Genomic DNA, 144179 nt, shown 5'->3' on the forward strand with positions numbered 1-144179 from the left:
AAAAAATGGAAATGACTATAAACAATTGCAAAAAAAAAAAAAAAAAGATTATAAAATAATTTGAATTGACGAATAAATTGGCACAAATAAAACGCATCAAAAATGATGATTCAAAAATCAAAAGTCATTTTGATTCCGGATAAAAAATATCAAGATTTTCGAAACCCAGTGGAAAAGCGGGGCAATAAATGTTGAAAGAACAATAACAAAAAAGCCTCTTATATTTGCTATGAAGCTATGCTATTTACTTTTTTTGACGAATTAAAAATATTGAAATTAAGGAAATTCGAAGCAATATCTACCGAAAAGCTACATTGATTTAGTTTTATCGCGTCAAAAACTTAAATGCGTAAAGCAAAAATTTCCGGTATGTTTTAATTTAAAAAAAAAAATTCATAATAGTTTTTTTCTGACTATGTTCAGGTGCTGCTGTGGGCAGCATATTAAAAGCTGGAGGGTCGCAAATTGTGCCGCCCTATCATTGTGTATTATTTCTGGATAGTCACCCACCCCTCCACAAGGGTTGAGGGGGTGTTATTTATGCCACTGATCCAATGACCATGAGTCATCCGTGAATCACATATTGCTCAATTTAGAGATAGATCTGAAACGGAAATAAATTTTCTCCAGATCCTTTCACCCATTATTCGGTTCAGTGACCTATCACAGGACTTTCGATTCACAAATTTTACGAGTACGTATATAAATGCGTACTCGTCAATATATACGTATACCTGGACCGAATGTATACCTGACTGAAATATAATGGACCGAATACCTGCAGTATACTGCAGGTATTCGGTCCATTTTAGTGGTTTTGAGGATAAAACCCCGACCCCCTATAAAGTGTTAAAACAAAAAGTGTTGGAGCTAAGAGAGAGATTTTAGAGGAATTTTTCTGTCTTAAATTGTAACAAGAAAAAAAGCATCATTGTTCCTTTCAGACTTTTTTTTGTTGAAATTTTTTATCCAATCTTCATAAATTCCAGTGTGAAACACGTTTTACTCTCCCCCCCCCCAAAGCACCCTCCAATGACAAAAATATTTTACCATAATTTTTGCTGAAGATGGATAGGGGGTGGGGAAGACGGGGTACAGTGAATTTTCCAAACTTTCTCGCGAAGGATTTGGGATCTTTGTGTGGGAGATCTCTTGGGTTTTACAGGAATTTTAATTTATTAAATAGTAGCAATGATTAGAAATGTGTCATGAAAAGCAAAATTTTTCTAATCGTTTAATTAATTTTATGAATTTGAAAGATACGGAAAACTTGAAATTCTAAAGAGTAAAAAACTTGATGAACAATTGTAAACTGTAAAGGGCTATTCTCACTAGATGCAATTTCTTGCATGTAAATAAGAACCTGATTGGAGAATTATTGTAACCATCCGATAACTCACCAATCAAGATCTCATTCACAAGTTTTGCACATGAAAATATTGTATCCAGTGAGAATGGTTTGAAGGCATCAGTCCTCAACGGGCTGTCTTGCCAACTATGATGACGATGGTTATTTTGATTTTTTATGTGAGATACATGAAGGTGCGTCTAATGGAGCATTCTAGCAGTAGGGGAATCGCTCATGTGATCGCGTCAGATAGCCGTCCGTCCCACACGTAGTTTCTAAACTTTCTTTCGCTGGCTCAGAGTAATTGCATGCAGTGTGAATGTTCTTTATGGGTTCATTTTCAGTGCATATGATTCAAATGCAAGTGTTTGTCTGCTCTTGCATTCATTACATTCATGTACGTAGGTAGGAACTTTATTTGCGTGTCACTAGACCTGCACAATGGGCTATTGGTGACAATGTGGAAAGCATCCTTGAGGATGATCTAAAGACATGCCATCACCATTTTAATCCTTTGCAGAGGGGATGACTTCTCTGTTTAGGTAGCCCAATGACTTGTTCAAAACCGAGTTTCAAAACTGTGAATTCACACGCACAAATCGAGATCTCACAATTTACAAATCAAAATCACAGTCGGGAATTAGAGGCAGTGCAAATGCTGCCTAAGTGCACATGTGCTGAATTTCAATGTTAGAACTTAAGTAAATAACCTATATCTTTTCAATTCTCGATGTTAGTGCTCATATAAATGATTAGTTCTTATTTAATAGTTATTTAAAATATTTGGCATATTTATATTTTTAATTTATACTGTTAATCATTGCAATTTAACTGCATTTGTATTTCTCAAAAATAATTTACCTCTCAACAGTCTGGCAACGATTGCCTTTGCCACAAAAACTAGCAGGGGCTATAAATGAATAATTTTCGAGAATTGAAATGAGTTTAAATAATAAAAACAATCAAAAGTATTCTGCATTTCCGAACAGCCAAAATCGTGGTAAGCTTAATTGGCTTCATTTATAAGTTATAATTCATAAAATCTTTTGTGTTAATATTATTCGGGAGTGATAGAGCATTCAATAGCAGATCAGGAATCTGCTGCATGTCCCCATTACGCTCTATCTGAAGTATATTTTATTTGATTGATAAAATTTAGAACTTATTTTTGATTTAGTTATACACACGATGTTTGTTGATTATGATTCAATCTTAAAATGTGATTTATTTGATCATCATCGATAATGGTAAGGTATTAATTTATGAGCTTTGGGAAAGATTGCATTTCCCTCAAGACTTATCTTTACATGCGTACCAGAATTAATTCATATCTTTTAATTCATTTATTTTTCGAAATGTTTTTTAATTATAGATTATCTTTCCTATGCTTCTCAATAATTGGCTTTTTATAAGAATCAACACGTGTTATTATATTGCTTTTTACCTCCGTTTTTTTTCCTTGCTGCTTCTGAGCGCTAGCAATAGATTTTTGAAAATTTATTTTGAAATAAAATTTTATGCAAAACAATTGTTTTAGTTCAAATAATGTACCGTTTAATTTTATTTTAAGTATTTAATTTATGTATAAGGAAATAATAATGAACTTAGTTAATTTTAATGTTACAAAAATTCTAAATTTTTTGCTAAGTGCTGAGTGTAAAATTAAATTCAGGTTATCAGTTAATTCTTATTATACATTATTTTAAATTTTTTATTTTAACGTTTTAAGAGTTAGGATGTTTAATCAGCCTTGGATTCCGAGATTAAATGTTATTGTTAAATTATTAGTGAATCAGTTATTGCTTTTATTTTGTAATTTAACTTTTAAATTATGCTTCACTATCTGAGTAAGGAAATTGAAATAGGTAAATTTATTCTATCTAATAGACATTATATATTATAGGACCTTACCTGCGGATGTTTATGTATTCATACCTGTTTGCATTCACCTAAGTACCAAAAGAATTTTAGACTTTCATAAATGACTTTGTAAAGCATGTAGAGGTTTGCTTGCATGGGGATGACTACGAGTTTTAACCTTCAAGTTGCCCCCTTTTACCGGTGTTTTTTTCTTAGTTCTTAGGACTGCTAGGAAAAATCCGAATCTTTGCATTTATTTTGGCCTCGGTACTGATAAGGAATTCTTCCACCACCTGTTACGCATACTTTTACTTTCACCTTTATTATAGACCACTTTTTAAAATCTCTGGCGGTCTGATGAATTAATCATATTTTTTTCGTATGAACTACTTTTTTTTATGCAAGTGGAAAAATCTGCAGTTTAAACCAGTTTGAACATTCCGAACAAATGTAATTTTTGATTGCAAAAAGGTTTTTTGATCAAAAAATTGTCATTAATCTTTTTAAATAAGAATTAACATAATTTCTGATTTAATAAACTATAAAGAGTAAATTTATAAGTTTAACAATTTAAAATATTTATTTAAAATTTATTTGTTACATGTATTAAAAACTATTGATATATTCAATGAACGGAATCCTTATATATTTATTTAAATTTTAGAATGGACAAATGAACAAGTAGAAAATGGTAGTACTACTGCGTCATTTTATTATTGCATACATCTTAACAATTAGTTTAAATATTTTAAATCTATTTTTCATAGTTAGATGATATATTAAATTTATATTCTATCCGTGTATATGGGCTATGTCTTATAAATAGTCACTCTTTGAGAGGTGGAAATGCAATTAAGTTTTATTCCTAGTTTATGTTTGTAAGTTAAGCTCTGCAAAAATTACCTTTTTCAGTGTTTTTTTTTTAACAAATTTCTCAATTTAAATATATTTTAAATGCTTTTTATTAACTTTTCTTCTTTCTATTGGTTTTGTTGCTTAAATTTTCCTATTAATATTATAAAAGTGTTTATTTTATGGATGTCAGCACTGAAATATAATTAACTTCATATTTTTATCAAATATATTTTTTATCAATTATTTTATTTGATTATTTTATTATCAAACTCATTTTCAATTGCATTTTTATTTTTTTTGAGATATTGAAACATAATAAAGAATAATTTTTATCTTAGGGTAATTATTCTTTATTTCGAAAAATCACTACATAAAGAAATGTATTCTGAAAAGAATGTTAACCTTTTCTATTAAATTATTTTTATACACTGTAAAAGAAAAATGTATATTTGATACCTGATCCTTGTATACTTGATCGTCAAAATTACTTCAAAATATATTTTTCTAAGCAAATCGGTATTTTTTTTATTAGATTACAGTCATTTTCGGTAGATGCGCCCAGGGTTGGGTTTTTGACGTCAAAAAGTGGTTTTTGACATGACAAGGGTATAAAATTGTCAAAAATGTCAAAAACTGAGGTTTGCCAAGAAAATATATAAACTTCAAAACTACCAACAGTTGCTATGCATTATATTGAAATTTAATTATACTATAGGTAATCAGCAGGTTTCAAAATATTTTTTAATTAAAATTAAGGTAAAATAACAGATTTAAAATCTCAGAAATTTATATTCAAATGCATGTGCAGAAAAATTTTGCACAAAATTTTTTTAAATATTTATATTTTTAGTGTGAATTAGCGTGAATATTTGCATTTTCCCAACATGATTATATCAAATCATACTATTTGAAGTAAAATATTGGGATACTAAACAAAATTTCAAACATTTCCAAGCATCATTTTGTTTGGCATATTACATTACTGAAAAGTGTCAAGTCATTCCTGACTTAGAGTTTGTTAGTAGTTACAAGTTTTGAAAGTTTTGTTTAGCTTATTTCTAATAATTAAGAAATGCCAAATTTTAAATTCTTCTTTTTAGTTCCTGAATTTATTAATAGTTCCAAGTTTTTTTATTTGTTTGTTTATTTCTAACAATTAAGAAGTGCAAAATTTCGAATCCTTTGCAAATCAAGCTACTATAATGATAAAAGTTAAGTATCACTATTTTCGATAAGTATGTTACAATATTTCTGTATGAATGTATATCCTTCTATAAGAATACTTGTATATAGTTGCAAAATCAATAGCAATCATTTACAACATTCATTTATAAAGGCAATTAAGTGAAAATAATATATTGTCCGCTATATGCCATAAATTAAAGAAAACAGTAGGTTTTTGACGGTTTTTACCGGTAAAAACACGGTTTTTACCACTGTCATGTCAAAAACCAGTTTTTGACGGCAAAAACCCAACCCTGATATATATATATATATATATAAAAAGAGGTAGATCTTTTTTAGAAATATTAATTTAAGTAGGAATTATCTTTTATATAAAATAATAGAAGGGCATTAATTAAAAGGAGATATATATTTTCTTTTTTAATGTCTTATTTCATTGATAACAAAGATTTCATTCTAAGAGAAGATGATAGGTATATGCATATTATTACATGAATGAAATAAAAAAAAAAGACTGGAAGTTTATAAGAATGGGATGAAACTTTGTTACTTAAATGTTTGTAAACTAATTTGCTAGTAAAAAAATATTTCAATTGTACCCATTTAATTTATAACACTTAAATGCGTTGCTTTCGTTATTAAATATGTAGTTTGTGCAGATCAAGACTTGTTTTACCCGGAGTAACTTATTATTTTTTTTGATCTTAACTAATCTACTCTTCATTAGCACTTCATACACATTGCAAATAATCTCCCTATCTTTAACATTCATTAGCAAGGTGAGCCTGAAAAACATAGCTATGATTTTTATCTATTCAATGATTAGTTATTCATAATATCTTTAAACATTTTAGTAAGAAATTTTAACTATAATATTGTTTTTAAAGTATATCAAGTATTATTAATATCAAATATCTCACAATGATATATTATCAATATATAATTATCAGATGTTTTAGTTGGTGAACTTAAAAAAAAATCTAATTTTAAATTAAATCTGAATTTTTTAAAATTTTGTTTAAAAAATTTCGTGGCATTGCCTGATTGGGGATATTTCTGTATTGTGATCTGTCATGCCAACTGGAAACTTAAAAACTTTTTTCTATAATTTAAACTGAAAGTTATGAAAAAATGAATATTTAAAGGTACATTCTTTAAAAAAAGGTATTTATTTAAAAATACTTTTGAAATTTAAAAATACTTAATAAAATTATTAATATGCATACCCCTTACCTTGAAAAAAAAGAGAAACTTATAAAAATTTATCCAGTTGAGAATAATCCCTACAAAGAAATTATTTGTAATAGTACTCAGAATTAAACCTATAAGCACAGATATTTTTACCTGTGTGCAATTATTATTTAAACAGTTATTTATTTTTAAAGGGCATATGAATAAAAAGTTAGTGTTTGTAAGGGATGGCTGCTTATTTTTACAAAAAGATCAAAGAGGGTGCATTTTTAGGGATCAAAGGGCAGGCTGCCCTTCTAAAATTGCATAGGAAGAACACTGTCAGTTTATCTCAGTTTTCTGTAGATGAAAATTACTCAGATAAGTAAGAAAAAAAATTATGAGCGAAGAAAAAAATTTAAAAAGAGAAGATTTTTTTAAAGCAGGTGTAATTGTGATAAGTATTTGAATCAGGGTTGGGTTTTTGACGTCAAAAAGTGGTTTTTGACATGACAAGGGTATAATACTGGTTTAAACCGTCAAAAATGTCAAAAACTGAAGTTTGCCAAGAAAATATATAAACTTCAAAACTACCAACAGTTGCCATGCATTATATTAAAATTTAATTATACTATAGGTAATCAGCAGGTTTTAAAATATTTTTTAATTAAAATTAAGGTAAAATAACAGATTTAAAATCTCAGAAATTTATATTCAAATGCATGTGCAGAAAAATTTTGCACAAAAATTGTTTAAATATTTATATTTAAAAATTTTTTTTTCTTTTCGATACTTAATAAAATTAAAATTATTTACTATGCATTTTTGACATATAAAGAACATATAACTAATATTTATAAGGAACTTACAAGTTATGTTGTATAAATACAAACTTGATACAAGAGTATAAAATTTTTTTTTTAATGTTATACCGAGTATCTTTATTATCCAATATGTTAATTTGAATTTAAAAGTAGTTATATTTATGAATAATGATAAATATAATTCATATTTTTTTATTATATTTATTTATAATTATTACACTTATCATTTTAAAACAATTTTTATCTCTAAATTTTTTTTTCTCCACTTGTATTAAGAATACAAATAATGCATATCTTGAAAGCAAGAAGTAATTATTCAACAGCTGAATATTTAGATATTCAACAAAACTATATCGTATTCAGCAAAATGAAATTCACAAGTATTTGGATAAACTAAATTTTCAGCATAGTAAATGAATAGGCTGAATATACTGTAAATCGACACTAACTACTCTGTGTATTTAACAGTATTATTCATTAAAAATGTCTAATTTTTAGTATAATCTATACTATACACTAAATTTGGTTAAAAATAAATTTCTTAATAATATCACTGCAGATTTTCAATAACACATGAAAATGAATACATAATATTACAAAATATGTGAGTTTTCAAAAGTACAAGATTTTGGTTACTATTCAAAATATAAGTGTTTCTTCAAAATTTCAAATTTATTTTTTCTAGAACATATTTAGAAACACTATCCTTTAAAAAATATATAAATTTTATGTATTAATTAAATTTCACATATGAATATAGGTTTTTGACATTTTCGACATTTTTGACAGTGAGGTTTTTGACGTGACGGTTTAAACCATGGTTTAAACTGTCAAAAAACTGTCACATGTCAAAAACCTGCCAACCCTGATTTGAATTATTATCTAAATATTATATAAGTATTTGAATTATTCAGAATTATTTAGCTTCAAATCCTTAGTTTCCCAAATTGTGGCTTTTGTTGCCAAATGTTTGACCCATAAATAACAGAGACCTAGTAAAAATCTAAGGCTTTTAATCTTAATAAAGGCTTTAAATCTAAATCTTAATGCTATGAAAGGAATTTAAGGCAAAAGTATCAAAGTACTGTGCAAAAATTTCGTCCATAGTAGAGAATTAGATAACCATTACTTTCATACAAACAAGATGACAGGATAAATTGTTTCTGAAGTATCGATAAAATAGGCGTTACAAATGTATTTCTATGGAAAATAAAGTCAGATAAATGTGATGCAATCTTAAGCCATTTAAAAAAAAACTCTAACCCGTTTCTTTAAGGTTTAGTTTTAATACTGAAAATTTGCAAGCATATTTCTAGTTCAATCATCTAGATATAAGCGGCTCCCAATATTTTTCGGCTATGGAACCTAAATGATCGACCTTTTGGTAGAATTCTGTCTTATAAGTAAGGTTCATTAACAATTATGAACCTATTAACCTAAGAAGGACCACTAATTATTTTGAAATTATTTAATTGGGGGGATTTGATTTTTTTCTTCTAATTATCTTAATGCAGTTGAATGAACAAGCAGCAGCTAGTTTCAGTTCTGAAGTTGTTTCTGGTGTATGAATGAACTCAAAATTTATAAAATAAGCTGATTCATTGAAATTAAACAAAACAAAAAAATCTGTTAAAAACATTAAAAATGATTTTCAGAGAAATTTTTATTTTTGAGTTGGGATAATTTATTAAAAATTCGATGGGAAATGTTAATTCAAAATTTATAAATGCAAATAAATTCTTCATAATATTTATAAATCCTTTTTTTTTTTTTTCGTAATTTCTTCAATGTACTGTTGTTCATTATTTTTTTAAAATTTTGCTTTTTTTCAATGGCATGTAATTTAAACAAATTCATAAAAGTAGCAAAAATAAATTTCAAAAGAAGGCCGTATCTTATAAATACATTTCTAATTCTTCAAGTTAATGTAGAAGTTAGCAAAAATTTTCAATATGGCATTAAAAAGCTGTCTCCTTTAGGACAAAATTTTTTTTGGTGTTTTTTTTTCCTTCTTCTTGCTATATCAGTAAATTTAGTTATTTCGTTTTAAAAATATTTTTCCATTGCTCTCAAAGTCTTCTTAAAAATGCAGTTTTTAAGTTATTTTGTAATTTCAAAATTTATAATGAATTAAAAGTGAAAAATTAATTTCAATTAAACTAGCTTGTTTTCCAGCAGTTAATAGTGAAGCATTCCCCCCCCTTTTCATAAAATGTGAATCAAGCATTGTAATATTGTAAAATAACTTTTTATGAGTGCAATTTTTAATACAGTTATTATAATTGATTTTTAATTATATTTACAAAATTTAACTAATTATAAACAAATGTTCAAAGCATCTCAACATATTTTAATTTTTAAAGAAATTTTATTTTAAAAGAATCTGAGAAATTATATACATAAAAAGAAACGCATATCTTGATTAGAATTTGTATTAGTACTTCATTTTTCTACTATATGGTAAAATTCCTCTTAAATTTTCATGAATAAAATGAAATATAGCGGAAGACATTGAAACTTAACGAATCTAATTACTTTATTGATTAGTTATGTTTTCATTTTAATCCTCAACAGAATGTCTAAAGAATAGCGAAACCATCGAGAGTTGCGGATGCACAGTTTACTGAGATGGAAGGGATTTGAAATCATTTAAAATCCAACTTTATTTTTTAAAAATTCCCTCTCCTTTAACTGGAACAGTACATGCTTGGGGAATTTTTTAAAAGATCGCAGCTGATGAGGGAGGTGGGTGAGTGGAGGGCATCCGTCAAATCACGTGATTTTTAGATGATCCGCAAATAGAAATCACTTTTATCGATTCTGCATACGGTTTTTAACTGAATTAAATATCTGCTCGCAAATATTAAGTAGTTTTTTTTTATGAATTTTTTTATATATGCAGTTTAAATCAAGGTCGAGTAATCCTCTACATGAATTTTTAAAATTTATACTTAATATTTCCGATTTATATTTTTTTTTAACACTTTCTCAATATACAATTCCATGGAATTTTAAAAAAGAAAAATAGAATATTACAATGAATACTGTACTAGGGAATGTTTTGCATCTTGAAAGGGAAAAATCTCGTACGAAGGGGAATTTGTTGTCAACCAAGTGGAAACACCGCTTGCTGCTTCCAGCAATTCGCTAGCAGGAAGTAGAAAAGTCCGACTACTCGTAATTTTACGTGGCTGTTCACCATTAAGCCTAACTGTTGACATAAACTTATTAAAGGTGTGAAAATACTCTTACTCGGTTAATTATTGGTATCTTTTGAAATATGTCTCTGCAAGACATATTATCACCAGATATTGTTTGATTATTAATTATTTTAATTTATTTGTTTTGACTCGGCATGCCATACTGCACATATGCAGTCAAGTAAGTACGAAATATTTATTTTTCTTATTTTTAAAAAAAATAACATTCTTTATGCCAAATTTAAATTCTTATATTTAAAGAATAGTTCGAAGCTTATCGCAATGGTTTTTTTAATCCACTACTTAAGTGAAACTTTTTATCGTAAAAATTTATCATAGCTCATTGAATATAAATTCACAAAAAATGTTTGACGATTCTAGTCATATTATCAAGAATAGATTTTTGTATTAAATTTTTTTATTTTTTATTTGCTCGATTTTTCAACATACTGAGTTAATATTTATGCTAATCCTGACTACAAATCTGCATTGACGTTATCTGATACTATCTATATAGATCGTATTTAATTTCTAACTGCAATTTTTAATGTTTAAATTATGTTTTTATTTGTTTGATATTAATATTTTAATGTACAGAACCTGTACTTAATGTTTATTTCTATTTCTGTAATATCTGTCTATGTTTCTACATTTACGTCCTTGTTGACGTAGCGGTAGTTTTTTATAAAAACAATTGCTCTTTCATTGTGTTGTTAATCAAATGATTGAATGTATTGCTTTTGTATTACAGGCTTATTATTAATAATCATAAAAACATTCACTTGAGTCTTTTAAATGTTTTGATGAAACTAATTTTTATTTATAAACAAAAAAAAATTTTAAAAAAATATTGGCAATATTTTGAAATTTATAAAGTTAAAATTACTGAATTTTGATCTTTTTTTTGTAACACTGTTATTAGAAATAAATAATTTACCATTGTGTGTATTGGCAAAAATGACTTATATTTATTTTATTTAAGGGGTATATGTATCAAATTATTTTTAATGATCTTTAGTTTATTATTGATTCAGTTGTAATAAATTTTGTTTCTTTGTGCAGGTCACGCAGATTTTGGTCAACCTAGCTATCAAGGGGTAATTTATGTATTTTAATATTCTAATATATTGACTATGACTTATTGTATTACATTTGATTGTAGCTATTGTATTATATTTGATATCTTTGATTTGTTTATTTTTTTTAAGTGCTTATGACATTCATATGAGATAATAGCTATACACAAGTTTATTTAGGCAATTTTCAGAAATGTAGCGAGTAAATAAGTTTAGTTTAATGTCTAAAAGTGTTGTTTTTCACCTTAAATTTTGCACTGAGTACTATTGAACTGGTAAATTTATATTTGTGAAGAAAAATTATTATTTTTTTTTGTTGCCAAATCCTAAGCATCTCCATTATTTCATCATTGGTTTGTATTTCTTGATTATTATTTCCAATAGAATAAAATATTATATGATTTGATACCAAGATTATTATATAAAAGTAGTATTAACTTATTAAAAGTGTATTCTGATAAGTGCAGTAGAAATCAGTTATGTATTTATATACATTTTATAGAATTTTTTTCCCCACTAAGTAGCGAATTGTTTAAAAAAAAAAAACAAATTAATTCTGATCTGGGATGAAAATTTTAAAACTTCTACACTGACTGGTTATTAAGGTTCTTTATAAAAAGAATGTCAGTTTTATATTGATGGTTTTCACAATAAACTAGAGTTTGTTTACACTTTAATAGTGCTTAGTTTTGTTAAATTAATTTAAGCACTCTCTAAATATTTAAATCTATTTAAGATGTTTAAAAGTCTCTACTTTCTTCTAAGGGAGAAGTGGAAGAGAAATTATATCTTTTATTTTAAAAATAAAAATTTAATTTTTGTTTTTTATCAAGTGAATTTTTAATCACTTTTTGATACTAAAGTTTAATTTTTTCTATGGTTATTTGCATTTTTTTGGTCCTTTTACATGTATTTTCAAGTAATTGTGATGGGTACAATACGACACATGAATCTCAAATTTGAGTTATCTTTTTTATTTTGGCACACTCAATTTCATTGTAAGTCTGTGCCAATTTTCAATTGGCTAGTTTGTTTGGCCCTTTTCATAAGGGTTCATAAATTCCTATCTTTTTAATACGGTGTTATGACACACAAATTTCTTATTTGAGTAATCACTTTTCAACATCTTAGATTCAAATGATTTTATTGTAATTCCATGTTTTCCTATCGCTTCTTCAAAATTCATGAATTTGATGTGCTCAATTCCATCGTAATTCCAATTCTTTTACTCAACCGTTTCTTGTGTATGTTTCAAATTTTAGCTTTCATCTTGGTCACAAATAATCCTGCGTAAATCCATGTTATTTTAGATGTTTTTTTGGTTATTTTCACACTATTTTCCTTGAATTTCAATGTTAATACGACCTGTAAAATTCGAATTTGAGTTATAAGTTTTTGACGGCTCGATTCATGTCAATTTTAATGTGAATGCATGCAATTTGCTATTTTTTTTTCCTTGTAAAATCGTTATTTATAGTTTTTTTCTTTAGGTTTCATCCTCTTTTTTTTCCTCACCTCAAATTCAGATATTATAATGATACTGCAATATGCAAGTATCATCATAACGCTTATTTTAATTAAAGGTATAACTTTTTGACTTGTTCTATTGATAAACCGTGTCCTTTATTGAGCAATTTCTGGCAATTTATCGTTTTTTCTTTATTTTCTTTATTTTTTGGATTGGAATTCTTTAAATATGATGTTATTATGGTCAGCGAATTTAGAATTTTAGTACGTTTCCTTGCACTGTTTTAGTGCTGATCCCACCCTAAAACAATGCTGTTATCCTATCAAATTTTTGGCAGTTTTTACAATTTGGTCAATTTCCATATTGATTTTTAAATACCTAATAGTTTTACTACAGTAATATGACAGCGTGTAAAATTTTCAAAGTGCAAATTTATCTATGGGATAAATTTTTAAAAAAATTAATTGCAATGTGCAATGCATACATACCTACGTAGTACATGGTGCGTAGCATTTTTAAAAAGTACTTAAAAGTGCTTATTTTCAATTTCATTAGTGCTTATTTCAAAGGTGCTTATTCAGGGTTCCCACGGCCTTGAAAAAACCTTGAAAAGTACTTGAATTTCATTTTGATTTTCAAGGGCCCCTAGAAGTACTTGAAAACGATATTAAATCCTTGAAAAATTCAAAATGACCTAGAAAAGTATAGAAAACTCAGGAAAACGGCCCTATTTCCAGCATTTCTGTGTTTAACTTTTTGACGCACGTAAGTGTGAGTTAATGACTTTCCCGCCTTTCAGATGATGACACGCACTGTTTGATTTTAGGATTTTATGTATGTTTGGCTGATTTTAGGAATTTTAAATATTGGGAACTGCGCCAGATTCTGACAAAATCTCGATTCTCATTCAGGCAATTTTAATATCAATCATCGATCTTCGTATTGAACTGATTTAAGAGCTATGTGTTGTGATTCGTTTTCGCGTGATTCAAAAATTGTACTTGCAATTCCCATTAAAGCAATTTAAAAATCTATTATCGCGATTTGTACTTAAGCGTTTTTAAACCCCAATATCGCGATTATTTTTTCCGCAAGTCCAATGTCGCTATTCGTATTCACGAATTTTGCAATATTAAACATCGATGTTGTAATATCAAACATCGATTTTCGTATTTATACTCTATTTGAAAACTACTCGTTACGATTTGTGTTCATGTGACCCTGTCAAGTGCGTATGATCGACGCTACTGAAAAAAATTTAATTCAAGTATGAGTGGTTAATTAATACAGTCAAAAGTTGGCAACTGTTTCAATTTAAAATGTTTGACCGGTAATAAATTTATAATGATAATTCAGCTGCAACATCCAATAATTGATTAATTTTCTTATTAGAAAAGTGGTCAAAATTTCAAAATTATATTTAAGAACAATTTAAATTTCACTGTCTAAATGCTTCTGCCACTTTAAATATTAAATAAAAATCTCCTGGCAGAGTTGTTTTTAAATATCTAATTGATATCACAGTATTATGTAGAACATCCCCCTCCCCCCCCCCCCCCCCCCGAATTTTTGCTTATTCAGAGGTTGTATGCCTAGCTTAAAATAGGCCTTGTGCAAAATTCAAATCTGACGTTTTTATGAATCATGAATTTTATTCTTGACTTCATGCCAATCACCCTTGCTTTTTTTATACTTAGATCACTTTCCGAAATCAAGAGAGCGATGGAAGTCTTATTTTTCAGTACTGTTATTATCGTCTAACATTTATCGTCAACTAACTATTATCGTCAAAACATTTTAGTTGAAAATGTAAAATTTAAGTCCTTGAAAATTTTATAAGTGTTAAAAAGTCCTTGAAAAGTACTTGAACTTTATTTCTAAAGTAGAGCATGAACCCTGTTATTTCAATAGCACCTTTAAAGGCTTTTTAAAAAGCCCTTAAAGCTTTTTTTATCGGTTTTTAAAAAATGCTTAATTTTCCCTTTTCCAAAATGAGACTTTTTTCGTTAACATGTCGATTTTCGCCACATATTACTCAAAAACTTTTCACATTGTTCAACGTTTTCACATTTCATTCAACCACAATTTATTTTGGTGTACCGTCGGTCCATAGCGTGTGAAAGCGTCAATCATTTTACATGTTTGATGAAATAATTGCAAGTCCGCATGTGCGTCTACTTAACTGGGTTCGGTGAGATTCACTCTCATGTGCAACTGCTGCACTTTGCAAGATATTCTCAATTTCAGACTTCATTTTCCACCCTCTGATATGGAATCGAAAAATCTCTGGATCATTTTATAATGGCTAGTATGATCAAGAAAAGAGTTCTTTGTCAAAAATCTATTCGTGCCAATTTATCATGATCATATAATATTAATATAATATTAATCATGATATATATAATTTATCATGATCATATAATATTAATATAATATTAATCATGATATATATAATTTATCATGATCAAAATGCATAATAATTTTCAAAGACTTATGTCTTTGAAAATTATTATGCATTTTGTTAACTATATAGTGCTTTAAAATATTTTTTGAGTGCTTGAAAAGTACTTAAAAGGTACTTATTTTTTGTTGAAAGATTTGGCTATGCACCCTGATTTAGTTTTTTATTATATTTATTTTTCATAAGTGCTTCTTTTTTTTTCTAGCAATATGCTTTTACTCCACAATTGTCTGTTTCAAGCAATACACCTCATGATATGAATAAGCAGGTTGCTGCAGGTCAACCAGGAATGTATACTAACTCTGGTGGAATGCCTACTGCTCAGCAGCACCATCAGTCGATGGCAGGTCCAGTACCTAACCCTCAGCCTGCTACTTTAGTACAGCAGGGTCAACAGATGCGTGCTAATCCTATGGCTATGCCGGTAAGATAGAATTCTTAGTATTTGTATGAACTGTGAGTCCCGGTTCCCGCTGATCTAAAATTTAAATTGTGCTCAGGGTATCCGCGCACCTGGAAAGTCATGGATTTCGGTATTGAACAAAGTTTGTCTTGAAATGTCATGATTTAAACTATTTTTTAAAAAGTAATCACGGAAAGTTATGGATTTTAGGTTACCAAAAAATCTAATTTTTAGAATGGAACTCTATCCAATTTCATGGTGTTCCGATATTTCGAATATCTGAACTTGTAACAAAATCTCCACTCGCAGTCATATTTTGTTAAAATAGAAAATGTTTTTATCAAGTTCTTTAATTATTATAGTGTTCTTTCAAAAATGAAAGGATATCATTTCTGGAGTGATTTCAAATTTTTTTTTATTTATTTATTATTAATTTTTTTAATTTTATCAATTTAAAATTCTTGCTGAAGCAAGCCAGTCATTGTTGAATTTTTTTTAATTCCGAAATGAGAAAATAAAATCGGGAGTATTTCTTTTCCTTTCTGATGAACAAGAAAAGTATCTTTAGAATATAGTTCTGCAGAAGAAAAAAAATTATTTGCTTTTGTATTTTTTTTAGCTATTCTATTGCTTCAACTCTTTCTTTACTATGTTTTTTTAAAATCTATAGATATGAAGATACATAGTATAACAGTTTTGGTTATACTTATCATTTCAATTAATGTTATTATAATGCTTTTTTAAATTGTGTTTTTGTCAGAGAAAATAGCAAATTTTTTTAAGTTGAGAAAAAAATTTTGGAATTAGTCATGGAAAGTCATGAATTTTAAAAACTAAAATGTTGCAGATACCTCGGTGTTACTTAGTAAAATCTCGTTCATCAGACATCTATTCTATCCTTTCTCCCCATTTTTCTTCCTCTGTCCTCATTTGTGTGTGATAACTACTTCTTTATACCGATTGTTATGGGAAAATATTTCGGATAAAGTTTGATAAGATTGAATTAGGGAAAAAAAGCCGTAATAACTTTGACTAGAATCATTTAATGAGCTACTGAAGCAAACTCAAAAGTGAAAAGTTGATAATCTGAAAACTGATTCCGAAATAATAAGTGTTTGAAAGATCATTTGCTGGAAAAAATGGTATTTTTAAATTTAAAAAAAAAACTTATTGTGTAATGAGTAACAATTTTATTCCTAATTCCGATTTGTAACAGAAAAGTATTTATTTCATGTGGTATATTTGCCCCCTTTATTAAATGACTGCAATTAAATATAATTAGTTTTCACTTTTCAACTCGCTTCATACCATGATAAATCCACATTTTTTCGATATTTTTTTTCCTTTGCAGTTAGTGCATTTGATTTTCTCATAGTTTATAAAATTCTGATATTATACAACACGCAAAATTCGAATCTCTCGTTTCAATATTTACTTTTTGATGCACTTGATTTGCGCCTAGCAGCGTAAATACGTTTGGGGTTTCTTTCATTTTGTCGGCTATTTCTATTATGAATTTTCTCAAATTTTTTTTTTAAAATCTCTATATTTTTTATACATTATGACATGCAAAATTCAATTGGTGCATTTTTTAGTCATTTTTTTTGTTGCTATTAAGGTAATTTGAAATTTAATAATTGATTATGACATATTGAGTCACAGATTGAAAAAAGCTCTGTCTTGTTACCAAATTTTAAGATGTAAAATTGTAGAACTTTGTAAATATTTAATGTTATGTTGAGATTTCCTCTGATTTTTTTTTGTTTTTTTTTTAGTGATTAAAAAGTTGGCATTTTGTCTAATAAAGAGGACCATGTTTATATATATTTAATCAATATTGGCTTATTAAATTATTAATTGAATTTGAGAATACATATTTGATGGAATAATTTTTGTTATGAGAAATAAAGACTAATCTGTTACAGTATTGAGTAAAAAGGTGATAAGTTTAATACTATTCTAATACTGTTTTTATTTAGAATCTTATCCCCCCTTTTGCCTTGTTTTTCTAAATTCCGTTCCTGTCATCAATGTATATTAATAACCATGTATTTTTATATTCAGGGCTACTATACAGCTCGAAGTAGCGTGCCACGAACTATACCAAACATGGGTAGGACACCATTGCAAACTGTTGTCAACCAAGCTGGGCAACAACCAACATCACACTATGGACAGATACAGATGTTACCTCCTTTTTCTCATCCTATGCAACCAGTTATTGTGAACCACCAATTTCAACAAATGGTTAATAATTTTCTTTAAATTTTTTTCTATTTGCATTTTTAAATAAAAAATTCTTCAATTTATTTTCAACCAAGTTCGCAATTAGTGTAACATAGGGGTGAGATTTTTCCGTTTTTTAGCGAATTTCCGCTTTTTTCGCTTTTGTCTCCTAAATTTCAGCCTCTTTATCAAAAACTCTGATTTTTTTAAAAGTTTCACTATTTTTAAAAATAGACATTCCACTTTTTCTAAAAATTCAGCCGCTGAAATAAAATATTTTTATTTTTGATTTTCAAAACTAAATAGAAAATTCAAACTATGTAGCAGCCAACCCTTCCGCATTTTGACTTATTTTAGCTATTTTCTCCACTTTTATGCACAGAAAATAAGATTTTTCACATTTTTACCTGTGATCGCTCATATTTTTGTAATTCAGACAACTCTGCTTCTACGTTGAAAAAAATGTGGCGCATGTTATGTGGTCAAACATCGGCTTTCATATTTATATACGATTTAAAAATTAGGCATTGGGATTCTTATTTATGCGATTTATTAATTATGCATCGTGATTCGTATTTATGTGACATAACAATACAAGCAAGTTTTTTAGAAATCCAAAGCCTGGAATCTGTTAATATCTCTATTCTTATTCTCACGATTTTAATATCAAACATCGATTCTCTTATTTACTTAATTTAAAATTTGCACTTTCCGATTCTTATTCACGAGATTTAAATATCATACATTGCTATTCTTATGTACAAATTTTAAAAATCCGATATCGCGATTTGTATTCACTCGAGTTTAAAATCCAATGTCGTGCTTTATTTATGTGGTTGAATATCTAACATCAATTTTCGTATTCATGCACGATTTAAAAATTAGGCATTGGGATTCGTATTTACGCGATTTAAGAGTTACACGGCATGTTTTGGATTTTTGGAATCTACTGTAGAGTTTCATATTTACATGATTTTAAAATCCAATGTCATGTTTCTTATTCATCAGATTTTAGAATATAAGATCGCCATTTGTATTCAAGGGGTAAAAAAGCCGAATAAATGTGCTAAAAGAAAAGGAGGTGGTAAAGAAGTTATGTTCATATGCTGCTAAAAGACAACGACTCAAACACATAAAAAAACACACAAATGACAGTAAAGATAATGAAATTCTTACTGACAAATAAGAAGCTATGACATAAGTTTCACCAGAGACAAAAAAAAAAAGAAACTTATCAAAAACTTCAAATGGAATATCTAGGTCTGCCTCTGCAGATATAGATCCTATGTCAACATAAATGCAGGGATCTGAAATTAAAAAGCAAAAGAGAATTTAACTTTTAAAGAAATGTTTCAAAAAATTGCAGCTAAAGACCATAATTAGTTTCATTTGTGTGTTTCATTTGTGAAACTTTATTTACTTTTGTAAATAATTTTTAAAATGTTGCTGTTATTTTTCCTATAAAATGCAAAATTCTTATAAATTGAGAAATAAATATCTAAACAGTTGCTTATTATCATGTAATTTTTCAAACTAAAATAGCAATTTCTGTATGTTAGGGAGCTACTAAATGCTTCTACTTCACAATTATTGATATTTTTCTCAGGGCTTTAGCTAGATCTGATTATAATGTGAACATAGTGATTTCAACTGTAAAAGTTTATTTTCCTTTCTAAATAATTTAAAAAATTATGTTACTGATATTTTTGCTATATATCACGTAATAGTATTTATTAAAAGAAATGTAATGTTAAAGTATGTTCTCAGTAGTTTAATGTGCTAAACTAGGCAGATTCTCAAGTAATAATTGTTTCCTTTTTTGTGAACTGAAGAAAAATATGATTTCTAACTTTATTTTTTCAATTGCTAATTTTACTTTTTTCTAAATGTTAAGTGTCGCTGTAATTATTAATAAATTAGTACACAATTTGATATCAACACATAGTTATTTATTATCTTAAATTGTCTGAAATTTATTATTAAATGATTGCATGCATGGAAATTCAGCTTTTTTGCCTTTTATCCAATCTCATCCCTGATCTGCTTTAATTATACAATCGTAAATGGGTTCATGTAAGAAAGAAACCTTTTCAACTAATTGTTTCAATTCTAAATGTTGTAATGATAATACTCTATATTCTAAAATGAAGTTTTTGAATAAAAATATGTATTCACAATTATTTTTATTTTCAACACATGGTGATTTATATCCTATTTTTTCACTTCAGAGTTATTGGTGGTTATGTTTTTTTTTTTTTTTTTTTTTTTTTTGTAAGCATTCACAACTCTTATAGCAAGGTTTGTGAATTAGGCAATTTACAAATTTATAGCTGCCAACCCTACTGGATATTTTTTTACTGGACTATTAGGTTAATTTTGCATGAACTTGTTTGTGTAACGGCACCTATTTTTAATAAAAAGTTTTTGATTGGATGCTTTGATAAAATGAAAGTTTTATGCCTTTTATATCTATTTTTCATTATATTCTAGTATTTTTTTAATTGTATGCAAAAAGGCTATAACTAATAATCAGCCACTATATATATATTATATTCAGTTTCAACTACTGTAATTTCCGAGATATACTTGGATATATGATGCACTTGTAAATTTTGACTAAAAAGGAAGCTCTTTTCTTCAGAAACGCCGTACCATCGTCATCGATCCTAGAGTTAATGCATCTGTTACAAATAACATGTTATATATAAAATAAATGATTAACCTTTTAACTATCATTAAAGTAATTATTAAATACATAATACAAATATATATCCAATCTTACTTAAGATCAGAGAGAATTTTGATAATTTGATTGTGCACAATTCAGATCACAACACAATCACAAATGCATTACAAAATTTATTACTTATTGGAAATACTCTAGTTTTATGTAAAGCAAGTGGTTAAGAACCTTAATATAATTAGAATAAGTAATAAAAATACAATAAATTGATAAGAATCTTATTAAATGCAAAATAGTACTGCTTTATCGTAATTTGGTTGGAAATACCTAAGTATTATGAAATCAAATGATTAAACAGCTAAAAATACTTAATTCAAATAAGTATTAATTAAGTAAAATAAAATAAACTTTATTAGTGCATCTCTTAGAAATTATGGTACATACATATATATAGCTGTTAGTCAGTTTATTTATCTTATATATTTCTAACGTTTCTATTAGACAGATCCCCCCCCCCCCCGAATATTTGGTATTCTATTTGGCCATTTCGTTACATCTCTAGTATGCAACTATAAAATTTATCAAATTATTTAAAATTTTAATTTGTTTTGTTTGGTATTGCATTTATGTCCCTTGAAATATCTGAAATTGCCGTATCTTGTGTAAAAATAGTTTGCTTTTTCACTTGAATGATTTCTATTGTGTCATCTAAACTACTGGACTTTTAAGCCTTTATGTCTGAAGTTATGCAGATTGCTTGTGCACACAGTGACTCAAACCATATATTATGTGATATATGTATATAAGTTAGTTTTTAATATTGATCAGAGTAGTTATTAAGTGAAGAGAGGAGTCAAAATTTTTGACTTGACTATGCTTTCAATTAGAATTGTCATATTGCTGGGGATTACAGTTATCTCTGATAGATATGCCACACTTGCGATAAACATGGCTAAGAATTTCGTGTAGGCTGTCATTTTCCCCCCCACTAATATACAATAACGTATGAAATGTCACTAGATTTATATTTATAATAAGTACTGCATATAAATCCGGTTACCCATTGCTTTCCAAATAATTAAGGGGTCACATTACCCAAAAAATGACCAAAATATCAACATAAAGATTTATTGCATATAATAAGACTTGAAACTATTTCAAATGCACTAAAAAAGCCATCTCTCTATTTACATTTTTAAAAGGTTATGAATGATTTTAAATTGCCCTAATATAGAAACTTACTCAGCAGACAGACTTTAAAGTGCTTTTTCTCATAGATGATAATTTTGTGTTTTAATCTTAATTAAATCCCTAAGGAATTTTTTCTATTTAAGATAAAGCTTTGAAGTAAACTTTTTTATCTGGAGTATAATACACTTATTTAAACTGTGCATGGAATAAGCATTTTATGAAATATTATAATTTTTACAGCCTTTACCTAACGGGAATTTTTAACCTTTTTTTTCTACTTTTTTGCAAAGTAATCTATAAAAAATATTCTAATTGATATATCAACAAATGAATGCACAAAATTTTTAAGATGAATATTGTTAGCACTAAGAAGAAAAAAATTTGAAAATGTTAAAATAGATTTAAAAATTTTGAATTTGCTCAATTTTTTTTTAAAGTTTAAAAAAAATTAGACAGTTTAATAATTTTTTGAAGATGAATTGTTGATTATAAGTTAAAGGAGCATATAAAGCATCCACAAAATGAATGATTTTACCTTTATTTTAAAAAAAATTGTTGCAAGGGTACTGTGACGCCTTAAAGTTATTCGAAAACAAAGAGGGTTACATCTTTAAAAATGTGGAATAGTGGGGACCACATCGACGCCACATTGATTCTTATCAAGTATCACATGCATGAAAATACACTTGAAAAATAATATTCTTTAAAATATAAACTTAGAAGATGGTTATTAATTATAAATCTTTTTTTATATATACGCTTAATAAAAAAAAAAGAATTGAGAATACTTACTGACAGAAGAAACTTATATATAAACCATCATAATTTCAGAATGTGTACACAATAAAAGATCTTTCTATTTATTTTTTATATATTTCTAATCTTATATTAAATCAAATCCATGAAAATGAGATTCTTCACCTTCGGAGCAAAACAAACGTTGCTGTTCGTCATGGAGTTCCTTTTCCTCATTGTCCAACACCCAGCAGGGAGCAATCAGCAAGGAATTATCTGCGACGTATTGGTAAGATAAAAGAAAAAGACACAAATATATTAATAGAATTCTGTGGGACTAATAGGAGAGATGAGCTAAAGAATTTGAAGAAAGCAGTAAAATATGTTGAAATTCTTGTGGGCCCCATCTTCATGCTAAGTCACCTAATTCCAGGTGCAACCGGGAAGAATAACTACTTAATTCACCTGTAAAAATAATAGTGATCAAATGTAACCACTGCCTATAAAGTGTGGATTTTTCAGTGACCTTCAACCTGAGAAAATGAACAGCTAAAAGAAAATAATACATGATTGCAGTCACTCACTTTCCATAAGATTGTCCACATATTATGACTTGGATAATTTTTTCTAAAACAGCAGATTCATTTTTCTTTTTATTAGTTTATTTTCGACAGCAAAAAAAAAAAAAAAAAAAAAAAAACTGCTAACCTCTTGTTTATTTTTACACTAACATTTTTACATGCCATTTCTATCTTTACTTATTTTTAACTTATCATAATAAATGTTTTGTCCTAGAGCTATTAGTTAGATTTTTTTTTGAGGAAAATAATCATAATTTAGCTTTGTCCAGCACCCCAAAGTGTTGAGGAGAAGAAGAAAAATTACTAACTCAAGCAGGCTCAGATTTAACAATACAAATTTTGTGTGCACAAGCAGATGTTGATGTTTGTTAATCCCATTCTTTCATAGTGGTGTGACATCATTACTCGGTCATTTGCAATAATTATGAAAAATAACAAAGTTTTCAAGTTTTTCTTCTTTTATTGTAACAAGTTTTTTGCATTTTTTAAAAAGGAAAATGGTATATTTATTTTCTGAAAACTTAATTTTTTAAAATATATCGAAAAAAAGAGAGGATTGAATAAAATCCATTGATCTTCTCTTCAAACTGATTTCAGTCCTCAGGACTGAAGAGTGGCACCCATGTTGAAATATATTGGTTGTTGAAGATGGTATGTGCATGAAATTTTAATTTTTCCTAAGTGGCCTTCTTTTAAATCACTTTCCCATTATCAAAAATTCACAAGTATCATTAATGAAATTAATGTTTTCATTTATCTTTGTATTTTCTTTGTTTTACTTGGAAAACATTTTCTGTGCTTTATGTAAATTTTTGCTTAGTTAATATATTTGGTTATTTTCAGTATCAACAGAGGCCATTTAGTCCTCCCCAGAACATAATATTCCCAGCAGCAACTGGCCAGCCTGTTTATCTTAATAATCAATGGGGTACTCCATACCATAATCCACCACAAGCTAATTCAAATGGTATAATGTGCATTACTACTTTTTTTATTATTTAAAATGTTTTTTGCAATGTAATTTAATAATTTTTATTCTTTTCATTTAAAGGTTTCTATCAGTCCCTGCCAACTTACACCAACCCCATTGCACCGGCACAACAAATTACTCCGCAGCCTGCTCAGCAGACACAAAAGAAAACAAAAGCACTAGCAATAATCGACCCTGCAACGGGAAAAAACATTTTTGATGGCAGCAATGATGAGGAGAGTTCTCGTCCAACTCCAGAAAAAGAAACTGTAAGTAATAGTCTAAGAATAATTCATTCAAGAGTCATAGTCTACCCTGAGATTATTCAGATTGTTGAATATGATAAAATCAAATTAAATCTAAGCAGTAATAAATTTGTTACTTGTTTTCTTCTCTTTTCAGAGATGCAACTATTCTGCACATCTTTCTTAAATCTGCCTTTTACTTGAAAAAATCTTTCATAATTCATGAAAATGTACACCAAAAATCTTCTGAATTGGTATCTTCTACCAGATTTTTTGTTTCAAGATTTTTAGGGCTAGATTAATAGCATAAGAACAAAAGATATAATTAAATTCTCTTGTCATAAAGTGAAATTGGGGGCATATATAATAATTTTATAAGATTAAATCTATTCATGTATGATAGGAATTGTTTTTAAAAATTTGAATTTGTTAATTTTATTTAAAATTATCTATATTTAATTAACATAATTATGATATTTTCATATGAGACTTTTCATAATTTAATTGTATATTAAAGAATAGTAGATATAATTAAGTTCTCTTGTCATGAAAGAAAATGGGGGTCTTATTTATATTTAATAATTTTATAACATGGAATTTATCAAACTGTTTTGCCTGTCTTTTTTTAAGAAAAATGTTTTCCAAGTGCATATTTATACTCTTGTTCATTTAACTTAAGTATTCCAGTCATTTTTCCCTTTTCTTCTTCTTCTTACACAGACTTAGTTAACACCATTGAATCAGCTTATTTAAAATACATAGTAAATGCTCTAAATTCTGTCATTAACTCTTCATCCAAATCAATTCTTTCTTTTTCTTATCTGTCATTACCTAGTGTTTGACGCTTTTTGAATACCTAAAAAAAAATTTTTTTGTCTGCCATGGTATAGTCTCTAGACTAAATTTCTTAACCTTTAGATATTTTGTCATTGACCTAACAAAAGCTAGATTTCTTGATTAACATGATCCTTTTAAGACCTAAGCACTAACTTATTGACCCTTTGCAGTCGTATTAAGTTTATTCATGGGTGTCGTGCTAGTCGGAATTCATTTTCGTTGAACGAACAGTAATAAATAATGTGCAAGATTATGAAGGGAAAATAAAATTTATAATTCTTTTATAAACATATGTAACACAATGATATGTTTTAATTTTATGTAAAAATTATATTTTATAGTTCTCCATTGTATGGTATCTTTCAAAGCAGTCTCCAATATGAAGCCCTGGTTTTCGTGAACATGTGTCGCAAAAATAATTAGTTTGGCATCTTCCGCCTTTAATTTTTGTGTTTGAACATGCAGAACGATCTTTACTCTTTACATTTTCGTAGTGCCACAATATATGTAGTTTGCCATTAACCTGTGGCTAACATCTTTGTTGTGGTGACTGAGAGCTGACGTACAAAAGTGTTGGTGGCTGTGAAAAGGTGCTTATGTTTTGTTAAAAAATTTGGCTACGCACCCTATAATAGAATAAAGTGAAAATTAATTAAAAATGGTTGAAAGCATTTTAAATGTGGATTATCTGTAGTCTAAGAGGTATCTCAATTTTGTAAAATTTAACCGTAAGTAGCATTATTAAAAGTTTGTGCTATTTTGTTTCTATGGAGTTTTTGGTTTATTTACAGCTGTTTGGTTTATTTACAGCTGTACGCTCATTTTGTGGTTATTTACAGCTGTAAGATTATCCTGTACCATGCATATTAGACAGTTAACTTGTGTCATTCTTCATCTAATAAACAGGGATATTCATCTAAAATAGTTTTTTTTTTTGCCTTGCTCAATTTTTTTACCTAATTAAAGTGATTATTTTAAATATAGATTGAGTCACTCAATAGTGAATATATTTAAAATTGTGAATGAATTGTTTTTATGGCAACTTATAGAATCGAGAAAGAGTTCTTTGTTAGAAACTAGTTATTTTATCATCATACTAGTGGGCTGCGCCCCCTGCTCGCTAACGCTCGCCAACCCCCGAAAATTGCTACGCAATCTTATATGGTTTGCTTCGCGTACTAAGATCGCTTCGCTCGCTACTAGCTTAGGTACATTGCAAATGCACACAATTCTAAGAATTCAAAACAATCATTCAAATCCATATAAAAAAATTACATCTTTTTAGTAAATATTAAGTCATTAAAATAAATTTGAATTCAAATAAATGACATGTAATTCGTTAAACCTATTAGAAATGTGCTATAGTATAATTCGTGATATAAATCAAAAATCGTCAAATAAATTCGTGAAAAAAAGCGCTTTCGACAAAATACTAAAATAGAGATCTATCGACAAAGACTACTCTCTTCTGCCTAGCTTAATAGTATGAGATTGCCGCAGTTGATGCTCTCTGGTTATTTCAGTTTCCGTTTTTAAAAGCGCTATATGTTGAGTCACCTCAGATAGATTTGGCATGTGACATTTTTATCGGCAATCATGGGTTGATTCGCCGTGTAACAGAAATAGTAGCGTAAGCAAAACAAAGCAAACGTTGCCACCGGCGGAAAAGAAATACAGCCAAAATTTGGGAACCACGTAAGAGAATTATATATATTAGATATTTAGATCTATTGGTAAACAGAAGTGATTTTTCTAAGTAATCATTTTTTTAAATAACATTTATGTTGTTATAACGTTATATTGTTGAAACAAATTTGATGAGTTCACATCCTTAATTTAATATTTTCGCTTACCAAACGGTAGGATATATTAAATACTTTTTTTTCCTGCATCTCATTGTGCATGAAGCTGATCCTTAAGTTCTAAATCATTTAACAGATCTCTTTAACTGTAATTTATAACAGTATATTAATGTTATTTGCTCAAAAATAATAATTGTTAAACCACCTTTCTAAATAACTTTATCTTAAAATGTAAGGCAGATTTACATTATAATACTAATAAAAAAACAGCAATTCTCTTAGTTTTAAACTCTTGAATTAAAAGCGTAATAATAGCAGTACAGGAAAATAACTTTAAGTTAGGGATTCAAAAATATTTATAGAAAAGCATGACTTTTATTAATTTTATGCTGACTACCAGGGTTGGCAGGTTTTTGACATGTGACAGTTTTTGACAGTTTAAACCGTCACGTCAAAAACCTCACTGTCAAAAATGTCGAAAATGTCAAAAACCTATATTCATATGTGAAATTTAATTAATACATAAAATTTATATATTTTTTATAAAGGATAGTGTTTCTAAATATGTTCTAGAAAAAATAAATTTTAAATTTTGAAGGAACACTTATATTTTGAATAGTAACCAAAATCTTGTACTTTTGAAAGCTCACATCTTTTGTAATATTATGTATTCATTTTCATGTGTTATTGAAAATCTGCAGTGATATTATTAAGAAATTTATTTATAACCAAATTTAGTGTATAGTATAGATTATACTAAAAATTAGACATTTTTAAATATAAACATTAGCAGTTTTGCACATTAGACATCTTTTAAAGAAAAATCTTTTTAATATTCTTTTAAATCTTCTTAATAATCTTTTAACATAAGACAATACAAATTTAAGTGCTTTCTGTTAGATACACAGAGTAGTTAGTGTCGATTTACAGTATATTCAGCCTATTCATTTACTATGCTGAAAATTTAGTTTATCCAAATACTTGCGAATTTCATTTTGCTGAATACTATATACATAGTTTTGTTGAATATCTAAATATTCAGCTGTTGAATAATTACTTCTTGCTTTCAAGATATGCATTATTTTTTATTCTTAACAAGTAGGGGGAAAAAATTAAGAGGTAAGAATTGTTTTAAAATGATAAGTGTAATAATTATAAATAAATATAATAAGCAATATGAATTATATTTATCATTATTCACAAATATAACTACTTTTAAATTCAAATTAACATAACTTGTAAGTTCCTTATAAATATTAGTTATATGTTCCTTATATGTCAAAAATGCATAGTAATAAACTTTTAATTTTCTTAAGTATCAAAAAAAAAATTTTTTTTTCAAAATATAAATATTTAAAAAAATTTTGTGCAAAATTTTTCTGCACATGCATTTGAATATAAATTTCTGAGATTTTAAATCTGTTATTTTACCTTAATTTTAATTAAAAATATTTTAAAACCTGCTGATTACCTAAAGTATAATTAAATTTCAATATAATGCATGGCAACTGTTGGTAGTTTTGAAGTTTATATATTTTTTTGGCAAACTTTAGTTTTTGACATTTTTGACGGGTTTTTGACGGTTTAAACCAGTATTATACCCTTGTCATGTCAAAAACCACTTTTTGACGTCAAAAACCCAACCCTGCTGACTACATCCAAAACAATAAGGAGACGAATGAGGAAAAACTGGATCACACCACGTGATTTTCTGGCCACTAAAAATGCACCGACAACAATGGAAAACTGCGACACCATCATTAGAATTTTATATATAGTAAGATTAAGTCTTGGAAAATTATTTTGCACCTTGTTAATATATATATGAAACACTTTCAACAGTAGGAAAAAAATTACTCATATCCTATTTATGATATTTTTAAGTACTGAAAAATATTTTTTGAGTGCTTAAATTTATTGTTGAGTTCACATCCTTAAATTTATTGGTGCTTATTTTTTGTTGAAAAATTTGACTACGCACCCTGTTTGACAAATAAGTAAAATTAAGTTGACATCAAAGTTTTATGAGAAAAATCATGAAATTGATTATGTATTTTTATTAAATGTATAAAAGATTATGAGCCTTCTTTATCACTGAGAGAATCTTTCTCTCTAATACACTATCCCTGTCATAACTTGGAAAGCCGGTTTTGCTATGTGAAGCAGATTGCAGGTGAAGATATGACTTTTTACATGAATTACCATTGTGACTTTTTACGTGAATGACCGTCAGTGGGTTAAATAAGGCATAAAAAATATTGTGCAAGTTTTAAAACTATATTCTTTAAAGGGAGCAATTTAATAACAAAAATAATTTTCTCGTATATGAATTCAAATGCTGCTTGTTTTTTTATATATTTGATTTGAATTTCTGTTTTGTAAAAAAAAATTTCCTAATATACCAATAGTTTAAAAATATTTTAAAAGACATAAAAAACTTAAGTTTTTATTAAAATTACTGATTTTGAGAAATTATATTCCCTTGCTTTATGTGCCACAAATCGCATAAAGTGGTTTTCTGCTTTATATCTCCTTTTCAAGCTATAATTTTTTTTTTTTTTTAATTTTCCTCATTTTATATTCTATAAGGTTGAATCCTTTTTTCTTTCTTTTTTGGTTTATGATTAGTGATTCTCTACTTAATAGTAATTAATGTTATTTGCCTGCGAGTTGTTAAAGCAGATACAGTAAAACCCCGGTTATCCGAGCCTCGATTATCCGAGTCTCCGCTTTAACCGAGCTATCAAGTATATCTACGATATTTTTTTGTTTTTGCTTCTACATTTTCTATTTTTTCAAACTACCGAAAAAAATTCTGAACTTCATCTCACAAACACTCAGGAAAACAAAATCCATCAGCACTACTTCGCTTACTTTGCAATGTATCACGTACCGCTCCACCCCTCCCCTTCTTTTGAAAGAAGAATATTGCGACACTTAGTTTCAGGTTTCAAAAAGAGAAACATGAAACGAAAGAGAGTACGCTGAATTGTTTTCGTTGTCTAGTCATATGACCCATCCCCCCCTACTACCAAATGGTTCGACTGGTCACATGATTCCCTCCCCGGAATCGGAAAATTGTTTTGCGGGAAAAAGAACAGTCAATTCTACAGATTCGAAATGAGTAGCAATAAGAGAAAGCGAGTTGTTGTTTCTATAGAAACAAAATTAGAAGCAATTCAAAGATTAGATAAAGGTGAATTAATAAAGAAAGTAGCAAGAGATCTCGGAGTCGGAGCTGTTACTGTTGGCGACTGGAAAAGGAAGAGAAATGAAATAGAAATATGGAGTGCAGAAAAGGCTAGTTGCAGTTTACGAAAAACAATGAAAAAGTGTGAATTCGAAAAAACATCCGAATCATTATTCCTATGGTTCACACATTTGAGAGAAAAGGGAAGTCCAATATCAGGGCCTATGCTACAAGCAAAAGCATTGGACTTCAATAAACTTTTCTGTGCTGGAGAAGATTTCACTGCTAGTAGTGGATGGTTTGATCGTTGGAAAAGGAGATATGGAATTCGTCAATTAAATATACCGGGAGAAAAATTATCAGCTGACTGTGAGGAGGTGATTAAATTCAAAGACAGTTTTAAAAATCTCATTGCAAAAGAAAATCTGAAAATGGAGCAACTTTTCAATTGCGATGAAACAGGACTTAACTTTAGAATGTTGCCTTCAAAAACTCTTGCGGCAAAGAATGAAAGGTCAGCTCCGGGGTACAAGATAAGTAAAGAAAGGGTAACAATATTAGCATGTTCGAATGCATCTGGAAACCTGAAACTAAGAACAATGTTGATTGGCAAGTCGAAAAAACCTAGAGCATTTAAGAACGTTCATATTCCAAGTTTACCAGTGTATTACAAAAATCAAAAAAGTTCTTGGATGGATGCGGATTTGTTCAAAAAATGGTTTTTTGATGAATTCGTTCCTAACGTAGAGACATTCTTAAAAAATCAAAATCTTCCAAGGAAAGCAATATTACTGCTTGACAATGCTCCATGTCATCCGAATGATGATGAATTGGCGAGTGGCAACATTAAAGCCCTTTTTTTGCCGCCCAATGTCACATCACTTATTTAGCCTTTAGATCAAGGTGTTTTGGAGAACATGAAGAGAAATTATCGAAAGAAATTACTAAAATTTCTTATTGAAGGAATTGAGGAAAATAAAAGTGTTCCTGAGACACTTAAAAGTTTAAATGTAAAGGATGCTGTCTACTGGATAGCTGAGGCATGGGATGAAGTAAAATCAGACACCATAAAAAAGTCGTGGAGGAAAATTATCGATACACAGAGTACAGAACATCACAGAAGGTCCAATGAATGTAGTGATGAGCTTTTGGATTTAGTCATTAAGCTGCCACTAGCTGAGCCAATAAACGAAGAGGATATACGTGACTGGATAAATGCTGACGAACAACAAGAAATTACGGATGAAATGATCGTGAATAAGGAAAATGAATCTAGTGATGAAGACAGTGAGGATGAAAATCAATATATGAAAATTTCACATACAGATGGATTAAAAGCTATCGAGAGAGCTATTGAATACATAGAACAACAAGAAGAAGCAACACCAGCAATCCTGTTATCTTTAAAAAAATGGCGAAACATTGCTGCAGAAAAACGCCAAAGTAAAGTTATACAAAAAACAATTAAGGACCCCTTTGTATTTGTTAAAATAGACATTTAAACCTACACGATTTATCTTAATTTGCATTTTTCGCTTTAACCGAGTTTTTCGGTTATCCGAGTTAGTCTTGGTCCACATTAACTCGGTTAATCGGGGTTCTACTGTATTTAAAAATGTGTAAAGTTAGTAAGAATATGCTTAATTTTTTTAAATAAAAAATTATTATGTATAGTAAATGGAATAAATTAGTAGTGACTTTTATAATTTAAAACTGACAATAGACTATCACACTCTCAGTCTGCTACGGAATTTCCGTAAATCCAGAAAATATTTTTCTTTGTGGTAGCAAAAGTAATATATTTTGATAAATGACAATTAACTGAATTTAGTTAACGATTATAAATAGACTATTTCAACTATAAGGTCAATTAGACTAATAGTTCTGATTAAGTTTCTGCTTTAGTTCATTACTGCTTGGAAGGCATTTCAAAATCCCGAAATGTTGGAAATTACGCATTAATGGTGATATTTAGGAGCTCTATTTTGTTGTGAGTAAGGAAGATGGAATTATTAAAAGAATTAAGCTTTCATATGAAATCTAGTCCCTGTTATTTTCTTTGAACTTTTATGATACTATCCTGATCTATAATAGTGAACCATATTAACTGTGCAATTATATAATTACTATTAAAATTTAAGTTTAGTTATGATAATAGTGCCGGGCAATTGGAAAACTAATAAAAGTGCTTCACGATTGATTCCAAGAAAAGTGGTTTGACAACTACTTTCCTTCTATTGCTAATGTTATGAACGCTAAAATAGATTTTCAAAAAACTGATAACACAAAATTTATTTTTGAAACAATTTTTTTTTTTTTTTTGCAATATGTAGCTTTCCAAAGATGCAAAATATCTTATCTCTATTTTGAATTTTTTTTTTTTTGTCACTTACGTTGATTTTTCAAATGCACCACAGAATAAATCATTTGACACAACAAACAATCCCCTTGATGGTGTGGTTTCACTTGCAATTCTTTGTCTACTTATAGTGCGGCTTTTAGGAGAACTCCGGACACCCGTCTCGCGTCGGGGTGGGCACTATGGTTATGAGGAAAGGTCACTTCGAATAGGGATCTGGGATGAATAATTTTGTCTTAATCTTAGCGTAGGTCGTGAGTACCAATTTACACCTTCTTTCCCCCATTTCACCCCCATTGGAAATGTGCTCTCGCTTGTTACCATAGAAGCAGACAGCCCTAGACTTTTAGTCTGGAGGAGTTCTCAAAGCCACACTATATCCTATTTTCTCAGCCCTTTTGATTGCAAAATGTCACTACTGATAAGTTTTTATTTTTCTCCCCTTATATATAGCAAGGTATATATTATAATTATGGATATATAGTAAAATTATGGACAAGGACATTTTTCATAATTTAAGAAGGAAATATATATTTCAACAATCTTTAGTAACATTATTTTTAATTAGCTAAGTAGAAGTGAATTACAACCTTAAATGAAGCAAAAGAAAATAATTATGTATGCAAAAGTTTTCCTCGTTATTGTGTCTGAACTTCTATTTTGACATCCTAATCCAAAACTGTCATGTTAAGCTTGCAATTGTGATATTATCATGAATAAAAATAACTTTCAATTATGTGGACATGGGACAGAAGATAGGGCAGTCTTCCTGAGGGTATGACCTCACTTGTAAGATGTTATGTCAACTTCTCTTATTCCACGATTGTATAAAAATAACAGTTTTGTTTTCACAGCAAAATATGTCTCATTAAGCCATGTTCTAAAATGAAGTTATTTATTTTTTTCTTTTCAGGAAAATTCAGATCCAAACATATGTGTTCAATTCGCAGCTCAAGTGGCTGCAACTCTAAATGAGAAAAGTGAACCTCTATCTAAATCTTCTTCTGTTGAAGACACAAGAATTATAGATTCTCAAACAATTATTAGTTCGAATGAAATGGACGCTGAACCAGAAGATAGTGAACTAGGTGATGTTGAGAGTCTGGCTGATGTTGAAAGCTCATCAGATATTGACAATTTAGAAATTAGCCGAAATGTTGAGTGCATTGAAAAACATTCTTTGCCCAGCCTCAAAGATGTTGATTTAAATAGTATTAATAAGACTGTTTATGAAACTGATAAAAGCATTTCTCAAGTTATTGAACCAACGTTAGAAACACAAGACTCTATTTACAATTGTTCGAAAGAGAAAAAATCTCACGAGGTTTCTGAAGAATTGACTTCGATTTCTAGTATATCTAATCAGGCTGATCATTCAGCTGCTGATAAAAGCCTTCATGAGAGCCCAGAAATAGATAATGAATTAATATCAACTGTAGAACCAGTTGTTCAGAAGGCTGTACATGAAACACAAGTAGTTCCTCCATCTAGTATAAACTATGATGAAAGCAAGTCTGTAGAAAGTGACATAACAGAAATCTTATCTTCCAGTAGCAATTCCAAATTGACTCCAGAAGGTATTTCATGCTTATTTTTATTATTATTATTTTTTAAAATTTTTTATTGAAAATACTGTTATAAAATGTATAAGTTTATATCAGACAGATAGAATAGTAGAACCCAAATTATACAGCATCTGCTCCTTCCCCTTTTAATTAATTTAAATCCATCTCTACGCATATTTCACCATAGCTGATGTCACCTAAACTATTTAATTTTACATGCCTGCCAAGTCTCCTGTTTTTAAACAAAGACTCCTGTATTTTACGATTATCTCCTGTTTCCCCATATATTCTCAAATTTCTCGGTATTTGTTGAATAAATTTTTAAAAAAAGTTGTAGTGATAAAATATCCGCTGATAGCAAAAATATTTCTCAATAGATGGTGCTTTTGCCAGTACGGCAGTATGTTGAGTATTTATAGCTTAAGTAATTATAAATAATGGTTTGAAAAAAATCTTTAGATGAAGATTTATATGCGTATTTTTCACTTCGTTAAATGTAAGTGCTTATATTATTTCCAATGTTGACTTTCATGATTATGCATGATGTATGAAAACTAATGCTCATAGCCCCAAAAAAATGTCGCTAGTAAAATTTCAGTTATTTTATTTCTCTAATGTTGACTGGTAGGAGTTTAGAATCTTGTCTAACAATCTGTGGACTATCTTAAAATTTACCTGGTGGAATAACAATTAAATAGAGAACATTTATGATATTTTACATGATATCATATCATTGATGGTTGAAAAATAAATTACTAGTAAAATTTTATTTCAGTTCCATTTTTTTGAGCAATTATACTCTAGAGTGCAATTTTTATATACTTTCAAAATAGATTTAAAAGGTTAATTTTAAAGACCCGATTTTCCGGCATACCATATGTCACATGTATGGTTTAATTGGGTTGTATATTTGGTCCGTTCATCTGATTTATAAAAAATTGAAAGGGCATGATGTTTGTAAAGAAAAACTTGTAACTAGAAAAAGACAATTTCAGTTTCAAAACTTATTTACCTTTATGATTGAAGATAAGGAATTCGAAATTGTTATTTAATTAGAATTTTCGTCTTTTAAAAGCCCTTAAAGGTGCTTTTTTCATTGGGCGTTTTTAAAAAGTGCTTTATTTTCCCTTTTCGAAAATGAGATTTTTTTCTTTACCATGTCAATTTTTGCCACTTATTATGCAAAAGCGTGCTTTTCACTTTGTTCTATTTGACCTTTTCACAATTCATTTAACCACAATTTATTTCAGCGTACCGTCGGTCCATAGTGTATGAAAGCGTCAATCATTTTACATGCTTGATGAAATACTAGGGAATTCATGTGTGTGTCTCCTGAACTGGGTTCGGTGAGATTATTGCACTCTCATGTGCAACTCTGCTGCATTTTTCAAGATATTCTCTATTTCAGGCTTCAGTTACCGCTTTGATATCGAAACTAAAAATTTCTTGAGCATTTTAAATGGCTAAAATAGTCATGAAAAGAGTTCTTGTCAGAAATTAGTTATTTTATGATTATGTGAAGTCTTCGAAAATTACTTTGCATTTTGTTATTGTATATAGTACTTAAAAAGTACTTAAAGGGTGCTTATTTTTTGTTGAAGCATTTGGCTATGCACCCGTATCTGAATATTTCAAATATGCTTATGCATCACTTTACAGTTACAGCATTCAGTTAGAAACATTGTATCAGATTGCTTAAGGATCATATTTTTTTCTTAATTAAATGCATTCAAAATTTAATGTATAACTTTTAGGAGTATGAGAAATGTTTTAAGGCAAAGGCAATGTATATTTTCAATTAAACAATATTTGAAAGTAATGGAATGGTTGAAGGGACTGAAAATATCAAATGAGGTGTATACAAAGTTAAAAAGGGAAAGAAAATTTTTTTTTTACTACCAATAATTTAGTAATATAGAATAAGCTTTATTTTAACACAATAAAGTTGCAAGCATAATAGTACTTATAAATAATGCAGCATGAAATAAAATAATTTAAATTTATAATATTTTGAATGAAATTTAAATATTTTTGAACTATATTCTTTTGCATAAAAATTGTATTTTAAAAATATTAGAATCATTAATAAAAACACCACATACATACAATGAATTTTTTTTTGCAATGATAACAGAAACAAATTCTAAAAATTAACTGAAATATAAATTTAAAAACTCTGAAAAGCACATTTCATGTACATTTCTAGCAAGTACAGTGTGACACTGTATATATTGCTTAACAAGATTTAAAATAAGTAACTTTTAATCTTTACTCTTTCTAAAATTGTATATTTTTTAAAATAAAATAATTTTATAAACTATCAGGACGTGAAATTGTTGATGGCCTGTATTATTTTAAGAATTTTTTGAGACATGATTTAATTATAAATTTACTGGCATTTATTTATTTTATACAAATACAGTGGAGCATCGTTTATACGACGCCGAAGGGACCACCGAAAAACGTCGTATAAACGATAACGTCGTATAATCGATTTTTGCTTCTAAAACTGAAACTATCTCTGTTTTCAGTTAATTTTAATGTTTAACGTGTTGATTTACATAAATTTCTAAATTAGACAAAGCAAAACAAACAAATAACCAAAGAAGAAAAATTGCAGTGAGCAGTTTGAATGTATGTTACCTTTAATTATATTTTCTTGCTATTAGTCTCTACAATGCTTTGAATAGCGAGTTGAACTTACTGCTTTCTATGATGCAATTTTAGATTTCTAATCACGGCCAAATCTAATGGCTGAAGCGCACTTGTGCAATTTGCAGGAAAAAAGAGAGCTTTTACATTTTCCAAAATAATTAGTATCGATGGGTGCGCTGGACATTGGTCGATGAATAGCAAAGTTTTTCGTTTTTGCCTCTTCATAATATTGTCTAGTTTTTTCAGTCATCTAGTAAAAATTACGGTCGTCATCCAAGCATTCTTGTTGGCATCCTTTTCTGTATCATTCATGTTGGCAAATGCCGCCTTTTTTTAAAATACACAAGAAAAAATAAAAAATTAAATGAACGTGAACAAAATCTAAAAACCGACGTATAACCGATTCTGTGCGTCATATAAACAATATATTTTTACATTAAAATTAATAGGACTGATTTGGGACCACACTAAAACGTCCTATAAGTGATCGTCGTATAAACAATGCTCCACTGTACTTATTTGGTTATATTTTAAAGTAACCCTTTAAAAAGACTGATTTAAACCAGCAAACCCTGTCTGCTGTACTTATTCATATCAAGTATTTATGTATATATTTAGTGTTGATGATAAATTTGATTTAATTTTTAAAAATGTGAGGTAAGTTGCACCAAAAAATGTGCATAAAATATTGATTCTTAAATTTTGGACTTTTAGTCATTTTGATCTATCTACAGTTTGATACTACTACTTACTACAATGATTCTATCTGCAGTTAACTTCATTTCAGTTTTGTCCTGCCAGTTACAGAACTGTCGTGAATTCAATTCTATCATTAGTTGGTAATTCATGGGTTATGATAATGCCATTCAATACATCTTTCAGAAAGAATGTGTAGTGTTGTCTGAGAAAACCTCTATGAACTGATGATAAAGCTGGTTGCTATAAATTCAACTTTTTGAAAAATGGGTCATAGTGTATAACAGTTTGACTACTCTACCTTATGACATATCAAGATATTTTTTGGGTAGAAAAATATTTCTCAGTTTAATACGCTTTGTAGATTGAACAAATTTTGAATTATTATAGCAATATTGATTTAAAAGATAATTTACAATATTTTTTGGAAAAGAGCGCTCTTTAAGAATTTCTTTATGTATAAGGAAATTACATTTGGAAGACAGTTGGTATGCATTTAAAAGAGCAATAGCTATTTTTTTTCTAAGCCTTTTTTAAAAAAGACTAAATTCTTTGTCTAATTCATGTTCACTATAAAGGAAAAAAATTAAAGGTACTAGTTTTATTTTTATATGTGTTGCAAGTTTTCGTTTTGTTGTATCTATATATTTCTTTGCAGTGATTTCATTATTCTTAATTTTGTTATACGCTCAAGAGATTGGTACTTATGTGAGTTTGAGGTCTTATGAGTTAGAATAAGATTTTTTCCTAATTTCTAATATTTATGTGTTCGTTTTAACACAATTTTATAGAAGTTAGAAAAAAACACTGATGAAATTTTAGTTAATTATTCATTAATCTTGCAAGCAATTTTTTTAAACATGTTGCAGTTTGCTGAAATTATTTCTTAGTAATTTTTAATTATCATTGTTATGTTTTGTTTGTAATCCTGACTTTTTGAATAAAATAAAGGTGAACATGGAGGAAAAATAAATTTACTTTTTTGATACTATTTGATAGATATTTTGAAACTTTCTTCCCATTTTTTTTCCTTAGTAAATGTAGATTTATTTAAATAAACTTAAGTATTTTAAGCACGTTTTATGATTTAAAAAAAAAAAAAAAAAAAAGAAACATTTATTTTGTCACTGCAAAATTTGGCCTTTGTGGCAGGCTCCGATTCTCAAACTCAAACTCTAATATGTAGTCTAAAGTGACCACATTTTTATTGAGACAAAGCGGGACAAATGGGATGAAATGAGAATTACAATTTAGTCAAACTTTCAACACGCACAATATATACACAAAAATACGAATAAATGTTTGCAAAAATATTTTCAACATCAACTGGAAGTAAGTTAGATGCTGTTTGAATAGTATAGGTATAGAATGTGCGCCGCACAACCTACTCCAATATTTTTTTGCTTCAAATGTTCGTTAAGTTTCGTAAAAACGTTATTGATGCCTCTTTCAGCTTTTCCACCAAAATTTAAGTTAGTGTTATCCGCACAATGGGCAATAATTTTATTGTTTAAATGATTCTTTTTTAAAATAGTACTTATTAAATCAAAAATTATTTGTGAAGTTTCATCAGACAATGAAACAAAATCTAATATTCTAATTTTATTTCCTGTTTCTGGATCAAAAAGTCTAACACCTGTGGGAAATAATTTTAAATCTTTGTGGTTGGAAGCATCAGAATATATGGATATAAATGCGCATTTTTCTAATTCTTTCTGCAATTGTGAAAACGAATATGGTGAAAAAACATTACAAATAATTGCTTCGGTTTTTGTCCTTGCACATGCATATTTTTTGTCGTATAATGTTTTGATCACTTGCGACGTACAATCCATTGATCTGAAACTTTGATTGTGGTTTATGGTGCGGAAAGCAAATAGGCATTATTAAAAAATCTTTTGTGCCTCTTTGTCGCTAGATGTTTAGTAATATCGCTTTTTCCACCATGTCATACCGAAAATTCAGCATTGCGTTTATCACACCGTACCATATAGTCTATTTTGGTACTTTTAAAAAAATGGAAATTCTCTGCTTAGCTCTTCATTAAATTTGCATCCTCTTTATTTCCTCATCTTTTATTTTGTGGGTAAATACTAGAAATAAATAAAAAATTTACTACAAAGGCTAAAAAAGATTATTAAACTTTACCTTATTGACCGTTACTTTGTGGCGACTATTGCTTAACCTTTGTCAATCAAATAATGAGTCAAACCGAACGTCAAATTGAAAACAACAAACCGCACTGTCTAACGGCAGTCCGCACTTATCTGAATTAAGCCGAGACGTAAAGACAATGATCGCACACCATCGAGTAAATCTAACTTGGTACATTGCCTAATTTAGTTTACTCTGCACGCATTTTATGTGTCTTTTTTATGTATTTTTTATTTCTTTATATTCACCATAATACTTAATAAATAATAGGAATATATTTTTACAGTACATTTAAAATAAGAAATGCAGATATTTTCTAAAAAGCGGGACATTTTTAAAAATCGTCGGGACGCGGGACAGTCCACCAAAAAGCGGGACTGTCCCGCCGGAATCGGGACGTGTGGTCACTTTACTGTAGTCCCATATACTTAGCAAGCAAGAAGACTTGAAAAAATACCATTGTTTCATTATGCTCACATCAAATCAAAAGCAAATCAATATTCTTTATTGCTAAAAGCATTTTGTTTGCATTAATTGATTCAAATGTTAGTCTATTTTCCTCATGATATTAAAATCTATTCAAACTCACGTTTTTCTATTGCTGATGCAAGGAAAAAATTTTATTGTGAAAACATTGAATTAAAAGAATTGAATTATCAGTGAAAACAGTTAATCATAGTTCACACTTTTGGTTTAATCTCAATGCTCTTTGATTTTTGATATCACTTAAACCATATGAACATCCTTTGTATATTAGTAGTAAACATTTTGTGAATTAATCTTATGGCTTTGAGAGTGTGCAAAATGGAGGAAAGATTTTAAAAACTTCAAACTGTTTTTTTTTTATTGCTAAAACACTGCTTTTCGCTGCAAATCAGCATTTCTTTTCAGATAAAGTCAGTGGTGTTAAAGTTCATAAAAATATTATTTTATTCCACTTATTTTTGGGCTAAAATAATGCTCAATTAAAAAATTAGTCGCAGATTGGATCGAAATACTATACATTTAGATATAGGGTAAATGATTTTTTTATTCGGTTTTGCCTTAGAAAATCAGTGTTTTCATAAATCTAATCCAACGAAAAACATCTATCCATCATCGTTATAACCTGCGTGCTCATGTTAAAATATTCAGATAATGAAATTTAGATTTGAAATTTTTTTTCCCTTACTAGAGTTGAAGCTTTTATTTTTCTATCGCAGTTTATATTTTAAAAAATCACAAGTTAATCATTCGGCATTGCCGAAAATGAAGCAACAATTTCACGAATCTAGTTCATTGAAATATATCTTTCCATCATCATCACTGCTACAATCTATGAGCTTACACTTAAAATTTCGCTTAGTGAAATTTAATTTAGCTACATAATTTCAGCGAGTATCATTAAGCTAGACGTTTTTGTTTCACTAAAACTAAAGAATTTTAGAAAAAGTGAGCAAAATGAAAAATTCTAATGCACAATTTTTTATTAAATACACAGTAATGTTGATATCCTTCTCAACATTTTTATTCTTTGAGTAAATAGGAATTTTGCTGTATCGAAAAATTATTTTTACATGGATGTATGAAATTTAATTCCTGTGTCTGTAGTGTAAAACTAAAAAAAGGCGTACTTTTGACTTCAGTACTCTTATAACATAGTTAAATTAAGTAATGTTAATAAAATCGACTGAAATATATTAATTTCTTTCTTTTTTTTTTTCTTCAAAAGACTACTGCTATGCTGAATATAATTTCCTGCGTTAAATTCATGCTAGAATAAATACTATAAAATAATTAATAACGTAAGCTTTTCTACGTTTTCAAATTTTAAAACTATTCTTTATAAAAAAAAAAAAGATTCAACATTTTCTTTTCATTTAACAACATGAAAATAAATCTTTAAAATGAATTTGAAATACACTTTAAGATTAACATTGTTAAAAGAATGAAAGAACAAAATTATTTATATTTATAACACATCATTTTAATAAGTAATATCAGGCATCCACAATTTCACAGCTTTTTTACTGAATAAAATATCTTACTATTCAGAACTAGAAAATTTCGTCTATTAAAAATTTTTCGGTGGGTACCATTGAAATTTAAAATATTATGAAAATACGTTATATTAAGCCCACATATTCATTAAGCTACAATAGGGCACAATTTATTATACATATATTTGTTCTCACAGTAATTTTTCTAAAATAATTGGATTAAATTAAAGCTAGAACGTAATGGGCTTTTGGCTTAAACGAACGTCGGATGGGCACAAGTGACGTCACTTTATAATCATGTGACTCTCCGCTTCAGACGAAAACGAAAGTAAGCGTTTTTTGCTTAAAAATAACTAAATAAATAGAGAATTAGCTCTCTTAGAAAAGTAATAAAATGTTTTCTGAGATTCTGAATGCATTAAGATTTTTAAAAAATATTTACTGTAATTGTCCATTCCCTTCGTTAATTGAAGCGACTTATTTTTGTAATCACCGTAATGGCCAATACATGAGCCCTAATGTCTTAAAGAAGTTGCGAAGGTCAGAATAAACTCAAATTTGTAAGGTCTTAGAATTTTTCCTAATTTCAAATAAATCTAGTGGATATCTCAGTAACTTGTTTTTATCAATATCAGAGATGATTGTTTCCGGGAATTCGGATTTTTCGTAACACCCTTTCAGGGTTTAGAAACTGGGAGCAGGGAATGATTTTTTTTAGCGGAATTCCACGTATCTCAAGATCATTGATCGCTTAAAATCTTACGAAGTTTTTGCCGCAATCTGAAACTTAAATTTTAAAGCTTTCGATAAATCGTGTTAATGAGACGTTTTCTTACGCGTGATTTTTCCGCCATTTTTTTATGTGTATGTTTGTCGGATTTTTACCGTTTTTATTATTTAAAACTACGCCGGAATCTGCTTATCACGATTCATATTCATGCGACCTTAATATAAAACTTCGTATTCGCTTGGTAACAAAATCAAATATCGTAATTTACATTTACACGATTTTGAAATCAATATCGCGATTCGAATTCAAGCCAGTTTAAAATCCAATGTCGCTCTTCGTATTCGCGAGATCTAAAAATCGTACATCGCGATTCGCATTTAATGCAATTTAAAAATCTAATTTTGCCATATGTAATTTCTCGTTCTTTCTCATAAATTCTATGTCTCAATTCATATTCAGATGATTTTAAAATCTGATAATGTGATTTGTATTTTAGAATTCCTAAAATCCAATGTCGTTTTCATGTCCAATATCGCGATTCTTGTAAGAACTAAGTTTTTTTTTTCTTAAATTAATTATTATAAAGGTGTGATAAATCTTAGTTCAGAAAATTATGTTAAATATGAATAGTATAAAATTGATGGTTTGTTATAATGTTTGAATAGGCACATAAAATTTCAAAGTTTTTTCACTTTGTGTCACAATCACTCTTGCAATTTGCCAATTCTTTCCAATTTACTCATTTTTCAAAAAGTGCTATTTTGTCTTGATAACAGCAATATATCTACAAGTTTTTGTATGAAATTTTTGTCATAGTTGCTAAATATGCTTGGATCAATTTAAGTAATATGAAACGTCCCCCCCCCCCCCAACTAGGCAACAAAATATTTTAACCGTTTCAAAAATCAGTTTTTCCATTTAAGTAAATCAATATAAAATCTTTGTCGCCAGTACAAAACATTTTTTTTCCTTAACAGGTGCGAATAAAACCATGTGCTGTGTAAGCAGACTAAAAGCGATAATTATGGCTAGTAGTTCATATGGATTTTTAAAACTTCCATTAGTACTTAAAATACATTATAGCATCTTTTGTATTTAATATGGGTTTGTGGATCTTAATTCCAGTCTTTAAAAAATATGTTTATTGATTATGACAGAAGTAGGCTACTGCTAGTAGCCTGTGTGTCTGTACTAACTTCACAGAAATAAAATTTAAAAAAAATTTCTCTTTTTTTTGTTTACTTTTTGCAAAATTCTTTAAAAATTTTAAAAAGAAAAATATTCAGTTTTCTTCTTATTTCTCTCATAAAGAAATTCTTTAAATACGCAGACGTGACACTTTTCCGGGAATCCGCGGAATTTTGGCCTGGTTTAAATCAAAAGAATTAATATTTCAAAAAGTGAATAATTTTAATGTTTCGATCTGGTGGACCATCCACAAACTATACATGTGATTAAAATATTTGCGATTTCAGAATTTTTAGGAACATCAAAAGATATTTATGAATAAAAAGAAAATTCCTACCACGAATCTTTTAAAGGTGAATTGGAGTCTTATATTTCCTATTTTTAGAAATGAAATCAAAACTTCACTGTTGCTGATGGAATTGCTTCATAAGTTTTATTTCTCTATGCGCAGTTAATTAAAAATGTTAATCTAATTATCAGTTCAATTATGCATGAAATTTTATAGCTATAAAATGAGAGGTTAATGATTTAATATTTTGTTTAAATATGCAGTCGGACCTCTATTTGAAGAAGTCGCTAATTCCGGAAAAAAAGTTCGTTATGTGGAAAATTCGTTAAATAGAAAATCACCTTTTGAAATCTTACACAAAACAGGTCTTGAATTCATAAACACTAGAAATAATTAAAATTGCAATTGATACACCTTTATCTTGTAAATTATTATCTATTATTTATTTTATAAATCTTAACCATAAAAGAACTCTGCAAAGAAAGTAAGAATAGAACAAAACAGTATCCAGTGTTACTCTATCATGATACATATATTTTCCACTGAATAAAAAAGTTGAATTTTTATATATTACAATTATTGCTGCATTTAGTATAAAAGTAATTTTAAACATACATTATCGCATCCGTTCTTAATTGTCATTGCGACTGATAAAGTCCGTTAATTTTGTCTGAGTGTCTCGCTTGAAAAAGTGTTTTTTTCTCATAATAGGTCTCGCATTTTTGTAATGCACCAATAACTCCTTCAGGCGTATTCTCCTCAAACTTCAGTCTACGTCGAATTGTTTCAATTGATATGAACATTTCATCATATGAAGTTTTGCTAATTTCTTCACTATTTCCGTCTTCATCTTCGTCTTCCTGACAATTTATGGCTTAATTGATTTCAATATTTCACACCGTCCAAAATATCCGATTCAGTTAATGTAGTGTATTTGGAGGCAAGTAAAAAGCTGTAACGTTTTTCAGTTTTTTGTTGATTTCCTTCGGACGGGCAGGGCAGTTGTCTAAAATTGAGAGCAATTTTGCGTTGCTCTGCAATCATAAGTTTGTCCCAACTTTTGAATCCATTTTTCACAAATTTCTGACGTCATCCATGAATTTTTGTTGAAGTCATAATCAACCTCCAAAGATTTTGTGCCTTTAAAACATCTTGGAGTTTTGCTTTTTCCTATAATTAATGGTTTTAATTTTTTATGGCCAGACATATTTGCACCTAGCGTGATGGTTACTCTTGCTTAGCTATGTTTTACTCCAAAGCATTTTTCATTTTTAAATGTTAAGGTCTCTTGAGGCAAACATTGAGGAAATAAACCGTCCCATCAGCATTAAAAATGTTTTCTGACTTATAGCCTTTTAAAATTTTATTAAGACTCTCTGTAATCCAACTTTCGCAATCTTTATCATTGACGTCATTACTTTCACCAGATATAACTTATCCACTTCAAAACTGCCTCATTTACATCTTCATAGACACATGTTTTTAAACGTTATGAACAAGTTTTCGGTAAATCATTATTTTCAATCTTATCACGGTTTCTTATTTTCGTTGATAAGCTGCTTGAAGGAGTACCAAATTTTGAAGCAACATCTTTTCTTTTTCACACCTTTGTCCACCTCTTGAAGAATTAAACTTTTTTCTTTAATGGTTAGTCACTTTCGCTTCGACAGTTTCCTGCCGCAAGAACAGCAACAAGCAGCACTCTGGTCAGCAATCTAAAAACAGGAGTCGACTTCAAGGGCTCTACTGAGTGAAAAGAGGAATGTTGAAAGTTTTTCTAGAAGGGAAGTGAACAGTGGGGGTGGGGATGAAGACGCCATGACGCATGGGACTTGTCAATAAGGGACCAGGGATCACATACTTTGAAGACCTATTCCCTGTATCTTCCCTGCTCATTTCCTATTCAATGAATTTGACCCTTTCCTCCCTTTTCTAGAGGTGTTGCATTGCCTGGATGAAATGCGAACGAAAAGGGAAAGGAGTTTTACTGCTTCCTCTAAAAGTTAAGTGGATGGGAAAATCAATTCAAGGTCATTTCCCCCATAAAATGTGTTAACAAGTTAATAATTTTTCAAATATTTTGGGAAATAGAGATAGATCTAAAATAAAAATAAAAAAAAAACAATTCGTTAAATGGAAAATTCACTTCGCTATTTGGAAGTTAATTTACGAAGAAATTTTCGAAATGTTCTTGGTTCCACGCAAAAATTGTGCTCCGGAAAAAATCCGGATTTCCGAATTTTTTGTTAACCGTGATCGGGAAGTTTCCGGAGATCGAAGGTTCAGACATTTGAAAAAATCATTGATCACAAATGTTTACGGAAATCAAATTTTCAAAGGTGGAACTTAAAAACACAGTTTATTTTATTTGTAATGGAGAGCCAGATAGATACTTTATAAGCTTATATTCAAGATTAATATTCATTTTTTATCAGTAAATAGTTATTATAATCATAAACTCAAGAATTTGTAAATTTTAATTACTTCTCCAGATCGACATAGGTATTTGTAAATGGTATAGGTATGTGTAAAATTTTAAATATATTTTAAGTAAATTAAGAAATATTGAGAAAAAGGAAAAAAACCTTGTTTAAATTTTTTTCTAATTTTTCGATTTAAACTTTTTTTTGTTTTCCTCAATAAATTTTCCGGAATTTTGACTTGGGCTCACAATCATCCCTGTAAAATGAAAGTTAGTTAAATAAAAAAAATTTCGAAATATTAATTGTTCGCATAGTTTTATTTATAGTTGACTGCTCTTATTATTTGGAAACTGTTTCTGAAGTTTTATGTTATCGCACAAGGTTCAATTTTTCCATAATTTTTTTTTAAAATGCATATTTTTCCTTTTAAATATTTTTTTCTCTTTTATCTTATTTTTCTCTCAAAACCTTCATAAGATCCTGATTTTAATTCTAAAGACTTAAATGAAATTTTATAGTTGCTTTATACTTACCATTTGTAAAATTGAATTTTAACAATGAAAAAAAAAAAATAGAAAAAGATTGGTTCTGGGTTCTAATAATATGTAATGTTTCTTACAATATTTTTTTAACCTTTCAGTCGACTATCTAAGCTGAAATTTTATTTATATGTTGAATCTATACGAAAAATGAAATGTAAGTTTTGGAAATTTACAGTTCATTCTAAATTTGTTTTATATCCTAATTTGTATAATCACCTTTAAAAGTTCCTTATAATGTCTTTAATTTTATTTTGGCTTAGGAGTAGGAACTCTGCCAAAAAATATAAGTATTTAAATCAATGCAAAAAATTAATATTTTTTATTACGTGAGTTTAATATGTTAGTCTTTAACCTTACTAAAGAGGAAATTAATGTTATTTTAAATGGCTGCCGTCTTGTCTGATATTGAATTGCATCAAATTAGTATATTATCCCTGATATTGAATCACAGCAAATATATTTTTTTGTAAAAAGTTCTTTTCTTTGTTCTAATTAAAAAATATCTCATTTATAGAGCGATAAATTTTTCTTTTTATTAGTTTTACAAATTGTTAGCTAAAACGTGGCAGACTCGGAACATTTGTTTCCCCCCCCCCTCTTTTAAAATATTAAAAATTGCAATGCAAATGATTATAAGTACCTGTAAGTCTATATAATACAGCATGTGCTTTGCAGTCATAAATCAGACTGCACATCTGTGCTTTAATGTATTTTAATAGTGAATAAGTACTTGCAGTAAATATACATTATGTAACGTAAGGGAACGGAATAATTTAGCTTTTGGGAAGACTAATTGATAATTTAATTTTTTCTTAGTGTAGTAAAACAATGTTTGGAATAAGGCCAAACGATTGAGGCTGTGCACACTTTGTAAAGTTAATTAGGTTATAGTAAAATTTTCATTCAACTTCCTCTAAGAAAAACTTACTTTTATTGTACCTAAATTCTATGTTTCTTAAAAAATCCTAGAATTACATTTGTTTTGAACATGTTTTTGTTTAAGAAAAATTTAAAAAAAAAATAATAATAATAATAAATAAATAAAAATAAAAAATTTCAATGTCAGAAGATTAATCTATTAATAACCTTGTGTACGCTTAGAATTAGTACTACCTCTACATTTTATAATTTATTATTTCAGTGTTTTTTTTTTTTTTAATATTAATTAAAATGAAATTAACAGTTAAGTTTCTTATGCTAATTGTGAAGGGTTTTTGATTATTCTTTGGTTTTAACACTAGGGTTAACACTATACAATTCTTTGGTTTTAACACTAGGGTTAACACTATACAAGAGACGCTAGTTAGACAACCTAAAATTACATATTAATCTAACTATTATGATTTATAGTTTATATAAATTAAGGTTATTATAGATTTATTTTTCAAGATAGATTCATCTGCGCGAAATTTTTTTATGCATTTACTCTACAAAACTCGTAATTTTTAAAACTCAACGTCACCCCCATCGGTCCTGTAAATAAATAATCCTGTAAAAATAGTTAAGTCTAAAATACCATTCCTTCCTTTTCTCCAAGGTATGAAAGTACAAGAGAACGTAATGTAGTGTATGTGGCGGCGGCGCACTGTTCTCGATAACGAGATGTGGCGACCTTGGCGGTGTTGGACGTCCCGAGATTGGCCAAAAAAGTTTGGGAACTGTTCACGTGTGCTCTGACAGTGATACATCCGTTTTCGCGCGAGTCGCCCTTTCACCGTCGGGCTCGTAGAGGAGTCGGATTTCTCGGAATTATTTTTTTTCGTAATAAATCCGAAAGGACTTCATCATTTCCTATAGTGCCACGATCCAATAAAGTTCGACATGTTCCCGAACTTACAGCAGTCGCAATGCAACTAAATCGGTAAAACATTCTGATGTCGGACGAGACACACCGTGTTTTCGTTCTACTTCCTCAGCAGCCATGATGGTTGCTCGTCGTCTCGTCCCAAATTTTCTCTTATGATCTGGCTTAAATTCAAGTGAATTATATATATCTGTTTTTGTGAAAAAGATCATTAGAATGCCGGGTTATAATATGCCGCCCACTGGAGATCGATGGCCGGTCTATAACGGCAAAGGTATGAAATTTATTCGTGATTTGATCTATTTCAATATTTGTGTCAGCTGATTTTTTGTTTGATTTTTTACACGTGCATGAAATACTAAACGTGTTACTTTAAATGCGTTGCTTAATTATTTTCAATAGCTTTCTCTTTCTGATGTTGTCTTAGAATAATATAATTAGGCCACTAAAAAAGTGTAAGCGTATCCGATGTTGTTTCATAACCATATGGGGGCAACTGTTATCTAAATTTAAAGTTATGGCAGCCCCGCGGTCACGATGACGCAATGTCTGCTAAAAGAAATTTTAATTGTTATGCTTTTATTATTTTTCTAAATAATGTTTTCGTTCAATACCTGCTTGAACAACAACTCGTATCTAGTGATCTTCACTTTTAATTTAGTAAACTATTTTATTAAAATTTATTTTTTGTTTCAACTTTTTAAGGTTAACTTTTTAAAAAAAAAAATTTAAATTATTAATCCCTACTATTTAGAAACAAATCTTTTAAATTTTATTTGGTAATATGTTCGGGGAGATTTCCATATCGTGATTGGTTGCAATTATGTTAATTGCCGTTGTTAAAAAATTATTTTTTTGACAAACTGTTAATAAATAAAAAATTTATTAATATTTTTGCTAGTAATCTTGCGTAAAAAATTGCTCATTTACACGTATTTTTTAAACAATTTTCCTATTTTATCGCGAATAAGATATTTTAGAAAGATCTAGAATTTTGTTTGGTTATGTAACGTGTCTCGTCAATTAAATGTGTCATGATCAGCTGTAATGGGTTGATAAAAATTTATTTTTACATGTTTCTAGTTGTTGCTATTAGATTTAAAATATATTATAGAAATTTATTCTGGAATGTTTAATATCGTGATAAACAAAATTAATCAGTTAAAAACAAAACAAAAAATTTTAAATAATTTTTTATTGATTTAAAGTAAGATCTTTAATTTAAGATTTTTCTATTGTTGGTATAAATACTTAAATAGTATATCGTTTCTTAATGTTTTCAATTTTGATTTATAACTAATGTGAGTCTGAAAAACAAGTTTCTGTTTCTAGTATTTTTTTTACCTGGTTATAAATAAATTATGCAAACTATCTTTTATTTGATTCTTTTAATTTGTGACCCAAGTTAATATGTTAAAAAGACATATTTTCAATGAATAATTTAGTAAGGTATGATCAGTAATAATTAATATTTTAAACATAGTGTTCAGTATTCATTTTTATCATCGCTGAAAAAAAATTTACTTTAGATAGTTTATGTGTTATGGATTTAATTCAATAGTTAATTAAAGAAATATCCTGATTTAAAAATTGGAAAAGGTATAGTAAGAAAGTATTTATAATAATAAAAATCAAATCCTAGTAAGTTATAAATAATTTATTAATTGGTGTAATAATTTAGTTAAGTTGTTGCATATTTGAAGTAAATATTTACATTCTTTATATTAGAGTTAAATTACACTTCGAATTTTATTTTTTGATTTGAAATTATATTGAGATTTCATGCGACAGTAATCATTGAATGTGTTGAGAAAGAGAATATCACTATTTTGTAAAGATAATTGAGTTATATTAGAGCACGTAAGTCTAATTTTTTTTTTTGTAGTTATGTTGACATGTTATAGAATAATTCTAATAATGATGCTATGAGCCTGTATATTCTTTTGCATTTTGTGAATGTATTAAAAAGAAAAAACTAAATTGATCGATATTTGGTATTAAATCTCTATCCAAATTTTATGTATACACAAAAAAAAAAATTCCCCAATAAAGGTAAGGCATATTCCTAAAGAAACGTTAAGCCAGTTTGTGGTACTATTACTTGCCAAAAATTAGCATTTTTGCATAACGAATTAACTTCATGGCCTTGAGTTTGAGCATTCAATGAGATTTCCCTATAATTAAATTCAGTGTGGTAGAATCTCAGAAACACAGCAACATTGTCGCAGAACATTAGTTCTTGCAGAAAGATTTTTCTTTTGAAAAGTAAAACATTTTTCTTTTCTATAGAAATATATACATAATATTTTAATGATGCATTTAAATAATCATTTTTTTTACTTGCACAATTTACGCTGATGGAGCGTAAATCAATGTAATGGCTGATGGAGCGTAAATCAATGTAATGTTCGTTTGTATTGTTGGTAGTTATTGTTTTTCATGTAAATTTTAAACATCCTGATGTATTGAGAACGATATGGAAAATTTAAATCCTGCGTTTGAGTGTATACTTTTTACGGCAATAATTCTATGGAATTTTTTGCAGCTATTGATTTGTCCATAGTTTTAAATACAATTTTTTTTATATGCAATATTATTCATTAAACTACTAAATTTCGAAATGAAACAATTTTCGGTAATTACTACTATGGATTTTATGATTTTTAATTTTCTTTATTGGGATAATTATTTACAAAATGGAAGAAAATAATTTGCACCCCCCCCCCAAATTTCGAGAATATAACCCATGATATTAGAATAAAAAACTACCTATTCCATGCTCAAATAAAAAAATATATATTTTTATTTATTTTTTAACACAGCTCTTCTGTTATTCTAAATTAGTAACATATATGTTTCAGGGAGCGTTTTTAAGTGCTTATCTTTGTTTTTTAAAAGCCTTTAAACGTGCTTTTTTCATTGGGTGTTTTTATAAAGTGCTTAATGTTACCTTTTCAAAAATGAGAATTTTTTTTTCTTTTGATTTTCGCCACATATTATGCAAATGCATTTTTCCCATTATTCCATTCAACGTTTTCACGATTCATTCAGCCAGTTATTCGGTTTCCAGGCGGTTCATAGCATATGAAAGCGCCAATCATTTTATATGTTTGATGAAATTCTTGCGAGTCCACATGTGCGTCTGCTGATCTGGGTTCGATAAGATTCAGTTACTCTCATTTACAACTCTGCTGCATTTGCAGGATATTCTCAATTTCAGGCTTCATTTTACACCTGTCTGATATCGAATTGAAAAACCTCGTGATCTTTTCTAATGGCTAATATAATCAAGAAAAGAGTTCTTTGCTAGAAACTGGTCCTTTTATCGTGAAAATTATTTCACATTTTGTTAATGTATATAATGCTTAAAAATATATTCTGAGTGCTTAAAAGGTGCTTATTTTTTGTTGAAAGATTTGGCTATGCACTCTGATGTTTGTTATTAAAAGTATGTTGTAGAATGATTCTAGTGCTATAGTTTTGTTGCCGATAGCTCGAAAAAATTCTGCCACGTGCATTGAATTTTACTTGGTAGTTATTGATAGTAATTTTATTTTTGATTGCTAGTCAATTTTTCATCCTGAAACTTTGTTCTAGACATTTGTTTCATTCATTAATAGTATTTTATCCTTTGTATCTACACATTTTCTGACGGTTCTTCTGAATTTGTTTCTATATTTAGACATTCTTTCTACTGTGACTGCTATTAAATTCTTAACATTTTATATCTTTTCAGGAAAGAGAGGCAACAAGGGTAAAAAAAAGAAGACCGAATATAACAAGAAAGGCGAGAGCAAAGATGGTGGAGAAATGGATGCTTTCCTTGATAAAGGAGAGGTAAATTTCACCATTTGGAATCTAGTCTTAAATTTGGAATCAATGACATTGTTACAAATATTTGTTACACTAATTTTACTTTCTCAATACAATTGTTCATACATACAACATTGCAGACAATTGATATTGTTTAAAGCAATTAACAATATTCAAATAGACAAGATAGTAATAGATAATAGAAATTACTTTTCAATTTAATTTTTATGAGGCTTCATTTTTCCAAAATTACTTTTTATTGTTCAAATTGTTTTATGATCTAAACATATGCATAGGAAGGATTATAGTAACAAAACTTGATAATTAAAACTGTTCTGTTTGAAAGATAAATGTAAGCAAATAGTACTTGTTAAAACATTACCATTTATAAATAATAAATTTTATTTTAAAAACTAAATTAGCTCAAGAACGAACCATAATTAGCAAAATATCAAATTATAAATACTTACATAAATTAAATAAATTATATTAACCGCACATCAGACTGAATTAGGAGGTACTGCACTGAGCCCTTTCTGCCTCAAAAAGCATGTAAATAGAAATGAAACATGTAAATAGAAATGAACATGTAAATAAGAAATGAACATGTAAATAGAAATGAAATAGATCAACCTAATTGTTGGGTTATCCTTATAAAATTTATTTTAACAAGCGATGGCTTTTGAATAGGTTATACATTGCCTGATTTAAGAGACTTGGGTGGATTTGAGTAAAGAACTAGAACTTACTTATTTTAATTTATCCGATTCTATTTTGGATGTTTCTAAAATAATTTTAAGGCATAAATAGTTGTCATTAGACAAAGCATAATTTTCACAAAATTGAAGAAGATAGATACTGATGAATTTAAGTTAATCATTTTTAAATTTGTATACATTTGGTTAGAATCCTATTGTAGTGTAAATCAAATATTTCTTTTTTTTTTCTTTCAAATTTTTCAATTAAAGAAAAGAATTAGAACTTATTTTTTCTATTTCTCGAAAATAAATAGGCTAGTTATATATTTTTAAATATTTTACATGATTAAAATTTCTATAAGTTCTTCCACTTAGATTGTTAAAGAAAAATATTAAACTCACTAAAAAAATACTTTTAAGGTATATTTTTCTTATTAAATTCTGCAACACCTGAATAAGAATTTTAGATTAAGTCATGTTAATATAAATGATAAAGTAATTCATTCTTAATTTTCATTCAGTTAGTACTAAAATATATCTTTACTTTTTTTTATGTGTTTATATTTGGTTCATTTCTTTTCATCATTTTATGGATTTTAAATATTTTTTAATTGGAAAGATATATCTTGAATTAATATGTCACTCTTGTTTGACTCATGAAATAAAAAAAACATGTTTATTTTAGAACAATTAATTGATATTAATACTACTAAGTGTATATTGCTAAATAAGGACATTAATGTAAATAATTCTAAATTATGACATTTCTTTATAAACTTACAAATCATGTTTTCATATTTATGGGTTAAAAAGGATTATATTTGTTAGTTTTTCTTTTTTTTCCTCAAAATATTAATAGTTAAGTGTTTAGGTGTTATTTTTAATCAAGGTTTGCAAAAAGTGCTTAATTTTCTATCTTTGAAAAGGAGTTTTCTTTCCTTGTTTTGTCGAATGTCATTTTAAATTACAAAAAATGCATGATTTTTACCATTTTCTCTGCAATTTTTATCAGAAACTAGTTATTTTATCATGATTATGTAAAGTAGGGGTTTACAACTTTCAACTTTTACAACTTTTCTGAGTGAAAGGCCACTTGCACAGCAGATAAATGAACGAAGGGCCACTTGCACAGCAGGTAAATTAACGAAGGGCCGCACTCATGTTATCGGCAAATGTGATGTTCGGTAAACTTAACAGATTTGCAGAAAACTAAATAGTTTTAAATATTTGAATTTAATTAAAACTAAAAAAAACTTAAACGTTTGTTAAAAAACTTTTTCCCTTTTTCATATTAATTAATTTATCAAATATATATATATATATTATATACACACACGCATAAATATTTGGGGATAGGGGATTAAAATTCTAAACCAGAAAGAAGCCTAGGAATGAATACACAAAAATGATACAGAATGAGTTACAAAAAAACTATGCATTTTATAGAGTAATATAAATTTGTATTGAAAATTTATAATGTTTAAAAAAAAACCAATGTAAAAGAAATGGCCTCAGGCTATATGTTGGCCCTCAGGCTATATGTTGTGCGCACCCCTAATGTGAAGTTTTTTTAAATGCTTTTAAGTTTTATTGATTTTATGTTTACAAATGAAGAACTTAAAATGATAGAAAAAAATTTATTACTGCACAGATCCTAATTATGATTTTTTGGAAAGTGATTAAAATTATTCTTTGAGAGCTTAAAAAGTGTTTATTTTTTGTTAAAAAATCCGGCTACGCACCCTGACTATTTACCTTTTTGTTTTAAATCAAAAAAATAAATAAATAATAATGAAAAACATTTCTTTTTAAAGGGGAAAATAAAGTTTTTTTAATCGGTTATCCTGTTCAATTTCTAAAGCTAAGCAGTCTTTCAGAAATTTTGCAACATAGCTTGTTCACTAAGACTTGATGCAGATAATCTTAATTTATTAGTGTCTGGCTATTTTTGACTAGGTTTCTTCTAATTTCAGGAGGTTGTCGCAGTGTCAGTTTCAACTGCTCCAACAGTCCCTCAAAGTCAAGCGGATGAGCAGCCACTATCTCCTTTACCTGCTGCAATTGTAGATAGTGAATTGCTTAGTACTATTCCTCTGCCTGGAGAAATACTCTCTGACAATTCACCTCAGAGTGATATCTCACTAGTTGAACAGCAGAGTGATTCATCTTCAGTTTCACCTACGATTGAAAATGAAGACAAAGAAAATGTAGATGATCCAGCACAGAATAAAACTAAACAATCAAACAAACTAAAATATAGCTACAAAGAAGGTGTGTGTTATTCTTTTTTTAGAAATTCAAACAAACATTAATTCTGTAAAAATTAGAGTATATATGTGTTTTTGTAAGACACTTCTTCAGTGAAGAAGTGCTCTCTTACAAACACACATATATATTTTAATTTTTACAGAATTAATGTTTGTTTGAATTTCTAAATTAAAGAAAGCAAATTTGGTTTTAGGTGCTTTTTCATTTTGTTTTAATAGTTTATTTACTTTTGTCTCCTTTTTTGTTTTTGTAAATTGAATTCATTTTCTGATTTGATTCTTTTGTTACTAATTACATAGCTGCCAACTCTACTGGATTTACCAGTAGACTGTTGGTTTTTGCATATTTTAGAAAATTCCCTAAAACTGAATAAATTTTTTCAAAAGAAAAAAAAAATCCTTATTGAAATAGAATTTTTACACAATTCATTGCTTGCTTGAATATTTAAATAAATATTACTAATACATAATGAGACGAGCCTCATTTATAATAATCAATTTAAAGCTTATTTGGTTTTTTTTTGGTTCTAAAATCTACAGAATTCTCTATTTAAACTAATCAAAGAAATATCCTTTAACTATCAATAATAAATTACATACGTGCCAACTCTTCCGGATTTTCCAGAAGTTTTACGGATTTTCCTCCATTTTCTGGGTAATAGCAAAATCTTGCGGATTTGTCCCGATTTTTTGGAAAAATAATTTTAAAAAATCTTCAAATTTGGTGCTTACGAACCTTTTGTCGAGCAATGTTCTAAAATGTGCGTCGAAATTGTGTTGTGGGTTACCATAGTCAGGAGAAACAACCCAGTTTTCGAATAATTCACCAACTCAGCTGAGGGTGTTAATGTGATGTCAGTTTATGAAGAAGTGTGCGCATCTTCAGAGGAGTCCGTTGAATATAGGAGAGGGGGAGGAAGAGAGAAGGCTTTGCGGCTCACTCATTGACGCCAGTTTTGTCGCTGTTTACTTTCGTTAGGTAGCACACAGTGTTGTTAGGCTTGGTTAGTGTTCTGTTTTTTACAAAAATGAACAAACGTTATTTGCAATCATACTGTAGTGTTTTTCCTGGCATTTTACGATCGCAAGATGATGATAAATACGCATTTTGTAACGTTTGCTCTTGCAACTTTATGAATTGTCACAGCGGAAAAAATATTGTTGAGCAGATGAAATCCAAAAAGCTTATTAGAGATGTTAAGTCTGCATCTGGAAATTCAACAATAAATAACTTTTTCGAAAAAACGATAAGTTTAGTGCTGATATTTTGAAAAAAGGCTAAACATGCCACTTCATTAATAGTCAAAATTAAGATTAAATCCACGGCATAAAAGCTTATTTTGTCATTTGTACCATTTATTATAACAAGGTTTTTTTTTTTTTTAATTATCTTATCTTGCTTAACCAAGTTATGTCTTACATCTTTTTTTCATGTTTACCCTTTATTTTTAAAGTTTAATATTGAATTTTTTTTTAAAATTTCATACATTGCTACATAATTTTATTGTAATACTTATAGTTTAATTAAACTTTACTGAAATTATTAAAGAAATTAGTTCTTTAATTTTATTATAATGTCCATAATATCAATAATATAAATATTAAAAAGTAAGTTTTAGTTAACTTCCTGATGGATGCAACTTGTCTTAGTTATCAACGCTTAATTAAAATAATTTGAAGCTTTTTTGGAAGTGTGAATTTTTTCCTTAATTTTAAAAATATGGTTGGAAGCCTATAGTGTTAACCTATTATTTATAAATCATTTTTCTTTTATGGATTACATATTTTTTCCATTATGATAATTTCTGAAAATAACTAACTTAATCATTACTTTATAAACATATTCAAAATTCTATTTTATTGATTAGATGTACAATTCTTTATAATGTTTACTATTCAAAACTGATTTTAGTATTGTAAATTATATCTTCTCACTCTGAGATTAAAAAAGGGAATTTTTTGATAATCAATTCCCAAATTTTGCGTTCAAATTTGTACCATATAAAATCTTCTGGATTTTTTTTCCCAGAAGGTTGGCAGGTATAAAGTTCCTTTTTATTAGTATTTAAAATTATAAGTTAACAAATTGAAAAATATTTAAAATTTAAGTACATTTAATGTCGATCATAAATGGAAAATATTGCAGACTATTTATAGTGTTAACTATAATTAAAATGATTACAATAAAATATTTATGTTATGCAACAGTTATCAGGACATTTATATTTCTTAAAAATCTACTGGATCATGTTGTAATTATCCTTTGTAAATTGAAATCATATGTTTATAAACTGTGTTTCATTATAGATCAATGGAGTCCTGTAAATATCGAGGGGAAGAAACAATATGATAGGGATTTTCTTCTTCAATTACAATGCCAGCCATCGTCCTTAGTAAAACCACAGAACTTGCCAAACCTAGATGTCATTAAAGACAAAGTATATTGTTTATTTAGTTTTGTTTTAGTGTTATTTTTTTACTAAAGCATCTTGAATATTTTTGTTGTGTGGGCACAGGAAAGAATTGCATTTGCAATATTGTTGCATTATATTTTAAAACATCATCAAATTTGTATTATTCTGTAAAGGTTAGCCAAAACATGTTAGACTAAGAAGAATATACATATTTGGTAAATTCAGGGCTGATTGTGCTCTGGATTTCCGGATTTTTTGCTAACCGTGATCCAGAAGTTTCCGGAGATCGAAGGTTAAGACGTTTAAAAAAATCATTAATCGCTAAGGTTTCCAAAAATCAAATTTTCAAAGGTGGAACGTAAAAATTTCAGTTTATTTTATTTGTTTGTAAGGGAGAGCCAGATACTTTATAAGCTTATATTCAAGATAAATTGTAATTTTTTTATCAGTAAATAGTTATTATAATCATAAACTCAACAAAGAAAGTCATACTTGTAAATTTCAATTACTTCTCTAAGTCATCATTGGTATGTGTAAATGGTATAGGTATGTGCAAAATTTTAAATATATTTTAAGTAATCTAAGAAGTATTAAGAAAAAGGAAAAAACCATATTTAAATTTTTTTTCGCTATACATTTTTTTTTCTTACTCCAGAAATTTTCCGGAATTTTGACTTGGGCTCACAATCACCCCTGTAACTTTGTTTATTGTAAATTTTTGTAAAAATTAAATATTTAAATTTTAATTCCTATAATATACAGGGTTTCCGCACACCTGGAAAGTCGTGGATTTAGGTCACCGAAAAATCTATTTTTGAAATGGAATTTACCCACCCACCCCCTCCCATTTCCTGGTGTTCAGAATATCTGAGTTATTTGTAACAAAATCCCCACTCACAGTCATATTTGGTTAGCATAAAATGTTTTAATCATGTTCTTTAAAAATTATGGTGTTCTTTCAAACAATGAAAGAAAAAACATAATTTCTAGAGCGAAAATTATCTTTTAAGCTTCTGTGATTTCAGAATTTTTGTTATTATTATTTTTTTATCAATTTAAAATTCTAGCCGAAGCAAGCAAGCCAGTCATTGGCGAATTTTTTTAATTCTGAAATGAGAACAGAAAAATCAGGAGTATTTCTTTCCTTTCCGGTGAACAAGAAAAGTATCTTTAGAATATAATTCTGCAGAAAAGAAGAAAATTATTTGCTTTTGTATTTTTTCCCCTGCTATTTTATTCAGACGTGCCAACTCTCCCGCATTTTGCGGGAGTCTCCCGAATTTTGAGTTATTCTCCCGCCCTCCGTAATTGATTTGAAAAACTCCCGAATTTTACTGCGATCGACGGCCAAACTCAAAATTACCTAATTTTTCCGCGAGTGCGAAGGTAAGTTTTTCTTTCAGCTTGAATTCCATCCCCTCTTATCAAACTACCATCTGCCTGAAGCGTAGCTGAACATGCTTTATTTTCCCCCCTCTTCAACGTTACCTCTAAAAACACTCCTATTTCACCCGCCCCCTTACACTGGGGGCGGGTGAAATCTTCCTCTTCTTTCGTGTGGAGTTGAATGCAATGACGTCACATGTCGTTATCGAGTGACGTCCGTTCAGGAGTGGGGAAACTCGTACTCTCGATAGTTGGAATTGATATTGTATCTTGCTGTTTTATAGTTTTTAATGCGTATTTTTCCACGGTTGGCAACAAGCTCTTAAACTAGCAACGTGATATCAATTATTCGTTTAGTCTTCGTATATTTCAAAAAAAATAAAAAAATTCAAGGATGTCTTAAGTCGAAACGGAAGTACGGATCAATTTCAACAAATCGTGTGCCAATGACTTTAGCAAGACTTAATTGCGGAGAGCTAAGTCTGCAACTCTTTTTTTCATGCATACAGTAGAGAACCATTTATCTGGTATCCAGATAATCCGGAAAAAAAATTTGCTCGGTTCTCCCGCCATTTTGAACTAAAACGATATGAAAAAAAAAAAGCGGAAACTGGACTAATCCTTGAAGTTGAGTAGAGGAAAATGTGAGGAAGGGAAGAATTTTTTTCCCCGTTTACCCAGAGAAACGTCATTTCTTCCGCGACCTTGAAGATTTTAGATCTTTATTCTCTTTTAGGTCGTTAAACTCAAAGGAGTGGCATGATGATTTCGTTTGCTAGTTTGATTTACGAGAGGGTGGGGAAAATGCATTGCACATGCATATCAGTGAACAGAAGATGAAAGAGAAAAATATATTTATCTATTTGACATCGATTAATAAAAATAAAATGTTTTTCTTTTGAATAAATTCTGATTCTTTGGAAGTGCGGTATCATTCGCAAGTTTTTCTTGATGTGGAATCACACCTGCTTTAATTAAAAATCGCGTTTTTATAAAATAAAAAAAAAAAGGAGAATTGTTTATTAATTTAAGCATACAATTATTTTATGAAGCAGATTGCAGTTTCGTTTTTCTGATTCCACTACGTTTTTTTTTCTTTTTCATGATAAATTTTGCACTCAATAAAATTATTTGTATTACCAAATTTTTTCATTAGTTTTTTTTTTTTTTTTTAAAGTCCGTTGATCTTGCCTTGTTCTAGGTTTTAATATTTATGCTAGTGCCGTTTTTTAACTATCGTTTCGGTTCGATAATTTTCAAGTGTTGTTTTTATTTAGATTAATAGGTTTTCCTTTTATTTTCGCCCCCCCATGAAATATATTGCGTTATTTAATCATTGGTTTTGTTTATTAGTTGATTTATGAATCGTAATTATTTTTTAAACTTGTTTTTCTTGTCTAAACTTGCAAATTTTTTTATTCTTTTAAATTTTATTTTTCTACAATTTTTTTCCTTTTTAGATTTAGGAGTGCTTTTCTTTTTTCTCTTACTTTAAAATGTGTTTACATTTTTTCCTTGTAATTTGGGATTGATAAAACATCGATTAACGAAATTTTTTGTCGATCCAGGAAACCGGGAAATTAAGACATCCGGGATAGCGATGGTCCCGAGCATCCCGGATAATTGGTTCTTTATTGTACAGACATTAGTATTGAATTGGTTTTTTAAAATAAAATACTTATTCAATTTGTTTATTTTTTAAAAGTTTTTGTGTATTTTCATTACAGTGTCGGGTTTTTGAATAATGTTTTATTAAGGAAATGGTATTTATTTAAAGAGTATCTACCTAATATAGTTTTGTGTTGCTAAATCTGTGTTTAATTATTTTATTTCCATTTAATATTTTTAAACAATTATTGCTCTATTAGTGTGTAAAATTTCTTGCATTCTTATATTTAATAAATTTTTTACTTAAAATTCCTTAGAAGTGCCAAATGTTGCATACCATGCACCTTTTTTTACCCCTCCTGAAATCTCCTGAATTCTTGTTAGGGAAACTCCTGAATGTTAATTTTGCTAGGTTGGCACGTCTGTTTATTGCTTCAACTCTTTCTTTACTCGGTTTTTAAATTTAAAATCTATAAATATTAAGATGCAGAGTATAACAGTTTTGGTTATACTTATCATTTCAATTAATGTTGTTATAATGCTTTTTAAAATTTATTGTTGTGTTATTGTCGGAGAAAAAGGAATTTGTCATGAATTTGAAAATCTAAAATGTAGCAGTTACCCTGAATATACCTATGGAGTGTAATTTCAATGTTTTAAACACCATTTATTTATAATCACCTTTTCTTTGATTGTTTTAAGTGGATTTTGTTGTTTTAAAATGAAGTTAACAAGAGCAAAAATAATATGGTCCCCAAATTTACAGCATTTGTATACTAAGAGTTATTTAAATTAAAAATAGTTTGATGTCCATTGTATGGTAAAATGAAAGGGGAAGTTCTCCACTTAAATGGTGCACAATATTTAAATTTAGCTGTTATTGTTTTTCATTTTAAATTTTGATACTCCATGTGTGTGTAGGTGTATGTATGTATATATATTTATAATTAGAACTAATTATACAAAAGTAAGAATAAAAAATTCCTCGGGTCAGAAAAGTTGTTCTCTCTATGAAATATTAGGTGCAGTAAATTTTGCTCCTATATGTGCTGTTTGATGACTATTCTCATTTTTTCAAATTATTTGAGGGACATGAATTTACAGTAAGAAATATGTCTGTTAAAACTCTTTTATCAAAAAATCCTGCATTATTGACTGAACCATTTTTAAGATAGGATTTCAAGTACTTTTAATTAATATACTTCTTATTTCATAGGCTCATATACAGAAGTTGAACGAAGTCAACAGACAGGTGCAACAACAAATGCCTGTGATGCCTAACTTCCGAGATCACTTTTTGCCAACTTTTGCACAAAGAGGAGTACCTAGAATGGTATGTTTCATATTTCCGTTAATAATTAGTTTGATAGATTATGAAACTTTTAAAAAAAAAAATTTTTAACTTGAAAAATTACGTGTCTACTTTTTTTTTTTAATTAAGGATGTTAAGACAATTCGACAAATATGGTTATAAAAAAAAATACTGTTTTTAAAATAAATTGCTTTTTTCTTTGCATACGTATTAAGCTGTTATTTTAACCTTCTGCTTGTGCTTAACATTCTGGTAAATTAGTTGTGGCAGCTGTAAGCAAAGGATTAGGTTATATTGCTTGAATCTCTGTAGAGATTCTTCTTTTGTTGTTTTAGAATTGAGTTGAAGTATTAATAATTTTGATGTTTTACTTTTTAAATGAGATTGTTTTTTAAAAATAAATTAATTTAAAAAATACTAGAAAAATTTCTGCTTTTTAATTTATATATGTTATTATGCAAATATGTTTAACATGTGATAATTTTTTCTGTCTTTACAGCCCCAGATGAACAATTATACTAATCGACGTAGTCTCCAAGGTAGAGATTCTAAAACCAAAAAAGTTATATCCCTTTCTCAAAATGTTAAACTTCATGAAGCTGATAATGCTTGGAAACCTTTGTACAAGCAAGATGCCGGTAGTGACCAGATAGATCTTGTATGTTTGATTGTTTTGTATTTTTAATGTAAAAATTTTTTGCATGTTTGTAAGATAATTAATTTCTTGGATAATCAATTACATGGTGCATAGCATTTTTAAAGGTTCTTTTTTTTTATTTTTGTTACTTAAAAGCCCTTAAAGGTGCTTTTTTCATTGGGTGTTTTTAAAAAGTGCTTAGTTTTTCCTTTTCGAAAATGAGATTTTTTTCTTTAACTTGTCGATTTTCGCCGTGCATTGTGCAAAGGCGTGCTTTTCACATTGTTTTATTCAAAGTTTTCCCAATTTGTTCAACCACAATCCATTTCAACATACTGTTGGTCCAAAGCGTATGAAAGCGCCAATTATTTTACATGTTTGGTGAAATACTTTGTGAGTCTGTATGTGCGCCTACTGAACTGAGTTCTGCGAGATTCTTGCACTCTCATGCAGGGTTGCCACAGCACAGGGAAAACCTGGAAAATACAGGGAATTTAAAAATCATTTAAAATAACAGGGAAAGTGCAGGGAATTTTAATTTTTTCTTTACAAACTGGGAAAATACAGGGAATTTTGTTTCTTATTTTTGTCTTTTAAAAAATGGTGACCACTCTATGCGGGATATTTAACCATGATTTTTCAGCCATACTAAATTATTTAATTTACTATAGTATTATTTAAGTGTGTTCAGCTGTTTTTACAGCAATTAAAGCTAGTAAATATAGTTAGCCCAATATAACTCACACAAGAGCACAGTAATTGTTGTTTCCTCTTAATATATTGTGTATAATATGTACAGGGAAAACACAGGGAATTTTTTTTTCAGATTTGAGTGGCAACCCTGTCATGAGCAACTCTGCTGCATTTTGCCAGATATTCTCAATTTCAGACTTCGTTTTCCATCCTCTGATATCGAACAGAAAAATATCTTGATCATTTTATTATGGCCTATAAAATCAAGAAAATAGTTATTCGTCAGAAACTAGTTATTACATCATGATCATGAAAAATCTTTGAAAAATTATTTTTCATTTTGTTAATGTATATAGTGCTTAAAAATATTTTTTGATTGCTTAAAAGGTGCTTATTTTTTGTTGAAAGATTTGGCTACACACCCTGAATTAAATTCGAAATTTTTAAGTTATCAAAATTAATTTTTAATTTATTATACAGCCTGATTCCGTAATAATGAACTCTAGATTTAGTGAACACCCGATTGTAGTGAAAGTTTTTAGTGGTCCTGTCCATACTATCCTTTGATTAATATTGTTATTTCATGTGTTAAAGTGAGAAAGTAAGAAATTGGCAGTTTGTTTGTTTTTTTAACTTAAGTTTCCCTTTTTTTAGCTTTTTAAATAAATTTTGCAAAATTTTAATTTAAAATGAAGTTTTACACTTGTGAAGGAGTGTTTAGGCTGTGAATTGTTTTAGGCATTGAGCTCATTATTAATTAATTAAGATAATTCATTAATTAAGTTAATTCATTCACGCTTTATTCATTGAAATGAATAAAGCGTGAAGCTCCCAAAAAGGCAGTAGTATAGGGAATTGAACCTTCGAAAAATCCAACTTTTAAATGCAATTTTCTTCAAAAAGGAAAGAAATAAAAAGGTAAACTTAAAAATACTGGCGGAGTAGCAAAAAATTGTTTTTTTTTTTTTCTTGTTTTTTTTCTAAACTTGAATAAATAGCAATTTACACATTCTGTGATAAATTTATCTCCTTCCTTATCATTCATGCTGATTATAACTACTCTTTGTTAAGTTCACTCTACAAGTTTTAATGTTATATTTAACTAAGTAATTAGTTAATATAACATTAAATTATTACTTTAATATATACAAGCGTGTAATACAAATTATGATTTTCATTTTTTTATTATTATTATTAATAGGATAAAGAGAAACTTAAAAGAAGTGTCCAAGGAATCCTTAATAAACTTACGCCACAGAAGTTTGAAACTCTATTGACTCAAGTTAAAAATCTTAATATCGACACCGAGGAAAAACTGTGCACAATCATTGATTTAATATTTGAGAAGGCTGTGGACGAGCCAAACTTCAGTGTTCCCTATGCAAACATGTGCAAGCATTTGGCATTGGTAAGCCAACTAATTTTGAATTAAATGATTGTAAATTGCATTAAGGTGTATATTAATTTATCTGTTTTTAATATAGATTAAAGTGCCCACTAAGAATAAGGACTTTGTGAATTTCCGTAAAGTACTTTTAACGAAGTGCCAGAAAGAATTTGAACAGGATAGAAGTGATGAGTTGAAACACGAGGAAAGGGTTAAGGCTCTGGAAGAGGCTGCTCCAGTGAGTTAAATTATTATGATAAACTTAGAAAAACTGTTTTGCCAAGCAGAGGCAGATATTTTTAAGTAGTTAAGAATTAAAATCTTGACTCATTTGAAAATTGTTCCGTTGTAGGAAAAGAAGAAAGAGTTAGAGCAGGAAATGTATGATGAAGAAAAGAAAATGAGATATAGGCAGCTTGGCAATATAAGGTGATTATTTCATACACTAAGAACTTTATAATTTACATACTTGCTGTGTATTAAAATGGCCTTTAAAAAATAACATCTAAATCTCTCACTAAAACCGTATCACTTATATCTTACTAATTGCTTACTAATTAAAATAAAAATGAAAATCTTTGTGCTATTTTGTTATTAAATTAATTTATAGTGTTAAGAGTAGTTTTTTTTTCTTGTTGTAATTTTGATAATTACATAGTAATATAATAAAATAATAAAAAAAATTTATCTAATTTTCGTCTATTAATTTTAAATAGTGATTAAAATTCAAAAACTTGATAATATGTAGCATTAAGTAAAATATAGATCAGAGGTCAATTATATACAGTAGAATCTCTATAATTTGAGGTGGACATGACAGAGCCCATTTCCAAAATTCGAATGATTTGAAACTTAAAATTCAAGAAATCTTAAAATAAATTAAAGCAATCTATTGCATTACACGAAGTTACAATATTCATATTATTGCATCAGATTAATTGTACTTTAAAATCATTCTCTAATGTATATTGTTTAAAAACATCGTTCACAGATTTGTATTTCAACATTCATTTCACTAAGTGCTGTGCCTGCATTGGTCATTTTTTGGGAGCAAAACTCATTTAGGTACGATTTATGGGAAACTCAAACAATCGAGACTTGACTGTAGTTTTAAATGTTTTTTAAAGAAACTAAAATTTTTATACTTCTGAAAAATTATTGACAAATTTCTAATTTTTATTACAGTTTATTGAAAGCATTTTAGTCATTTATTATTTATAGCTTTGTTTCTAAAATGACACCATTTCCTATTTTGTTTATTTTTACAGAATTTTATTTCCTAAAATTCGTCGTAAAAATGTTGAACGAAATACTTGACATAAAAATGGATTAATAAAAATATTCAGATGTTAAATATTAAAAGAAACTTTATGGTTCTTTTTAATCTTATTTTTTTATGTGAAACCTAGTTAATATTTAATTATATATACAGGGTATCCGCGCACCTGGAAAGTCACGAATTTCAGTATTGAACATAATTTGTCATGAAATGTCATATTTTAACAAATTTTTTTTAAAAAAAATCCTGGAAAGACATGGAATTAGATTGCCGAAAAATCTAATTTTTTCCCCCCAATTTGTTCAAATTCGTAGCAAAATCATCACTCACAGTGAGTCATATTTTATTAGAATATAAAATGTTTTTATCATGTTTTTTAAAAATTATGGTGTTCTTTTAAGAAATGAAAGAAAAAACATTTCTAGAGCGAATTATCTTTTAAACTTCTGTGATTTAAGTATTTTTGTTATTTATTTTTTATTAATTTAAAATTCTAGCAGAAGTATACCAGACATTGGCTTAGTTTTTTTATTCCGAAATGAAAACCTAAAAATCAGGAGTATTTCTTTCCTACGAGAAAAGTATCTTTAAAATAAAATTCTGCATAAAAAAAAAAGGAAAACATTTATTTGCTTTTGTATTTTTTTCAGCTATTTTATTGTTTCAACTCTTTCTTTACTCTGTTTTTTAAATTTAAAATCTATAAATATGAAGATGCGTCCTAGCTCTAAACATTGGCTGTAAATATTCTCAATTCTATATAAATTTTATGTTTATAAAAACAAATTTAAAGTATATTACAATTGTCTTTTTTTTTTTAGATTTATTGGCGAACTCTTTAAACTTGGAATGTTAACTGAACCAATCATGCATGAATGTATAAAGAGGCTCATCTCCCAAGGAGATGAAGAATCACTTGAGTGCTTGTGTAAATTGCTGAAGACAATAGGTAAAGAATTAGATGATCGAAAAGTTAAAGGTTCAAAAGAAAGTGTAAGTGCTTTTTGTTTTCATTTTGATCTGTGTTTAATTGTAATAAAATGTGAGGAAAAGTATTCTTGTAAAAAATGTAAGTTTAAAAAAAACAACTTATCTTCAAATTAAGTAAAAAAAAAAATCTTTTTTAAAGCTTATTAAACATATTTTCCGATTCGTAGAACAATAAATCTTTTTACAGATTATTCTGTATTCCTTTTCGAAAAAGTATGGTATGGTAAAAGTATTGGTGTTATCTAATTTAAATGAGGATAAAATGAAAAACCTAAATGATATATGTCAGGTAACTGGCAGTAAGTCAAAATGAGGTGTCAAAACCTGTTAGGATTGCATGATCCAATTGGGAGGTTTTCTAATAATTAGTAGTGATTCATTAGATTTTTTACACTTGTGTTATTTACTTAAGAATTAATTTGCAATGTGTAGTTCCAGAAGGTGGAATTTTTGCTAATCATGGGGGGCCAACTTAACATTATAATATTTTTCCCGTGCCCTTTGGCAAAAACTAGTTAATTTGCGAAGGTAATGTTAAGTCTTGGCATATATTTTTGCATTTTGTTTATTTTTTTGTGTACTTATGAACTTTTGACGAGAAAAAAGCATCCTAATTCAGGTTATTTTTATAACATGCTTATGGCCTAATTTTGAAATATTTCAGTATGTAATACTTTATTCAGAAGTTAACAATATTTACATTTTTGTGTTTTGCTGCCATATATTACAATTCAAAAATTTATCTTCAATTAAATAATAAACAATGAATTGAAATTGTTCATTTAAGCTTTTACTAAAATGAATTACATAAACTGGTATGTTTAATTTTCATAATCTGTTTTTGATGAAGTAATATGTATTGTAATTAAACATATTTTAGCATATTTTCTCAAAATACTTTATATTCTCTCATTTTAAACCCATATTTTGACAATCTCTCTCTCTTCAGATGATGGAAAATTATTTCAACCAAATGCAAAAGATTGTAGACAAACGTTTAACTAGTTCTAGGGTCAGGTTCATGTTGCAAGATGTTATAGATTTAAAAAGGGTAAGTTATTAAATATTCTATCAAATGACTTTACTTTAAGTTTTGTTTGTGTTTAAAATTGAGTATTTAAATTTGTTTTTGTATTTTTAGAATGATTGGGTTCCTAGAAGAGATGAAAACAATCCTAAAACCATTGACCAAATTCACAAAGAAGCTGAACGTGAAGCACGTGAGCAACAACAGAATCTGCAGAACATGTCCTTCCAAAAAAGAGTACCCGATGACCGAGACAGAAGAAAAAATACTGGTGTGTATATATTAACATACCTTAAAACATTGCATGATGCTCAGCGTTTTTAAAAAGTGCATAAGGGTGTTTATTTTCGGGTTTTCGTTCAATCTAGAAACCATCTACTGATTACTCTTTGTTCAGACAAATTGTCTTGGTTCAATCTCAGCATTTTTGCTCTCATTTTTTTTTTTTTTTAATTAGTATTATTATTGTGTCCAATTACTATTTGGAAAATAGTGTTAAGATAAACTTACAAAAAAAATTTCAGTTGTAAATTTTTTCTCTTGTCCATCGAAATGCAGTAAGAGCATTATACATTTCATATATTGCGAAATTGAAAGTACTTTTAAATACGCATTTAAGTAATGGTTGTTTTTCCGATTACAATGTATTACGCTTTTTAATCCTTTATTTTTTTTAAAATATATATATATATATATTATTTCTGACCCACTTATTTTTTTTAAATAAAAATATTCGGAGTTTCCTTTTTTTTTTTTTTTTTTTTTCCAATTAAAGAGATTTGCTGCGGAAAAAAAGGAACATGAGTTACCCTTTATTTTAATGTTCATTAATTTAGAAATTGTAAAAATTCTTTGTTGGCAAATTTTTTTTCAATAATTGTTAAGTCATTAGAGGAAATGAACTAATTTATTACAGAAGCATGAATAGCTTATAATTGGGTTTTTTACATTTGTACAATTATTATAGGGGAAAAAATCTAATATTATTCTTATTCTTTTATGTTTTTGGAAGTAATGATATTTTATTAATAGAGTTAATTAAATCAATAGAATTTAGTTCTAACTGTGGCTAGTTTTCAACATTGCATTAGATGTGTATGTGTTATTGTAGAAATTTATTTTACCTAAATTATAGGCAGTATGACTCAAAAACTATTTTCCTGTACCTTATTTACCTCTTTCTTGTTTAGCTCGAAACATGGGAACATCTGAAGATGGGTGGACGTCTTCTACAAAAAGTAGTAAAGGCAGCTATAGTCTTGTTGATCCTAATAAATTAAAACTGACTAAGGTAAGTTTATTTTGTTAATAGTACATTAGTTACATGGTAAATCAAGTTAAAATAGTTTTAGTTCAATTTCCTATTCATAATATCCTGTCTAAACTGGTGGTTTTCATATTTAGTTAGTTTGATATTTATATTTTGTTATTTATTAAATCCTGTGGCAGAATTACGGCGACATTGTCTCAGAAAGTTACATGGTTTTGCAGTAGATGGGAAGAAACAATTGTTTTTTCTGCGGAAATTTACAAGTAAACGCATTTCAATTATCACTTTTTGTCAAGTTCAACTTACGCCAATAGAAACAGATATCCATGTAGTGTTTCGATTATATTTCCGGTAGTTATTGATTTTCACGTCGTTTTTAATTATCCCAATATATTTCAGACGATATGGGAAGTTCGAATTGTGCATTCGAGAATTTACCTTATAAGGCAACAATTCTTTCGTTTTTCTTGGCAGTTATTGCTTTTGATTTCCATGTAATTTTTAAAATCCGAAATTATTTATTACCCCTATCAGACCCTGAAACGAAACACTCGTTTGAGTAACCTCTTTTTGAATATTCAGATTCGAGTGATTTCAGCATTAACTGCTACAAATTGCATGATTTTTAATTATTTTTTCTACAAAATGCAAATATAGGATTTACAAAATGCAATGTAGGAAATAATAATTAGTGAGTTTTTCTCCCCAGCAAAATTTTAAAAATCGCCTATAATATTATAATAAAAAAAATATTACATGTTCAATTAAAAATATGTTTTTATGAATAAATGTTTTTTTGTCACCTTAAATTAGTAACATACATCTTTTGTTATTATCGAAAGTATTTTGCTGAAAGATATTAGTGCTTGAGTTTAATCGCAGAAAGCCAGAAAAAATTCTGCCACAAAGTTCTTAAAATTTAATGAAAGTATTTTTTTTTTTTCTTTGATCGTAACTGATTGTGTGACATCAGAAATCTAGTGATGTGCTGCTTTTGAAATGACTTTAATGTTTAATCTGGTAATAACTACGGTATGTTCAATGTGTGGTTTTTAATATATGACTATTTTTTAATGTATAAGACTATTTTAATAATGTGGTTATTAATAAATATATACAAATAGACAAGTTTTTAAGTCACACTATTTTGGAAAATTTGAATTTTCCAGTGTAGAGAACTTAAATGTCGCACTTAATGGCTTTACCATTTTATTTTTGATTTAATAAGGTGTTTCTAAGCAATTGAAATAAATAAGATATATAAAACCAATTGATTGTGTTTTTGAAGGATTTTAGATTACAAAATCTTAAGCAAATTAAACTACACTTCATTGTTATGACTTCTGTACTGGTGACTTAATTTTTATTTTTCCTAAAACATTCTGTGTGCCTTTTTTTAAATTTTTTTTTAAACTTAATTTAAGCATTTTTTTAGTGAGTAGCATAAAAAACTTGATTTTTTTACTATTTCTAGCCTGATGAAGTAGATAGCATAAGGCTTGGACCAGGAAGAGCGATGCAAAGTTGGGGTCGAGGTAGCAGTGGTGGTACCAAGACTCCTGCAGGTTCTTTTGATCCTGAGAAGACAGCTCTGACAAACAGGTAATAATTTTTATTTTCTATATTTTTCTACATTTCAAAAACAGCTGAACAACTACTCCACGTTTTGCCAAAACTTTCTGCATTTTTGCACCGTTTTCGCCTTTCGGTGTCTGGACTAAAATCTTCTGGGTTTTTGAAACCAGTTCTCTAAATTTTTATTTCCTGCTTTGTAGTTACTCATGCGCTTTTCATAGTGCAATATGATAATATATTCAAAAGAGAATAAAATCTTGGATTTTAAAGCCAGTATACAAATTACTTGATACAAACTTGGATAATTACTTGGTACAAAATCCTTATACAGTGAAACCTCCGTTAAGCGGACATTCATGGGACCAAAAAATTTGTCCGTTTATGAGAGAAGGGTACCATAATAACGAAATTTAACACCGTAAATTGTTTTTAGAATATTCTCAAAGATGTAGAAATAATTAAATAATATCTACAAGGATACTGTAAATATCTACAAAAATATTTATTTAAACAATAAGAAAGATAAAACAGAATATATAAAGAAGTTTGATATAAATACATAATTCTGGATGTAGCTACAGATAAATAAATATAATTTTCCTACTAGCATGGATACTCAAGTTAGACATATGATGCCAAATAGGAGCGTACTGTCCTCAGTCCGTTTCAATTATTAGGTTCACATCCCCTTACACCTACTTATCATTTGATAGGGAACATGGTTAATACCTTCTTGGAAAATAAACCTCCCATGATTCACAGAAAAAGTAATGCATACCTGTAAGTCATAAGGACCAATGGAGATGATTATTCACAATTGATCAGCTATCAAGTGTCTGAATAAATGTTTCATTTATATAAACACCCCAAAGATTATACTTCTGTTCTCTTTTTTTTACCCCAGTTGTGTTAAATACAGTCTTCAAATTGATAAGAAAATTAAAGAAATTTTCAATGGGGAGGAAGCATTGAGAGAGGTCATTTCGACTTGAGGGGTCTCATAACCTGTGTGGTCCAGATGAAAAGATCAAAAGATGCCGATGTCAGAATTATTTCAGGAGAGCAGTACCATTTTCTCTCCTTTCTTTACAAAGATAAGGCAAGGTGACAGGAGAAAGATTGATTTTTCGGTTTTGAAATAGCTTAACAATATTTTTAGTTATGGATAGGGCAAAAAGTTTTATTTACATGCTTTAAAAATGGTGAAAAGTTGCATTTTTTTATCTTGCAATTTATTTAGAAAAAGTAGTGTCCGGTTTGTAGAGATAAAAAACAACGTTTCAGGATCAAAATGACCGTCCGGTTACGGGAGTGTCCGCTTTGCGGAGAATGTACGTAATGGTTTATTCATAGAAGATTCCCGGGGAATTAAAAATATGTCCGTATTGAGAGGCGTCCGTTTTGCAGGAGTGTCCATAACAGGAGGTTTCACTGTATTTTCTTTTGGCAGTTATTGTTGCCGATATTTCCCCTCCCCTCTTTTTTTACTCATTTTATTTTAATTTAAAAACATATATATTCGAATGAACTATTTTCTAGTTGTCAGTTATCGTTCTGAATTTTTACTTCATTTTAAAATCCCATTAATTTTAATACTTTGGCACATGCGAATTTTCACATGGCAACAGTTTTTGACACGTTCGATTGATTCCTATTCATATATTATGCTTTCTTTTTCCTGGTTTTGTCTGTAATTAACTCTACTAATTTCTACACTTTTTTTAATCAGATTTTTATTACAACATGCAATTTTGCAAGAACTCATTTTATTTGATTTGCACTTTCTTTTACGGTTATTGCTAAGAATTTCTTCACTATTTTTGAAATTCCGTACTTTTTAATTGGGTTTCCAAACGCCTGTGACTGTCTTAAATTCGCATTAGACTTAACTTGAGCAATCTCTGCTGCTTTTCTCATAAATCTATGTGGTCATGAAAACCATTTTCCAAGCAAAGGGGTGTTTTATTAGTGCACAGGTTTTAAAATCTCCCGAATTTTTTCCCTTTAAAAAAAGATGTAAAGCGCATTTAACTGTAGAAGATTTTAGTCACGGGATGAACTGATTGGAAGGAAAGTTGGCAGTCATAGAAATAACAATTTTTTGTATTTTTTTTATCACATGTTAAATATTCAATATTTTTTTTTTTTTTTTTTTTTTAGATATTCTGCTTTGGCTGAGCAAACTTCCAATCCTAGTTTTATTGAAAACAGAAGAGGATCTCAAAGGTAAGTGCCTAAAAAAACTTAATAGTCTACTTATCTTTTGTAACACATGCATTTCATGATGTATCTTTAAATACCTTTTTTTTTTCCTTCCTATTAGATCTGCTGCATCAAGTCGTGAATCTAGTCGTGGGCGAAATACGCAGCTGCCTCCTGCCATAAGGAAAACTCCATCTACCTCTAAGGAAAGAGATAATGTGATAGAAGCAGTGAAAGGGTTGGTTAGAGGTGGTACTTCTAGTGAGACTAAAGCTACTGAAATAAAAAAGAGTCCTGAACTCCAACTCAATGGCAAGGGAGCTGATTCAATGGGTATGCTTTTTTATTTTATGTATTAGCTTTTTCAAAAGCTGCTGATATTGGCAATAAATTATTGATTATTAACCTCTAACCTTTTATTCTTCCAGAACTGACGTTGAAAGGTCCAGAATATAATATTGATCAGATGGAAGTTAAAGCTAGGCCACTGGTTGATGAGTTTCTACATAATAATGATTTTGAGGTATGTTTTAGTTAACTTTTGGTTATATATTATAGGATTTTTCATTATAAAACTGAAAGAATGTCAGGGTTGCTGCTCCACAGGGAAAACCTGGAAAATGCAGGGAATTTAAGAATCAGCTAAAATAACTGGGAATTTTTCCTTACTAACTAGGAAATAATAAGGAATTTTTTTCTTGTTTTCGTCTTTTAAAAAGTAGTGACCACTCAATGCTCATTCTGTGGGATATTTATGGATGATATTTCTGCTATACTAAACTGTTTTATTTACTATAGCATTATTTGTTTTAAGTTGGTTAAAAGTTTTTCTGGCAATTAAAACTAGTATAGTTAGCCTGGTATAGCTTAGACAAAACACAGAGAATTTTTTTTTACAGATTTGGGTGACAACGCTAAATGTATTCGGAAGAATTTCTGGCTAACAATTTAAAAATATTTTTCCAATTTTTGATTTGTACCTTTCTCCTTATTAAATTAAATGAAAGAGTTATGTTAAATGTGAGATAAAATAGAGTAAAAAATAAAACATAATTTTTATTTTGAATTAAGATCCATTCCTCTTCATTTCTATAAGAAAATATATTTATATGCCATTCATTGTTTTTACTCTTTTAGGAAGCAATCAGGTGTGTCACGGAGCTGGCTTCTCCTAGTACAATCCATTTGTTCATTAATGCTGCAATCAACCAAGTCCTAGAGCGCTCTAGTCAAGCGCGCCATTCCCTTGGCCAACTACTTTTTAACTTAGTCAAACAAAATATTATCACCTTCGACCATTATAAAAAAGGGTAGGTTGATAGTTTTTTTTTTTTTTTTTAATTTATTTTTTATTGATAATGAAGATCGACCTCAAAACTTTAATGCAATGCTTAATAACTTTTTTTACAATATTGTCAAGTATTTCTACCTTAATTATTTTCTACTCAAATTTTTCTTTTTCTTTCTCCAAGCTATTTACAAAACTAAAACAGGAAGAGAATTCTCCGCTGTTTCCCTAATTTACACTTTTTAATGATTTTTACCAGACTTTCGATTCTTATCCGTTTTCCATTCTTGTGTGAACAAAAAACATGGATATCACGGTAGCGCGATCCAGAGTTTTGTGATTACGAGTCACTGTTTGAAAAAATCAAGCATTTTTATTTTGAGGTGTATTTGTCGTGACAAGTTTGTTACATGATTATTCAAATTTGAATTCTCGAATTGTAACAGTTTTAGCTATATCAGAGATGATTGTGCTCCGGAAATCCAATGTCCAGAAGTTTCCAGAAATCATTGATCACATTTATCAGGGATGAGATTTTTCAGCTTTTTAGCGAATTTCCACTTTTTTCACTTCTGTCTCTCGAATTTCAGCCTTTTTATCAAAAACTCCGATCATCTAAGAGTTTCACTTTTTTTTAAATAAATATTCCGCTTTTTCAGAAAATTCAGCCTCTAAAGTAAAATAATTATATATATTTCCGATTTTCAAAGATATACAGAAAATTCAAACTGCATTGCCAACTCTTCTCATTTTTACTTATTTTAGCTATTTTCGTAAATCAGACGTCGCTTCTTCAAACAAGCCTTTTAAAAGTTTCAAGCCTGGAATCTGCTAACATTTCGATTTTTATTCATGCGATTTAAATATTAAACATGGATTTTCGTATTTACGTGATTTAAAAGTTGCTCGTTACGATTATTATTCACGCGATTTGAATATCATATATTACGATTCCTATTTACGTGATTTAAAAATCAAATATCACGATTTGTATTTACATGTCTTTAAAAACCTATGTTATTTGTTCATGCGTTTATAATGTCAAACATCGATTTTCGTATTTATACGTGATTTTAAAGTAAGGCATCGGGATTCGCATTAACGCGAAGCTAAAAATTATGAATCGTGATTTGTATTTACACGATTTAAAAATTCTATAACGCAGTTTGTATTTTCCCATCTTTAAAATCGAGTTTCATAGTCACGTGATTTCAAAATCAATTTTCGTGTTTCATATTCACGAATTTTTACAGTCCAAGATTGCTGTTTGTCAGACGATTTTAAAATCAATTATCCTGTAAAAAGTAAATTTTTTTCTTGAATTAGTTACTATAAAGGAGACTGTTTTTCTATTGACAACGCAAAATGTATTCACGTGGAAATTCAACTTTTTTTGTCCTTTTGACCAATCGCATCCCTGATTTATGTATAGAAATTCTTGTATATTTTATTTGAAAATATTAGAACTAGAATTTATACTTTATCTCTTTCATTTGTAAATATTTTTTTCTGGTAGAATAATAAATGTGAATATAGATAAGTATAAGCTTATAAGTAATTATTCATTAAAAATATGCTGCGTATAATTTCATTAGAGTTTCGTGTTTTGAAAATATCAATGATGTACATTTATAAGGATATAAATTTTTTTGAAATGCGTCATTAATGATTTTATTCAGGAAAGTTTCAGAATTTCTGAGTTATGCTCACAATCACCCCTGCTATATGCAAAATGAAATCAAAATTTTAAAAACCAAGTGAAAATCCGTAACAATAGCTGTTTAAAACGAAAAGCAATCTAAAAATCCTCGTAGACAACATAAGTAGTGCAAATCGAGTGCATCGAAAAGTTATTCTTCAAATGCTCGATTATTTTAAAACCGATGAATAAATTTGTTGCAATATCTGCCCAAAATGCCATAATCATAAAAGAATGGTTTAAATTTGGAGTTTATCAGAAAATTGATAGCTCAAGATTGTTCAAGACCATGCAGTGTGTCCAGTACATACGCAAGTTTAAAAAAAAATAATAAAAAAACTTATTAAAATTTAAATAGTCTAACGGCCATAATAAATTTTTGTTTGCTGAATCTTGAAAGGAATGTAACATATATTTTTCAGTTTTTTTTTAATTGTTTTATGCATGTAATAAAATATAATGAGAGTTAAGAATTAAACTTAGTTTAAATTTTATAAAGTTTCTTTTCCTTTTATAATACTTCACATGGCGTAAAAAAAATATATATAAACATATATGGTAAGTATGTTATTTTTGACTCCCTGGATTTTGATTTTCTAACCTGTTGAAGGGTGTGTTTAACTTTAAACTGTCCTAGACCAATTACCTTCTGCTAATTTATTTTTCCTTACTCCATTAATTACACTAATTAATTATTGCTATTAATTAATTAATTACTCTCCCTTCTCCATTAATTACAGTGCCCTGTTTCATAAATGTTTCATTTCTAGGTTCGAAGTTGTGTTAGAGTCGATAGATGAGTTCGCACTAGATATTCCCATGATATGGGAGTACATTGGAGAGATCCTTGAGCCTATCCTAGAAGATAACAAATTTACTCTAGATGTTCTTAAAGATGTCCTAAAACCTTGTATTCCTTCCCAGACAGCTGGACTGTTGGTATCAGCAACCCTGCATTGTGCAGCTAAAAGAAGAGTAAGCAATTTGTTTTTTTTATTTTTATCCATCTTAATTTTTAACCCATTTTTTCTCTGCGTAACATAGTACCCGGTTACCTCAATAAGCTGTCAGGGTGTAGTGTTTTTAAGGTGCTTATTTTTGATTTGCGTTTTTTAAAAGCCCTTAAAGGTTCTTTTTTTTTTATTATTATTATTATTCAGGATCTGTAAAAAGTGAATTTTCCATCTTTTAAGATGCTTTTTTCTTTGCAGTGTCGATTGTCGTTATAAATTACAAGCAACCTGTTATTTTCACAATTTTCTCTGCGATATTTATTAGAAACTAGTTTTTAATCATGATTATGTAAAGTTTCTGAAAATGCTTTTGAATTTATTGATATTATTTTTTTAAATTAAGAACTTTAAACGATAGAATACAATCCAAATTGCTAAATGATTTAGCCAACTAACGGTTATGGGGTTATCGGGTTATGGTTTTTCGGGTTATGGCTGTTAGTTACTGACCTCTGGTTTTTGCACTTTAGATTTTATTATACAGTCCGATTCATTACAAAAGAATTGCTAAGTAGGAGGATGTATCTTAGATTTCTCCCTTTTCGAGTAATGGTTTCAAAATTCCTGTATATTTTTATGGTGTTCTAAATGTTCATTTAAGTAATCGCTTATAGACACTCTGGATACGCAAGAATTTCATTCTAAATCCATGTTGTGTTTTGATAGTTGAGTTAGCTGTTGCTACATATATTATATGATTTTTAAAATGTTGATATAACAATATGAAATTTGTATTGCTCAAAACATGGCTTTGGAAAGATGGCGTTGTAGAAATGAAATCTACTTTATAGAATAAAGCATGAACAATTCTATTTTGAAAGTAAAGACTAGATCGTTGCCTTTAGAATGGTATAATGATTTAACTTCATAATTTAATGTACATATACCACATTTAAAATTTGCATATATATGGTCACTAATTAGGTATATGGGAATAGTACAGTATCTGATATTTTTTGTGGCTGGCAGATTTTGTTTTAGAATTCCTGGAAGTAAGAAAAAAAATTGAGCCTAACTTTTTTTCACTCTCACAGTTTAGCTAATCTTTACTAGACAATAACAAAAATTGTTTAGTAATGGTAGATTGTTATAATAATTACGTTTGGTTATTCTAATGGTTACTTCAGGTTTTATTGTAGTGTATATGAATGTTTTGTTGTCTTGAGATGAAGAAAATTAACTGAAATTTATAAATCAGTGGTTTTGTCTTAAAGAAATTTTTTTTTCCACAATTGGATGTAAGAAATGTGTCCAAATTAGTTAAATCATTGAAATTTCTTTTTTGTTCAGGGAACTATCAAACTTGGAGAGCTATGGCGAGAATCTAAGCTACAGTGGACAGACTTTTTAGGGGACGATGCTAAAATAGATGAATTTATTCTAAAGCATGTAAGTAGTGTGATTTTTATAAACTAGTGACAAAAGAATCAATTTGAAATTGCATAGTTATGATGTATTACTTTCTTTTAGAAATTGGAATTCACAATTTGTCCTACTAAAGTAAAGCCTACCACGCCAATGGCAATTGAAGAGATAAAGAAGAATCTCCTTGATTTGCTTGAAAAAACTGACGAAAGTGAAGAAATATTTGATTGGATAGATGTAAGTTGATGTATTTTGTTTTTTAATTTTAAAATAAAACAATAAAAGATTCATAATGTGTAAAGGAAGAAATAAGTCAAGCTAAATATCATTTGTTATTCTAAATATTGTTTATTCTTTGTGATATGTTGATTAATGTAATTAACTTTTTGAATAATAACAAGAAAAAGCAGTGAAGTGTAGTGGAACAAGATTGACTATTCATTAATTAATGCAATTTTTAATTGTGTCTTTTTTAATTGCAAGAGGAAGATGAAATAAATGGCTTTATATTTTGCAACCTTCTAAATAACATTTCATGGGTTTTTTTTTTTTTTTTTTTTTTTTAAATAATGAATATGAAGTTTGTTAACATGTGCATTTTCATTGAGAATCATTGATAGTATTAAAGTGTAGAAATCTATTCAAATGAGAACTTTAATGTTTTAACATATAATATTGAAAACTAAAAATTAAAAGGTTTTCATATATTTAAGCAATTAACTAATTTAAATTTTTGTGATATTTTCATAATTTTATAAATTATCTCATGGCATAAAAATGTTCACTGTTTTTGGAAATGCTAAAATATATTTGAAATGTTTTTTAAATTTTCTTTAAAATTTTTTATTTCGTGTATATATGTTTTGTTTTAGAAAATTGCAAATGCTTTCGAGACCTTCGAAAACATGTGCTATAATTTTAAATAACTTTATTCCGAAATTAGCCATGTTTCTCCAGTTTTTCCATCAGAACTGTCTCTTTTTTTTCTTTCTTTTTTTTTTCTACTGAAGAAAAAGTGTTACAATATCTGTTAAATAAGATAAAAAGTACTTTCAAAAATTTCTATTAAGCAAATTGGTTTCTTTATTTTGCTTAACTTTGCTGCCTAAAACCAAAAAAAAAAATGCAGTTTTTATGTAGTCATTTATTTTTCAGTATTCATTTGTTTCTTATAATTATTTATACTTTGGAATTTTTGGTCTGAAATATTGTGCTCTCTTGTTTAATATTACACTATTTTTTTCCCTCTTATAAATCTGTGCTCAAATGGTTTAATTTTTTTCAGGCCAATGTATCTGAGTGTACAGAACCTAAATTTATCCGTGCCTTGGTGTCTGCTGTGCATGAAAATGCCATAAAAGGTATTTATTTTTACTGTACATGCCCCTTCTATTCTTTTTCTTTTAGAAAACTTGTTTAAATAATTTTTTTGTTTTGTTTTAGATGCTTCTTCTGGGTGTGAATTAGATGTTACGAAATTGAAAAAAAGGATATCTATACTAACACGGTATATAGATCATAATGAAAATCTAGAACTTCAAGCTTTATATGCTATTCAGTCACTAATGAATCAACTAAATCAACCTAAAGGTAATTCATTCATTGATCCACTTACATATGATTTTATGACATATATCTTGTAATCTCATGGTCTCTAAAGTTTTATAAAAACTTTATAAGAGACTATGAAAACTTTGCCTTGCAAGATTTTGTATAGTACAAATCATTATGCCATGAATTTTTTTTTTTGTAAGATGATTTTGCAAGATGATATGTTAAAAAAATAACATTTTGAGTAAAATATTTTATAATATAGACACTTTTCTTGTACACATCCTACACTTTATACGAAAAAAGAAATAAAAACCTGGAAATTTTAAGATTTTTATCTGGAAAAATCAGGGAAATTTGAAATCTGTTTTGAGTGGCCACCCTGTTCTTAAACTTCTCCGTATTTGAAGAAACTATAATTAAAGCACAAAACAAAAACTGCAATGAAATATCTGCTGGTGGCAAAAATACATCTCTTATTCCACAACAGATGGTATGGTGCTATTGCCAGTACTGCAGCATGTTGATTGTTAACAGTTTGAGTAATTATTAATAATGGTTTAAAAAAATCTTCTTTAGATTAAAATTTATATACATATTTTTTACTTTGCTATATGTAAGAGCTTATATTTATAATTTTGAATTTCACTTTCTGACTTGCATGCTGCATCAAAACTAAACTCTTCGCCTAAAAATGTCCCTAATAAAATCTGTTATTTTATTGAAAATTCCATGACACTTTCTTTGATGCGTTTCTGCGTAACTTGGGGTTTTAAAGTCTTGATAGCAATAGTGGTGGCAATTTATGTGTGGCAAGACTCAGAGATGAAAAATGCTATAGCATAAATATAGTCTCTTATTTTGTTGACATTTTCCTGTAAAAGTCAGGTATTTTTATTTTGAAGGAACACTGCTTGATACTTTCTTCCTTCCAAGAAATGAAAGTATTGTTATAGGGTTGTCACAGGTGACAAAAATGGGGCTATTTGCAACTATTTTCAACCTGAGGCTGCTGGCAACTTTTATTGCCTGAAAAGGAAACTATTGGGAGACTTTTCTGTACTGCTAGCGATGTTTTTTTAAGCATAAATAGGATTGACAACCTGCAGCCCACAGTAGCTTCTGAACACGATAAAAAAATTTTCAAAAATAAAAAATTTTGAATTGCAAATTTCAGTTACAACTTTTTAATGTGCTTAATTTGCACAGATTCCATTGTTAATCGATCACCGTTTCAGTGGTTATTGCTATGAAATTCTGCACGACACGATATTACGAAAAAACAATTTTTATACAATATTATTTTTTTTAAAAAAAATCAAACGTTTTTTACGATGTGTGAATTTTGATTTTGAATCATCACTTTTCACAAAATATATGTGTATATATATATATTCTAAATCAATTATAAGTGTTTTTTTTTTTAATGAAAAAGTATTTTTTTCTATAATATACTAGAACAGTGGTTTCCAACTGGCTGGCCACATCTGGCCCGCAAACTAAAATATTAGTTGTCCTTTTTTTTTTTTTTTTTTTTTTTTTTTTGGAACAATTTTCATAAAAAATCTATATGGATTTAAAATACTTTTCTTTCATTTTAAAGAACCTAATTTCTTTGTTTCTGTGAAATTTAACATACAAACGGTGCAAAAAAAAATTCTTTCTCAGATTTTGCATCCAACAAAATATTTATTCAAATATAAAAATAATCTTGTATGTTGCTCTTTTGTATTTTGTGAATATAATTTAGCATGTGTGTATCAGAAATTTTCCCTAAGAAATTCTCCCATTTAACTTTTTGAAACCACTCGTTTTGAACGAAATTATTTACATTTGTAAATTTTAAAATGCATAAAAGAGGAAATGAATATCATGTTTTATTTAAATTCCTTGAATGGATGAGCAGGAGAAAAAAAATTTATTTCACATGCTCGATTTTTTTTTTTTTTTTTTTTTGCTATAATTCTTAATAAGTCAAAAAATTTTAATTCATCACAGAATTCAATTTAAAAGAGAAAAAAATCTTGTCACTAAGTTTCTGATTAAGAGGATTCAAAACGATGCGTAACAAGCATTATTTGTAATGCTTGCTATTTTGCTTTTTAATATTAAAAAAAAACTTAAGATAAAAATCTGACATTAATATTTAATGTTCCTTCAAACATAAGAGTCCTATATAAAATTTCGATAAAGTTGTGGCCGGTCATTTGACCGTTGTTTTTAATTGCGACCCCAGCCACATGTAAGTTGGAAACCCCTGTTCTAGAATAAATTCTAGTAATTAAAAGTATTTCATTTAATGCTAGCACTAACATTTAAATAAAAATTATCATATTTGCTACCAACTTGACTAAATGGATCCTGGTATATGACAATTAGGCCATTTAATAAAATTTTAGTCATATAATTGAAAAATTGTTTTTCTTATTTAGGCAGCTATTTTCATAGTATTGACATCTATTTTCATGTTTTAGGGTGTGGTACTAAGTGCAATTATTTTGTTAATTTTTTTTTATGTGGAAACCGTAGTCTTTTAAGAAATATGTTATTTGAATTTTTATTTTGTTGTATGAATTTATAACTTACAATCCCTGCTAATGAAGCAATTTTTTTTTATATTTTAGGAATTCTAAGGCAGATTTTCGACATCCTCTACGACGATGATGTTATCACCGAAGAATCGTTTAAAAACTGGGAACAAAGTGATGACATAAACGAAGTGGAAGGCAAAGGCGTAGCATTACATTCTGTCAAATCCTTTTTCACTTGGCTAAAGGAAACAGATTCTGGTGATTCTGTGACTGATGAATGACGATTCTTATGCTCTAAATTATTTTACTTAGATAAAGACTCGAAAGCAGTTATTTTGTGTATGACACAAACTTATGTAATGAATCCTGATGCGACTAAGGAATCAGTTGGATCTCTATTCCGAGTTTACTATAGGAAAAATGAATTGTCTGTGCAATTTAAACAAAGTTATCCCCCGTTTTGTAAATTAAAAGAAACATTTGCAGCAACTGGTGCATCTTATATAAAAAAAATATTCCTTTTGTTATTGAATGATTGACTTGTGCATGTGTTTAAAAGGGTGCAAGTTTTATCTTGTTTATTTATATTTAATGTGAACAATTGCTTCTGATGTTGGGATGGTCATGTGACTTTCTTCTTAAAAAACCGTGTCGGCCGTTTCATTGGTTTTGATCCGTAATAAATGATGAGAACCACTGAAAAAGAAAGACCCGATTATTTTTAAGACATGAAAAGATTTTAGTTTTCTTTAAATTATGTAAAATGACACATTGTATATAACTGCCAATAAATAGGCTAATTTATGAATTGTTAATTTTTCTTAAAATTGTGTATGTTGTCTCAAGGTTGTGCCTTTAATTATTTTTTTCGGCCATTTTGCTCAAGTTAAGTATCTGTTTTATTTCTGTAGCGACATAAGAGGGGGGTTGTCGTCAACAATATTATTTAAACTGTTAAATTTGTTTCCTGGCATTCTTTTTGTCCAAACTGTTAAGTCTATTTGCCACTCTTGAATTTTGATACTGTTTTTATGTTAAAAATAAAGTAAACTTTGTAAAAAAAAATAAATAAGAATATATAAAAAGCAGTACTGTTCCTACTGGTGATTCATGTAAATTTTTTTTTAAACAAAATAAAAAAAAGTGTATAATCATATACTTAACAACATACTGTCACGATGAAATAATGAGAAGCTGAGATATATACCACAAATAATTTAATTTTAGACTACTATGTCAATTGTATTTCTACTTCTTATTGTGATATCAAAATGTAAAAAAAGGACTGTAAATTAAGTAGCTGCAATTTTGTGCAGAGTATTTTCTTTTTGGATGATATTAGATTAAAAGTTTATATAAGTACTTCTGTGACATATATTTATTGTAAATTAAATCCAACTAGAAAATACAAAAAAAATTTATTTTCGTCTGTAGAAAGCCAGATGATTTTTAACTGGCTGCAGTATGTATTGAGTAATAGCAGCAAAATATATATATATAATGTTTTATACATAAACTGAAAAATGAAGATTTTGTATTGCTAAAAATAATTCAATGTTATAAAAACTTGAGATTTTTTAATTGTGTTTGCTTATTTTCTTAGTGTTATGTTTTAATTTGGGTAAAAGAAAAAAAACTTATTTCAGTTTCTTGCAGTAAAATATTGATTTTTTTCGATGAGTAGATGTTATCTGAGTTATCTATTGTATCCCGGGAGTACCCCTGAATTTCGGGGTTTATGTATCGTCCTTCCCTGAGTAGATGTTATCTGAAATCAAGTAATTGTATTCTGGGAGTACCGCGGATTTTCTGGATTTTTGTAGTTCTTCCAGTTCTAATAACTAGGAGCAGGGCATGTGATTTTTCGACAAATTTCGTTTATCTGAAGACCATTGATTTGCGAAAGTTTGCTATTCAAAATTTATAATCCGACTAAGGTTCCATCGATATTATAAATCTTTTAAAAAATTATATGTACATTTTATAAATTTGTATCGTGATAACGATTTTTTGCAGAAGAATTTTCAGTGTTTTTCACTTTGTTTTACAATCACCTCCGTGATATGTAGTTATTGCTGGAAAAAAATGTTCTTTGCATTCCTTCCGTGAATTGTATTAAAAGCGATACTTAATGACTTCGATTTAAACTAATCGAATAGTGTATTGATTTGCCCTTAAATCTTCTTGCCATGGTTGTGCTAAACATCTGGTTGGTGTTCGGGTCCAAGACTTGTTAAGTGTGTAACTCAAAATGGTAGTGCAGTTTTTGAAAGAAAGGTTCTCTGTAATAATAGTAATGAAATAAATGGTATATTAAGATAGCTAGATATGTGTTAAGACAACAAAAAAATTCCTTTTTTCGTTTGAGTGTGTGATTTTTTTTTAAATACTTCAAGCAGGCCTTTTGACGAAGTCTGTATTCAGAAATAATAGAGCCCAATGTCATCCGAAGTATTAAAATTATGAACTGAGCTATTATTGCAAGAATGGATGTAAAAATGCAAAAGAAATTTTAATTTTTGTACTAAAGTTGTCCACTATTCGTTAAACAGAAAGAATAAAAGCCATGGAACTAGAAACTATAGTTCAAAATTAAACAAGCAAACAGGGCCTTTTTTTTTTTCTTTTTACATTTAATAATACGTTTCTGTTATCGTAAAAAAAAATAAAAAAATTTTGAAATCATTTTATACTTGAAAATTGAAAGCAATAAAAAAAAAATTTCTAATTTGTGTTGCTAAATTTATAATTGTGTTACCAAATTTATTTGATAGTTGTGAAATTAAACGATATGTGCTACGTGAACGAGTAAAATATCTAAAAAAAAATTTATCACGCAAATGCATCCTTTTTTTTTCTTTCTTTCAAGTCAAATTTTTTGTATTACTAGTCATAAACCCAAAAGTGGGTCGGCAGTTCTGGATTGGTTCCAAAATTTCAAGGCTACGTAGTTGAGAATTGGTAGGCATTCAACAATGGTTATAAAATTAAATAAATAAAATTCATTATATTATTTGATTTAAAATATTTTTAGCTTTACGGCTGATTACCCTCTAATTTCCCAATTACTTATTAACTTTAATACTGAAATGAAACTATTTTTGCGTTTTTATTTATCGCAAAAAGAAATGTTACAAATTAATTCAAGCTTTCTAACTTTTTGGGAAATGGAAGAATTTACGATAGAGGAGGGCTTTGCCCTTAATATGTTAAGTCGGCAAAAAAAAAAAAATCACCCTGAATAACTTTCGTTCTAATGATCGGATTTTCACAAACTAAGTGTCAATCTTAAAGGTTCCTGGGGGTGATCTCAAATGTCCTAAATTATTAGTGCTAACTATTAATTAAGGTACGAAATCAGACTAAAGAACGTACTTTCTCTGAATAAACATATATATGTATATATATTACATATTTGAAATCGGGGGTAGTAGATAAAAATTTGGTCGCAATAAAGATTTCTATGTATGGTGAAAGTTTGAAAAAAATTCCAAATTATCTCGCCATAGAAGGTGAAAATCTAAAACAAACTGAATGGACGGTAAAACATAGTATTTCTCCGTTTCTAAGCGACCAAGAGGAGAATATTTGGGGTTGCTTTCTGGGCAAAGAAAACAGATTGTTTCCTTTTAAAAATAAAAGTTCACTCGATTTGTACATTATTTATGATTTTTAATGTCTGAATGTTGAACTCTTTATCAGACATTATTTTTTTAAGGCTGTTTTAACGTCATTGAAATTTTTGTACTAAAACCAAATTTACATAAGTTATTATAAATTTATGAAATGTTGTAAGGATAATTGCTTTTATACATCAGTTCGAGTCTCTTTGGTAAGGGAAAGAAAAAAAAATTTGGAGGGGCTGGAAAAGATAGCTATTCTGATGCACAATCGTAAGGTTTTATAAAATTCACGTTATTTATTTTCGATAAAATTGAAAAACTTAGTAAAAGTTAAATGGTATTTTAAAAGCATTTTGATATATATATATATTCAGGGCCCCCTCTACTTCACTTCAGTAATGAGGAACCGAACTTTATAGAGGTATTTAAATTTTTCACCCCATTATAGATGTATAACAAGAAAATTTACTAGAACCAAAAATTGCTTCAATGGTCAAGCGAAATATTCCGTCCATTTTATTGATTTTTTGACAATTTGATGTTCATCATTAAAGGGATATAGCTCATCTGAAGAGCCAAAATATATAATTAAAAAAATGTAAAGTAATGTTATCTTAACAAAGTTATTATTTTCTTTAAATTAACTGAATTAAAAAAGTATAAAACGATCAACAATGGGATATTGGATCGTCAACTTTGTCCTCGCGCTGCAAAAAATTCATATCCTTGCTGACATTAGGTCGAAATTCAGCTAAATTTGTGCAATTACGATGACTTAATTAACCCAATCAGGAGCCCGTACTTTTGTTTAGCCAAATTTCCCCCTTGTAGTTGAGAAAATTTAGCTGAATTTCGCTCTAGAAAGCATGGATTTACGAAATATAGATTTTTTGTGTTCATACGATAGATTTATGAAGATGCTAACGAAAAACGGATTTTACACTGTACTGATATTTTGTTTAAAAAAAAATTCATTAAAGAAGGAGAAGTAAAATAAACTTTCTGTTCGATATGGGGAGCCCCCTCTGATGTGGGGGATCGGGACAACTGTCCCATATTCCGCTGGCTTAATCAGGCTCTATATTTATTGTATTTTTATTATTAAAACTCATTTCATTCTGACAAGTATTTAAATTACACGATTTTCTTGAATAAGCATGATTTGCAAATGGCGTCCTTATGTTTCTATAATCCTTATATATCCTTATGTTCTACAGTGCACAAAATAATTAAATAAAATGGAACACCTCGAATAACTTTCAATCTAATGATCGCATCTTCACTTAATTGAACTCTTTTTTTTTTTCTTTTTTGGGATCTTTAACTATGCCAATTAGCTCTGACGATTACGAAACCAGACACGAATATGTACTTTTTCTGATTAAATATACAATTTTTAGCAGGGCCTAATTATAGCCTAGGCCCACAATTTCTGAGGGGCCTCAAAAATTAGTTAAAAGTCTTATGACAGGTGGGCTGTGTGTTGGTTTAAGTACTAAATAAAAAAATAATTCAGTTAATCAGTGACTTTTAGCAAAAATCACTGATTTCAAATGTTTGTGGTCACCAAACTATTTTTATTTTGGCATAACATTGTTTTGTTGTTTTATATTTTAAAGAATCTTAAGATGCTTTAAGGTAGTTCTAACTCAGGAATATGTCTTAAGAATTTTTGAAGACAAACTTAATTCACCTTAAAGATATTCAAAATGTCTGAAAAAATTCTTGAGATGTTTTGGAGTTAAATCTTAAGAAATTCTTCAGATTTCTGAAGAATTTCTTAAAAAAATGGCATTTTCTTAAGAAAATCTTAAGATTATTTTTAGTGGGGTTATAGATACTTCATTATATAGATACGTATACTTTATCTTAGAAAAATAATCTTCAATTGTCTGCTTTCAAACTTTTTTAGAATGTTTCTCTTTAATCATTCAGTTTAATAGATTCTTTTTCATTATTAGAACTACTCTTCAGTAATTTAATTTCAAAGTATTTTGCAAGGGGCCCATAAAATTTGGTGGGCCTTGGGCCTGAATTTGTCTTGATCGGTCCCTGATTTTTATGAGGATTTAAATTTCTGACCCTTCAAAATATAAGGGGAGCCGTAATCTGGAAAATACGGCCCCAGTAGTTTGGTCTGGACAGCAGTCGAAAGTATGTACCTTTTAAAGTTATTTTTACTTTCTGCGTAGTTTGCCATATCTCGAGTATGCTGTATTTCTAAGCGAATAACCCAAATTAATTCAATGCAAAAAATTTTAATAACTAATTAATTTTATTTCATAACAGTTGAAAACATTTAAAATATGAAATATATGAATAAAAGAAATTTTTACATTATTTTAAAGAAGGCAATTTTATATAGCAAAATATGTAATTTGAGCAAAATTGGTCGAATAGTTCTTGAGAAGTCGAATTTTAAATAAACGACTTTAATTAATGAGATAATGACAGCTGTGGTGCGAGGAAATCCAATCTTCAGATGAAAAGTTATTCAGGTTGTTTTATTTATTTTTTTGCGAACTGTTCATACAATCTTTGAATTGTTTTTTTATTAGTAAGCTTAATAACAGAATCCATTTAGTTTTACAATTTATGATTAAAAAATTTTTTAAATTGCTTACAAAGTAATAAAGCTAATTTGAAATTAGGATTAAAATTAATCGTGCCGTAATCGTATTTTGTTACTGAGCATTATGATTTCTTGTAGTCTTATTTCACATGGAAGCGTAATATTTGCAATTAGTTAATGTTATTCAAAAGCAAAAAAGTTTGTCAAGACTGATGAATTTATTCATCAATCATTAGGCTATAATATGCATAAGGAATGAGGACTAAAGTCGCATTTGAATAATCATTTAAAATAAAATTTGACTAAATTTAGCCAAAACTGGAATTTTCTCAAATGATGCTCATCTCTGGAATGAAACAACTTTGATAACACATAGTTGATGTTTTATTTGTACAGCTAATCAATGAAAATGACTAAAAATATTTGTGCGTCCCCTTTATTAAAATAAAAATACTATTAATATATATTAAAAAAAAAAGTGTTTACTAATAAAAAGCAATAATTAATTAAAAAAGATTAATACTCACAAAATTGTAATACTTATTTCTTTCAGTTTATAATTAAGATCAAAAATTGGGAATTAAAAATTTTGTAGTATAATAAAAGCGCAATGCTTAAAGTTAAAGGTTCGTCAGGAAGCCTTATCAGTCGAATACTAAAGAGTGGCGCTAGACTTAGCCCGACAGGGGGGCTAAGATAATTTTGAAAATAAGCAATAATTTTTAATATACGAAAAATAATTAATATGACATAGACATATTTGTTCTGATAAAAAATTTATCATGATTCAAATATTAACAAAGAAAAAATATAAAAGTGATATCTAAATAAATAAACAATATATGCACATCCATCATAAGATTCTACAGTGTTCTCAATTAAATATTCTACTCAAACAATGCAACTCAAACAATAAAAAATTTATGCACAACTAGAAAAAATTCCAAAAATTCGAGCTTACTACTACTAATGTTTAATTCCGTAGCCTTGTAATTTTGAACCTAATCCAGCAGACAAGAGAACTCCAGGATCAAGTAGTGAAAGAAATTTTTGCATTCGTGGAGGACGTTTTGATAGCCCGCATTTGAGTTACATGGAGAGGAAAACCACGAAATCCTCCTACGGTTAGTCTGATACCAAGGGAACTCTAAGAAATGATCCGCTTACCACTGAGGATATTTCACGTCAGCACTGTGGTCGGTAAAAGCCGGGTGTGGAATTCATATCACTCAGCCATCACTGGGATTCGAACTCGGTGCACCTCATTCGGAGGAGAATGCTCTATCCCAGTGTTTCCCAACGTGGGGCCCACGCCCCACTGGGGGGCAATTTGATTGTTAAAGGGGGCAATTCGAAAATGGACTCGACACGAGTTTAACCCCATTGCTCCAGCCCATTTAAATGCAATGCTAGATTTCGATGACAAAATTGAAAGGAAGAAGCAAATTCTTAAATAATTGCTGCCAATAAATATTATAAATTCGTTTGACGAGATCAAAATATCAACTGGGTTTTTAGCGTTGTCAAGTTAACCTCCCTGCGGCAAACGGCAGGCTCCGCGTGGACCCCCGGACGCTTTAAAATCTCGCTAAACAATGTAGTTGTTCGCATCTGAAGAATAGACGAAATAAGTGAGGATATTGAAAAACAACTTGTTGAAAAGCTGAAAACAAGAAAATTCTTTGTGCAAATGGATTAATTAACTTTGATAGACAGTGTGGCAGTATTGATAACTTACGTAAGATATACTGATAAAGGGCATTTTGCTGAAGAAAAGTTGCTCTGTAAAAGATTAGAAAGCACCACTACCTTCAAAGATATATATAATAAGCTGAAAAACTACTTAGATGTCAATAATATACCAATAAAAAATATAACATCTTGTGCTGCAGATGGTGCTCTTAATATGATGGATGGGCAAGAAAAATGGTTGCTTAAAAATTGATGAAAGATGAGAATCCAGAAATGATTCTTGTGCATTGTGTTATCCAGTACCGCCTTTACGCATGGGCACACCCGGGCAGTGCCTGAGGGCCCCTAAGCACTAAGGGGGCCCTTGAGAATCTTACTTTTTATAAATTGTATTTAAAAAAAACTAAGAATAAACAAAATTGCCGGATATATTTTTAAAAATAAATATATTCTATGGTATAAAGTGTGCATTTTGTTTTTCTTTCTACAAATAGTGATTGATTATCATGCAAAAAACAATAATTTTAATAGTTTATCACCAGGGAAACTAAAAAAGACAACCGAAATCTATTTTTCTACGTTCCAATGAAATTTTTATGTGGATTCAGTTTTTTTGAGGATTCAAAATGTATTTAAATTTGTTCAAATTATTGCATATGTTAAAAATGCTTCATTTTGCGTATGTGAAGTTTTTGTTAGTTTTAAGCAGTATGACCTGTTATAAGGGCCCAAAACATTTCTGTGCCCGAGGGCCCTGCATGCTATTAAGACGGCCCTGGTGTTATCCATAGGGAAAATTTGGTAGCTAAAAACATCTCGCCTGTTCTGAATAAAGTACTACATTCAGCAGTAAAGTGTATTAATGCTATTAAAGCTAATGCCAAATGTGAGCGTATCTTCAAGCTATTTTGTGAAGAACAAAATGCAGACCATGTGAGACTTTTACTTCACACTGAAGTAAGATGGCTCTCTACAGGGAACTGCTTGAAAAGATTTATGAAACTGTTTGATACTCTTAGTGATTTTTTAAGTGACAAACCTGAAATGAAGTATCTGTTAACAGTCAATGATAAAGCATTTGTTAGTTGTTTAGCCGATATCTTTGAAAACTAAATATATTAAAAAAGCAATTTCAAGGAACAAATAAAACTCTTGTTGATGCAAAAGCGAAAATATTTGGTTTCATTACCCTTATTGAGTTATGTCAGAAATATATTAACAACAAAAACTTTGAACAGTTTTATTGGCTCCAAAAATGAGAAGTAAATGATACCGCTCTACTTGTTATTGTCGATCAACTGAAAATTCTATCGACTGATTTAAAAGAAAGTTTTTCTGCTTTAAAATAAATTCATTTTCCAGCATGGATAATGCAGCCAATGTTAGTGGATTTGTCTGATATATAAAATATGCAGTATCAAAAAGAACTCGCAGAAATGCATGATGAATCAGTTAAAACTTTAATATAAAAATGATGGCACGGCTTTGCGAGGAAACAGAAATCAAATACCCAAATTCAACCAAATGTGCAAGAAAACTATTGTTACCGCTTCCATCTTCATATTTAGCTGAATTTGGATTTAGTGCTGTAAATGATTTACCAGTAAAAAAAAAGAAATCGTCGGGATATAAAACAACGGGGAAACTTGAGACTGAAGCTAACCAAATTGGAACCTAACATAAAATCTGCATCAAGAGCAAGGATCTCACTAAATTAAAATATTAAATCATAGAAAATTTTTTATTAAAATTATTTCGCATTTGAATTTTAGTTTTTCATTATATGTTTTGAAAATTTACTTACTGTGAGTGATTTCTTCCTAAAACCTATCCTTTAAATTTCTTAAGTGAACAATTCAATTTTTTAATATTGAAAATTATGTATATGTTACATGAGGGGGCATAAGAATTTTAGAAAGGTTTAGGTGGGGCATGGCACAAAAAAGGTTGGGAAACACTGCTCTATCCCTTGAGTCCAACATTATTGAGTAATAACTCTGCGGCAGGTACCAATTTTCCAATTTTATTGATTGGTACCAATTTTATTGATTTACTTAAATTTAATCACCTTCAAAATGTAAATGGTAATTCAATCGTAATTTTTGTAGAAAAAAAGGGAAATAAACCGTTTTTCCTCTAAACCTGCAATGAATGCAGAAGCAACCACGAGGGTTAGTGAGCAAAATGAACAGGTAGCGGAGCCTTCCAGTTCTTTAAATAATTGTTAAATTACTAGTTATTAACATGCATACTTAAAAAAATACGAAAAACATTTTTCAGTATTAAGAAATAATAATTAAAAACTGCCATCAGCTGGAATAGAGCCCCCGATCTCACAGTTTTGTGTTAGATTTCATAATCATCAGCCCCAAATATACAAACCTGCCTTGCGGATATTTTTTAAAATTTTTTTTTAAATTCAATAAATTAAGTCATTTGGATACTTAACATTCTTGAAAAATGCTTTCCAAATTGATCAGTTCATTTAGAAGTAAACCATAATTCGGCTTATCTTATTCATTTTCAGCTTATGTATATATATACACCAAAAATTATTCAAAACTAGATTAGATATAACTCAAGGACTGCAAACTTAACTGTCGGATATAAAACCTTATTTAAGATTGAAAATGGTAAAACGAGGAAAAATCTACATTCCTCGAATTAAATATTTTAAAAATAGTCTGTTTTTAGGTTATAATATTCGTAATTACCTTAATAAACTTTAATCGTAATGTCGGGGTTCCGCCGATGGAAGACATTTAATATATACACACTAACGCTTTATATCAATTAGTTTTAGAATTACAATTATAGAATAATTATTATAAGATTATTATAGAATTAATAATTATTATAGAGTGAAAGGTTTTAAAAGACAAATATTTGTTAATGTTTAATATTTAATCTATGAAAAAACATAACACATATTGAAATCTAACGAATAGCCCCTGATAAATTTCGTGACAAAAAAAAAAAAAAAAAATTGAAGCTTGATTGATTTCCGGATTTTAGAAACACCTTCTAGTTTTACTATTCAATCAAATTGGTTTCGATGTCGTTCATCCCACCTGTCTCACTAGTGATTCAGCATATATTGATATCATTTTTGTTTCGTTCTCAGTTAATATTAATTTGCTTGCGACAATTATTTTTTTACGTATTAATTGTTTAAATATTAATTGATTTTTGAATTGACAATTTCAATCATCTCTTAGGTATTTAAAACTGCAGCATATCACATGAAAATATTAAGTATATATCATTTTTACAATAAAGTAAAATGAAAAAGAATTCTGATCCTTAGGAACAGATATTAAATAGTCTCATGATCGAATGATGGAGCATAATTACCTTTTAAACAAATCAAATTTTTTTTTACCTTTTAAACTAAAAATTTGCTTATTTTTATATAACTTATTAATACTCAAATTATTCAAAAGATGATATGACAACGAAGTTTTTTTTTTTATTCAGTCATTTATTTACATTTTTTCCACTTCTTTATTTATTTTTATTTCATTAAATTAAATGCACACGGTTAAAATAAAAACAAAGTTGTCAAATTTTTATATATAGTTTCGATTTATAACTTTAAGAAATTGCTTCGACTTTGATTAGGAAATTTAAAAGCCTTATTAATGAAAAAATTGAGAAGCCTTATTAACTTTAAACACATAATAACAACAAAAAGGAGTTAAAAATAGAATGATCAATAAACAATAAAATCGTAAGCTAACTAAATTAATTAATTTCGTGTACGAACTATAATATTACAAATTAAACATATTTCATATTTAGGGGAAACATGGAAAATTTGATCATACAGGAGTTTTAGACAATTTTTTTCTCATGTTGTAACATTTTTTTAGCTGATGATCATTTGATTTCAATGCTTTATTAAACAAAATCATATGTTGTTTCTGTCTATTAGCAGTAAGTAAAATTAAAATTAAATTACATTTGTTATATCAATTTTATCCGGAACAGACGAAATCAAGAGTTTTGGCAAACAGGCCAGTCAAAGAGGGAATTGAATAGTGGCCCGCCATTTAAATAAATAAACAAAACAAAAAAATCTCAATGTATATATAAAAAACTGCTCAAATCTTTCACGTTTTGATTGATTTACCAAAATTGATTTAATAGAAACATTTGCTTACCTCCATTTGAAAGATTTATGTCTTCTTAATATCCTACAAAAAGTTGATATAGAAATTCCTATTTCATTCTCTTACGATTGATTTGAAAAATAACAGAATTAAATCAACTACAATAATTAAATAAAGTAAACAATTATGCTAGTTGAAACATTTAGGATGATTAAAGGAAAGAAAAGCTTTTATAATAAATTAGAAAAAATATCTTCTAAATTTTGTAAGAGAGAAAAATTCGAATTGAACGAGTCCCAATTTAAGGACAGTATGGAAATCTCAAGACAGATTCTAACAAGACCCTCCCCCTATCTACAGCCCTAGAAATGTTTTCTTCTTAGAAATTTATGACCAGAAATCAAACAAAAGGGTGTTTCTGTGGATATCTGATATTTCCGAAGTTAGGAGAAAAGAGCCCCTAGGCAATATCAAGAAGCTAAAAACATATTCTCACAGTGTAAAGTGAGGCAATTTAACAACTCTAATACTAATACTATTTAACAACTCTGTGGGTGGTAGCTACGAAAGTGGGGATATTTTCATCAGTAGAAAAAGCGTTTTATTGCTCTTTTGGTTAGAAAAGTGAAGAATAACAATTATTTTATGTTTGTAAGCACTTCGATTAGATTTTGAAAAGCATCCAACTATGTAAAAAAGAAAAAATAATCTGAATAAATCTCTGAATAAAACTTTAAAAAAAGAAGAAAAAAGTGGGATCTGGTGGCCCTCTTGAGTTATAAATAATAAATGAGTTAGAATTTAAAAAAAAAAAAAAAAAAAAAAACAATTAATGCAATGAGATTTTAGACTTTTCGGGGGCCCCATCAGAACTCGGGGCCTTAGCCAGGGCCCAATGAGCCCATCCTTAAAAATGGCTCTGGTTCAAAATTACAAGGCTACGGAGTTAAACTTTAGTAGTCGTAAACCCGAAAATTAGGTCAGCTGTTCAACGACGGATAGAATAAAATAAAATAGCAAGATATACAAATTTTTATATTATTTTGTGGAAGGTAATTTTAAATTGTAAAATACAAAATTTGAATAAAATTGATTGAATAATTAAAGATAAATGAAATTTAAACAAACCGACATTTTTAAAATTTGAACTCAGAAACTAATCGATCGATTGCTCTGAAAGTTTGTGTTTTGAAATTAAAAGGATGTAAAAATATGTAGAACATGCAATTCAATATATTTTATTATTATTTAATAAACTAGTAAAAAATAACAAAAAATAATTTAAAATTATTTTTGCTTAAAAATTTGTGCATAATTTTTTTTCCCCTTTTTTTTGTAATTTAATGTATACATTTTTCAATACACTCAAGAAGTTCTCGAGATAATTCGCAATAATCGAAGTATGAAGTTAAAATTAAAGGACCCAAACTTTCTATTTCTCTTTTTGTTATAACTTTGGACACTATCATCTTCCAGATTGCGGCTGTTTCCGCATTTTGAAAATTAAAAACCTAAAATTAAACTTTTGACAAACTTGCATGTTTATCCTGAACAAAATGCGCTTTAGTGCTCTTTTTCGTAAAAATATGGTATTGACTCTTTATACGTGAATATACGATTAAATCAAAAGTTAATCAAGGTGTTCCCTTTTTCCATTTCATACACTGTACATAAAATAAGTCAATGAGAATCTATTATGTTGATTAATATATATTTTAAGATATTGAATGCGGACAGTTTAATTGTTTCTCTGAATCAATAAACAATCTTTTTACTACTAAGAAAATGATAAAAAAAAATAATAATAAATTAAATCTGCCAAAAAAATTTAAATAAATTACAAATATTTTGTTAATGTTTGTTTTTCTTTTTTTTCCCGACTGCTTATTTAATGCGTTGATTAAAATATAAACCTTGAATCCGAATAAGTAAATGATTTTCCTCATTTAAAAGTATTAAAAAAATGAAAAAATTAAAACTGAATTTTTTTTATTTTATTCTTTTACTTTCATTTTGCTTGAAAATTTCACAAAGCAATTATGTGATCCCATAAACCATTAATAAACATGTTACATAAAAAAGAATTTGTAAAGAGGACCTGCCTCTCTCTCTCTGTCCCTCAGGCTTTTGTCAGTTATTCTCCCAGTAAAGAGGGGTGATTATCTATCCCCTCCTCAGTTCTCGAGAAAAAAGAATAGCAGTTTGAAAGATAAGTTTCCAAGAAAATCAAGATGAGTTTGAGGGGAAAGGATTTCTATGGGTCTTCGAAAAGTCTTCAATTTCAACCATGTCTAATCGCATCCGGACTCTAGTTTAACAATGTATGAGCAAAGTTAGGAGTAGTGCAGTGAAACTACAATTACATAGAATTTACAATATATTTTACTAAACTTTGTTACTAATTCTTAAAAATAAATAAATAAAAAGTCAACTACAAAAATTTTTATTAGGCATTTGTAAATGAATTTTTGAAATTTTTTAGAAAAAAAAAAAATGTGACCAGACTATTTTCCCGACGAGACTTTAAATTTTTCCCGATTGGGGGGGCTGACCATGCCCGACGGGGGTGCTCCAGCCCCCCCTGACCCCCTACTGGCGCCGCCCTTGTATTACTATCATTTATAATGTAAAAATTCATTTTGTTTTCATGTTTCACGCATTTATTAAGCCAAAGAGAAAAAAAATCTAAAACCTATCTGCAAATTCTCTTGTCTTTCTTCCATGTCTTTTTCGATAAAGAAAAGTTGCAACTTCCAGCAAGTCATAAATTTTTTACTCCATATTTCAACCACTTTCAATATTCATTTATGTTATCAATCTTTCAAGATTGATAAGCTTCTCCCTTTTAAGGCTCCTTTTTGCCTGTTTAAAGCTACAAAATAATCAATGAGGGCAGTCATTTTAAATTAAAAACTTTTGTTTAACTATGACAGAATAAGTAAAGATAACCGGTAACTGCTAACTAACTAAGTTATTAAAAACTAATTAACTGAAACTTTTAAGTCGGTAGGCGACAAAATCATGCCAAGCAATATGCAGCATTGGCACCAACGAACTAGAAAAGCGACGGCGAGCTTTTTATTCGAGCAATAGCTCAAAATGCATGGTAAGGAAAATAGACAGAGCTAAAATTCTTGTTTAAGGAAATGGACGCAGCAATAAATGCGTGTTCAAAAAAATAAACACAACCCGAAACGCGTGTTAAAGAAAATGGACTCAGCCACTCAGCGAAAAACTTAATACCAATATTATCAATCTATTGGATCCGTAACAGCCTTGTAAAAACAATTGTTGACATACGAAGTTTAAAAAAAAAAAATTTAAAGTGTGCTAGGTGATTTAGGAAAACGGACGATATTACCTTACGAATTTATTTTTATTCATTAATTTATTCTTTAGAAAAATCAATTTTCATACGAGTTTGAAAAATAGAATCAAATGGATTTTCTAAAGCACGCTTTTTTTTGTTTTTATCTGAGTCCATTTTCATAAATTCGCATTTTGAGTTGTATCCAGCATAAAAAGCTCAACCGAGAAAAAATACATTCCTTACGTGTTAAATCCAATCGCTGATTACGTGAAAACCTTTAAAGAAGGTTTTTGTAGAGTTGTTTTGCACGACAATAGAAAACAATAAAAAAAAAATAGGTATTATGTTCGTTTATTTGCTTTCTCTTGAATGAGGTTTTCTGCATAAGATTTTTTTTATTATTTATTATTATTTTTGGGGAAAAGATTTGTATTTGCATTATTTCGTTTCTTTTAAAGAAGCTTTTCCCTTTGTATTTCTGTTCACCTTATCATACCAGCTATGATAAAAAATACTAAAACCAGGTTTACTATTCGCTTTTTTTCAACCTAAGTGTCAATATTTTATAAAAAAGATTTGAAATTCTTTTTTTATCCTTTTACGATGAAAGGTTTGAAATTGTAATATTTTTGTTTCATTGATAAGACGATTTTAGTGCAAACATTTTCGGGACAGTTAAAAAACATCCGACATATGGTTGCCGTAGGGTTACATGCTTTCTGGGAAAGACAGTAAAAAGTTTGCCTTTACTTCCCATGAATACAGTACCCCATCCATTACTAGCGCCGCGACTAGAAAGTATATCGGAAGAACTATTTTGGTTGCAGTGGCATCATCCTAAAAGTTTTGATAAGCGAGCTATAAGTATACAACGTTAAACTTTAAGTATGCACGCCTGTGATCATCATCTCTTATCCAATAAGATTGTATTTATTTTAAGTTAACAAATTTGGCGGAAATTGTTATGTCAAGTTTTTGAACGTTAAATATTTTTTGTTGTTTTAACCAAAATATTATATAATAAGTTAATAAAAATGGGCGAAAATAGCTTTACTACAATAGGCAAGGAGAAATATGATTCTATGTACACTGAAGCTATGCGATTAAATTCCTTTCAAAATTGGCCATTTGATGACAACTCTGTGTGTTCTGCTTCGAAGGTTTGTTTAAGACATATTTTGCTATGTTATTCAAAAGTATTTTATTTAAAGAATGTACATCAGTTAGTTATTGCAAATCTTTGCTTTTAAAATATTTTTCCACGATTTTCTATGAAAATTTATCTGGTTTGTTTACAGTGTCTCAAAATGATAAGTCTACCCGCCTTTTTTGATACTTAATTTACTGTAAGAATACACAGCTGCTTACGTATGTGTGCTTTGTAAAGCTTAGGAATTAAAGTGAAAATAAAGTGTTTTATAAAGAAGTGTCCCCTAAAGCGATGGACTTGATTAAAATTTTTTGACTTTTTTTTAAAATTTTGGCAGTAGTTAAAAATATCATTTAAAGGGTTATCAGGCTTGTTATGTATAAGAAAATTGTTTTAATGAGGTGTTGGTGAAAGTTTATTCAACTAGAAATCATTAGGGAAAGTTTCAATTTTGAAACTTCTGGAGGAAAGGATGTCAGCTTTTACTTTTTTCTTAGACATCTTTAATTGTACAATATAATATTTTATTGTATTGTGTATAGATGTCTGAGATAAGGAACTTGAAACGGAAATATTTCTGCATCGTGATCTGTGGTAGTATAATGGCTAAGTCTTGGTAACTCTTCTGGGCAGCAGCCCAGGAGAAATTAAAAAAATATAATCACAGAAAGGAGCCAACTAGAAAGGTGTTTTTTTTTAAATTTTAAAATTTATTTGGCACCTTAGTGACTGTAGTTGGCCCGACAGATCACGATACAGAAATATCTTCGAAACTTCTTCCTTAAGAGTATTGACTTGTTAGATTTTTTTAAAAATCCATTTTAGTTACTCAATTTTGTTATCCTTGATTTGTTCTGACAAATTGTTTTATAATTTCATATAATACACTATTATTACAATTAATTATTACGAGCAAAAAAATTTTTTATTGTCAGTTATATTTATATTTTTGGCATTTATTAATGAAAAAATATTTTTCAGCAAAACAAATTCTAATTCTTAAGAAGTAGGGTATCATTTGCAAGTTTTGCTTGATGTTGAATCACATTAAGCAAGGTTTTAAGGATTGTTTATTAATCTAAGCATACAATTATTTATTATAAATAGCAGGTGATGATTTTTTGAATCCGATTGACCTCACTGGAAGGCGAATGCTCTATCCCCTGGGCCATTTTGGCTCTCAAGACAGCATTTGGGAGGCTTGTAGAGAAGGGATAGCGACTGACCTAATCACTTACTCTGTCTATTGTAAAAGTCCTGGAAAATGGAGGACAAACTGAATTCATAAAAAAGCATAACTAAGTAGGGGGGAAACGGACCAAGAAAAAAATTGTTCTTGAGACTAATTAGTGTGATCTTTCTTTCTGGAGGGGACACCTCAAGGCGCATTTCATTATATCAGAGCAGATAACAGAGAGTAAAGGGCAATGGTATGGAGTTCTTGTGAAAAAGGCATACGGGGCAGTACAACCTACAAACCAGGGTTGTGTTTTTGCAGTCAAAAACTGGTTTTTGACATGACAGTGGTAAAAACTGTCAAAAACCTACTGTTTTCTTTCATTTACGGCAATTAGCGGACAATATATTATTTTCACTTAATTGCCTTTATAAATGAATGCTGTAAATGATTGCTATTGATTTTGCAACTATATACACATATTCTTATAGAAGGATATACATTCATACAGAAATATTGTAACATACTTATTGAAAATAGTGATACTTAACTTTTATCATTATAGCTTAATTTGCAAAGGATTCAAAATTTTGCACTTCTTAATTGTTAGAAGTAAACAAAAAAACTTGGAACTATTAATAAATTCAAGAATTAAAAAGAAGAATTTAAAATTTGGCATATATTAAATATTAGAAATAAGCTAAACAAAACTTTCAAAACTTGTAACTACTAACAAACTCTAAGTCAAGAATTACTGATATTTTGTCAAGTTAAAAACTTTTATTCAGTTGAAAAAGCGTATTAAAGAAAACTTAATTACAAACAAAATTACATGTTCAGTAGTCGGGGTCACTTTGCCGAAGCATACGATAGCAAGTGACTAATTTTGCGCATTTTTCATGTCCCAGTGTATCCTAATATTTTACTTCAAATAGTATGTTTTGATATAATCATGTTGGGAAAATGCAAGAATCTATTCTTAAATGTCTTTTAACAACTTTTTTTCTAATTTTATTGCCCAAAAATGAATTAATTTTAAATTATAAGCAGTTAAACTCAAGTAAAAATACAGTTTTACCAAAACTATGGGTTTTTGACATGATGGTAAAAACCGTCAGGTGTCAAAAACTTGCAAACCCCGCCTAGAATGAATCATAGTATTAAATCATTCAATTTTATTATAGATGGCAGAAGCGGGATTTTTCCATTGTCCAACAGAAAATGAACCAGATTTAGTGCAGTGCTATGTGTGTTTTAAAGAATTAGATGGATGGGAGGCTACCGATGAACCATGGTAATATTTAAGTTATTTTATCACAGTAATAATTATTATTCATAATAACACACTTATACTTTTTTCTCCAATCATATAGTTTGTCTAAAGTAAGAACTCCCCATGCCATTCGTCTGGACCCGTGGCATTACTATGATAACAAGGTATAACTATTTCAAGTGGGGGGGGGGGTCATTGTTTAGGACAGGGTTCGGCTCGGGTCGGCGAGAGAATAGGAATCTTTTTCTTCAGTCTACTATGTTAGCCCTAGAGTGAAAAGAAACAGACTTTGTGGAGGGGGGAGTTCTTACCATAGACACTAAGTTTTTTCAAAAGGAGGAGGGCTCGTCTTGCCCTCCCTTTGATCTCTTCTCTGTAAATGCACCCTCCTTACCCTTTTTGGGAAAATAAGCTGCCATTCCTTAAAAACCCTGCCTTTTTATTTTATTTTTTCAGGACAATATTTTTCTCTTAACCACTTGTTTTGATGAAAAGTCCACATCCAATTTATTTAGTTAGATAATTATTTAACTTTAATTTTTAATTTCATTCCTTCATTTTAACAAGATTTTTCTTATGTTGTGCAGTTATATAGTTAAGATTCACATGATATTCAGCCACAAAGATATTCCCATGAGAATTTTCTTCTTTCAATAATTAGGATTAATTTTTTTTTTTGGTCAAGATATTGTATTATTAGATCAGATTGTTAGCCATAGTTGGAATTTCTTTAGGAAAAAGTACATTTTGTTTCAAGACACTGAAAAGAATGGAAATTATTAGTCTCAAAATGACCAGTACAATTTTTTAGCAATAAGTACTAGCTTAAACTTAAGCACATAAAATTTAAAGTAGTACAAAAAGTTTGCTTTCATATTTATAAAGAATAGCTCTTTTCTTATTTTGCTTTTATGTTAAAATCTATTTCTATTCTATAATATTTCTATCTAATTCTATTATAATTCATTTTTAAATAGAATGTCTTATTTTCTGTATAAATATAAATCATTAAAAAGATTAAGTATGTGTACTTATTATTTTTAGTTTACATACTCCATTGAAAAACAATTTAATGCACTATTTTGATAATAATTACACACTAGATAAATTAATTAAATTAATATTTCAGAATAAACATATATATTACAGATATTTCCTTTGTTAGGTTAAACTGTTTAGATTTTTATTAGTTTCCTTTTTTGCAAGGGGTATATTAATGAATTTTTTAGTGATTTTAAATTTTGCTATAATCTTTCTAAATACCTAATATTTAAAAATGCACCTTGAAATATTTATTATCTTATTGTTTTGAATTTAAAATATGAAGAAAAAAAGCTTTTAAGTTTATCAATTAATCTTTTTTCAGGTTACTTTATTTGAGAAAAATTTATCCATCGATTGTCTTTTAGCTTGCCTTAACTATTTTTAGAAAGCCTCAAATTTTTCTATTATTTGATAATAAGTGAAAATTACTTAGTGAAATATACACATAAAATAGTGTAAGAGGGTAATTTTTCGATAAATTTTAACGCCCTTTCGAAACTCAAACTGCCCTTTTCTGTGAGGAAGTACCTTTTTTATTCCTTGGGAGAACTCTTGACGATTTCCACAATTCTCTATTTCAAATAAGTTTTTTCCCCTTAACTACCAAGACTTATGTAATTTTGCTGTTTTGTTTTTCTACTCCAGAAACAATTCTAAAAACAATAAAGTAAGAATAAAAATGACAATACAATACGGTAAGAAGGATATTGCTTTTTTGACCCAATGGAACAAGAAAGCGGGGAATGCTGCGGTTGAGATGGGCTGACTCGGGGTGGGGGTCTGATTTTCTTGCAGGGAATGAAAAGAATTGGAGATCAAATATAAATCTGATGTCGATATGGAGAAATCTTCAGAAGAAGGCATTGGGCTGTTTGACCAACTTTGATGACGATGAATTGTGCAAATTTGAATTTGATAACACTAACTGTATATAATTCTGTGTTGTTGATAGCTGGTTTGGAAAGTTGCATTAAAATTCTCATTCTGAGTTCGTGAAAAAATATATTGGTTTGCATTCTTCGGCACATTTGATGTGTATAAAATCAACTATAATTTTAACCGTTTTCTTTAAACTGATATGGCACAGTGGTTAAGGAATGTTATTGTGTTGGGTTCGATTCCTAGTAAGGGGCCCGCACTCAACTACATATAAATGGGTAACTAGTCTGGAAAATAATCTGGTGGTCTGTGCGCTTTGCCACAATCATGCAATTTGTCAAAAAAATTCTCCATATCCTCCCAGTCATAAATGGGCAGTTGAGAGTAAAATGCTGTTGTACAATATATGCAAGTAAATTGAAAACTAGGGCACACAATAAAAATTTTTTGTTTCTTTTAACAAATAAATTTTTTAGTAAAATTGAAAAAAAATGAAACAAAACTTAAGAAGGAAAATAGGAAGAAAAGATTCAAATAACTAATTTATTCTACTTCAATAAATTATAAATTAAAAGTCTCTATTTCACAAACTTTTTTATCATTATTTTTAACTTCATGTGTATATGTTTTAATTTTTATGATTGTGCCTATATATTTTGCTTGGATTTTTCTTTACTTCTATGTTGTTGATTCGTTAAAAAACAATTATGTTGAACAATTTTTCTTAAATGTTGCTATTGGTTTAATAAGAACTTTTTCAATATTATTTTTATAATTTAATATCTCAATATCATAAACTAATTTGGCCTTATTTCATAAGAGTTAACTGAGTTTTCTCTGGGCATAAAAAAGAGCAGGGTTAAAAATTAATTAAAATATGTAATGTAACTGAATTTGATTCTAAATTATTTTTAAATTACCCTTGTATACTATTTTATGTGTATATTTTGAAAAATAATTCTCTCTCATTATTAGAATAAGAGAACAATTTGTAGTTTATAAAATAATTAAAGGCATACTAATAAACAATCTCTAGGCATAAATCATTTTTAAAAAAATGTTTTAATCGATAAATAAGTTGAAAGAATTTTATATGATTTAAACTGAAACTGTGAAACAATGAACATTTAAAGTTTGATTCAGAAAATAAGTTAGATAAAAAATTATTTTAAAAATTAGAACCATTAAAAAAATTTATCAATATCCCTATCCCCTTGAAAAAAGAGATACTTATAAATATTTAACAAGTTGAGAATAATCCTAACGCCGCAAATATTTGTTATAGTAATCAGAATTAAATCTATAAACACAGATAATTTTACCAGTGGGTAATTATTATTTTAACAGTGAATTAATTTTAAAATAAATGGAATATGAATAAAATGTTTTTAAGAGATGGCGACTTATTGTGACAAAGGGCACAACGAGAGTGCATTGACATGGATCAAAGGGCAGCCAGGAAAGACCCCTCTTCTAAAAACGCTTAGGGAGAACACTGAGTTAATTTTACCATACAAGTTGATGTACTGAACAAGTTGAGCTTATTATATTTTCTCTTCAATTGTTTGATTTTATGCATCGTTTCTTTCTATGCTGCATATTTGGTTGCATGCAAAATTGAAGTTGCAAATTTTGGTTGAGTTAAGGCTTTAAGGCCATTTTTTTTATAGTGTTAATGTTTCTCACTGATTTTATGTTTCACAGTGGTAATTTTGTTTCAGAACAATAATTTGTTCTCCCTCTGTACCCAATGTTTTGCAATTTTTTTTCTCCCATCATCCACTTTTAGCTCATTTTTATTGGTGCCGCTTTCGTCTTATGAAAAGGCAAAATCAAGTATTGCTACCCTATTGAATTTGAAGCTAACTTGTATTACGGTCATTTTTTAACACAAGGCATTTCATAAATAATTGCAGATCTTTAACAATTGTTTGTACCAGGTGCTAAAAACGGAATCAAATATTGCTACCCTATGAAATTTGAAATTCTCTTGTGTTACTGTCAAATTTTAAAGCAACAGTGTAAGTTATCCTGAGCAATGGCAGTTAACCTTAAAAAAAAGATCACTGTAGGATATACCAGGCAGTGGTACATCACTGTAGAATATACTGAGCCAATGTATACCGAGCAGTGGCACTAAAAGAGCAAAACTAAAACTCTAAAAATAAATGTCTTCTACAGAGGTGAATTGCATATTGAGATAATACCAAATTATTGTTTTACAATGTTAAATATGTTTTGTTATATCTCTGCTGCAATTTATGTAAAAACAGGGCTGCCACTCCACAGGGAAAACCTGGAAAATACAGGGAATTTTGTGTTTTTCTTTAGAAACTGGGAAAATACAGGAAATTTTGTTTCTTATTTTCTTCTTTTAAAAAATGGTGACCACTCAAAGTGCAACCTATGGCATATTTAAGGATATTTCAGCTGTATTAAACTAATTCATATACTATAGCATTATTTGTTTTAACATGGTGCATAGCATTTTTTTAAAAAAAGCGCTGAAAGGCGCTTTTTTTCAACTTTCGGTATTTAAAAGGTGCTTTTTTCATTTGGTGTTTTTAGTTTTTATAAAGTGTTTAATTTTCCCTTTTCGAAAATGAGATTTTTTCTTTACCTTGTCGATATGTGCCACGTATTGTGCAAAATCGTGCTTTTCACATTGTTCTATTCAACGTTTTCACAATTCATTCAACCCTAATCCATTTCGGCATACCGTCAGTCCATAGCTTGTGAAAGCACCAGCCATTTTACATATTTGATAAAATACTTGGTCCGCTTTTGCGTCTACTGAGCTTAGCTCGGTGAAATTTTCGCACTCTCATGTGCAACTCTGAAGCATTTTGCAAGATATTATCAATTTCAGACTTCATTTTCCACGATCTGATATCGAACTGAAAAATCTCTTGATCGTTTTATAATGGCTAATATAATCAAGAAAAGAGTTCTTTGTCAGAAACTAGTTATTTCATAATGATCGTGTGAAGTTTTTGTGAAATTATTTTGGATTTTGTTGATGTACATAGTGCTTAAAAATCTTTTTTGAGTGCTTAAAAGTACATAAAAGGTGCTTATTTTTTGTTGAAAGCTTTGGATACGCACCCTGTTAAAAGAGCAGAGTGATTGTGTTTTTCCTCCTAATATAGTGCAAATAATATGTACAGGGAAAACATGGAATTTTTTTTTCTCTCCAGATTTGATTGGCAACCCTGAAAAATATAGCACATAACTATTTAACAATGCTAAACAAGCATTAAAAAAAGATAACATTATAAGCACATGAAGTTACTCACTTGTAAAACGGGTTTCTTTTCTTCAAAATACTTTGAAATTATAGCAATCTTTAATCTTTGTTTTAGCAAATGCACAAAATTAAAAAATTTACTCTATAGTTCAAACTAAATCTTTTCCCATAAAAACAAGTTTTCTTAACACGCTTTCCATTCAAAGTAAAACACCTCTAAACAATAATTTAGATTTCTCACTCAGGCATGCTTCACTTCAAATAGATTAAATTAAGATTAAAATTAATTCTTAATTAATCTGTGCAGATTATAAGAAACATCATCATAGTGAATTTCCAAGCAGATATGTAGCAATCGAAAGCCAAATAAGCGTGGACCTTGAACATTGATTACGATTTAGCACATGCACATGGCTCCCACTCACCTGTTCATTATGTCACATTTATCTACGAGCATAAATACAATACATACCATAAGTACCATTTGCAGTTATTGTGGATATTGGCGTGAAATTAAAAGTATTAAAAAAAAGATGCAGAGGCATAACAAATCTGGACCCCCTTTTTTTAAAATTATTTTATTTGAATCTTGTAGGTCTGAACATTTTTCTCATTCAAAAATTTGTTTGTTTGCGAAACTGAGAAAGCCACAAAATCAATTGACTGTTGCAGAAGTTTATAGCATTGAAGCTGCTAGAAAAAGTAACAAAACAGTAAGTAATTTGAATTTTTCATGAATAAAATAATCTATCTGTTTTATGAAATAAAATAAAAACTAAGGTGTTATTGTTCTGAAAAATCCTCAGAAAATCCAGGTAATTGAGATTTCTATAAATAAATCAGTATTATGATCCTAATAAAGAAAATTCCTTATCCTCTCTCGTTAAAAAATGCATGAAAAATGCATGCTAGAATTTCCATTTCTTAGTTTAAAATTATATTTTTATAGAGGGATTAAAATTGAAGTTACTACTATATCCCAAAACTGTATTTAAAATTTTTGCTTAACTAAGTATGTGTGCAGTGTGCAAAAAAAAAAAATTTAAAAGAAAGAAAGAACATGTTTATGGTTTTTGATCAAATGATTTTTGTTTACTGTGATGGAATCTTAATTACTTGTGAGATTAATTGTAATTGGGCTAAAATACTTACATGAACAATATTTTCAGTATCTCTTTTTTTTCCATCTTTTAGTGTACTAAAATTAGTATAGGTAAATTAGTATACTAATTTTAGTTCTGAATTTGTGGTTATAACTAGTATCTGAGAGATTAGTAAGTGATAGGTTATTTTAGTGAGTATGGGTTACTATGTGATGCATTACTTTAAAGGATTAATGAAGTTTTATTTAACACTTCTTTATAATTAGGTGCTACTGTACTCTTTTATGACAAAATTCATTAAATTTGACTTTATCGGTATCTGATCTTAGGTAGAAAATATTGTGTGGCATTGATTGGTAGTAAAGACAGAAAAGTTGCAAACAACTGTGAATGTTTGTAGCTAGGTTTGATATCTGTTGTTTTTGTAATAATAAGGTACAAAATATTCTTTTTGTTTCGTAATTTTGAAGTATTTATAAATATCTAAAAGTGAAAACTTTTAGCTGCACTTATAGCAAAGAATTATTTCAATTAAATATTGTAGCGTTTTTCTGATTTTGAAAATAAAATAAAAATAACCATTGTAATAAAAATAAGACATTGAGAAGGATTTGTACTGTAATCTGTGAACTGGAAGCCATATTTATTTATTTTACAAATCCATATTCATAGTAATAAAATAGAATTCTAAGCGTAACAGAGGGGAAATCACTCAGGTATTTTATCCTAAAAAATGTATTAAATATATGTGAAAACAAAAAATTGTGCAATAATATGCTACTTTCAGGTGCAATGTTTAATTTAATTGCATAAAATAATAAAAAAGCCTCATAATTTAATTGCCTGGTTATTAAAAGCGTCCGTAACAGAGGGGACAAGAAAATCCCACATTTTTGACATGTACTGTTATTTCCGCTATGTTCAGTGATTTGGAACATTCTACACATTATTTGTAATTTATTTTTTAACTATCACATTTCAAGGTAAAATAAATTATTATAAGACTTTTGTGACTTAAGTGGCTTACACATTTTTATTAACTTCAAAAAACGCAATGTAACAGAGGAGACATTTGACAAATAGTTACAGGTAAATGTAATGCCATTCAATTAAAAATTGCACCTTAAAGTAGCATATTATTGCAAAATTTTTTCCCCTCACATATATTTAATAAATTTTTTATGATAGAATGCGATTTTCCCTCTGTTACACTTGGAATTCTACTACTGGTTTCAGTTGGCATGGAATTCAATAATAGCAAATTTTATTTAATCGTGTTATTTACAAGTTATACTTTCATTGGTTATACTTTACAGATTCCATTAAACTAAAAAATTTTTAAAATTTTCCTTCTACGTTTTCCTCTTCTCTAAGTATATATCCTAACGGCAAAATAATTTAGGCTCTCATTGGACGGATATTTACGAATTTTGATTCAATAAGGGTTCAAAAGGCTGTTATTTTTCCGATATATTGTATGATTCACCCGATATTATACAGATACTTTACAAACAATATGGGCCCTATGCGGAATTATGAGATTTATCCAATATTTTAAATTCATTCTTCAGCTAATATAGGCCATTTTAGGCTAAATATTAAAAATATAAACATTCCAATATCGGTCACTCGGTGCATACTCTTACACTGAGCCAGGATGCATATCTTTTTAAAAAATGGCTTAAAGTAATTATTTTAGTGTTTTAAAAGCCCTTAACCCTTTCGCGCCTAACTGGACACATACGTCCCAAGCAAATTTCAAAAAAATCTTTTGGGACAGAAGCGTTTCTCTGTCTAATGGGAGACTTTCCCACCTGTCCTGTCAATATTTTTGAAGGTATTTTCATTCACAGAACATAGATGGCACTACTGTATATAATGCTGCCCTACTCATAGTTTATGCTACCAAAATTGTTCTGTTGTAGAAATTGTTCCTGGTTGCCGGGACCAACTAAACATTGTAAATTTTTTTTCTCTAATAGCGATAGAAAATTTTATTTCTCTTGTTAATTTCATCGTTGGTGACACGCCATCATCTTCGTCTCTGGCAAGCAAATAAAATCATCAATTGTCAAAAACTTACCAACCCTGTCTAATTTTATTTTATAACCGTCGTTGAACAGCCGACCCAATTTTTGGGTTTGTGAATACTAATGTTTAACTCCGTAGCCTTGTAATTTTGAACCCAATCCAGAAGACAAAGGAACTCCTGGATCAAGAATTGGGAGAAATTTGCTGTCGTGGAGGACTTTTGATGGAATAAACCCGCATTTGCGTTACATGGAGAAGAAAACCACGAGAACCTCCCACGGTTACCCTGACGACAAGGGGACTCTAATCTATGGTCCGTCTACCACTAAGGATATTTCACGTCATTGGCGGGATCGAACCCCGGTTCACCTCATTGGAAGGCGAACGCTCTATCCCCTGATCTATCGCGACTCAACCCTGCCTAATTATATTTTTTTAAAGTGCTTTAAAAAATATATTTCTTGAGTGCTTGAAAAGTGCTTATTTTTTGTTGAAAAATTTGGCTATGCACCCTGTGAGCCAATTTTGTGCCCAACTGGGTCAAAGGTCAAATTGTTGCTAGGGTACCCTGATTCTGTTTAATTTCTTTTTTACTTTTGTAATATGCAATGTTATTTGATTTTGTTGTTTGATTATAATGACATTTGATTGATACATCTGTCTTTTTTGTTGTATGTTAATTATAGAGAAGATATATTGCCCAGCGGATAAAAGAATTCAGGACATTGTGTGAAGAAGTAGAAGATTTCTTAGTAGAGCGAAAGGAATCGTTTTCCTCATCTCGGACTACAAAAAAATGAACTCATTCCCTTGTTATGGATATTTTTATGAGTAAAGACATTTTTTTAATCCAAATGTGATTTTATGTAAATATCCGACAACACTTAGTTCTGACGTGCAAACATTTTATTTTTATCCATTGAATTTTTTAAGGAAAAAAAAGTTAAAATGTTTAGGAATTTTGCATTATGAAACAGCATTTAAGTATCAATGACATTTTCGATTTAAAAATTAGAAAATTTTAATCGGAAAAAAATTTTAATGTTTAGAAATTTTGCATAATGAAACGGTATTTAAATTGTAATTATCAGTTTTAATCATTTTAGATTTCGGTAAATTTCAAAACAACAGTGATAGAAACTTTAACAAGATGTATAATTAATTTTTTTGCAACTTATAATTCTCCTGCTCTTTAATTTACTTTAATACTTTAAATTACTTTATTTTTTTTTATTTCATGGCACAACATGAAATTAATGCTATGAGTTTTTTAAAAACAAGTTTTAAAGTACTACATTTGTGTCAAAATTTAGTCATACTAATTTGCATTACTATCATCGTATAAATCTTTCAGCCAAAAAAGAAATTTTTTTTTTAAAATTGAGCACTGAAATTTAAGCATGTTCTTTACTGTTGCCTATTAATGTTTACTAATTTTAAATTTTTTATTATTTTTTTTTCAAGATGAATCAATAGATACAGTATAGTGCGGTTTTGAAAAGAACTCCTTCAGGCTAAAGGTCTGGGGCTGTCTGTTACTATGGTAAAAAGAGAGAGCACAACTCTAATGGGGATGAAATGGAGGAACGAAGGTGTCTATGCCAAAACTATTCACCCCACACTCCTATTCGAAGTGTATTTTTCTCGTAACCATGGTACCCGCCACAAGTGGTGTCTGGAGGAGTTCTCTTAGAAGCCGCACTATATATTTTTTTATGTATTATATTCTTCGTTGCTAAAATGTCAATATTGTAAAAAAAAAAGTTATGAGTTTTGTTGAATGTCATGCAAATATGAGTGCAGCCCTTGAAAGGTCATTGTATGTGTGTCCCTCCCTTATAACAAAAAATATATTGAAAAAAAAAAGTGTACAACTTGAATAAAAAAATTTATAACTGTTTTTCGATATGAAATTCAATATTGTTCAAGGCATTAATCTGTTAATTTAAAAATTTAAGTATTTCAACATTTCATATTTATTTGAAGAAATCTTTTTTTATAACTAAACATGTTCAAAACAATGTTTTATTATGCAAAAGAAGAAAAAAAAGGAATTGCTGATTTTAAAAGCCAGATTTTATTTTCTGCGACCCTCTTATGAAAAGAAAAAAGGTTGTCCACTTTTCTGTTGTGTACTCTTGCTTACCTAATACATAATCTTTTGCACTTTCACTAGGATTTTCTTGTGAAATTATCTACATGTGTGTGAGTTAATGAATGGTAAAATGTGTAAAAATTACCAGCATTATTTATTTGTAATAAATATTGGTTTTTATCTGTGTAATAAAAATGTCGTATAAGTCCACAAAATGTGTTCTACATTTTTGAAAAATGTTGATTGTAATGTACACACAAAATAGGAAAAAAATAATCTCATTTCTGTAAAGGGTTGTCCTGTTTTACCCAGTCCCCCCCCCAAATATCTCAGTTAAATAAACCATTGTTAATGCCATTGCTATCAAGGCATTGGGGTACAGTCTTGGCCAGGCATCATTAGTTTAGTATCTAGATTTTTAGATTGCAAAAGGAAAAAAAACTTTTGAAATAAATAAAAAAATCATCTTAGTAGAACATTTTCCTCAGGGTTTCCACTGGGTACCGTCTTTGATTTTTAATTTTATTTAAAAGTGAGTTATTTTTGGTATTAAGAAGCTAATTATTTCAGGGTACATAGTTGGCCTTATACAAAATATTCTGTCTTTATTTCTTTTGATTTTTCACTTTTTGTCCTGATATTCCTGATTTCTTATTTTTTTGCTTGTTCAAAATATACCATTTTTACAAACACGCAATTTCAAAAGAATCAAAATTTCTTTCACTAGAGAAGAAGTAGAAAAAAACTTGATATATCAATGTTAAAACTAGTATGCTTTTGTTCAAAAATTGAAATCCAAAGATTGTTTCAACTAAAAAAGAGTTAGCGTGAAAACCTCTTCTCTATCTTCCCCTTTTCCTCAGAAGAATTAATTATTACCGAATTTTCTGAACAACCCCACTTTTTTTAAAGAATAGTCTTTAATTTTTGTCGTTTTTTGCCTTTTTTTCATCATAAGTCAGTTACAGGCCCTTGCTTATGTGTTTCACATGTAGGCGACTGAGCAAATTTTTTAAAGTACTCTTCCATGTTACAATTTCTTTCCTTTTTAATAAGAGAATCTAGTATGCATTTGCTGAAGCACAAAATATGTCTAGTATAAAAGTTAAAACAATGCTAATAGTAACCTGTTGCGGCTGCTATTGTAAGTTAATTGTAAAGAAAATATTGTAAGTTTTTGTTTTCCTTTGTCCGTTTGTTTGCTTGATAGTAGTGTAATTCAGACAGTCATTGTGTTTCTACCCTAACTCTATCTACTATAATATGTACCATTATGCCGTTGTCAACACTTATCCAACTACGAGAAACATTTACGAAAATATATATACATTTTAGAATGCTAGAAATTTGGTACTTTAACAGAATCAATTATTATTTTACTGTATTCTAAATTTGTTGTCCATTGTAAAATAAGTATTATTTTGTATTTAAAAGGATCTATGATTCTTGAAGTTGTTTAAAGGACCCAATTAGTTATTTTGGAACAGAGGTCTTATTTTTATTATTTAATTCGTTTCTTAGAAAAGAGACTGGGGTGCACTCTTATATCATTATTTAAAAATGGGTGTTGATAATGTCTTATTGCACTCTATTTTCAGGATACAGTTAATCCTTTTAATAATTATTTTCTTATTTTAATAAGTTGTGAAAATAGTCATTAAATTTCTTAGAAAAAAGACTGGGGTGCACTCTTATATCATTATTTAAAAATTGATGTTGATAATGTCTTATTGCACTCTATTTTCAGGATACAGTTAATCCTTTTAATAATTATTATCTTATTTTAATAAGTTGTGAAAATAGTCATTAAATTTGATGGGTTATTTTTGATTTATTTATTTTTGATTGTATAGTTTTGGGAGATACAATTCAAAACTTAATCTTTTTGGAATGATTATAACTACTTTTCATTCTATTAAATAATGATAGTTCTATTTAATCACGAATTCTATTCGATGATAAATTCTATTTAATAATGATTTTTAATAATGACAAGCGCATGATGGTTTTATTTAGGGACTGTTCACTAATTACTCCTGTTTCAGGCTTATAATCTTATTTAAAGTCAACATTTTTTATGTCTAAATTAGTTTTTTTCTTACTTTCTTTAATATTTTATTTGTGACACTTATTTTATCATAATATTATTTGTTAACTGTAATGATACTGTTTTGAATTCCATGCCAACTGAAACCAGTAGTAGAATTAAGTGTAACAGAGGGGAAATCACTCAGGTATTTTATTATAAGAAATGTATTAATTATATGTCAAAACAAAAAATTGTGCAATAATATGCTACTTTAAGGTGCAATGTTTAATTAAATGGCATGATATTTCCCTGTAATTATTTGTCAAATTTGCAAAATGTCCCCTCTGTTACATTACATTTTTTGAAGTTAATAAAAATATGTAAGCCATTTAAAAAGTCTTATAATAATTTATTTTACCTTAAAATGTGATACTTAAAAAAAAAATTACCAATGATGTTTAGGATGTTCCAAATCACAGAATATAGCGTAAATAACCAGCAGCAATTAATCAGTACTGAACAATACTACGAAATCCTGCACAAAAGATAAAATAAAAATTTTTATATTTATTATTTGTTGATCTTCTGAATGACTTTGCATTATTGGATGGATTAGGCAAAACATGCCACCCCATCAAAATAAAGAATAACTGTATTCAGTATCTGTCATAATGCTCTTGCTCGAGGCAACTCATATTTAAAATTTACCACAATTAAACTACTTCCTCCTGTAATTCGGGGGAATATGTACTACTGGCATGGCGCATAGCATTTTTAAAAAGTGCTTAAAGGCGCTCATTTTCGATTTTATTTTTTTAAAAGCTGTTAAAGGTGTTTTTTTTTAATGGGTGTTTTTAAAAAGTGCTTAATTTTTCCTTTTCGAAAATGTGATTTTTTTTTCTTCTTTACCATGATGATTTTCGCCATATATTATTCAAAAGTGCTTTTCACATTGTTCTATTCAACGTTTTCACAATAAATTCAACCACAATCTATTTCGGCGTCAAGCCGGTCCGTAGCGCATGAAAGCGCCAATCATTTTACATGTTAGATGAAATACTTAGGCGTTTGTATGTGAATATACTGAGCTGGGCTCGGTGAGATTCTTGTACTCTCATATGCAACTCTGCTGCATTTTGAAAGATATTCTCGATTTCAGGCTTCATTTTTCTCCATTTGAAATAGATCCGAAAAATTTCTTGATCTTTTTTTAATGCTTAATATAATCAAGATAAGAGTTCTTTGTCAGAAACTGGTTATTTTATCATGATCATGTGAAGTCTTTGAAAATTATATTAAATTTTTTTAATGTTTGTAGTTTTTGAAAATATTTTTTGAGTGCTTAAGAAGTACTTAAAAGGTGCTTATTTTTTGTAGAAAAATTTGGCTACGCACCCTGACTAGTAATACTTACTTTAATATTTTAATGTAGATACTTCATGTAGCTACTTTAGAAGTAGATTTTTTACACCAACTAGAGATGGAAAAGTTCCAAACATATTTTTCAATTCAGTGCTGGTGGAATGAAAAGCTTTATATTTTTTAAATAACTTTAAATAGCACTTTTATTTTAGGAGGTTGTTTATTTCTGTATTATTTTACTACAATTGTAAGAAAAGATTTTTAATTATTTATAATTTTTTTTTTGTTTTAATTATTTATTTAATGCAAAATATTACTAAACTCAAAATTTATAGAACAGAAATTTTTGAGAAAAATTTTGACTCAAGTAGATCCTTAAATGTAACTATAATATCATAACTAACAGAAATATAGTACGAGTTATTTTATAATTTTATTTCGAAACTTATTATACAACTTCTCAAGTAGGAAAGCTTGAATATCTAAACTGAAAATAAGCTCTTCTCATAAAAAAAAAATGTTGTCCAAACATTAAAACAAAGCGTGGTAGATCATACATAAATTCGAAGCTAATCTGGAGTCGTTTTTGATCAAAAACATGCTCAGCTCTTATAAACTCAAAAGTTAGATTCGAAAGTCCAATCTTAACCCTTTGACTACGAATTTTAAGAAATGATTTTTTTTGTCCCGTTTATTATTCAAAAGGACAAAATAGGTCAGAAATAAGGCAAATATAGTATTTGGGATTTTTCTGACAAGCGGTTATCAATTTAGAGGCTGGGACATATATGTCCCGGCCGTATTTAATGGTGGGATACATATGTCCATTAGTAATTTTTAAACATTTGTTGGGACAAATGATTCCCATTAGTAGTCAAAGGGTTAAATGTGCTAATTAATACAGACGATATTTTAATGATATAAATTGTGAAATGAGACTCAAAACGTACTTTCTTTGAATAAACATATCTTATTTCCTCGAATTTGAAATTCTGACTCTCAAAATATGGATGTTAGCTAGTCTCAATCTGAAAAATAGGGTCGCAATAGTTTAGGCAGGAGGGCAGTCCAAAGTTTGGACCTTAATATGTTAATTTCACTTTTTGCACTTTTCGCTAATGTAGGAAAAAATTTTAAGCGAATTAAAAGATTTTTGTACACAATTATAATATTCGTAATAATCGAATGATAATTTCATAAAAAAATCTTTTTAATAATTATTAATTATTTTATCTGAAAGTAGTCTAAAAATTTTTGAATTATAATGTGTAAAAATTTTTACACCATTTTAAAAGCATGTAATTTTCAAATACAAGATTTGAATGAAGTAGATCGAATTGTTTCCGAGTTAACAATTTATAAACTTGATTCCTCTAGAACTGTTCCACCAATTTAATTTAAATTTTGTATTTTGTTGTTGAAAATTACATACTTAGCAATGTAATACTTTACAGTTCAAATTCCCTTCACTAGATAAAATAAATTATGATTATTATTATTTTATTGGGATAAATGAATTTTATAATTGTGTGCTAAAACTTTTTGATTCGCTTAGCAATTTCAAGAGATAAAGCCAAATACGTAAAAACTGAAATTATCTTGAAGGAGTCAAAACTTTTAATCGCTTTCCTGTATAAATTATTGGGACCATATTTTCTACATTGCAGCTACCGTTCCCCCGCATTTCAAGGGGCAAAAAACCAAATCTGTCAAAAAAATATTTAAAAAAAAATTTTAATTCTGAGAAAGTACTTTTTTGTGTCTGATTTCACAACTCAAAATATCGTTAGCGTTATTCATTAACATATAAAGTCCTCGAACTATTGAGTATGTGAAAATCCGTTAATTAGATTAGATCAAAAGTTACTCTGAGCGTTTACTTTTTATTTTGACAACAGTATGTATCAAGCTAAGTCTCCTTGAACATGAAATAAACAAAACAGACACTGAGTCAAGATCGAGTCGCATTCCAAAATCTGTTGGAAGTTTTAAATGTTCAATTTGCAAGTGTGCGCTCCTAATCATGAAATTAGTTTTTTAAAAAAAATATATCAATCAAGGAACCTCTCTTTTATTAGCCCTCCGCTTCTCTCTAACAGATGTTCCCACAAAGAACGACAATTTAAAAGTTTCAAGTTTGTCTTATCTTCAGTATATAGAAGAAAAGTATTTTTTTCTGAACAAAAAAAAGCAAAAGTACAGGGGGGGGGGTTTAATGGTCCCCAAGATGTTTCAGAGAAGAAAATAATGCTTTGGCACGTTTGTGTGGAAATTCAATTTGTTACAAAAAAGTTGCTTTTTTTTCCCCTGCTCTAGTTTTGTATTTCAGATCTCAGCTATTCACCGACTATGTATAGTGCGACTTTCAGGAGAACTCCTCCAGACATCTGTTTCGTGTCGTGGCGTCGGCTGTAAAATAAAAAGCAAAAGTACAGGGGGCGGTTTAATGGTTCCCAAGATGTTTCAGGGAAGAAAAGAATGCTTTGGCACGTTTATGTGGAAAATCAGTTTGTTACACAAAGTTGCTTTTTTCCCTGCTCTAGTTTTGTATTTCAGATCTCAGCTATTCACCGACTATGTATAGTGCGGTTTTCAGGAGAACTCCTCCAGACATCAGTTTCGTGTCGTGGCGGTACCATGGTTGCGAGGAAAAGTCACTTTAAATAGTGGTATGGAGTAAATAGTTTTGTCTTGATCTTGGCATAGGTCAGCGTGAGTAAACCAATCGAAACCTTCATTTCACCTCCATTAGAAATTTGCTCTCCCTTGTTGCCACAACAGCAGACAGCCACAGATTTTTAGCCTGGAGGAGTTCTTACCAAAGCCGCACTATAAGTGGTCGTCTGTTAAGAAAGAGCATTGTCAGTGGCGTAGCGAGGGGCGCCCGGGGCATCATGCCCCGGGCGCTACTCACAAAGGGGCGCCAAATGGTCCGCAAAACAAAAAATTGCTGGATAGTTTTTTTTTATTATAATTGATTTCTGGAAAATATATTTTAAATTACTGCCAGTGTAATATAATAAATGTTAATTCATAAATAGTATTCATAATATTTAATTCATATTAAATATTATATTAAATTCATATTAAATATATTTCAATGTTTAATTCACGTCCTTGTCATCGCGCACTGCTTAGAATAAAAATGAAATGATATATGTAAGTTTAATGTCAGCATAAATTATATTGTATATTTCACTATGTTACTACCTTTCAAGTTCAAGACATTCTTGGTAAGTAATAAATCAAATAAGATTACTTACTACATCTACTCGACGATTCTATGATTAAGTGAATAGAGTATGAAAAAATTTGTTGTTCTTATATTTGTCACCACAGATTCAAAATGAATTCAGGCATCTACAGTTCGAAATTAACTAATAAACGATATCAAAAGAAATAAATATTATGGACTTTTGTTTGATTCAACTCCTGATATCGCTCATCGAGAACAAATGTCCCAAGTCGCTAGGTATGTAGATGCTGATTTTATAAATAAAAAAGTTTCCACCAAAGAATCTTTTTTGAGTTTTATTGAAATACATGCTAAAGATGCAGCCTCGATCGAAAATGCAATTTTAGAGAAATTAAATTATGATGAAATTTCATTAACAAACTGCAGATCGCAATATTACGATAATGCGGTCGTGATGGCAGGTCACACATCTGAAACGCGATGGTGCTCCAGAATACAAGCGGTTATCGTTATCATCTATGGGCTAGAATATAAAAGAACTAATAGAAAAATTAGCAGAGCACACTACCACTAAAAGTGACAACAGAAGTGAAGCTACAATTCTGTTGCAAAATATACTAACCTTTAGTTTTATAACTTAAGTTCATTTCTGGTATGAAATCTTAAGAAGGATTGATCGTGTGCAGCTCAGATTACAAGATCCTAGAATGAATTTTAGAGAAGTGTTCCATGATCTTGAATCATTAGCGACTGAACTAGCCGAAATTTGAGACAAGCTCTGTAAAGAGGTAATAGAAAAAGCAGAGTCTCTTTGCGAAAAATGGGATATGGATACAACAATACGTGCCTGGAGAATTAGCTATGGTGGTCTTTCCGCAGAAAGGGAAATTTCTCGCGTTATGAAAAGCACTCTTGATCGTCTCCAACAAGAAATGTGTACACGATTTGCACGATTAAATGACCTTAATTTCAAATTTCGATTTCTTCTAGACGTTGAAAATTTATTAAACAAGGATAATGTTGATAACGACCTTGAAAAAAAATTGTAAAAATCTGGGTGAATTTTATAATACAGATTTCAATGTAATAGAACTTCTTATCAAAATATGTGACAGCAAAATGTTACTCCGCAGTAGAAAAGAAATTAAACCTAAAACTCCATTAGAATTTCTTACTTTTCTAATCAATCTCGAATGGAGAAGATGTTTTTCCAAATCTGAGAGTGGCATTTCAAATACTCCTGGCTATCTCAGTATCAATTGCTAGCTACGAACGTCCATTCAGCAAATTAAAATTAATTTTGACAGATCGCCTAAGTGACCTAGCATTTTTAAGTGTGGAAAGATAAAAATTTTAAATGATCAATTTTGATGATATTATTGATACATTTGCTTCATCAAAAGCACGGAAAATTTAGACATAGTAACTAGTTTTATTAATGTATTATAATCATATGATTATTAAATATATGTATCTCGTTAGAGATAATAAATATTTACTTTTTTATTGTTTTAAAACTGCGTGTTTTTAAAATAAATCTTTATAAATATGTAAAATAAATAATAGGTATCTTTTGAACTAATTCTAGATGATCATATTCATTTCAAAATCTAGTTTTTTTCTCTCAACTACATTTTTTGTCTCAAATTTAAAGCCTAGCTTGAGTCTATGACTTTATTTATTTATTAATTTGCGAGTTTATTTTACATATAATATTATATGGTTTTCGAATGGCGGAGGGGCTTTAAAAGGGTATTGTGCCCCCGGGCGCGAGTTAAGCTCGCTACGCCACTGAGCATTGTTCATCTCATGATGAACATTGTCCTGTTCAACGTTTTCACAATTAATTCAACCCCAATCTATTTCGGCGTACCGTCAGTCTGTAGTGTATTAAAACACCATTTGCTTTACATGTTTGATGAAGTACTTGCGTATACTGAGCTGGATTCAGTGGTAAGGATTTTTGTCTCTCATGTCCAACTCTGCTACATTTTGCAAGAAATTCTCAATTTCAGACTTTATTTTGTAATAGAATCGAAAAATCTCTCGAATTTTAGCTGATTACGGGGACCAACTAAACATTGTAATTTTTTTTCTCTTGTTGATCGTTTGTGACGCGCCATCTTCTTCGTCACTGTAAATAAAACCATCAATTGTCAAGAACTTGCCAACCTTGTCTAACTATGATATTATTCAAGGTGCTTAAAAATATTTTTAAGTGCTTAGAAGGTGCTTATTTTTTGTTGAAAAATTTGGCTACGCACCCTTTACCTCAAGTGCCCTACGCACGTGCTTAGTTTGCTTAATGGTTAATCCGGCCCTGTATATGGATAATAACTTTATCAGAACTTGAATATCTTCTAAAAGAAGATACACTAAATTTAAGTTTATTGGGCAAAGATATACTATAAAAATATCTATGTATAAGTTGCATTACGAAAATGGCTTTTTTATATGTTGGCATTTGAACTATTGGTGATCTGACTGTAAAATATATTCTTCATGGTGGTTAGGAGAAAGCTAAAGAAAGAAATTTTCTTCATCAGGTCTAGAATGAGAACTTAATTCTTTCAAATTTTCGCGAAGGTTTTATTTTTATAGTGATAACAAAACGCTTGTTTTTCTATTTCATTCCATGGCAATATATAAAGTGGCGATAAATAAAAAGGAAAAATCTATTAAAAGAGATTAAAATATGTAACTTTTTCGTAACGTATTTCTTACACGTTACTTTTAAAGGTGAACCAGCAAAGGGTGGCTTTATTGAAATTACATACTTTTTCCGATTTTTGTGCTCAATTTAGACTTAACTTTTGTGAAGTAGAAGGACGTCACGAAGGGTTACAGCGGGATTCGAACCCGTCACCTTCACGCTTTGCACAGCGTTTGGCGGGCGATAAACCAGCAAAGGAATTATTCGCGTTAAATATGAATAATTTTTCAATGTATGTCATGGTGGTAGTGACGATTGAATTATTAAACAAGTTTTAAAAAAATAATGAGTAGTGCTTCTACCACTTCTAACGTTTTTAGTGCCACTTCATACATTCTACCACTTCTTACATTTTACTTTTTATATTTATCTGTAACATCCCTGCATTCAATTCAATTTAAGATATTAATTATTACTTCATTAATTCAAATTATTATATGTATAATTCAAGTTATATAAATATAATTAAGTAATTATAGATTATTCAATTCATTTTATAATCGTTTACCACTATATATAGATAAATTAACTATACATTGCTTAGCTGGACTGGCAGCTAGTATATCGAAGCGGATAGTAAAAAAATCATTTAATTCCAGATTATTTTCAGGCAAATATCCATGTTTACCGAGATTATTTTTTTTAGCATTGTGAAAGGAAATAGTGATGAAGAGTTTATAATTAAAAGCGGTAAGAGCATATTTTACTCCTCCATAAAACCAGCTACAAATAAAATGGCTTCTCTACCAGTTTTCTTTCGAACTTTCAGTATCTGGAAAATAAATTCTAAACCTATCGACGTTTTATCAATTTTCATTTGGAAAACCTTTCCTTATCTATTTATGCCTAAGCACAAAAAGCGATCTATGTATGAAAAACTACTGTCTGAAACTACTGTCCGGCAAGCATTCGACTTGCTTGTGAAATCGATGTTTGACCTGGTTAAGTGAGTTTTTATTTTTTTTGAGTTTCTTTTCTAAATTGGTTATTTGTATTTCTTGTTTTTTCCTGGACTTCTATACAAAACCATCGGGGTACTGAGGGAGTTAATTTAGGCATTTGCTTCTCCCTTAGTTAGAAATGGTTTTGTTTTATGGCTACCGGGACCGGTACCCCCTGAAGACGTCGGCTTCGGTGGTCATATTTTTATTTTTATTTCCTTCGTTTCCTTCATTTTAAGTGCTAATGAACTTTAGAAAAAGTAGTCGTGTACTAATTCATCTATTACTGAGTCATCGTCCCGTAGTAGACGGATCGTTAAGACCCGGTTCCCAGAAAATCACCGAAGTCAAGCATCTCTGACAGCAGTCAGTGAGCGGGTGGGTGACCACTTTGATCAGCCTGCGATGAGACAGAGGGTGGGCGGTATTAGTCCTTGTTGAACTGTTCTACCGCAAAGTGCTCGACTTCGCTCGCAGGTCGTCCCTTCTGCAGAGGATCAAAATTGTGATGGCATGTCTTCGGATTTTCTCAGACTGTCAGGCTAACCGTGGGAGTTTTTCGTGGTCTTCCTCTCTATGAAATGCAGATGTGGGTTATTTCCATCAAAACGTCCTCCACGAAGGAAAATATCTACAAATACTTGATCCAGGAGTTCTCTTTTCTTCTGGAATGGGTTCAAAATTACAGGGCTACGTAGTTGAACATTAGTAGTCGTAAACCCAAAAATTGGGTCAGCTGTTCGACGACGCTCATAAAATAAAAGTAAAATAACCCATTGTGCAGCTCTAGTGCGACGTAAATGAACTACAACATTAACAACTACTTAGTCATCGTGTATTCGCGAACGTAGCGACCTATAGGGGGCGTTGTTATCTGAGACGAATGGCTGCTGGCAGAACAACACTGACTGAAGATGTCTTCAGTGTAGCATTATAACGTTCCTTCTTTATTGTGGTTTATTAAATATGAAAAAGAAAAATTTTTGATATTCTTTATGCAAGTAAAAACAAAATGGAATCTCTGTCTCTTTTTTTTTAGAGAAGGAACATTAAAGACACATCGGAATAATATTTGTAAATAAACAGAAAAAAAATATGTATCTTCGTATTAGAGTTAAAATCTAATCTGTCTACAAAATTTAATCATCTAATAAAGGCCTATTCAAACTTTACATTTGAAGTAGTAACTCGGAAATCTTACGACGAATTTTATATCCTAGTTCCATCTGTGCTTACCTTTACACGATCCACCATTCATAAAGGAAATTTGTTGAAAAAACATTTGCAAAAACAATCGCTTCTGATAAACATTTAAATGGAGCTGATAATGATCGACAGCTGTAAAATTTCTCATTTATTTATTTGCTTTAGCCGATTGTGGAATAATCTTTTTTTTTTACCCCTCTCTTGAAATTATTGTAGAAGCGCGAAAAGTTTTTCCGATCATTTTGGATTTTTTTGTGGAACCTCTCTGTTGTTCACTCTTTACCAAAAGTGAATAATGTGCAAATATAGTGATGATTCTTTTTACAAACGTTTTACAGGGTGCGTAGCATTCTTAAAAAGTGCTTAAAGGTGCTTATTTTCGATTTTCGTTATTTAAAAGCCCTAAAGGTGTTTTTTTCATGTTTTTGAAAATGGCTTAATTTTCCTTTTTCCAAAATGAGATTTTTCCTTTACTACGTTGATTTTCGCTTCAAATTATGCAAAAAGACACAGTTCACATTTTTCTATTCAACGTTTTCACAATTCATTCAACCCCAATCTATTTCGGCGTATTGTCAGTCCGTAGCGTATGAAAACGCCATTCGTTTCACATGATTCAAAATTTCATGATTTTTGACAATTGTCAAAAACAATGGCAAAAGAATTTCTTTTTTGACATGATGATTAAAACAAGATAAAACCGTCGATTGTCAAAAACTTTCCAACCCTGCCGAATTATATATTTTTTTAAAGTGCTTAAAAATATTTTTTGAGTGCTTGATAAGTGCTTAAAAGGTGTTTGTTGAATAATTTGGCTACGCACCCTGTTTTAAATAAATGATTTAAAATAAAAATAAAAAAATTTAATTTCAAAAAACATATTTTCGCTAATGAGATTATTTCATTTAAAGTTTAATTAAAAATTTATATCATTGGTTAACTCATAACATTCTCCGAATTTTGAATAACGTCAGTTTTCTTTGCCACAACCACCCTGCAGTGTAATCTTTTTTGAAAGTTAAAATGATTTGACATCCAGTGTGAACCAGAATCGGGCAAAAATGTAATCGATTACATTTTTCGATTACAGTAATCAATTACTTGTAAGCATGATTACAACGTAACATAATTTTGATTACAGCTGTAGTTGTTGTTGTAGTTCATTTATGTTGCACTAGAGCTGCATAATGGGCTATTGGCGACGGTCTGGGGAACATCCCTGAGGATGATCCGAAGACATGCGATCACAATTTTGATCCTCTGCAGAGGGAATGGCACCCTCGCTTCGGTAGCCCGACGACCTGCGCGGGAAGTCGAGCACTTTACAGTAGAACAGTTTAACGAGGACCAATACCGCACACCCTCGGTCCCTACGCAGACTGATCTAAGTGGTCACCCACCCGCACACTGACCGCAGTCAGTGATGCTTGACTTCGGTGATCTGCTGGGAACCATGTCTTAACGATCAGTCCACTGCGGGACTGCTTACAGCTGTAATCGTGATTACAACAAACAATTGCAGTAATCAATTACTTGTAATTGTGATTACAACTTTGATAACAGCTTTAATTGTGATTACAATCTAGAAAGGCATGTTATAAGGATTGTAAGTGATATAAACACGAAATATATATCCTTGTTAGTACAGTCAAACCCCGCTATAGTGAACCTTCAAGGGACCGAAATTTCAGTTCACTATAACCGGGTGTTCACTATATCCGTAACGCAGGCAATTTAACTAACGGTTCCCAAACTCCTCCCTTTTATTACACATTATTCAAACAAATGACTGAATATTATGTAGTAGCAAAAAATGTGTTATTTTTCATTACTCTTCGTCTTGCTTACAAGAAAAATTAGTTATCTTTAGCTGATAAGCAATCCTCAACATCAGTTATGGAAGCACTTCCCGACTCTCAGATAATTTTTCCTGATTTTCTGTTATTCCGTTTTTTAAACCTGTCCAACCAGCCATTCGAGCACATGAAAGTAGTCTCATAAAATCACTTAGCAAATTTATCCACATTTGTCCAGATTGCGGCTTCTTCTAATGGTGAACCACTTCAGCAATGCTTCTTCAACATCCTTGTGATCTGCTTTTCTCTACTTTTTTCTGCCATCTAAATTTTTTTCATGAGCAGAAATTATTAATTGCCTATTTTTCCATTTGTTACAAACTTCACATTTAAATAGTTTATATTCCCTGAAAATATAAAAAAAAAAAAAATGAAGAAAAAATTAGTCGAAGACAGAAAAAAGTTCATTATATCCAACTTCCTCACTTTTTTGGTTCACTATATCCACAAAGAATAACATTATGCGTGTATAGCAAGGCACGGGACCGAACATTTGGTTCACTATATCCGGGAGTTCACTATAGCGGGGTTTGACTGTATATAACTTTCAGTTTTGGGGGAATTTCGTATTCTGGAAGATACAGGGGTTTAAGTATTGCTATATGGGTGCATTATTTTACACTGAATCGAATGAAACCAAACCCAAATCAATAGGGCTAACAGTTAGGTAATTAATTTATTTTATATATGTAATACGGATTTGTGCTCATACTTAATGACGTATTGCTATCTCGACAAGTGAGGTACTGTTCCCCAAGCATTTTTATTTATCATTTAGTTCTTACATGCTTGCTAAATTATAGAAATATAGCACTTTTTTTTAAAATTTCTGTACTGTACAAAATAAGTAGCTTTGAACTATCTTATTGTCTCCTTGTTGTGTTCTTCAAATAAGACTCCAATCCCGAAAAAAGAATTTTTCCAAGAAGGAATTAGTTGATCTGGAGCAAGCAAACTCTGCACTGTGGGCCAGAACACCATGATCTTTAGCCAAACTAAAAAATTAAATTTTCAACGAAAATATGTGTAGGCAGTTTTAATATAGTTCAAATTAAGTAGTATTTATAATCATTACAAACATTCTAATTTACTTTTTGGACCGACAAGAGTACAATGTAGTGAAAAATATGTTATTTTTTTTTTTAAATGTAACTTTTAAATTTTTATTTCAGATATATATACAGAAATTTCACCTTACTGTTACATTTTTATCAGAGTAACTAGTCTGAAATTATAGTATAATTTTTCAATTTGTTGGATTAGTTAATACTCTTGACAAACTTATAGTTTACATCTTATCATTTGACATTTTACAATGTTTGAATGACTTTCGAAATTTAGTTCCAAAAAGTTCCACGAGGTAATTAGCTAAACTTTTTTTTGTTGTCTTCTTTTATGTTTCTTCTTTCAAAAAAACATGCCCCAATTTGCCCGTATTGCAAAAGTGGACAAAATATACCGAAAAACAAAAATTATGTTTTTTTTCCTTCATGTTTTCGCGTTATTTTGTAATTAATTCGCGTTATTTTGTAATATTACGTCGGAAATATAATTTGCTTTTCATTTTGAATATAAAATTACGAAAATTATTATATTTTCATTGCTATATTTAATTATTTAAACGTACTATAATATTTTTTTTTATTTTTGCTCGCCATATTTCAGCCGCCATTTTTTTTGTGTGGGTATTTTAGAGTATTTCAAAATTTCAACTATGAATTCAATTAACCTGCACATAAAAACCACTATATAAAACCCCCCAAATTTTGAAACAAATTTTATGGAAATACTAATTTTGGAAACGAAACCTTGAATGCTGGCCCACTGTGCTTTGCTGCAATAGATTCAACATTGTTCCAACCAAATATTTTCAATTTCTTTGTTAAATCCAGTTACGCGTACTCGTTACAAGCAAGTTTGATCGTATATTGAATAACAGCGTATGATATTGAAACAAAATTCGATCGAACTAATAGTTTCCGCTCGATTTAAAAATAAAAAAATCTGTTTCCTGCATGACTTTGCAAACTTGCTATGATGCTACCCAAAAAATAATAAACGGTGCTATTTTACACAAATATGTATAGCCAAATAAGGGATAACGCTCAAAACATGGCACTCCTTACACTTTACTTATGCTGTGATATTGATTTTGTTAAATGCTCACGACCTGTTAGAATTTATAAATTGCGGAAAACTCTTCTGAATGGTAAAATTACGCTTAAATTTAAACACAAATCACAATAATGAAACTTCATAGAACATTAAGCCTGTTCACACATCACCTTCTAAGCATAACATAAGCGGAGGGATACACCGGAAGTATTCTAAATTTCTTTCGGTTTTAGGAAACTTGTTATTGTTTACATTCAGTCAACCATCTAGTTTGTCTACTGTAAGAACTTCCCCCGCCGTAAAGTCTGAGGCTGTCTGATGCTATGGAAACAAGAATAAAGCATTTCAGGGAGGGTAGCTTCTCTTCCCTCTAGAACTAACACAATGTACCCGAGCCAAACCCTGTCATAAACAGTGACCCCACACCCCTATTTGGAATAGTTATACCTCTTTACCATAGCCACGGGTCCAGACGGATGACTAGGGGAGTTCTTACTTTAGACAAACTATAGAAGCACGTTTCAGTTGCATAAGGGTGTAAATTACGAAAAACAAATAAGAACGTCAGTATTTTTCATCTAGTTTTTCAATTCAAAGTGAACTAACATATTCCGGAATAATAAATTATGCTTCACTTTTGTAGTTCTTTTTCGTTAACTATTATTGAACTTATTTTGTTCATTTTCTACCTCCAACACCCAAAGCAATTTTTAAGCTAGTTTAGAAACTGTTACAAACCCGTGAATCCAACTGCCTGACATATAACCTAATTATTGACTAAACAATTAAAAAATTTCATTTTTTTCTTAAATATTTTCAAAATTATTTGAAGTCTTCAGTATTTTCTTAAGTACTCAAGATTTTTGTTAAAAAAGAAAAGAAGATAATTTTAAATCAATGGCCTTGGTTTTATTCGATTTAAATCTTGACGAAATGGCACAAGTTTGTTTTCCACGTCGCTTTATTTATGCACCTGAACAATACAAAACAAAAAAGATACAATCGTTTCCTGTTATACGTGTCTCAATAGATTTAAAATTAGGGCGTCTCTTCTCAAAACATTCAAGAGGATCGCGTAGACTAGACTAGTCGGAGGAAGAAATAAAAAAGAGGATACAAATTACCAGTGGCGTAGCGAGGGGTGGGCAAGGGGGGGCATCATGCCCCGGGCGCTACTCACAAAGGGGCGCCAAATGGTCCGCAAAACAAAAAAATTGCTGGATAATTTTTTTTTATTAGAATTGATTTCTGGAAAATATATTTTAAATTATTGCCAGTGTAATATAATAAATGTTAATTCATAAATATTATTCATAATATTTAATATTTAATTCATATTAAATATTATATTCAATTCATATTAAATATATTTCAATGTTTAATTCACGTCCTTGTCATCGCGCACTGCTTAGAATAAAAATGAAATGTTATTAAATGTTATATGTAAGTTTAATGTCAGCATAAATTATATTGTATATTTCACTATGTTACTACCTTTCAAGTTCAAGGCATTCTTGGTAAGTAATAAATCAAATAAGATTACTTACTACATCTACTCGACGATTCTATTATTAAGTGAATAGAGTATGAAAAAAATTGTTAACAGAAAAATGTGTTGTTCTCATATTTGTCACCACAGATTCAAAATGAATTCATTCATCTTCTGGCATCTACAGTTCGAAATCAACTAATAAACGATATCAAAAGAAATAAATATTATGGACTTTTGTTTGATTCAACTCCTGATATCTCTCATCGAGAACGAATGTCCCAAGAAGCTAGGTATGTAGATGCTGATTTTATCAATAAAAAAGTTTCCAACGGAGAATCTTTTTTGAGTTTTATTGAAATACATGCTAAAGATGCAGCCTCGATCGAAAATACAATTTTAGAGAAATTAAATTACGATGAAATTTCATTAACAAACTGCAGATCACAATTTTACGATAATGCTGCCGTGATGGCAGGTCACACATCTGAAACGCGATGTAGCGCCAGAATACAAGCGGTTATCGTTATCATCTATGGGCTGGCTAGAGAATATGAAAGAACTAAAAGAAAAATTAGCAGAGCACACTACCACTACAAGTGACAACAGAAGTGAAGCTACAATTCTGTTGCAAAATATACTAACCTTTAGTTTTATAACTTTAGTTCATTTCTGGTATGAAATCTTAAGAAGGATTGATCGTGTGCAGCTCAAATTACAAGATCCTAGAATGAATTTTAGAGAAGTGTTCCATGATCTTGAATCATTAGCGACTGAACAAGCCGAAATTTGAGACAAGCTCTGTAAAGAGGCAATAGAAAAAGCAGAGTCTCTTTGTGAAAAATGGGATATGGATACAACAATACGTGCCTGGAGAATTAGCTATGGTGGTCTTTCCGCAGAAAGTGAAATTTCTCACGTTATGAAAAGCACTCTTGATCGTCTCCAACAAGAAATGTGTACACGATTAAGTGACCTTAATTTCAAATTTGGATTTCTACTAGACGTTGAAAATTATTAAACACGGATAACGTTGATAACGACCTTGAAAAAACATTTTATTTTATTTTATAACCGTCGTTGAACAGCCGACCCAATTTCATGGGCTTACGACTACTTACGTTCAACTCCGTAGCCTTGTAATTTTGAACCAATCCAGAAGACAAGGAAACTCCTGGATCAGTACCCCCAGAGGTGTTGATTTGTTGTGGGAACATGGAGGACTTTGAGACTCGACAGATTTAACGTGCATCAGTCACCATTTACTACACGGGGAGTCTTCGGCCGGCGAGTATCGAACCCACGACCTCTTGGATATGGGCCCAGCGCCCTTCCGACCAGGCTATCCCGGCCTCTTGAAAAAACATTGAAAAAATCTGGGTGAATTTTATAATACAGATTTCAATGTAATAGAACTTTTTATCAAAATATGTGACAGAAAAATGTTACTCCGCAGTAGAAAAGAAATTAAACTTAAAACTCCATTAGAATTTCTTACTTTTATAATCAATCTCGAATGGAGAAGATGTTTTTCCAAATCTGAGAGCGGCATTTCAAATACTCCTGACTATCTCAGTATCAACTGCGAGCGTTCATTCAGCAAATTAAAATTAATTTTGACAGATCGCCTAAGTGACCTAGCATTTTTAAGTGTGGAAAGAGAAAAATTTTAAATGATCAAATTTGATGATATTATTGATACATTTGCTTCATCAAAAGCACGGAAAATTTAGACATAGTAATTAGTTTTATTAATGTATTATAATCATATGCAAGGCCGGATTAACCATTAAGCACACTAAGCACGTGCTTAGGGCACCAGAGGATAGGGGAGCACCACAATGCCTAACTAAATGTTCGCAGTACATATTTTTTTTTTCGAAGCATTGCTTATAAATTTATTATTTTGAGCTTCCATTTTAAGAGTAGATAACAAGTATTTCTAAGTATGAATTTTTACATAATAAAAGAACAAAAAACAATTATGTATAAAAAAATTTTGGTCCTATGATGAAAATAGGTGGTGAATTTCTATGCGATAAAATCTCTATTTATTTATCCATTACAATGATTCTATAACATACTGCTACGATTTATGTTCACAGAATATTTTTCGCAGTTGTAGCAAAGTTAATACTTCAGTAATTTGATTTTTTTTTTATGTAAGAAAATTTGACTTAAAAAATTTTGATGCAATGATTTGATGATGTAAAAAATGTGATTTTTGATGTGAAAAAACTGTGTTATGCATGATTGCAGTTTTTGTTTTTATGTGATGCACATTTTTTAAAAATATTTGCTTATACTATATTTTTAATTATATTCTCATTGCAACTGGAAAAAGAAGTCATCAAATTATTTAAAGGTTGTGTTGGCAACTATTTATTTCAAAATTTTACCTCAAATAATTTTTTCATTCACTACACGAAGAAAAAGGAGCAGTGTTTAAGTATCATTTTTCGAAATTTCTTTGTGGAGGAGAGGTTAAATTTGCGCAAATATGACCACACACTTCGCATCACTTATGATTTTTTCATCTATATATATCGAATATTGAAATTAGATTTTAAGATTTATATAAAATGTATACTATGTAATATGAATGCAAGCTAGTTTTTTAATAAGGAAAGAATTACAGGTTCCTTAGTCCTTAGAGTCTTGTATAAATATAAATGTTATAAAAGTTGAGCACAAAAGATGTGTAAATTCACAATGTGAACCGGATGTTCGTAGACGGTGAAAAATATGTTAAAAAGAGTACCCATTAAAACTAATTTAATTTTAAAATCAAATGTAAGAAATAAGTAGCAATAAAATAAAATTTTCAATTGAATTGGGTTAAGCGCAAGTAAACTATATTTTGTACATCTTATAACGAAATTTGTAAAAATTATAATTAGGAAATAAGAAAAGTACTGAAAATTTCAAATTAAAAATAAATGACAAATTTAAGAAAGATATTTTTACTAATTGAATTTAAAAATATGTTTAATAACTAATAAAGAAAATCCTTAATGATAATGATTTAAGTTTGAGCCAATCAAAATTATTATTGAAATAATAATATTATTTCTGTCACTAAAAATAAATTTAATAGTTGTGCTTAATTTTTACTAGTAGCCCGTGTGTACATCGGATTGAAATAAATAATTAATTAAGGTATTTCCATTGTCCATGAAACTTCTTAAAAAAAAATTGGTCATTCTTCATAAACGAGTGGGAAAAATATTGTTGTTCCTGTTATTTCATTATAAGCACAAGACTACTGAGAAACGTGGTCCAATTTAACTTGATTTTGCTTTCTGTGTGTAACAAACAATCCCGCGGAAAAACAACAAAAGCGTTATATTGCCAGCATTCGATTTCATGAATTCGAAGGCTCCGGAAAAGGACCACCGTGATTGTCACCAACATATGGGTTGAAATACAAAGCTAAATTTTCTGAGAACTACTTTAAGGACAAGATAAGTGTAACCAATTGATTTACTACAGACAGAGAACATCCTTTCATCTCAGATATCTTAAAGCATCCTATAGGTGACTCATTCCTCCTTCCTTTTTTTAGAGAAAAGATCCATATCTCAGAAAATTCAAAATTCAATTCATTCCCTTTCGAGGGGGGGGGGGGGGTTGCTCATCAATTGAGCGAAATCATGCATTTCGCCAGGCCTCGAGAACTTTTGAAACGAATCGAAAAGTTTTTGCACCTAATAATAAAATCCATTTACCTAAAAATAATTCCCTGTCAAAAATAGTTTTTTTTTAATAATTTATTATTAATAGTCGGAAAAATTTTGAGTTTAAAAATATACAAATTTTTATATAATTTTAAAGAATATCAACAATTTAAATGGTAAAATACAAAATTTGAACGAAATCTGTTGAATAGTTCTGGAGAAATTAAATGTTAAATATAGTATAACTTTTTTTAAAATTGAATAATTCAGTTGTATTTGACTGATTTCGTACACATTACATTTTGTATTCTGTCATTAAAAATAACATTTGTTAAATTTTCAATTTAAAGTTTTTTTCGACAATTCTCTTAATATATAAAATAATTAATACTTCAAGGAACTATTTTTAGGTAAATGAATTTTATTATTGCGTGCTAAAATTTTTTAGTTCGTTAAAAAAATTCTCGAGATATGGCTATTTATTTCGAGAGTCAAGAATTCGAACAGATTGAAAAAAAATGTATGCGTTTTTTTAGAAAAAGTACGTGTCTGTTTTTCTAATTTAAAGTATTTTGAGTCTTAGTATATAAAAGTTCAAAGTTTCGATCATAAGTTATTCATTGCGTTTGCTTTTTTGTACATTGTACTTATACACATACAAAAGTTACTTTTTTTATATTAACTGAAAAGTTTTCAATTGATTATATTATTTTAATTTTTTTGTTTTAATTTGAATAAATATTTTCCTTTAAAAAAGTTTTGATTTTATATTTTGAATTAACACGTGACTTAATAGTGGATATATTTTTAATTGTTAGAGGGGGGCACCAAAATATATTCAGTGCTTAGGGCCTCAAGAGATCTTAATCCGGCCCTGATCATATTATTATTAAATATATGTATCTCCTTAAAAATAATAAATATTTACTTTTTCATTGTTTTAAAACTGCGTGTTTTTAAAATATTTCTTTATAAATATGTAAAATAAATAATAGGTATCTTTTGAACTAATTCTAGATGATCATATACATTTCAAAATCTAGTCTTGTTCTCTCAACTACATTTTTTGTCTCAAATTTAAAGCCTAGCTTGAGTGTATGACTTTATTTATTTTACTTTATTTATTTATTAATTTGCGAGTATATTTTACATATAATATCGAACATATGGTTTTCGAATGGGGGGGCGCTAAAAAGATATTGTGCCCCGGGCGCGAGTTAAGCTCGCTACGCCACTGCAAATTACATATTTTTGTGTGAAAACCTTTTCAGAACGACGCCAAAAGTAACAATTATAACTTAATAGGTTTGTTTTGATTATCAGTCAGTTTATTAATACTTTCTCCTAAAAAAAAATTTTCGTAAATAAATCTCTGTGTAAAATAAAATTTTTTAATTGTATTAGTCATTCGTTTCATTGTTTACCAGTTGAGTACCCGCCCTTCGTAAATAACAAAAAATATTGACCCCGCTAATATTATATGTATAGAACACTATTATTAAGCATATTGTTAAAAACCAGATATTTTTCTTTCCTATTCATTGGCAACAAAGAATGGAAAAGTGAAATATCAAGCAAGTGAGTAGTTGTTATAAGCTAACCGTACACCATTACAAATTTAAATTCCTCGCGATCCACCTAAGCGATCTCACTATTATTTATATTATATAAGGAATAGTGGATATCTTTACATATTTTTCACTAATAAAGATCTTCATTTATCAAGCTGAAGTTTTTAATATTACACCCTCGGCAGTAATTTCTTCTTTTGTTAAGCTATAAAAGAAAGTTTCAAATACATAATTCTTCTGTAATTTTAATACATTCAATCAAATTATCTTGAAATGATACATTTATCTGAATTCCAGAGTTAAAAAAGATTTAAAACAGATTTGTGGGAATTAACATTTTCATAAGGTAGATGTTTAAGGTGCTTGTTTTTTGAAAGCTATAAAACTATATACGCGGGGAGTCTTCGGCCGGCCTGGGATCGAACCCACGAACATTCGATTTCATGAAGATATCGAAGATATCGCCCATGTCCAAAATCTATTCTTGGACATGGGCCCAGTGCCCTACCAACCAGGCTATTCCGGCCCTTAGGAAAACTTTTTTTTTATGTAACCGTCGTTGAACAGCCGACCCAATTTTTGAGTTTACGACTACTAATATTCAAATACTTGTAATTTTGTACCCAATCCAGAAGACAAGGGAACTCCTGGATCAAGTATTGGGAGAAATTTGCCTTCGTGGAAGACTTTTTGATGGAACTAATCCGCATTTGCGTTACATGGAGAGAAAGACCACGAGAACCACCCACGGTTAGCCTGACGGAGAGGGGACTCTAGCCCATGATCAGTCTACCACTGAGGATATTTCACGTCAGCGCTGTGGTCGGTGTAAGCCGGATGCGGAATTCGTATCGACCAGCCATCGCGGGGATCGAATCCCGGTTCACATCATTGGACGGCGAGCGCTCTATCCCCTGAACCATCGCGGCTCAGGAAAACTTTTTGTTACAAAAAATCTTGGATGTTAATTTCTTCGTATAAACCTATATGTTCGGTTTTGGAATTTTATATTTTTGTTAGTACAACAGCGCCCTCTCCTGGTGTACGCTTTAATTATCCAGTTGATATTTAATCCTCCTGCTAGCCAGCCGTGGCTGCAAGATTGTTAATGTAGCTTTCTATGGCGCGAGCTGTTTGTAAATATGTAAATCTATTCTTAAATAAAAATTTCATAACCATTACTACATTTGTCGTTAATTTGCCTTTGATAACCAGCGACCTATGAGCCGCGATGGCTCAGGGGATAGAGCGTTAGCCTTCCAATGAGGCGAACCGGGTTCAAATCCCAGTCGATACGAATTCCATATCCGGCTTGCACCGACCACAGTGCTGACGTGAAATATCCTTAGTGGTAGACGGATCATGGGTTAGAGTCCCCGTACCGTCAGGCTAACCGTGGGAGTTTCTCGTAGCCTTCCTCTCCGTGTAACGCAAATGCGGGTTAGCTCCATCAGAAAGTCCTCCACGAAGGCAAATTTCTCCCAATACCCGATCCAGGAGTTCCCTTGTCTTCTGGATTGGGTTCAAAATTACAAGCCTACGGAGTTGAACATTAGTAATCGTAAACCCATAAAATTGGGTCGGCTGTTCAACGACGCTTATTAAAAAAAACAAAAAAAAAAAAAAAAAAAAAAAAAAAAAAAAAAAACACCGACCTATGGATAAACAAAACACTATAATTCGTTCTCTTTTATATATTTTTTTCTTTCTTGTTTGCTATAATTACTGAACTAGTAAAGCTGATTGACCTAGAGTTTCTAAGATCTAACTTTTTCTGAAACTAAAACTATTATCTAAATAATTATAAAATGAACAGTTAAACTGTGAGTCTCTCTTATAACTTCAGAACCGTTTGTTCTATTAACCTTAAATTTGAACAGCGGCTGCAAGAAGACCTCAGATCATTAAATAGGTTCGAAATTTTCAATTAATTCATTCGGTAGAGCCATATAAAAAATGAAACTTTTCATTGTTTTTGAACTCATCATTGGTAAAAATGAGACTACTAACGATTATCTTTAAATATTTTACAGATCACATCAGTGATATTTACTAGCTTTCATTTTAAAAAAAAGAGTTTTTTGCACGTTCTTTAATATCTAATTGCTTTTTATTCTCTCGGTTAGTTTAACTCAATGATCAGCATGAACATGGAAACATAAGTGGATTACGTCAACAAATTTGTATTTGTAAAAAAAAAAAGAAATTTCCACACAATTATAAAATTTGTTTCTCCAAAGATGATTCCATGCAAAGAAACAATTTTTAAAGAGTATCTGTAACAAAATCTGCTGAATAGTTTCTGTGAAATCAAATTTTAAATACACGATTTTTTCTTAAAAATTTGATATAGTATATTATACACATACAAACATATATATTCAGGCTTTTTGAGTATAACATATGTTACTGTGAATGACCGGAAATGGATGGTTCTTAACAATAATATACAGTAATAATTTATTAAATAAGAATCTCATTGAAAATCTTATACATAAATCAGTTTACTATGTTTTTAAGAGAAAAAAATATTTGCCTCACCTAGTACTGAAAATATAATTATAAGTTATTTGAAACCACAATATTTATTTGAATTATGCCTTTTAAACGTAAATCTATGAAACAAAACAATTTAAAATTAACAATAATTAAAATTAAAAAAAATTGTATGTATTGGTATGTATATGCAAATATGGTTGTATATGTGGCAAATACGATTATGTATGTATATGCAAATATGGTTGTATATGCAAATATGGTTGTATATGTGGCAAATATGATTATGTATGTATATGCAAATGTGGTTGTATATGTGGCAAATATGATTATGTATATGCAAATGTGGTAATATATGTGGCAAATATGATTATGTATGTATATGCGAAATTAATGGAGAAATAGCAATAACTTGTACAGGAGAAACGTAAAGAATTATCATTCTCTTACTGACGCCAATGATGCTTGGATTATTATTTATTATTGAAATTTGTCATTAGGTAATAATAAATTTTTTTTTTTAAGAATAACTATTTTCTAGAAAGTAAAATTAATGGAGAAAAGATGCTTATTCTTTTAAGGGACCCGTGAAAAGATATTCATCATTTTACAAGACGTTGTTTGCCATATTAGATTAAAATTTGAACACGTATTTTTTAATACTATACTTCAATATGGAAGAATTAATAAAATGGAACATGCTGGGGATAAAAAAAATCCAGATGTTTTGAGCATTATTAATGAATCAAATTGTTTTTAACATAGGATACGCTTTTACCTTCACAAACTAAATCTCGCTCTTATCTTATATTGTTGTTTCAAATGGCACTTGCCACACGGGCAAGCCTGCTTGGTGAAACCGAGCAAATTTAAGGCAGGGTGTGCGTTTCTTGTTTTTTTAGTGTCGCCATCCTATGGCCAAGAATTCGTTTTCAGCCCGTTTTATAGGGCGGATCCATTCTTACATCCATTCATTCATCCACAGATCGTAATTTTGACCTGAATCAGAGAACGATCGATCTCCAATCCTGTACCCCAGAGGTACTGATTTGTTATGGGAACATGGAGGACTTTCCGACTCGACAGATTTAACGTGCATCTGTCACCATTTACTACACGAGGAGTCTTCGGCCGGTGGGGTTCGAACCCACGAACTCTCGGAAAAGGGACCAGTGCCCTACCGACCAGGCTATCCCGGCCTCTTATTTTTGTAAATTTGTGAACAGTTTATACATGGTATTAAAAAAAAATTGAAATTCTATAATAATTTTTAATTTATCAGGGTCTTGTTGAAAAATAATCTTAACTTTTCTTATTTGCCTCTAAAAAAGCTTTCATCGCCGAAAGTCCCTCTCTTTCTCGAAGAGATTTGAAAATGTAACAGCGCGCTGGCTTTACCGGCCGTAACAGCTCTATGAATGTAAAGTAATGGTTTTAATTGAACACGCAATCCGTACATATGAGAAAGTGTCCAGGATATCATAAATACATTTAACTTCTAACAGTACACATTATAATTAAATATTTAAACTTTATTTTTCAATTAAATCGTTATCCAAAAAAAGCTAATTAACATTTTAAAGTGGATATAAACTAATTTTTATTTCGTGCCTTTTTTTCAAGTGAATTTATTCGTGAAAGTGGATATAAAACAAAATTTTATTTCATGCCTTTTTTTCAAGTGAATTTATTTGTAACAGTGGATATAAAATTAATTTATATTTATTTTCAAGTGAATTTATTTGTAAAAGTAGATATAAAACTAATTTTTATTTCGTGCTTTTTTTTCAAATGAATTTATTTGTAAAAGTGTATCTAAAACTAATTTTTATTTTATGCCTTTTTTTTCAAGTGAATTTATTTGTGAAAGTGGATTTAAAACTAATTTTTATTTCATTCCTTTTTTTTCAAGTGAATTTATTTGTGAAAGTGGATACAAAACTAATTTTTATTTCATGCCTTTTTTTTTTCAAGTAAATTTATTTGTGAAAGTGGATATAAATACGTTGGTGAAATGGGAAAAATACCATTTATGTTTTTTTCCTTTCAATGGGATTATTATATTCTCCAAATTATACTTTGTTAAGCATGTTCCTCTTACTATGTCACGCAATTATGATAAAAATGGAATATAATACACTGATGACAGGTGTTTCATCTATTATCCACGAACTCTGATGTTATCTATAATTGAAATACGATTTTTCTTTACTTATGAATGAGGATTGAAATTAGGCAACCAGAAACAGTACAATAGAATACTTACTTACAATAGAACACAAAATATTTCTTCTTATAAATTCAAAATATTTCTTGAATTTGTTGATAAGCATCATAAGCATATTATTACTGATACTTTAAATATGATAGAAATTTAGAACTTAGGAATTTAATGATAAAAAGGACAAAATTTAGACCCATTCACCATATATTAATTAATAAAATTCTTTATGCTCTCAATAATTTTTGTTTAAAGATATCAAATAGATTATCTTTAACTCAATATATTGACAGAATGGAAATGGGTTGTTTATTATTGCTTGAAAAACTTTGCTTCCAATAATAAAGAAAATTTAAATAACAATTTAACAATTTTTCTAAAATTGATCGATCAATTAAGCAAGTACAAAACAATTTTGTAATTACCCCCATTTACAAAGCTAGCAATAATTATGCAATCTTTTGTAAAAATATCTATGTTAAACTTTTAAATAAGGCGTTAAAAAAAGTAAAAATTGTAAGCTTAATAACTTAAATAATAATATTATCATAATTTTTTTTTAGCTTTATATAAGACATTAAAAATTAAAATTAGCAATATATAATTTCCTTACTTAATTATCAGTCCAAAATTTCATAAAATTCCTATAAAATTTAGAACAATCACATGTGGGTCTACTTACCTAACTGAACCTGGCACCATTTTCTCTAACTACTTAAATAAAATTATTAACAATATTATTATGGAAGGTTTTTCTTGGATTATCACTAATAATCAACCGATTTTAGAATTTATTAAACAAAGCGAAATTAATTATACAGTACAGAACCCGTTATCCGGAAATCAGAAAACCGGAAAACCAAAAAACCGGAACGAAATTCGATAAATTTTCCGACCATTTTTTTAAAAAAATGTTTTTTTCCTCATAAGATTTTAGGATTTTTCTTTCTTTTTTGAAAGATTTTTACCTTACCATCATTTTGGAAATAATCATTAGTGTATTACTTCATCGTTTTTTCTTCTTTTTAAGATTATTTCCAAATATATATTTTTTTAGTTGGGTTTAACAATAAAAAAAACGGCTTTTTGTAGCAATTCAGAGAACCGGAAAAATCAGTTATCCGGAATAGCGATGGTCCCGATCGTTCCGGATAATCGGTTCCCTACTATTACAACTTTTGATTTCCAGGATATCTTCACTTGCATTTCCCTTTCTAAACATTAAGAGGTTTTCTTTTGAGTTATTACTATGATTTTAAAAATATCCTTGATTGCGATTTTGATTAGTAGAAAATTCTAATTAATTTTTGTCTTTTTAATAATTATCTTTAAAATCTAAATTTTTATTCAAATTGATTGAATACCACAAGGGTCTAATTTTTCGTCTATCTTAGCTGAATTATTTTTACTCTATTTTTTTAATTTGTTTTTAGATTTATTGATGATTTAATTATCTTTAATTGATGATTTAATTATCTCTAATTTTCAAGATCATACAATTTTTTTAAATAATATTTACCCGGAGAAATTAATCTTGCTTCGTAATCATGATGATAATATTAATTTAAATTTCTTAGATTTAAGTATTTAAAAAAAAAAGAAAATATTATAGCGTTGTTGATTTATACAATAAAAAAAAAGATTTTAATTTTAATATAAATAAACTAATTACTTGGTTTTCTATTGTTTCTAAAAACATTTATTTAAATACTACTTTTAATCAAATTAATAGAATTTAAAGAATATGTGTTACGGCATTTTTATACAAAAAACAAATAGAGAAACATTTTTTAAAATTTGATTAAAAAAAACAGCGGATTCCCAACTAATGTAATTAGGTTCTATAAGTAATCATTGCGTTAATTGTTAATTATTAATAACTTTACTGAAAACTTCTATGTTAATTTACATTTTTACCATGTGCAAATCCAATTCGGGCAAATCTGTGGCTAAAAATCTGTGCAAAACGGGAAAATCATGTTTCTTTTTTTAAAATACACGTTAATTTTCTAAAATCATTAAAGTTGTATAATTAAATATCAACCTCATCAATTGTAAACTTTAAATTATCCAGTATTTTATTTCATTTTATAACCGTCGTTGAACAGCCGACCAATTTTGGGTTTATGACTACTAATGTTCAACTCCGTAGCCTTGTAGTTTTGAACCAATCCAGAAGACAAGGAAGCTACTGGATCAGTCCTGCCAGAGGTTGTTATAGGAACATGGAAGACTTTGTGACTCGGCAAATTTAATGTGCATCAGTCACTATTTACTACACTGGGTTTCTTCGGCAGACGGGGATCGAACCCACGCTTTCTTGGACATGGGCCCAGTGCTCTGCCAACCAGGCTTTCCGGGCCCTAAATTATTCTGTATAATATTAACTTGCTCACATCCATTTTCGGGTCAATCCAATGTAAGTAACGAATCAAACGTGCTTCAGTACTGCAGTAAGAACGCGCCATAAATGCTCCCTGCCATTTATGCTTCTAACCTCTATTTGCGCTTCAGTTTTCATCTTTTGTAATCTAGCAATCTTATTACGGAAATATTTTAAATCATTCTTGAAAGATTCTGATGCGTGTAAGTTCATTTGAATTCCCAGCTCGCTTTATAGATTTCGTTTTTAGTTTTGCCCTGCATTTTCCTTACATTTTATTTTCTGTTTTCTGCTTGATATGTTTTGTTTCGTACATATTTTTTACTTAATGTGTTCTATTTTTGTTTCAATTTTTTTAGTGCTCCTCACACTATTGTATTTGCTTTGGCTATATTGATACAATTTTAGAGAGCACTCCTTTTGCGGAAATAATCGTGTGAGCTGATGAAGAAATTATATCTTTTTATTGTTTTGTTTTCTGGCTTTTGAAATTTTTTTTTAAAAATAAATTTTGTTTTTGAAATATTTTTAAAAATATTTCATTATAAGGATTTTTTTTTTTCTTGTTTTCATTAATCCTTATTGTTTTCCATGTTTTCTCTATATTTTTAACTTAATTTTTGAGTTCTATATACTTCCTGCTTATGCTCAATAAATAAAAGTCATGAATGTTTACTCAGTCTGTTGGCGCTAGAGTTCTGACCACGAGGAGCAATTCCCGATCCGATAAATCGTTTAAAAGTTCTAAGTATTTCTTTCGGGAAAAATGATTTCTTTCGCATTAGTTTAGCATTATCCTTTGTTATAAATAAAATTGTTAACTATTCTGTTTAAGATTTGATTGCATTTTCTTTAATGTTTATTAACTATTCTACATATTCAGTCATCAACGTGAATGGCATGAGGAATCGGGACTACGTCAGCGAATTAGCATTCCTAAAGTTATCTGAAACCACTTGTTTATTTCGTTAATAGTTATGCCTTTGAAAAGTGTTTCCGTGGATAGAAAATAAGGTGACATTTTTTTTGAAGTACTTAATGAATCCTAAGACGAAAAAGTATGAAATAAAATTAAAAAAATTAGAAAACAACTTGCATGATGAAGTAATAACTAAAATATTGCATATAACTTATTAAAATTGAGTTTAAATAGTCTCCACTAATGTTTCAGGTATTATGTTCATCTTAAAATGTGTAGCAAAAATATTTTATAAGATTTTTAAAGAGAGCAAATTAAAAAGTGTAATTGAATTTAATATTGTTATTATGTTTTATTACTTCATCGTGCAGAAGAGCTGTCATTTTTTAAAAAAATAAATAAATCGGTAGTAACTTTGAATTTTTACCGCTAGTGTTGCATAAATAATCTCAACATTTCTAATTTTCCTCTTTCAAATTTGTTCAGGTTTCACTCTCTAGTTATATCTCTCAAGATAATATGTGAAACTAAGAAGATAAATGCTGGATTTCCTCATTGACAATCATTTATAAATGTTCCCAGTATACTTAGCGTTATTTCTTATTGTTTGTAATCTTAAAAATATTTCCACACTTTCATAATGTTGGAAATTGATAGAACAAAATTTTACAAATACTGATTAATATACGAGTGATTATCTTTCGAAAGAGTAGGGAATTTGTTAAAAAGAATGCTTTCATAATGTTTGAAATTGATTGGACAAAGTTTTACAAATACTGATTAATATAAGAGTGATTATCTATCGAAAGAGCAGGAAATTTGTTAAAAAAATATGTATGTTTTAGGTATAATTTTTTTCTTTTGCTTTTTAATAACTCATTATTATAAACAAATAAATTGAAATTTAAAAATAAATCTAAAATTTTTTTTAAACAGAATAAACAACGCAAATTTATTTAGTTTCACACAAGCAGAATAAATTGCAATATTTCGCAAAATATGCATATAAAATACAAGCATCATTCAAAAATACAATTTGATTCAAAATAATACTATTTGTCCTATTGGATTGTGTATAGTCTCATTCGGTTCCATGTAAAAAAATACACCGCAACTAATACCATATTTGTAAGGATAGTAATGTTGAACTAGTACAGACCAAAAATGTTACTTTTTATACATAATTTTTTTATAAATTCTGAATAATTAGTCCTATTGTTTTGTGGTTGATTTTATTCGATTCAGCTTTAAAAAAAGCATAGTGAAGAATATATCATTTGTCTTGATAACAATGTAAGACGTGTAACTAGATATATATAAGTCCTAAGTGTCTTTATGTATAAAAAGTTCTGTCTTAGATCTATTTATCGCCATACACTAGACATAAAAAATGACATAACCCTAAAATCTAAAAAAAAAACTTCTACTCTTTAGTACCATTCTCTTAGTAGGTGGTAAAAAGTTGATGAAAACGAGGAGAAACTTAATCACATTCCGTTCAATGTACAGTCCTTTCTTTGACAGCTTCTCACTTATTATTATTTATACTTATTATTTAATTTAATTTTATTTTATATTGGACAGCCGACTCAATTTTGAGTTTACGGCTACCAATGTTCAACTCCGTAACCTTGTAAGTTTGAACCCAATCCAGAAGACAAGGGAGGATCCAGTATTAGGAAATTGCATTTATGGAGGATTTTTTTATGGAACTAACCCGCATTTGCGTTACAAGCAGAGGAAAACCGCGAAAACCTCCCACGGGAATTCTAACCTATCCTCCATCTACCACTGGAAACGTTAGCACTGTGAACGAATGGTGCGGAATTCATATCAACCATTCATCGCTGGGATTCGAACCCGTTTCACATCATCCGGAGGCGAATCCTCCATCTCCTGAGCCACCACGACTCGCACTTACTTAATAGGGGTTTTGTATTTACTTGCATTCTTAGGACCGTATGCCATTTTGGAGAACCTCTCTCTCTCTGTCGGCAG

General features: G+C 29.2%; 2 protein-coding genes across 4 annotated transcripts; both read left to right on the plus strand.

Annotated features, from left to right (window-relative positions):
* Positions 1-2055: 2055 nt before the first annotated feature.
* On the plus strand, positions 2056-84280 carry LOC107440339 (eukaryotic translation initiation factor 4 gamma 3). Of its 3 annotated transcripts, none has more exons than XM_087157849.1 (30): positions 2056-2348; positions 11505-11539; positions 15653-15871; positions 17915-18097; positions 24110-24233; positions 24318-24505; positions 33583-34246; positions 52431-52531; positions 55179-55476; positions 57780-57910; positions 62097-62213; positions 62692-62850; positions 64724-64930; positions 65007-65147; positions 65262-65338; positions 67010-67181; positions 68128-68229; positions 68320-68476; positions 69396-69496; positions 70950-71077; positions 73211-73276; positions 73374-73585; positions 73681-73775; positions 74390-74562; positions 77010-77214; positions 78543-78641; positions 78723-78854; positions 79903-79978; positions 80061-80207; positions 82793-84280. In XM_087157849.1, the coding sequence occupies exons 1-30, from the start codon at positions 2288-2290 to the stop codon at positions 82978-82980; spliced, it is 4758 nt and encodes a 1585-aa protein (XP_087013975.1). In that variant the 5' UTR covers positions 2056-2287; the 3' UTR covers positions 82981-84280. The 3 variants fall into 3 exon arrangements, with proteins under 3 accessions (XP_087013975.1, XP_087013977.1, XP_087013976.1); XM_087157851.1 differs by lacking the exon at positions 2056-2348 and adding an exon at positions 2408-2595; XM_087157850.1 differs by lacking the exon at positions 2056-2348 and adding an exon at positions 10329-10623.
* A 14592-nt stretch (positions 84281-98872) lies between these two features.
* LOC107440337 (baculoviral IAP repeat-containing protein 5) lies at positions 98873-112222 on the plus strand. Its single transcript, XM_016053245.4, has 4 exons — positions 98873-99168; positions 101520-101629; positions 107374-107491; positions 110599-112222. The coding sequence occupies exons 1-4, from the start codon at positions 99043-99045 to the stop codon at positions 110710-110712; spliced, it is 468 nt and encodes a 155-aa protein (XP_015908731.2). The 5' UTR covers positions 98873-99042; the 3' UTR covers positions 110713-112222.
* The last annotated feature ends 31957 nt before the right edge of the window (positions 112223-144179 follow it).

This window comes from Parasteatoda tepidariorum, chromosome 2 (assembly GCF_982258835.1).
Source record: "Parasteatoda tepidariorum strain Cologne lab strain chromosome 2, Ptep-v5.0, whole genome shotgun sequence".
Classification (NCBI taxonomy): Eukaryota; Metazoa; Arthropoda; class Arachnida; order Araneae; family Theridiidae; genus Parasteatoda; species Parasteatoda tepidariorum.

Excerpts from the sequence above, each read along its gene's own strand:
- LOC107440339 (XM_087157849.1), top strand. The coding sequence starts at position 2,288 with ATGAGTTTAAATAATAAAAACAATCAAAAGTATTCTGCATTTCCGAAC. Across the intron at positions 11,540-15,652 it reads GTCAACCTAGCTATCAAGGG|CAATATGCTTTTACTCCACA; the intron begins GTAATTTATGTA and ends TTTTTTTTCTAG. Across the intron at positions 71,078-73,210 it reads AAGACAGCTCTGACAAACAG|ATATTCTGCTTTGGCTGAGC; the intron begins GTAATAATTTTT and ends TTTTTTTTTTAG.
- LOC107440337 (XM_016053245.4), top strand. The coding sequence starts at position 99,043 with ATGGGCGAAAATAGCTTTACTACAATAGGCAAGGAGAAATATGATTCT. Across the intron at positions 101,630-107,373 it reads GAGGCTACCGATGAACCATG|GTCTGAACATTTTTCTCATT; the intron begins GTAATATTTAAG and ends TGAATCTTGTAG. Across the intron at positions 107,492-110,598 it reads CTAGAAAAAGTAACAAAACA|AGAAGATATATTGCCCAGCG; the intron begins GTAAGTAATTTG and ends TGTTAATTATAG.